The following is a 144,179-nucleotide window of genomic DNA, read 5'->3' as shown; positions in this document are numbered from 1 at the left end:
CATTGGGCACAGGGTGAGGAAAAATAATTTTTTAGAATAAATTAAGGTTCAATAATGCATGTTATAGTATAATGATTTGGGACAGATCTTGACCAATTCAAAGATATTTATAATTTTGGTATTTTTACTACATTGATAACACTGTATACGCAAGGAAAAATAATGTAGTTTGGTAAGGAATGAAGTGGGTGATGAATTGGTTTATAAAGGGAGTAAAAGGAAAATTAATGTGTGCAAATTAATCAAAGCAAGGTTGTAGGAGACTGGCCAAGTGAAGGGTGGACAGTGTCAGGTGTACAACATTGAAAGAGTTTTTATGTTGGCACGGTTGTAACGGTGCTCTGCAGAGGAACGAGGTCTTAATATAGGCATTAAAAGCCAAGGTCTAGAACCATAACCCGAATCACCTAATTGAAAATAAATAAAAATAAAATAAATAATTCAGATTTTACATCTATGTTATAAGATTTTATTTCAATGAATAAGTTCAAAGAAAGGTTTAAGTGATTAGACACAAAAATAGCCATATACTTTATTTGCAACTACTGCCATTCAAGTGTTCTAATAAAAAATTATGTGACTAATTTAATATGTGTACTGAAGTGGTGGGTGGCGAAACAAAAACCAAAACATTCAGACAAACTACAAGCATTGATTAGGCAAGAATGGCCAGCCATCAGTCATTATGCGGGCCACAAGTTGATTGACAACATGGTAGGGCGATTTGCAGGGGTCTTCAAAAAGCAGAGTCAGCATTGCAAATATTGACTCTAATACCCCATTCATACTGCACCAAAATCCTGGGTTTTTGCTGGGACGAGCTCAAACGACCCGGGTCTTGGTGCAGTATGAATGGTACAAGTCAAAAATCCCGCGTCTAAAAACCCGGGATTTATCGAGGGGTAATTCCCGGGTCGGACCCGGGTTGCCTGCACTATGAATGGTGCAACCCGGGTTTTTCAACCCGGGTTGCACAGAAAACAAGCTGATTGGCTGTCTGCCTGTCTCTGGAGGATGATGTCATCGGTGGGAGCCCGTGGAAGATTCGAGAAGGAGTTTAGGAGAAATGGTGGATGGTGGAGTGCAGATCAAGCTGAAGCAGAATCGGAGTTTGTTGGAGAAAATTGCTTTTATTTCACTAGTCACTATTAAACCAGTCACCTTTAAATGACATCACCATTTTTCAGTCAATGAAAACTGCTCTGGTGATGACTCCCACAAATTGCCAGGGCACAGACTTGTGCAGTATGAATGGGGTCAACCCGGGAAATTCCCGGGTCCGAGGTGCAGTATGAATGGTGTTTCTGAGCTGGGACGCTCCGAGCCCCAGCAAAAACCCAGCTTGAAAAACCAGGGATATTGCCAGGGCGGCAGTATGAAAGCGGTATTAGCAAAAAACGTATGTAAATTTAAAAAATAAATAAATAAAAAAATGGACTGTACAATAGCAACACCTGACCAAAAAGTAGAAAAACACTGATGCGGCAAACTGGGTGAATAACAATACTTATGCAATTCTCATAACTTTTGGTCATGACTGTAGTGTTAAATGTTAAAAAAAACAAGTAAATTAACATGTATGACATAGTAAAGTATTACAATATAACTCACCAACTAACCATCCGCCTTCCAGTCTTGATTGTTCAAATTCCTGAAAAATTTAAGAATTGCGCAGAATATTTGAGTCTTGGGTCGACCCAGGGAATGATGCATTGACATTAATAATTCTCCCTTTGGCATCACATGCCACTTGCATGTTCATTGAGTGGAAGTGTTTTCGGTTGCGACACACCTCCTCCATATCTTTTGTAGCTGTGAATGCAATGTGCGTACAGTCTATTGTACCCATTACATTAGGTATTTTTCCGATAACATAGAAAGCTTGTTTTACCTCTTGCCATTGTCTTGCGTTACGTGGGAGATAGATGTAGTCTTGTACATGTTTCAGAATAGCCTTCACTACTCCGAAAAAAAACCTGCAAAAGGTGGATTGTGACACTCAACCACAAGATGCAACCGTTGGTTGAAATGAACCAGAAGCCAAAAAATGAAGAGTACTCAATAGTTTGGTGATGCCTGGAACAGCATTTGTTCATCTGGTCTTTGGTTGAATATCTAACTTGATAAGTTGATATAATGACAATATGGCAACTGAAGGCAACCAATACAATGTCTTCCTTTCTGCAGACCATAAAGACTTTGGTGTGGCCTGAACAAACGTGCTTTTCTAAGATGTCTTCTTTTTTGTTGTGTAGGTGCTGTGATATTAGGTTCATTTTGAAGTACAGATGTAGCCAGGTTTATGTTTAAAATGATTCTCAGATATTGAAGTAAAAGAGGAATTATTCTTGAATATTATTTGGCAATATTCACAATTTTATCTATTAAAATAAAAAAAAATAGTACCACAACATGTGCAAAATGTGTAATATCAATAATTAATTTTTTTAAAAAAAGGGAAAGTCAATCTTGGCAAAAAGATTTAACACATACAAGCTGACTAATATTACATAAAAAAGTAGCGGTATAAAACACAAAGATAAATAACATACAATAAATATTAATTAATTCATAAATGATAATTACTGAATATAGATCACTTTTTATATTTAAATATATTACAATATAGTTGATAGATTCTGACAATAACAACAAACGTGACAACAATATAAATAAAATGTACATCCAGCAATGGAAAAAATATATATATAGTGCTTGATAGCAGAGAACAAGGGTATGACAACCTTTTTGTCGCAGTCCACCGTATAAAATATTGTGAAGCCAAGGTAGGACAGGTGTGTGCGCGTGTACAAAATATATATATATATATATATATATATATATATATATATATATTTATATATATAAATATATTGTGAGCATTAAGCTAAAGAGGAATGATCCCTGCTCATATTATGCAACATAGCAGTAACCTCAATTAATATTCTGCTACATAAGTGACAACAATGACTTCGTATAGGTCACACAGTACTATAATAAATGTAACTAAATGTATTTTGTGACACAGATAAGTGCACACCACAAATACTAGGCCGTAGTAAATACCAACAATTACTTTTTTCAACATTAATGACACATTTCATCTGTTCAGCAGGGGAAGGTTGGGCTGGGCTGGGGGGAGCATCTGCCCCCCGGGCCTGTCCCATAATGGGCTACCTTGGGCTGGGTCACTGGGCCACCTGCATTTTTTCCTTTAAAATAGGCTGCTGAGTCGAGTCTTGCCTCCCTGAAGTTTGCCAGCCCTGCTCTGGGTACAGGGCTTAACTCAATTCACATTACTTAATATACAGCATGCAATATTTTTATTTTTTTTTAGAAAATATGCATCCAAATGCTATATGGGTATAGGTAATGATAATAGTACTTTAAGGTGTTAAAAACGACCATAGAGTTAAATAAAGTAATGCTTGATTAACTTACAAGATCAATATTGTGCAGCTTTTAGTTAATACACAGAGCAATGAAATCCTGTCTCTCGCCAGCAGTGCAAACAGCAGTGAACTGAGAGAAATTTGCATGTCACAAGCGCTGTCCAGCTCTGCTTTTCGGAGCAGAGCTAACAGATGAGAAAGTTTTCAGTTAGGAAAATGTACACCATAGAGTGGATTATCACCAAGGATTATGGACTGAATTTTATGCTGTTTCAGTGACAATTGTTACACATGAATTGTTTTATTTTGATGGTACTGTACTATTGAAATGTTTATTCTTTTACATGTTTTTATTGAATTTTTAATGTAAAACAAGAAAATATTGAGCAGAGTGAACAAATAGCGGATAAGGGGTGATAAGTGATAGGTGAAGAAACACCACAGTGATGAGGTACACAGGGCAGGTAATCTTGAATTATTTAATATGTTTTACATTATACTATATACTGTAAAAGTGCATGTAAAAATAATTTCACACTATCAAAATTCCCAAAAGATTCTGGAGGCCCACGACGATAATTTCAAATTTCCATACCAGCACTTCTAAATTCCCACTGACTATAACCATAACATTGACGGTTTGCCTTTTTTATTTACTAGCCACCAGATTGGATGTTTGCTTTTTTACTTGCCACCAGATTGGAGTTCTGTTTATAGACCAGCTACCAAATTAGAGCTTTACCTTACAGCAGTGTTTATAAACTTCAGTCCACACACCTCCCGAGCAGCTCATGTGTTTTAGGATTTCTTTAATCATGCACAGATGAGTTAATCTATTTGGCTGGGCCAGTAATTATTCCACCTGCTTCTACAGGCAGAAATCCTCAAAACATGAGCTGTTGGGGAGGTGTGAGGACTGGAGTTAAGAAACACTGCATTATAGAGTGCTCGCCAGATTAAGAGTTTGCTTTGTAAACTAATCACCAAACTGGGGGACTGCTTCTTTTTTTTTTTTACTACGCATTAGATTATAAAAAATTTTATATACTTGCTACCATATTGGAGGCTAGCTCTGTACACAAGTCACAAGACCACATGTCTCTTTTTCAGACTAAGCAACAGGTTGGAGATCTGCTTTTTACAGTACATGCCAGATCAGGGAATTGTTCTCTAAAACAGACCTATATTAGAGGTTTGCTTTATATACTAGCCCCCATAACAGAAGTCTTCTGTATATTCTAGCTACCCAAAGGGGAATGTCTGCTTTCTGTATTTGCCAGCAAATTGGAGGTCTATGCTATATACTAACCACTATATTTAGAGTTTGCCTTTGCATCTAGTGTAGAGGTCTGCTGTATGCACAAGCCATCAGATTGTTAGTTCTATTTTTCACAAGCTATCAGATTGGTAGGTCAATTTTAGTCAATATCTTTTTGGAGCAATTTGGTGTTTATTATTTCAGTTCTGTGCCTTTTCACATGGTTGTTTTCTATATGTTTTTTTATACCATATACCTGAAAAACTAGATGATTTTATGTTTATCTTGCTTTTTGTGAGGATTGAACACAATACCATCTACAGATGACAAGAGGCAGTGTGCAATTGACACAGACAACTACAAACTTTTTATCACTTAATGCAATCAGCATTTCTGCTAATGGTCAAGTCAATTGGGACCGTGAGTCACCTATATGCAACCTTGAGAAAGCTCTCACTTCTACCAAGATTTGCATAAGCAAAATTTAAAATCTCTTCAATGAGACTTATGTGTGCCTGTTTATTGACATTTGCTTCATCACTCCCAATTCAACATTTTCCAACTCATCAACTTCAACTTTGTCCCTCATGACCCATCCTCTCAGGACAAGCGTCTTGGTCGGAATTGGTGTGCATCTGATGGCAACCACAGTCAAGTGGGTTTCTCATGGAAGCAACCAGCACCGTGACACCTTTATTTAAAACAGTGGGAAGAGGAATATCAATGATCAGGGTACCAGATGAGAGGGGGGATGTCAAAGGACAGGGAGATGGTTTCCATGAGAAGTAGAGGGTCCCGGAGGAGAGAAGAGAAGATGCAAGTGAACAGGACTCCTGGGCAGGGGGATTTTTTATCCCTTCCATACTGTTTAACAATATGTATTTTAAACACTGACCCCCACTTCTAAGAGGCATAGAGATAGGGCCTCTGTGTATGAATAAGCCTGGTGATCAGTAGCTAACACCAAAGATCAGTGTCTGCTGTCAGCGTGTAAAGCTTACACACCCTTTCCTGGAACGTTAGCAATGTTCCAATTCCCCTGCTAATACACACTTACTGGATTTGCTTATCAGTCACACCTGCTTAGAGTTTCTTCATTATGTTTAATTAAATTGGTATCAGAGGCAAGGGATATCATTATGGCGCTGATAATATGGAGAAGCAAATCTGGTTTCTATGTAAGAGTGGAGCAGCTGTGGTAAGAGGTCGATCTGCTAAAGTGGCAGAGGAGAGTGTGGAAGATCCCTCAATCATATTTTGGGCTTTTCCGGAATCAATCAACATCAATATCATGAAGGCCCTAACCTATGTATTTTCTCCATATAATTGAAAGCTGGAATATCAGAGTTCTGCTTTATACACTAGCCACTGATTGGAGGTCTGCTTCATATACTAGACACCAGTCTGGAGGTCTGCATTATACAGTAGCCAGCAGATTGGAGATCAACTTTGTGTACTAGCCCCCCAGATAGCAGAAATACTTGATGTTTTATGCACTAGGGCAGCGGTTCCCAAAGTGTGCGCTGCGGCTCCCAAGGGTGCCAAGGGAAAGTTAGAAAAAAACAAAACAAAACATATACTCACCAATCCGTGCGGCGCAGGGACCCAGCATCCTCCTCTCTCATGCAGCTTGTTACTATAGTGACAAGCTGCGTGAGAGAGAGGGAGAATGCTGGGTCCCGGCGCCGCACAGATTGGTGAGTTTATGTTTTGTTTTGTTTTTTTCTGACTTTCCATTCAATCTTGGTAATGAAACACCCACTTCCTTTAACATCCCCCTCATTCCTTACTAGCATCAGCTGATGTGCAGCCCCTCCTATTAACAAGCTGGGAAGGTTAACTAGACATAACTGGACTGAATACATTCTATACACTGGGAATCTCCTTACTTCCTGTCAGAACCAGTGACAAGAATGCATCCTATTCGCTGGGTATCTCTTTGCTTTACTGTAATAATCACAATCAATGCCCAGAAATAGTGACAGGGGCCATTTGCCAGAAGGTACACCTTTGAAAATATGTCTGAAGATTATAGTAGTAGTTTGAAAAGCATCAGTGGACAAGTAGATTTGATTCTGTCCATTTCAGTTCTATAGAATACTGCAATTGAAAGGTCAGCTTTTGCATGATGGGTATCCTCCTCTCTCACGCAGCTTGTCACTATAGTGACAAGCTACGTGAGAGAGAGGGAGAATGCTGGGTCCAAGCTCCGCACAGATTGGTGAGTTTATGTTTTGTTTTGTTTTTTTCTGGCTTTCCCGCGGCAGAAGGGACAGAGTGAGAGGGAGCGTGGCAGAGGAGAGGGGACAGCGTGACGGAGGCCAGAGGAGGGGACAGCGTGACAGAGGGCAGAGAGGGGGACAGAGTGACAGAGGGCAGAGAGGGGGACAGAGGGCAGAGGAGGGGGACAGCGTGACAGAGGGCAGAGGATGGGGACAGCGTGGCAGAGGAGGGGGACAGCGTGACAGAGGGCAGAGTGAGAGGGAGCGTGACAGAGGGCAGAGGAGGAGGGCAGCGTGAGAGGGGACAGCGTGAGAGGGCAGAGTGACTAGATGCAGAGGGGGGTCATTTTTGCATACAAATAAATAAGTATTTCTGTCCTGACCTAAATACTTATTAATTTTTTTTTGACCTAACTACTTCTAAAACAGGACTGCTCAGTAATTATTTTGGAGGGGTGCCTTGAAAAAATTATGGAGACTCTAAGGGTGCCGCGAACTGCAAAAGTATGGGAACCACTGCATTAAGTGTTGGGTTTAAGTAATTATTCCCAGCACTTAAGAACTGGTAGTACAATTACCACCAGAAAAAGGTTCTGCTTTGTATACTAGCCATCAGAATGCCTTATATAGTGATTAGGATGTCAAGATTTTTGATGGCAGCCCTCATGTGAAAAAAAAACACGTGAAAATCCAACACTTGCTCATACATCCACTAGGCCAGCGGTTCCCTAAGTGTGCGCCATGGCTCCCAGGGGTGTCGCGGGGCTGTCACAGGGGTGTCGCGGCCAGGAAGAGAAAAAAGAACAAAAAAAAAATCTTTCCAATCCGGTGGCGCCCGGAACCCAGTATCCTCCCTCCTCGCATCTCACTGAATGTCGGGCGTGACGTCATCACGTCCAACATTCAGTCACAAGCGGCAGGAAAGAGGAGGATGCTGGGTCCCGGGCGCCGCTGGATTGGTAAGTTTTTTTTGTTTTTTTTTCTCTTCCTGGCCCCCAGGATGCAGAGGGGGCGGCAGAGTGCGTGGATGCACAGAGGGGGCGGCAGAGTGCGTGGATGCACAGAGGGGGCGGCAGAGTGCGTGGATGCAGGGGGGGCAGAGTGCGTGGATGCAGAGGGGGCAGAGTGCGTGGATGCAGAGGGGGCAGAGTGCGTGGATGCAGAGGGGGCAGAGTGCGTGGATGCAGAGGGGGCAGAGTGTGTGGAGATGAAGGAGGGCACAGAGTGTGTGGAGATGAAGGAGGGCACAGAGTGTGTGGAGATGAAGGAGGGCACAGTGTGAGTTAGATGTAAATTATTCTTTGACAGAAATATAATTGAAAAAAATATATAAAAATATTCTTTTCCCTTGGATTAATGTGTATTATTTTTGCACACAACGAAATAAGTACTTCTGTCCTGACCTAAATACTTATAACGTTTTTTTCACCAAACTACTTATAAAACAGGACTGCTCTGTAATTATTTTGGAGGGGTGCCTTGAAAAAATTATCGAGACTAAGGGTGCCGGGAACTGCAAAAGTTTGGGAACCACTGCACTAGTCTTATAGCAAGCTGGGCTGGGATGAACCTAAGAGCACTCCAAGGCAATAATGCAATAATAGGGTTTGTCATGTGCAAGCTAATTTTTAGTCATATAAATCTGAAAATTTGTGTTTGTGAATTAATTCCTAGAAATAGCGTGACATGGCTCAGAGGAGCTGCTTAAATAAATGTGTTTTGTTTATGTTAAACTACCCAGAGGGGCTGGTAGATAAGAGCCTGGATTCATTGTAGCACATTGTATCAATTATGGCAGGTCCCAAGCTTGAAAGCCTTTGAAAATATATTTTTCAAGACAATGAAATCTAACATGTCCGGGAAGCCTCAGACATGCCGACTGTAGAGACAGGGTTATATGTTAATGACAAATTCAAGCTGTCACAGAAAAATATCATAATTTTCTACAATATCATACTTACCAGAGGCACGTGTGGTATGCAGATGAAGGGGAACTTATGACCTATTGTGTGGAGGTAAAATCATGTTTGTAAGCCATACTGGTGAAAAGTTAGGACAGGGTAACAAAAACCTGACTTAAAAGGTGTTTCTCCAGCAGAGTCATAAAATACTAATTTGCATTCTCACAGACCTTTTTGTTCTGACATCACAGGAAGGAGGCTGTGGGCCCTGCAGCTTGGTTTTAAAACTGTACTGTGACTCTAAGGAATTATTCACTTTTGGGAGTCAATCTGATATTGAAGAATGTCCCATTTTTCCTGCTTCTCCCAGCACCAGAAACTTGATTATATGGGAGTTATTAATTCTGTGTTTATCCTTTTTAATTCATAAGAAACCATTGCATTATATTTGTATGTCATATTTTTAATTGTTTTATCTTAAGCATTGTGGATGTATTTTACATATTAAATTACACTTAATACGTTCAAGTCTCTGTGTTCTTACGAATTCACACAAAAAGTTTGGTCAAATAGCTACATAATTAAAACGAGGAGAACATTGTGGTTTATGTTAACTCTGATTAAGTAAATTGTGCTAGATTAATTCTAGGGAGAACCGAAGGCTTCCTAAATAAGAATGTCAGCTCTTCATAAAAAAACCTTGGTGGTGGCATAGTTGGTATGGCAAAGCTAGTGTATGGCATAGATAGGAAAGGATTTAATCATTTTAGACAGACCAGGTGGTTGTTTTTTGGTTAACCCTCAAACACGCGTCACGCAGGCTCAGGTGAGTGTTGTTTGTGACAGGGTTCTTTTAACAGAAGCCTACACTTGGTTTATAATAACCGGTATTAGCCTATAAAGAACAAATAAATTACAATTCACCATTACAATTATGAGCGATGACATTCAAATTGCTTACTTGAATTTATGGCATCTTTGGCTGCAGCCATGCTAGAAAACCATGAATGTATTATGGCCATTATGTGCAAGTAGCTATTGCATGCCTCTGTCTACAATTCATATGATTAAGTGTGAACCTTTGTTTTTTTTTATTCCGCTGGATAATGATGGTTATTACAAACTAGCTACAGCATGTGGATACTTTATGTTGTAAGACGGCTTTTACTGTACTATCGACACTGGTGGGCTGATAGGAGCCTTCTGGTCCACTACAACTATGATATCTGGAGATCAATGGAAGGATCTGAATACTCTGAAAATTGCACTGTTATGAACAGAGCCTTGTCTGAAGACAATGGACATACACTGATTAATAATCCCTATGACAGTTAAGTCATCTATTTTTTTCTGCTATTGTCCCTGTATTCTCATTTTCTCCTATTTTGTTGCTGTGTTATTCTGACATGGCATTTTAAATAGATACACAAACCATATTATTTATAAGGCACCAATATATTTATCACAGTGATACAATATAAATCAGAAAACATAAAACATACAAACAGAATAATAAAATGTACTGCAAATTGATTTTAAAGGCAAATATGGGTATTTACATAACAGCAAGTTTCTTTTACTTTGACTGCCTAAACATAAAGGAAAATTATAGCGGAAAAAAGTGCAAGAGTAAGGTTAGTATTAACGCATAACTAAAGATTTTATAAAGTGCAGTATATATACTTCTTAGATTTATCAAATAAAAGTGGAAAAAAATTTAAGCATTTGGTAGAAGTATGACATCTTCCTGACACCAGTAACTTGTACATATTTAGGCTGGGTACAAACTACAAAAACTTGCGATCAATTTATTATCGCTAACGATTTTACAAACGACTGAAGCTCCAATCAGTCTGCTGATACATGCGTACACACTATACATGATTTACCTTCAGTTCTGTGCTCTTCATCTGGTCCTGTAGTCGTTTAGAAAATGACAGCACAGTATTCATTCATTCCTGTCACACTGATTAACCACCTTGTTATAGCTAGCCACATGTCATTACAAATTTTGTTACTTTTAGTGACTCTGAAACAAAATATTCAGCCTCAGAACGAACGGATGAATTAGTTCATCAACAGCACTCTCTACATTTATTCACCGGGAAATGTTCATTGCCGGCATCGGCTGAAAAGATCATGACTCTGTAAACTCTGTGGAAATCATGAGTGCATGCACACTGCAGGATCGGAAGGCGGTTGGAACGAGATTGTTAATTTTACCGACCAACCAAATGAGCCAACGATCGGTGCTTTGGAACGACTATCCGTAATCATGTAGGTGTACACACTACTGCAATATCAGGCCTAACAGTCAGATTACAGGTGTTTGGCCTGATAACCGGCTGAAAAACCTGTAGTGTGCACCCAGCCTTAGGGGACTGTTTATTAAGAATCTCCCAATAACTAGATGATAACGATAATACTGGCTGGGACTGGAACTGTAAGCCCAGACTTGAGGTTCCAGGTCCAGATACTACAAAAAATATTTACATTAAAAAGTAACAAATAAAAAGATATACAATAAATATACAAAATATTAATAAAGAAAAAAAAACAGAAAAAATGCTTTATTTTAATAATACAGCATATATTCCTGTGAGCACCTCTGGCTAATGCCATCCTTTGTAAATAGCAATGCTTGAGGCCCCCCCATGTGTGATAGCAATGGGGTTTTGGTAAATAGAGAGAAGCCCTAAAGTCTGCATAAAAATCTCCTTTTCGCAGGATTTAGGTCTTTTGTACCTTTAATAAATAGACTCCTTAGTTGGCAAGAGTGTTTGATTTATTACACAGTTCTAGTTATATTTCCATCCATGACATGACAAGAGAGAACATTTCCAGGTCTGTGCGAACTACTGAGTCTTTATGAGATAAATTTTGCACGTCCTTTGAGTTGGTGAAGATCAGGCCTTGATACGTTCAAAGGCAATGAAAACATTGAAACGTGCAAAAGTTGATATGGAGCAAAGGCAGTCCTAATGCCTCCTTACAAAACAAAAAGAAAATTGTCAGCGCTTATCCTTTAAACTGCATATCTGTGTGTGTCTAGCAAAATGAAAACATGAGGTATTAGTTCATATTTTGATCAAAAGACTTAAGCCTGCATCCCAACTTCAAGGGTACCTCATAATATGCAGGTCCTACTCTGAGCTATATGCTTTAAACACCATTAAAATGCAGCTAAAATCAGATGCACTCACCTCCCAGATATAGGGGTTTACATCTAGCAAAGGCTGGCTTGTGAGCCACATCCAAATGTGCCTTAATAGGCTTGATGGACAGCTGCTATGACAAAAAGGCAATATTTTGAAACAAAACCATAGAAAAATAAGCCCGCGCTTGGAATATCCCACATTATATATGGTACCAGCTGCGTGGCAATATAAATGCCCATATATGTATACAAAACAAAAAGAAAATTGATGCCTCCTTACCCTCTAATGAAAGAAGATAAATGTGGTAGAAGTTGAAATTAATGAATAGGGTGATCCAAAAGTGATGTAAGGTTGTACTTTTCACCAGTGGCAGAACTACCATTGGTGCAGCAGGTGCAGAGCACCGGGGCCCATGGAGATAATGGGGCCCACTACATGGCAGATGCAGAGGGTTGGGAGCCCAAGTTCCCTCCTTCCTGCTTTCCTGTACTGGGGCCCACAGCTCGCTAGTTCTGCCTCTGCTTTTCATCATGCACATTTCCATCGGAACCCACAAAAATAGTTCATACATAGGTTCATAATGTTTTTACGGGGGCAGTTCCTAAAAGTGAAATACAAACACGCGTCTATGTATGCGCAGTACGGACAAATAGGTGCAGGTGTACACAATAAATGACCCCCATTGTCTTTACTTTGCGACATGCAATTCCCATTTCCAGTTCGTATTGCACTTAATTTTGATCACACTGTACACTACTACTTCCTTGGTTTGAAACTGAAATTGTATTATATATCAGTAAAAGTGTCTCAAAGCAGTAGAGGTTATTATTATTATTATTATCATTTATTTGTTAGGCGCCACAAGGTGTCCGCAGCGCCGTACATAGTACAAACAGTAAACCATACAGGGTTAAACAGTACAGAACAGTAAACACAAAGTACCAGTGCTTCAGAAACTCCGGGACAGACAAATGGAGTAAGGACGGAGCAGAAGAACAAGTGTGGAGACACGAGGGAAGAAGTGCCCTGCTCAAACGAGCTTACATCCTAAGGGACGGTGGACGAAACAGACACAAGAGGGAGCGGTGATACCAGGGGAGAGAGGGAAGAGCGAGCAGAGTAGGTGAGGGGTTAGGTGGATGATTGGTAGGCTTTAAGGAACAGGTGAGTTTTAAGTGCTCGTTTGAAGGAGCACAGCTTGGGAGCGAGACGGGAGGTTGCCAGGATACAAAAACAAGCAGCTTACAAGGTAGTTATGGTTATTTCCAGAGACAACAGAAATAGCACACAGTACTACTCTCGTGATCGCTATCTTATTTCTCCCTCAAGAATTTTCCTCCAGGGTCAGGTGATGTAAGCATTATGTTTACTGACACATGGTCTACTGAGAGCAATATTTGTCTCCATCTAGAAAACACATTTTGAACTGTTCTGCGTCTTTCATCTCTCTGTAAAATATTAAATATGTCATAATTACATTACTATTTCACTTGTATTGTCTTCCTTTTAACATTTAGCAAACATTGAGCTAAATCATTAAACAACCACTTGCTAAAAAAAACCTGTCCTAGGTTACCCTAAGGCTTCTACAATGAGGCCTCATTGCCAGGTTTTAGCAAGTGGTTGTTTAATGATTTAGCTCAGATAGGCGCTGTTTGAGGATTGTTTAGAATATTTATTTTCAGTTCAAACACAGCTCATGACAATAGATTTTTGCCTTCTCAGGCATGTATACAATTCATTCAGTTCTTACCTCTGTAATAGGATTAATGTTATAGATCTAATCTATTTAGAAGTATCAGTGAGTTTTTGTTTGGTGCTAACAACTTGGTTTAGATAACAAACTATCAGGCAGCACAAATCATTTGTCCATGCAGACTCTTGCAACTTGAAATCACATCCTTGAACAAGCTTTATTTAGTAACATGCTCAGAATTAGAAAAGCTGAATTGATATAATTAGAATAAGCAAATGAGACAATGATTTCAGCTATACAAATTACTTAGCACATAATAACAGATCTATGTCATCTCAGGAGTGTAAACAATTCATCCAGCTCAGAATTTAGTAACAGAATTAACACTGTATAGATCCATTTTATTTAGCAAGCATTTGTTTGTTATGAGTAATCTGATTCAGATAATTATCTATAGCTCTACTGAACAGCACAAATCACTTGTCCGAGCAGATACTTTTAATAAGTCATACTCAGTAATGTGCTTTGTAATATAAAAATTAAAATTATTAAAATCAAATAAATGGTATAAATACTCTAGCCATATTAATTACTTTTATCTTAGTTTACAAGTTACACACAGATGGGCGTAATTGGCTGCTTGATTATTTATTAGAATTTTGAAACTCAGCCTCAGAATTGTTACTATATAGGCTCCTAAGCCATATTTATGTCTTTTTTTTACATAGTGACTAACAATTATTTTTTAACATACTTCAGTGGAGCCTACACTAGTCTCAAATACTGCCACATAACATTTGCAACAGTTACGTCTGTTATTATTAATATTTATGAGAGCAGTATCTGTTTATAATATCGTGACTGTGAAATTCAGCTTTCTAAATGATCTTTTAGACCAAATATAGTGTATACTTTGTATGATTATTGATTATATTATTCATTATTACATTTGGTTCTATAAATTTTGCACCATACCATTTATCTGAATTGGTGTAAATGAGTAGCTACATATTATATATATATATATATATATATATATATATATATATATATATATATACACATATATATACACACATATATATACATATATATATATATATATCTACTATATAAATGCCTAGTGGCGTGTGTGAAAAAAAAAAAACCAAGCTGCAGTGCCATCTGCTGGGCAGAGTTATACACTGACCTATATATTTCTTGAAGGAGAAGTGACAGTTGGGAGTGGTTGGTGGTTGCCGGGGGTGACAGTGGGGAGTTTTTAACACCTTAAGTAGCTTGATGAAGGATGTGGCGATGAAGATGAAGGATGAGGTGATGGAGAAAAATGATGAGGTGGTGACATGTGGACAAAACCACGTTAAAAAAGGGCGCTTGCATCGGGAAGTAACGCTCTTCCCCTGAGGAGGTCTGGGCTAGGCCCAAATACATGACAAGAACCTTTTTAACACCTTAAGTAGCTTGATTTGACTAGAATGCATGAGTATCATGCACGGGTTAACTTGTATATATATATATATATATATATATATATATATATATATATGTATCTGTAGCTACTCATTTATACCACTAAGTTTTAATATTTCCCTTTTAATATATACAATTTTAACTTATACAAATAAAATTTTGTTTTTATGTGTGTTGCTTTCATTCATCTCATGTCTATGAGCAATATAAACTATTAGATAAGAACTTGGGGATACACTAACCCTCATTAAAATTAATATCTAATTACACATTTGACGTGTGCCTTCCCCAGTTAGTATTTCTTTCTCTCTTCTTTTTCTCAGAAAACTATGAATTCATACTACGGGAAGCAGCACTCTCATTAGCAGATTTTTGTAAGAATATTATTCTACTCTACAAGTTAGACACCACTATCTTGTTTGGGCCACTCTGTGTCAATCATTCATTACATAAAATGGATTACTGACACAGGAATCATGTTTATAAATGGAAGTTTCCACATATAAAATAACTTCTTACATATGTTTTCTTAGGTAAGAAAACTTCCTGATATAAACTAGGGATGTGCACCGGCGACTTTTGAGGTCTCGTGTTTTGTGTTTTGGATCCGGATTTTCGTTATTTTTGGGGTTCGGATTTGTCTCGCAAAACACTTGACGAAAGGTCTCGGTTCGGATTTAAGGTTTTGGATTCGGATTTTTTTTGAAAAAAACATAAAAAGTTTAAAAATCAAGTTTTTGGGCTTATTTTCACTCCTAGGCTATTATTAACCTCAATAACATTCAATAACAAGCATTTCCACTAATTTACAGTGTATTCTGAACACCTCACAATATAGTTATTAGTCCAAAACGTTGCAACAAGGTATCTTTCTGGACTGCGTAGAGGAGTGGGTCACCACAATATCTTAAAAACCCTGAACTTTTATGATTCGCACCAATAATTGTACCTGGACTGCGTAGAGGAGTGGGTCACCACAATATATATTAAAAACCCTGAACTTTTATGAATCGCACCAATAATTGTACCTGGACTGCGTAGAGGAGTGGGTCACCACAATATATTAAAAACCCTGAACTTTTATGATTCGCACCAATAATTGTACCTGGACTGCGTAGAGGAGTGGGTCACCACAATATATTAAAAACCCTGAACTTTTATGATTCGCACCAATAATTGTACCTGGACTGCGTAGAGGAGTGGGTCACCACAATATATATTAAAAACCCTGAACTTTTATGAATCGCACCAATAAATGTACCTGGACTGCGTAGAGGAGTGGGTCACCACAATATATATTAAAAACCCTGAACTTTTATGAATCGCACCAATAAATGTACCTGGACTGCGTAGAGGAGTGGGTCACCACAATATATATTAAAAACCCTGAACTTTTATGAATCGCACCAATAAATGTACCTGGACTGCGTAGAGGAGTGGGTCACCACAATATATATAATAAGAAAACCATCAACTTGTTTGATTCGCACCAATAAATGTACCTGGACTGCGTAGAGGAGTGGGTCACCACAATATATATTAAAAACCCTGAACTTTTATGAATCGCACCAATAAATGTACCTGGACTGCGTAGAGGAGTGGGTCACCACAATATATATTAAAAACCCTGAACTTTTATGAATCGCACCAATAAATGTACCTGGACTGCGTAGAGGAGTGGGTCACCACAATATATATTAAAAACCCTGAACTTTTATGAATCGCACCAATAAATGTACCTGGACTGCGTAGAGGAGTGGGTCACCACAATATATATAATAAGAAAACCATCAACTTGTTTGATTCGCACCAATAAATGTACCTGGACTGCGTAGAGGAGTGGGTCACCACAATATATATTAAAAACCCTGAACTTTTATGAATCGCACCAATACATGTACCTGGACTGCGTAGAGGAGTGGGTCACCACAATATATATTAAAAACCCTGAACTTTTATGAATCGCACCAATAAATGTACCTGGACTGCGTAGAGGAGTGGGTCACCACAATATATATAATAAGAAAACCATCAACTTGTTTGATTCGCACCAATAAATGTACCTGGACTGCGTAGAGGAGTGGGTCACCACAATATATTAAAAACCCTGAACTTTTATGAATCGCACCAATAAATGTACCTGGACTGCGTAGAGGAGTGGGTCACCACAATATATTAAAAACCCTGAACTTTTATGATTCGCACCAATAAATGTATCTGGACTGCGTAGAGGAGTGGGCACTGGGCACCACAATAAAATATATAAAAAACCTTCAACAGGTCTGCATTACACTACACATACGGCTGCTCCTCCATCCTCTCCATCATATACATGTTGGAGTTTTAGCGTGTGACAACCTCTTGTTTTTGATAATGTCAGTGCATTTTGAATATTTTTCAATTTGCCCCACACCACTGAATGTACTTTATCTATGATACGCATCTATCTATCTTGACTGCGTAGTGTGGTGGCCCGGTACACAATTTGGTACCGAGGCCACAATATAATTAAAAAACCCTCCACGTGTCAGAATTCCACCAAACAAGTATCTGGACTGCATAGTGGGGTGGCCCCGGTACCCAATTTGATACCGGGGCCACAATACCTCCTCCAAACATGGTACAGACAATTCGTCATTGAGATCCCATCAAGTATGTTAAAGACAGACAGGGTCCAAGTGTTATTGGTTGACTTTGTAAACCAAAAAACTGTCCCTGTTGCACATAGTCGTGCAATGAAGACTGACTTTTTCATTTAAAGGCACCATCTTTCAAGTGTAGTGTTTGTAAGTCTAAGTCATATTATACTTTTGGTAAAATTGGTTTATTTTGTTCCTCTTTATGGTAATTAGTAATAGAATTAAAGTATTAAATAGAATTAAAGTATGAAATAGAATTAAAGTATTAAATAGAATTAAAGTATGAAATAGAATTAAAGTATTAAATAGAATTAAAGTATGAAATAGAGTGGTATAGAGTTGTAGTGTGGTATAGATAGAGTGGTCCCCACAATATAATAATAAAACCCTCAACTGGTCTGAATTCCACCAAACAAGTATCTGGACTGCGTAGTGTGGTGGCCCCGGTACACAATTTGGTACAGAGGCCACAATATAATTAAAAAATTGGGCATCAACTGTCACCGTTGTTTAATATCTGATACACCTAAATATGGACTGCACAGTGGAGTGGCCCCGGTAGTAAATTTGGTGCCGGGGCCACAATACCTCCTCCAACTTCTAAGTGTAGTGTTTATAAAGACAGACAGCGTCGAAGTGTTATCAGTTGGCTTTCTTAACCCTAAAATTGTCCCTGTTGCAAATATTCGTGCAATGGACAGTTACTTTTTTATTGAAAGACTCAAGCTTTCAAGTGTAGTGTTTATAAAATATAAACAACAATACAGTAGTTTTAGAGCACGTCAAAAACTCTTGTTTTAAATTATGACACGGCATTTTACTTTTGGTTTAATTTCTTGAATTTTTTAAAATTTGGTTTTACTTTTTGAACATGGCAAACGACTGTTGATTGGTCATATAATGTCAAAAAAAAAGTTCCAAGATGGAATTGTCCTTGGGCCCTCACACCCACCCTTATGTTGTTGAAATAGGACATGCACACTTTAACAAACCAATCATTTCAGCGACAGGGCCTACCAAACAACTTTGGCTGAAATGATTGGTTTGTTTGGGCCCCCACACCAAAAAAGCTATTCATCTCTCCCTGTACAGACTAAACAGGCTCTACTGAGGCAAGATGTCGTCCTCATCCTCAACCTCTGATTCCTCTCCCCCTACAGTGTGTACTTACTCCTCATCACACATTATCAATTCGTCCCCGCTGGACTCCACAACCACAGGTCCCTCTGTAGTATCTGGAGGGCAGTGCTGTACTTCATTGAGGAATTGATTATTCATTTTTATAAACATCATTTTTTCAACGTTGTGAGGAAGCAACCTCCTTCGCCGCTCACTGACCAGGTTCCCCGCTGCACTAAAAACTCTTTCCGAGTACACACTGGAGGGGGGACAACTCAGGTAAAATAGAGCCAGTTTGTACAGGGGCTTCCAAACTGCCTTTTTTTCCTGCCAGTAACAATATGGACTGTCTGACATGTCTACTTGGATGGTGTCAGCAAAGTAATCATCCACAATTTTTTCTATTGTGACAGCATCCAATGCAGCGAGAGTAGACATGTCTGAAATGGTTGGCAGGTCCTTCAGTCCGGACCAGATGTTATCAGCATCCCCGCCAGTGCCTCTTTTGGGAAAACTGAGCTTTTTCCTCGCAGCCATAGATGTGGAAGAAAATGAGGGTGGAGCTGTTGGCATGTCACGGTCCTCTTCAGAGGACAATCTCCTGACCAGCAGGTCTTTGCACCGCTGTAGACTTGTGTCCGCCGGAAACAGAGACACAACATACGCTTTAAACCGAGGATCGAGCACGGTGGCCAGAATGTATTCCTCTGACTTTAAAAGAGTGACCACCCTCGGATCCTGGCAAAGCGTACGAAGGGCTACATCCACAAGAGCTACATGCTTGGTGTAATCGCAATGGCTTACCAGCTCCTCCCTCACTTTCTCCAGCTGCTTCTGCAACAGCCTGATCAGGGGAATGACCTGACTCAAGCTGGCAGTGTCGGAACTGACTTCTCGTGTGGCAAGTTCAAATGGCTGCAGAACCTTGCACAACACGGAAATTAGTCTCCACTGCGCTTGACTGAGGCGCATCCCCACTCCTTTGCCTATGTCGTAGGTGGCTGTGTAGGCCTGAATGGCCTTTTGCTGCTCCTCCATCCTCTGCAGCATATAGAGGGTGGAGTTCCAGCGCGTCACAACCTCTTGTTTGAGGTGATGGCAGGGCAGGTTCATGCTTTTTTGATGTGCCTCTAGTCTGCGGTAGGCACTGGCTGAATGCCGAAAGTGTCCAGCAATTTTGCGCGCCACCGCAAGCATCTCCTGCACACCCCTGTCACTCTTGAGGTAATGCTGCACCACCAAATTAATGGTGTGGGCAAAACATGGGACGTGCTGGAAATTGCCCATATTTAATGCCCGCACAATGTTACTGGCATTGTCTGAGACCACAAATCCCCATGAGAGTCTAAGTGGGGTAAGCCACTGGGAGATAATTTCCCTCATTTTCTCTAATATGTTGTCAGCGTTGTGCCTCTTATTAAAGCCTGTAATACACAATGTTGCCTGCCTTTGCATGAGCAGCCATTTTGTAGATGCTGCTACTGATGCAGCTGTTGCTGTTGCTGCGGAAGGGGATGCATCTACCCAGTGGGCTGTCACAGTCATATAGTCCTTCGTTTGCCCAGAACCACTTGTCCACATGTCCGTGGTTAAGTGGACAGTGGGTACAACCGCATTTTTAAGAGCACTGAGGACACTTGATCGTACTTCTCTGTACATTTTTGGTATCGCCTGCCTAGTGAAGTGGAATCTCGAGGGGATTTGGTACCGGGGACACACTACCTCCATCAACCCTCTAAATCCCACTCCACTGATGGCGGACACCGGGCGCACGTCTAACACCAACATTGCAGTTACAGCCGCAGTTATACGCTTTGTAATAGGGTGACTACTATCGTATTTTGTGGTCATGGCAAACGACTGTTGGACGGTCAATTGTTTTGTGAAAGACTTAGCGGTCTTACGACTTCCCCTCTGGGAAGATGACCGACTAACAGCAGCAACAGCAGCAGTGGCAGTAGTAGGCGTACCGCTGCAGGATTCCTCGGATGAATCCCGTATTGAGGAGGACTCAGTCTGGCTGCTGACTTGGGCTGCAGGACTGAATCTGATGGAGATTGTGGAGGAAGTTGACGAGGAGGGTGTTGCTGGTGTGTATCCAACTGGACCACGGGATTTAGGTGTCCCTGTACCGATGAGGGTCCTAGCCCCAGTTCCTGAACTAACCACTGAACTATGAAGGTTATTCAGGTGACGTATAAGGGAGGATGTTCCTAGGTGGGCAAGATCCTTACCCCTGCTTATTTGAGCTTTACATAAGCTACATATGGCCATACATTGGTTGTCTGGATTTGGATAAAAATAACTCCAGACCGAAGAGGTGCATTTTTTGGTCTTCTGACCAGGCATGACGATGGGCTTTTTCATCCCATGGACATCAGCTGTTTCCCCCCCTGGTGCCTCATTTACAATAACCACATCACCATCCTCATCATCAAGTTCCTCCACAGCGCCAGCTACATCATCAATAGCCTCCTCCCGAGCCACCTCTTCCCGTACAGTGATGGGAAGGTCAGGCTTGACAACCACCAACATCCTTGGACTCGCCTTGTGGATTTGTGATAATTTCTCTTTAGAAGGCAGAGTTGTTTGCTGTTTTGTTGCTGACAGCATAACTCTCTTCAATTTTTTGTAGGGGGGGGAGGAGGAGGAGGGCTAAGATCCGTGGGTGAAGCTGAACCACTAGTCATGAACACGGGCCAGGGCCTAAGCCGTTCCTTGCCACTCCGTGTCGTAAATGGCATATTGGCAACTTTACGTTTCTCCTCAGATGATTTTAAGTTTCTCTTTTTGCTACTTTTTCTTAACTTGGGCTTTTTGGATTTTACATGCCCGGTACTACGAGATTGGGCATCGGGCTTGGAAGACGACGTTGATGGCATTTCATCGTCTATGTCATGACTAGTGGCAGCAGCTTCAGCATTAGGAGGAAGTGGGTCTTGATCTTTCCCTACTTTATCCTCCAAATTTTTGGTCTCCATTATATGTAGCACAAGATACTGCAGAATGTGTGAACTTGGTAATATTGCAGTACCAATGGACTTATACTGCTGGATTGGTTTTGCAAATTTGGTTATAATTATTATATATTTTTTTTTTTTTAAATTTTTTATTTTTTTTTACTTTTTTTTTATTTTTAAAAAACTTGGGAATAGTGGGGAAATAACTATGCCCTTAGAAGCACAGAGCACAGGACACAGCACCACTGGACTGAACAGGACACGGCACAGGACCCAGCAGCACTACGGAACTCAGCAGGACAGAGCACAGGACACAGCACCACTGGACTGATACTGCAGAATGTGTAAACTTTGTAATATTGCAGTACCACTGGACTTTTACTGCTGAATGTGTGAACTTGGTAATATTGCAGTACCAATGGGCTTATACTGCAGGATTGGTTGTGCAAATTTTGTGGTAATTAAAAAAAATTAAAGTAGTTTTTGGTATTTTTTAAAAAAACTTTTTTTTATTTTTTTAAACACAGGGGAATATTGGGGAAATAACTATGCCCTTAGAAGCACAGAGCACAGGACACAGCACCACTGGACTGAACAGGACACAGCACAGGACCCAGCAGCACCACTGACCTCAGAAGGACAGAGCACAGCACACAGCACCACTGGACTGATACTGCAGAACACAGCACAGCACAGCACAGCACAGCACAGCACAGCACAGCACAGAACTAAACAGCACAGAGGACCACCTAACACACCCTCCCTCTACCCTGATCAATGCCCGAGTGAAGATGGCGGCGACTAGCGGGGAATTTATAGGATCCGAGTATCGCGAGATCCGACAACGGGATTATGAGTCAGAGCCTCAGTTTCACATTTGAATTTGGCGCCAATACCCAGATCTGTCTCGGATCCGACTCGGATCCGCAACGTTCGGGTGGGCTCGGATTTCATAAATCCGAGTGCGCTCATCCCTAATATAAACGTGAACCTATTTAAGCCTTTTTTATGTATTTTGGGGAAAATTGTAATGATTACACATGTGGAGGTCTATTATATTATCCCTTCAGAAGTAGTTTAATGATCCCCTTATTTCTGTGGCACGAAGATTCCATGGAATCCATAAGGCATACGAACAGGAACTTCAGCTCGGCAGATTTCTGTGAAGTTTTTGGCATCTAAAATAAGTAGAAATGTGGTTTTGTCCTAGAAGAAAAAATGAAAACTATTAATCAATGTGTTTATTCTTTACTATTATTTTTATAATTGATTGACCTTTCACTCACTGAAATGGGTGAACTTGCAGACAGAATAGTATGGTTTAGCTATAAACTAATGGTGTCTGCATGTATTAACTGTTTTTCTCCATTTTATTCTTTACAAAAAGGTCAACTTGACATTTTAATTGCTTTTAACAATTATATTATTATTATTATTACTATTATTATTTCAGTTTAATTCATGTATTTTTACTAGTGGAAAGTACATTCTCACACATCACTCTCCTCTCTCCACAATTAGAGCTGCAATATTTATTACTTTACAATATCTATATTATTATTTTATCACTATCATACAGGTTAAAGTACTACATGTGCAATTTTGGCCTTTTTATACAGTTGTTAATCACAGACCTTTTATTAAGTATTGAGCATTCATACTACTGGAACTACTATCATCATCATCACCATTTATTTATATAGCGCCACTGATTCCGCAGCGCTGTACAGAAAACTCATTCACATCAGTCCCTGCCCCTATGATTACTATGATTAAACAGCAGTGTTTGTGATAAAAAAAAATACATTCTACAGTGTTCTAGTTTAGTTGCATACAATCTTGTAAATTATGACTTTGTGAAATTAGATATTTTCCAGTTGGAACAATAAGATTATCTTGTTCCTACATTTGCTATGTTCAGTCTTTTATTTAGCACAGTGGTACAATGACATTGTGGTTAGCATTGCTGCCACACAGCATTAGCGCCAAGGGTTTCGTATCCAACCAGGCCCCTTCATAAAAACATACTGGTAGGTTAATTGCTGACAAAAAATGGACCCAAGTCAGGGCCATCTTTTCCATTGGGCACGATGGGCAGCTGCCCGGGGGCCCCACGGGCAAAGGGGCCCCATAGGCACAGTTCTTAATGAGAATAAATAATCCTGCAAAAGAAAAAAACCTGTAAAAAAAACCTACAAGGGTCACTGAGCAAGTACATATATCTATCTCTATCTCTATATATCTATATCTATATCTGTATCTGTATACATCTATATCTAGGGGCCCCGGTGCACTGCTTTGCCCGGGAGCCCATAATGTTGTTAAGATGGCCCTGACCCAAGTGTGTGTGTACTTGTGTGGTAAGGAATTTAGACTGTAAGCTCCAATACAGTGTAATATGTGGTGCCGATATATACTTTTCATTTTTACATACTATTGATATACTTGTATATTTTGGACTTGTTCTTTGTCCTTTAAGAACTGAAATGTTGTATACGCTTCTGAATAACATATTGTCTCATATTCAAACAATGTTTTGTGCTATAGTCATGCCTGTTTTTTGTTTTGTTTTTATATGTTCATGACATTTAATTAAGGCAGAGTTATTGTGACAAAAGCCTATGTTCTGTGTGAAATAGAACAATGCTGACCGCATGAACTGCGCAATTTCTTGTTCTCACCATTTGGTTAAATACACTTTTTATATTTGGGTATCCTGTTTCTACTCTCGTAAATGAAAATAATGTAATCCCCCGCCATTAGGAAGATTAATGTGTTACTTTGTTTTTATAAATAAATGATAGTATTTTACTGGGCCGTTTAAAAAAAATCATCAACTTGGATGCCACTTTGTAGTATGGTTTTAACAACACATTAAGCAATAACTTCCTTTCTGCCGCTTATAGTAGCAATAAAAAAAAAAGATTTGGGCGCTCCTGGATGTGGAAAGGGAGGAGGCACCATCATTATTTTGGATTCAGTTTTCTTTGACACTGATTCCAGTGTACATTTTTTTAACATGGCAGTGTAAGTGAAATTAGTTATTTTGCAATTTTGTGTAACTATGGAATCTGGATAATTTATTTTTTTAATCAGTACTCAAACTAAGCATCGCGACCGTTAGTCATAAACTGTATATTTAATTGGACTCAGAAATGCTACAGCAGTGAAACACAATCAAAATATCACTCCAAGGTACCAAAAATCATTTATTTTATTGTCCAAAAACTCTGTGCCCTACAGCATATAAGCTCATGTGAATATTTCACTATTAACATTCATGTTAGCTTGCTGAATTAAGCTAAACTAAATGGTAACCTACCTGATGGGGAGTGACAACAGCTGAGAGGATCACACCATCATCTTCTTCACTGGAATCTGGACTGGGAACAAACACTGGCTCTGAGGGGTAGAAACCATCTTCTTGCCAAATCTTTGAACCAAAATGATATTTATGTAAATAATGCGATAAACGATACAAAGGCACAGTCAACATTAACCTCCTACATTTTGTTTATAGATTAGGAATTGATGCAGAGCAAGGGAAGACATGTATCTGATTTTGTGCTATTATTATTTGTTTAAACTACCATTAACAACACATTTAGATCAATGTACATGTAGTTACATATTAGACTAAATTTAGTAAACAAGTCATGTGACATAGACGCACTCAAATACACACATAGTCATATACCATTAAATACGTACAGGCACAGCTCAGTTAGTGTTAGCATAAGTAGAACCAGGGCTTTTTTTCCCATTGAACGCTGGGAACGGCGTTCCGGCACCTTTTTTTTAACTTTTTTTTTTATTTTCCCTGCGGTGCTGCTGCAGTGCAGCACCGCATCTGTGTGTGTCCTGCTTCCGTCGGCCGGAAGCAGGACAGCGAGAGGAGCCGGGATCAATGTGAGAAGAGTGAAAAGAAGCATGCATAGAATGCAAGCAATACAGACTACAGAAAGCGGTGGAGGGGCAAAGAAAGAGGGCTAGAGAATAAATAAGGGGGAGCAGAAAAAGGGCTACAGAAAAACGAAGGGGGAACAGAAAGAGGGTTACAGAAAAAGAAGGGGGAGCAGAAAGAGGGCTACAGAAAAAACAAAGGGGGAGCAGAAAGAGGGCTACAGAAAAACAAAGGGGGAGCAGAAAGAGGGTTACAAAAAAATGAAGGTAGGGCAGAAGGAGGGCTACAGAAAAACGAAGGGGAGCAAAAAGAGGGCTACAGAAAAACAAAGGGGGAGCAGAAAAAGAGATATAGAAAAATGAGGGGGAGAAAGAGAAAGAGAAAGATATGGGGCCTCCTCTCTACATATCATGCGTTTGCTCTTGTGGGCAGCAGTGAAGACTGGACAGCATTCTGCTTTAGACATTAGTCATCTGGACTGCAGCCTTGCCAGCCAGCCAGGAGGAAGTAAGAGTTATTATTTTTATTTTACAATTGTCAAGTGTGTGAGGGGCAAGGAAGGGAGTAAATTTATGTTAAGAATATATATATATATATATATATATATATATATATATATATATATATATATATATATATATATCAGTGGCGCACGCAGGGGGGATTTCTGGGTCTCCTTACTCCCAGAGAGGCCTGAACAGAATAGTTGAAGGGGCATACAAGCGTACACTGCAAGCAAACGCTAAGAATTAACTAACATAAAAATAGGTAAGAGGGCTTGACTTGCAAGCTTACAATTTATAGGAATATAGACGTTTGACACATAAACTATACAAATTGCATATTGATCCAGCCAGACTGCAATGGGAAAGTTGATTAGTGGGACTATGTGATCCAGTTGCGCAGCAATGCTAGTGGGGTCAGAAGGTTGTTTGAACATAGAAAGAGTTTTGTGTGAACTGTATAGATGAGTGGTAATCAGGTAGAATAGACTAGAGAAGTCAAGAGGATGGTTTGGGAATTTGATAAGTTTGTCTAAAGGGGAGTTTTCAGGGACTGCTTGAATGTTTGGAGGCTTTGGAAAAAAAGTGTTTTGTATGGGCAGGAATTCCACAAAGTGGGTGCAGCCTAAAAGTCTTGTAGTTAGTAGCGGGAGCAAGTAATGAGTTTGGATGACAGACACAGATCTTGTGCACAGTGGATAGGTTAATTTGGGAGATATTTTGCGACAAAGGAAGAGATGTATATTAGCATAATTTTGTTAATGGATTTCTATGATAGAAGTATCTTATTTAGGATTCTGGTAAATTGCAGTTAGTCAATGTAGGGACTGAGAGCAGACTAGAAGTAAAAGAACTATTGGCATGGGAAATTAGTCTAGCTACTGCATTCAAAATAGATTGTACAGGTTAAAGTTTGGTTAGGGAAAGACCAGGAACAGGGGAATTGCAATAGGAAACTAGGAGCTAGATTTACTAAGCTGCGGGTTTGAAAAAGTGGGGATGTTGCCTATAGCAACCAATCAGATTCTAGCTTTCATTTACTTAGTACCTTCTACAAAATGATAGCTAGAATCTGATTGGTTGCTATAGGCAACATCCCCACTTTTTCAAACCCGCAGCTTAGTAAATCTAGCCCTAGGGGTGTGCACCGGGCACTTTTAGTGTTTTGGGTTCTGATTAGCTTGAGGTTTTGGGTTCTGATTTGTTTTGCCAAAACACCTGACGAAAGGTTTTGGTTCTGATTTAGGGTTTTGGGTTCTGATTTATTTCTAAAAAAGCATAAAAAGCGCTAAAATCCAGTTTTTGGTTTTTTTTACACTCCTACGCTATTATTAACCTCAATAACATTCAATAACAATCATTTCCACTAATTTCCAGTCTATTCTGAACACCTCACACCTCACAATATTGTTTTTAGTCCAAAACGTTGCACCAAGGTAGCTTTCTGGACTGCGTAGTGGCGTGGCCCCGGTACCCAATTTGGTATCGGGGCCACAATACCTCCTCTAACTGGTCTCAATTCCATTGCACATATGGCTGCTCCTACATCTTCTGCAGCATATAGAGGGTGTAGTTCGAGCGCGTCACTACCTCTTGTTTTCGTTCATGACAGGGCATATTCCTTATTTTTGGATTTGGCCCCAACACTGAATGTAGTTTAATATCTGATACGCATCTATCTGGACTGCGTAGTGAAGTGGCCCCGGTACCCAATTTGGTACAATACCTCTTCCAACTGGTCTGAATTCCACTGCACAGATGTCTGCTCATACCTCCTCCAACTGGTCTGAATTCCACTGCACAGATGTCTGCTCCTACCTCCTCCAACTGGTCTGAATTCCACTGCACAGATGGCTGCTCCTACATCCTCCAACTGGTCTGAATTCCACTACACCGGATGCACGTCTGACACCAACATAGCTGTTAAGGCCGCAGTTATTTTTGGGTACAGCAGCAACAGTGAACGTAGTTTGACTTTTAAATAGCAGTACCTATTATTTTTTGGTACAGCAGCAACAGAGAACGTAGTTTGACTTTGAAATAGCAGTACCTAGTATTTTTTGGTACAGCAGCAACAGTGAACGTAGTTTGACTTTTAAATAGCAGTACCTAGTATTTTTGGGTACAGCGGCAACAGAGAACGTAGTTTGACTTTTAAATAGCAGTACCTAGTATTTTTGGGTACAGCAGCAACAGAGAACGTAGTTTGACTTTTAAATAGCAGTACCTAGTTTTTTTTGGTACAGCAGCAACAGTGAACGTAGTTTGACGTTTAAATAGCAGTACCTAGTATTTTTGGTTACAGCAGCAACAGAGAACGTAGTTTGACTTTTAAATAGCAGTACCTAGTATTTTTTGGTACAGCAGCAACAGTGAACGTAGTTTGACTTTTAAATAGCAGTACCTAGTTTTTTTTGGTACAGCAGCAACAGAGAACGTAGTTTGACTTTTAAATAGCAGTACCTAGTTTTTTTTGGTACAGCAGCAACAGTGAACGTAGTTTGACTTTGAAATAGCAGTACCTAGTATTTTTTTGGTACAGCAGCAACAGTGAACGTAGTTTGACTGTTAAATAGCAGTACCTATTATTTTTTGGTACAGCAGCAACAGAGAACGTAGTTTGACTTTTAAATAGCAGTACCTAGTATTTTTTGGTACAGCAGCAACAGTGAACGTAGTTTGACTTTGAAATAGCAGTACCTAGTATTTTTTTGGTACAGCAGCAACAGTGAACGTAGTTTGACTGTTAAATAGCAGTACCTATTATTTTTTGGTACAGCAGCAACAGAGAACGTAGTTTGACTTTTAAATAGCAGTACCTAGTATTTTTGGTTACAGCAGCAACAGTGAACGTAGTTTGACTTTTAAATAGCAGTACCTATTATTTTTAAACTAATTTTTTTATGTTTTTTTTCAATTATTTTTGTATAATTTTTTTACATTTTATTTATATATTTTTTTTTAAAAAAAATTGTATAAGTTTTTTATAATTATTTTTTTAATTTTTTATAACTTTTGAATAAATTTGAAATAACTATGCCCTTAGCAGAACAGAGCACAGGACACAGGCAGCACCACTGGATTCAGCAGGACAGAGCACTGGACAAAGCACAAAGAACAACTAAACTGATCAGGAGCTCCCTAACTACAACCTCCCTCACGAGTGATCACAGCCAGAATGAAGATGGCGCCCGCAAGTTGAGTATTTATGACATCCGAGTCTCGCGAGATCCGACGCGAGACTTGGATGTCATAGCCTCGGTTTGGCTCTGTTTGCCGCCCGGAAGTTCCCAAACAGTGCTCGGATCGGCCTCGGATCCGCACTGTTCGGGTGGGCTCGGATTGCGAGAATCCGAGTCCGCTCATCCCTATAGGAAACACATAAGAATTATGAATGTAGGCATTGTGTTTGTTTCCATTTACAGTAAAAAAAAATTGTTACATGAAAATTCAAACAATTGGGCTAACTTAGTTAAACTATCTATAAACCTGATCACATCAGAAAGTCTCAAGACATTTAAAGTGGATATACACTAAAATTGTCTTACTCTTAGACCCTTGGTTACAACATCAATTTTCACAAGACAGCTCCCTATGAGATGTTGTAGTCCACATCCATAAAAATAGCGATATTTCTTGGTGTTGTACATGGAATAGTTGATTGCTGGAAATTCCAGACCTCCAATCTTCTCAAATGTCTCATCGTATAGGTTTTCATGAGTACACCACACCTAGAGAAAGCATTGTCACAATTTTTCTTATCCTTTGTAGATTATCATCATCATCATCACCATTTATTTATATAGCGCCACTGATTCTAAATTCTAAATTCCCTAACATACATACACAGACGACAGAGAGAGAGAGAGACTAGGGTCAATTCTGATAGTAGCCAATTTACCTACTAGTATGTTTTTGGAGTGTGGGAGGAAACCCACACAAACACGAGGAGAACATACAAACTGCACACAGATAAGAGCATGGTCGGGAATTGAACTCATGACCCCAGCGCTGTGAGGCAGAAGTGCTAACCACTTAGCCACTATTACAATTAACCAAAATCTAACCCAAAGCAATGTTTTAAAGGTTAAGTCATTTCAGAATTGTTAAACCAATGTACTTAACTATCTATCCAAATGCAGATACAGTATTTCTAATTAGGAATTGATATCTTGTTTCAAATGTCCTTAGCACTAAGGGAGGAATTCAATGGCCGTGTTAATGTAAAAAGTAAAGCGACCTGCGCACTATTACCGATATTATGGTAATAGTGCGCATAATTACTGTGAATACATTAATTTCAAAGCCGGCTTTTTGCTCGTGGCTCCCTGAGCCACGATCAGAAATCTGTACTAAAATTACCATATTAACGGTAATACACTTAACCTGGCACTATTCTGGGGGGAATTGAATTTCCCCCTAAGAGTGCGTAGACTAAGGTTGGATCATCATTTACAAAGTAGGATGTGAAACATTTTAAAGAGGAAATTCCATATTTTAATACAAATATTGTAAGATTATGAAATTAATTTGCCTTGTTAAAGTGTACCCATCACCTATGAACAGTGGAATCAGCCATATGCACTTTGAGTCCTATTGGAAGAAAAGCACTATATAAAATAATTATTATTAGTTATTTTTGATTATTATTGTGTGAGGCAAAAATTATACCTAATAATGCAGTCTTATTCAGTTCAATGAGTGACTGATATTCCTTAATGATAGGAGTTACGAGTGGACAATGTCACCATTACCTTACTAGCTGTTCATTTTGTGTCTGGTCACAAAGCTAAATAGAACAGTTTCCTCTGTATAAGTATAAAATACATATACCTCCCAATATTACATTGAAAGAAAGGACATAAATTAGCCACATTCCCATTCTTCCAGCCATAGCCCAAATAGATAAGCCAGCTCCCTTAGGGCATCCAAACAAATACCAGTTTAGGGGTATGTACACATTCCAGGGAAACATACCTGAACTGGTTTCCAAATCATATCAGTAGCATTTTATACATTGTGTACAACAAAGTATAAAATAGGCTTCATTGATATTGTTATTGTAGGTGACATTGTTATTGTCACCTCATCCCACTCCAGAATCCCGTGCTGCCCCCCTTCACTGGAACGACCTCCCTAGCTCCATCCGTCTGTCCCCTAACCTGTGCTCTTTCAAACGGGCACTTAAAACTCACCTGTTCCTTACAGCCTACCAGCCATCCACCTAACCCTTTCTTATCTCCTCCGCTCGTTATCATCTCTCTCCTCCCGGCCTCTCTCTTCACTCCTCCCATGCTACTTCCTTCTGTGCCTGATGTCTGTTAACCCTCCCTTAGGATGTAAGCTCTTATGAGCAGGGCCCTCTTCCCTCCTCTCTCTACCTGTTCTCTTGCTCCATCTTTCCTGCAATAGCCATGCTTGGAGTTTATGAAGTCTTGGTATTATTTGTTTATTGTTCTGTACTGTTTCACCCTTTATAGTCTACTGTTTGTACTGTGTACGGTGCTGCGAAAATCTTGTGGCTCCTTATAAATAAAGGATAATAATAATAATAATATTAATAATTGTATCAAATCCATTAGGCCACAGTGTCTACCTTCACTTTGATGTCTTCCACTCATGTCTCAAATGCATCTGTTATGAATCAGCATGTACATACCCTAAAATCTCATCCCCACGTGTACATGTAAAGCATGAGTGCCTGCATTTATGATACACATTGTTAATAAAAGAGGCCAGATGGATCACTGATCCCTACAATGGCCATCTGAAAAACACAGTCCATGCTCAAGTTCACAAAGATACTAACAAGCATAGAAGGTTCAACGGTGAAGAAGCACAAGACTGGAGACAGAATTGTCAGTGTTATATTATAAAATAGGAATTTCCCCTTTTAATATCAATGCAATATGTGCCTTGTGGTGTTAGACTGAGAAGAACATTTCTGAATCTGCCGTAAAACCTCACATGCGGGCTTACCTTCCCATCGGCTCTTTTCACAACAGTGGCTGTTGTATATTCCAGAGGATTGATGTTTATGTCTTGTGGAGTTTCGCTGTTAATATTCAGAGGAAACACAAATCTGCGCGGGAAAGACTTTGCAAACGAATTATAGATCTGTTAAAAATAAATACAGACTATTTTACATTAAAGAAAACACTTGAAACATGAAGATACATTGTTCTTTGGTACCTGAAATGTCATTGCAGCCAGGGCTATCCTAATGCATGGGCATGCTGGGCAGTTGCCCAGGGGGCCCCACGAGCATAGGGGCCCCATAGACTTGCCAACTTTTCAGTATATTATTCTGGAAGGGAGATTTATTCAGAGTCTTCAAACCCTCTTTAGTAAAATGTTTAAGTAGACTAATCACCTCAGTATCAGCTGTTACCTGTACATGCAATCTTGCTTTGTGAATACATATCTTGACGTTAAAGAAAAGAACGTACACGTACTAATTGTACTGTACAATTAGCATGTGTATCCGCTTCTCACCCTCACATTTCACTAGCACATTACCAGATGCAAAATGATCACAGAGTATTTCAGGTTCTTTACACAAAGTCACATCATTGCCAGGTTCAGCATTATCCAATACTACCTGTAGTGAGTCACACAGTGCAACAGAATTAGAGATAGCAGGAACAACATTTGCGGGAACATACTGAGAAATTAATCGTCCAAGATCAATACCTACTAACACATTTGTGGGATTATTTTCAGACCCTTCCATTTCTCCCACAGCAATAGTCTTCACAACAATTATGTCCTCTTTACATTCAGCCTCCTTTAGTAGCAATTTCTTTGCAGCCTCTGGTAGTACGCTGCTAGCATCATCCCCTTTCCCCAGCAGAGTAAACGGGGCCTCTGGAATGCCATATCTCTGTAGCATATCCCACATTGGCTGTAGCCGGTGGGGGCACCTTTTCCTCGTGGGCCAACCCTATAGGCTGGACGGTTGCTTCTCCAGCTTGTGAAAGAAGCTGCTGCAGGCGGTGCCTTTCGTCAGCCACCTGAAGACACTGATCTAGCCAGAATGGGGTATGGATCTGTCCCCAAGCATATACCTCTGCTTGAGCAATTTCCGGAATAAGAGTCCACATGCGATACTGACTGAAAGCATCATGCAGGTCTTCCTATGCCCAGGTGAGGTCCTTAATCATCTCCTTTTGAGTCTTGTTGTGTTAGTTAGCTCTGCCATGCTCATCATAGTTAGTGGATCCTCTGGATCTGGGACAATATCCACACTTATATCCTCTAGTGTTGTCTTAGTCCCCAGCTCAGGTTCCAAATCATATTGCTTCTTTGCATCATCCTCCAATAATTTGCGAACAGCTCCTTTTTAGTTTTATCTGTCCAGTCAAGACCTCGCTGCTCACACAGGACAATTAAAACTTCTTTGGCTATTTTCTTGTAAGCAGCTGCCATCCTTGCAGTTACTTTGCAAAATAAAAGATAGAAAAAAAAAAAACAAGAGAGAAGGGGAGGGGACTGATTTGCATGTATGTCTTAAAAAGTAATAAGCATTGAGTTTTGTCCTTATGACCACGGCTGTATTCCTCACAAGGATACTACCAGTTCTTAAGTGCAGGGAATAATTACTTAAACCCAGCACTTAATGCTCTAAAAATTAGAAAAATCCCACAAGCTGCCAACAATTGTCAGGGATAAGCCCCTTTAGCTACTCCCTGATTAGATATCTTATCATATATTCCAACAGTCATACAATATATCACCTCTGTTTTGTCAGGAAACCGCTCCTGAACCCCTTTATTTGTCACAAACCGCCCTCTGCGCACTTGTGACTTGGAAGCTTACTGTAAGGGAACACAGAATTGCAGCCCCAAATCTCACACTCAGCCTCTTTCTAAGGCTACAGATTTCGCTGGTCCCTTTTCCCAACACAGACACACGCTTCACACCTTTCAGCAACTGCCACCAGCTACGTATAAGGCCCTATGACTTAATCACCCAATTGTGCACACTCTGTGCCCTGGTAGCTAAACAGTTAACTCTTCACACACTGGTTTCTAAAGAGTCAATCCAGCCAAGCAATCTGTCTCTTCTAAACAGGCAATTAATTCATTTAGAGCAATAAGGACATAACTATTACATTTTAGATTTAATACACAAAAAGTACAATGCTTACAGAGAATAAAAAAAAGATAAAGATTTGACATACAAGTAAAAAATTGCAAACAGTTATAAAAACAAATGGGATGAAAGTACAGAGCATCACTTACATATAATAATCTGTATGCCTGGGGCAGGCAGAAAAGATGGACAGTCCTTCACTTAGATTGATCCCCAAGAAGCTGACAGTTTGTCCCTTCAAAACACAGGTTTTTAAGCAAAATGATGGTCTTCACAGGGGCAGTGTTTAATGGTAATAGGGGGTTGTGGCCCATGCCACTTTTTCAATCACCATTTGCATGTTGCCTGATTTACTAATCAATTCTACTATGTGATATATCTTTTTTGTAGAGTGTCACATCGATCCAGTTTTATCATGAATAAATCCCCTATGGCTCTTTATATCAAAAACGCCTAAATACATTGTATTCGCAGAGCTTACACTCATCTCCTTCATTTCTCTGTGGGGCAGAATTCTTAATTCAATATATGAGCTGCCCTTCATCATGCTATTGAGGAATATGTGGTTGATCACTACTTTTATTGATTTTAAGTGGCATATTTTAAAACTAAATTCTTTTGTCTATATTACATATAGCCTATGTCAGCACATGGCCTCCTTGAGCCAGAAAACATGCTGAGCGGTAGCTAAATGTCTATTCAGGTGTCACAACCAGGCTATATCTCACCCCGGGAGCTCTTTGAAGCTGCCCCAGGTGACACTCCTATCTTCTCACACTGGAATGTGCAAAGCTATCAAATACATTTACATCAGACCCTCTGACTTCACATTTTACACTTTAACTAAACTTATCAATGGATTAATTTGATATAACCTATTTTACACTGCAGTTATGATTCATCCCTTATAAATAACCGCAAGCTCTCTATGTTCACGACAACCGCTTACAAATTTTATGAAGCTAATAAATTATAAAGTTATAACACATTGTAAATACTGGATAATATTCATAATAATAATATATAATAAATAAGTGTCTCCTCATTCCATTATGGTCAGTTGAAGCCACAACCACATTGTTAATAAAGTGCCCTAATTTGATCTGATGTGGTGCATTTCTGCGGAGAAAGCAAGCATGCCTGACACTCATACTCTGCTGGTTCAGAGTAATTTTAGACAGAGAAGGACATTTCTTCTAACATGTTAATCTGCTGCAACATTGCCATTGGGTCGTATCATCATGGGGGTTTGTCCCGAATGGCATGAAGGTGCCTAGTGTTTCTGAAGTGCTAGGTCATACTTAACACCTTCTCTTCTCTAAAAAGTACCCTGTATTGCCAAGCAGTGAGCGGAAAATACTTACCAACCGTCCAGAAATTGAGACTGTCCCACCTAAATTGGGACAGTTGGGAATCCGTTGTTTTGCTTAATATTCCAAGCCACATGTATCTAAAGATAAGGAATACTATACAAATTGCATATGTTTCCCTAAGAGATACTTAAAGCATATCCTATGTTACAGATGATTGATATGCTTTAAGCTTATCATTCTACATTGCCACTAAAGGCCAATAAATAATAATAAAATATTGCCTTCCCCCCAAAGAAAGCATAATTGGTCCTAGTGCTACCAGCCTAGGCGGGTACTAGCAAAACAGAGGGCACAAAAAGTGTGGGGTCCCCCTTGTCACGCACGGATAACAGTTACCATAAAAGGATTTCCTGGAGCCCTAACCTGTTGCCAGTGCTACGTTGATTACGCAGATGGTCTCAGCATTCTGGTCCCAGCATTCCGGTTCCAGTCCACTCCAGCATTTCAGCTCCAGTTCGGTCTTCTTTGCAAATGTGATCACCATCTTGCTACTCTTGACTTCTTGCCAGTCTCCTGTGCCACTCATACTTAGTGATCTTATGAACTCTTAGCAACCACCACCTGTACTTGTTCTTTACCTGTCATGTGAAAGGACATAATCAGGCCAGCCAGCTTTGTGCATGTAGCCACCAGTTCAGCTCCAGAGACACAGCCAAGGCTTCTGCTGATGTTAGCCATCAGGCAGATTTTCAGAACTTATTAAATAGTGCAAAATAGCAGTCCCCATAGAAGTCTTTTGCATTCAAAGTGACAGGGACAGCAGCAGATATCTCCAATATCTCTTGCAATGCCCTAGTCATAAATTAAGAGAATACTTAAATATGCGGCAATTTTTGGGGTATTTCAATGAAAAATGTGTTTGATAAATACGCCCCTTAATTCCAATGCATGTGTTGTTCCTTCTTATTATAGTTACAATCCCTTTACATGCAATGTAGTGATTCACTTGTATAAAAACATCAGGTACCCTGATCGTGTTTCTGAGGCTGCATCCATCTGACATACGTGTTTTTATCAAGGAACATTAGATATTAATAAATAAATCCTAATAAAGTAAAATTAGGATTTTAATTTATTAGGAAATAAAATATAATTTTTAAGAATAACCAAAATGTAAACCGTTAGTACTGGTAATAAATATATACAATGTGCCTCCGTTATTAGAACTTTCTATTTCTTTCTCAGTTTTCATTATTGTTCTAGAAGAGCACCACAGCAAAAAAAGCTAGTATTTGAGATATATTACTAGTAGAAATTAATTGATATTAAGTTCTGGTGCGGATAATTTCCCTACTTATACAGCGGTGGAAGAAGACTCAAAAGATACGGCTCCTAAAGGAATTTCTGCGGCTACTTTCCCCTCTATACAGTAAATAACTGCATTAGCATGCCCTTGCTTCACTATGCTTATGCCTGCCCACTCACTACCTCCCCTGTTCCGCATCTCTAAACATAAAAAAGGTCTCAGTATGAGAGCAGACTCAGGTTAAAAACACGCTTTTTGCATTCTACATGAGGCCCAGTGTGTCTAAATATGTCATCTTGTATCTTGCACTTGTCTAGGCATCTGGGCTTCCCTGAAAGCATTCCTTAGAGCAGGCATTTTCTCTGACATCCACCTTTTTTGTTAATAATTACAAATTGAATGTTGACGCTAGTAAGGTGAATTGAGGTGATAGTACATTCCTTATTATAGCAAAAATTAAATAAAAATCTGTGACATTTTTAAATCTTTTTAGGAAACCTTCTTCAAATGTGCCAACTCAATTACAGCCATTGATGACTTCCATTTTTTGAAGTTGGTATTCCAGAATAACATTTTTATTTTTAAGTTACCTCTCTGCCAAGATGTTCTGCATTTTTGCTATGATACCCAGCAGGTGGCAGCAGCCTTTTAAGCGTGAAGTAGTGCAATATATTGTCTGTACACAAGGTGGCAGCCTGCTGGATCAGAACGGGTGACTTTCCCAAAGGAGACTTTGGGCTAGATTTACTAAGCTGCGGGTTTGAAAAAGTGGGGCTGTTGCCTATAGCAACCAATCAGATTCTAGCTTTCATTTATTTAGTACCTTCTAAAAAATGACAGCTAGAATCTGATTGGTTGCTATAGGCAACATCCCCACTTTTTCAAACCCGCAGCTTAGTAAATCTAGGCCTTTGTCTAGATTGAAAAGTATTTGCACCTAGATCACTTTCTGCTGCTATTGATAGTCTCAGCATTATGAAAACACACAGTTTTCAGTTTGAATCTTCAATGAATCGACCTTGAGGCTAGAAATAAAAGATTTCTAGAGTAACATATGTAATGTGATCTTAGTCAAAGAAAGTACTGCTCTATGGAAAAACATATTGTGTTAGTTGCTACTGATGGCAAGAAGGTAATCCATCATATAAATATTGCTTTACCAAGCATTAGGCCATAGGCTGCCATGCAGTAGCCTTTGTGAGTTGGGTTCCCAGGAGGGGCGAAAAAGCAGGTAATGTTATTCAGTTATTGTTTAAGTCAGCGGTTCCCAAAGTGTGCGCCGCGTCGCTGTCACAGGGGTGTCGCGATCGCCCTGGGAATAAAAAAAAAAAAAGAAAAAGAAAAAAAAAAAGAAGAACTTACCAATCATCCAGCGCCGGATCATCGTCCTCACTGTTCTCACTGACTGCCGGGCATGATGTCATCACGTCCGACAGCGTCAGTGAGCAGCAGAGAGGAAAGAAGACAGCAGAACATGAGGAATAAGGTAAGTAAAGGAACGAAAAGTGAAGGGGGGCAGAGAGAGAGACGCTGAAGGAGGGGACGGGGGACACAGAGAGAGAAACGCTGAAGGAGGGGAGGGGGACACAGAGAGAGACACGCTGAAGGAGGGGAGGGGGGCACAGAGAGAGAGATGCTGAAGGAGGGGATGGGGAAACACAGAGAGAGACTCTGAAGGAGGGGATGGGGAAACACAGAGAGAGACTCTGAAGGAGGGGAGGGGGGCACAGAGAAAGAGACGCTGAAGGAGGGGAGGGGGGACACAGAGAGAGAGACGCTGAAGGAGGGGAGGGGACACACAGAGAGAGACGCTGAAGGAGGGCAGGGGGACACAGAGAGAGAGACGCTGAAGGAGGGGAGGGGGACACAGAGAGGGAGACGCTGAAGGAGGGGAGAGGGACACAGAGAAAGAGACGCTGAAGGAGGGGAGGGGGACACAGAGTGAGCTGGCAAAGAGGGGGACACAGAGTGAGCTGGCAAATAGAGGGACACAGAGTGAGCTGGCAAAGAGGGGGACACAGTGTGTGAGCTGGCAAAGAGGGGGACACAGTGTGTGAGGTGGCAAAGAGGGGGACACAATGTGTGAGCTGGCAAAGAGGGGGACACAGTGTGTGAGCTGGCAAAGAGGGGGACACAGTGTGTGAGCTGGCAAAGAGGGGGACACAGTGTGTGAGCTGGCAAAGAGGGGGACACAGTGTGTGAGCTGGCAAAGAGGGGGACACAGTGTGTGAGCTGGCAAAGAGGGGGACACAGTGTGTGAGCTGGCAAAGAGGGGGACACAGTGTGTGAGATGGCGCAGAGGGGGACACAGTGTGTGAGATGGCGCAGAGGGGGACACAGTTTGTGAAATTGCGCAGAGGGGGACACAGTGTGTGAGATGGCGCAGAGGGGGACACAGGGTAAGAGATGGCGAAGGGGATACAGAGTGATATGGTGAAGGGGCGCAGTGATATGATGAAGCGGCACAATGTGATGGTGAAGGGGTCTAAATGCATCTTACGTCATTTTGACCCAACTACTTAAAAAATAGGACTACCCGGTAATTATTTTTGCTTAGGGGTGCCTTGGAAAAATTATGCTGACCCTAAGGGTGCCTCGAACTGAGAAAGTTTGGGAACCACTGGTTTAAGTGGTTTCTTATATGTTACTGTGCACTTTTACTATGCAATGGGATTGTTGTATTAGTCACTGTGAAACACCTAGATGTGCTTTGTTTTTCACAAAGCTGAATGTGAACTAATATTTTCACCAGACATTGGTACCCAGTTCCTCTGTTGCCCAGGCCCTAATAAGGGGTTCGCTTAGGCAAGGCTACCAGTCAGGCACAACTAAAGGGGAAACCAGACAAACTTGGGCATTGGTATAGTCCATTCTCCATGATATCATCACAGTTGCCACCACTGTTCTTAAAAATACACAACAGAAAGGCATAATTACATCCCCTGACAGTCATATTAAAATAATATCAAATATCTCCACCTTTTAGAGGGATTAAATACTTTAGTTATAGAATAACAACTGCCTGCCAGATTAATGTTGAGTAATTCCAGCTCTCATTCTAATACCTTACAGGAAATACTAACTCTTTCATACCCAGAATTTGTTTTTCCCTGTAAGGATTGTAGGTGCTCCAGACATACTGTATATCAAACAACAAGAAAAAAGTGAATAGCACAGAGAAATGTCCATAAAAATCACCAACAAAAATATGTTTATATATAAACTCATCTAAAACAATGAAAAGATATAGATTTAAAAAAAGAAGATCTCTTTAAAGCTAGTAAGGGCTGAATACACTATGACGAGAACCAATGTAATCAAAAAGTGCACAGTTTATAAAAGCTTAGAATATAATAAACAGATAATAAAAAACAAATAATAAAATCACCGATCCAGCATGCTTCAAAACAGTCTAAGGGGGGTATTCAATTGTGAGCGAGTTGTTTTTTTTGACCGTGTCAAGTCATTTTAACGCTGTTTTTTTATAATTTTCGAGCAGGTTAAATTTACCCACAATTCAATTGCATTTTTAACGCTATGTTTTTTTCCTCAAATGGTCCTCTCGCGCTACCGTAGAAGGCCTATTGAAAGTATAGGGTGTGCGAGAGGCATCCGTGTTAAAAGCTATTCAATTGTTTTTAACGCGTCGGGTTAAACAGGAAAATATGCTGTTTCGCACCTCTTTGGGGTGTGTTAAAAATAAAATACCTCTAAAAAAAATAAAAAATGAAATAAAATAAAACATAAAAAAAATAAAACATAAAATCACTAATTAATTATATTTATGTATGTTTTTGGTACCAATATGAATATAGTAATGTGTTTTGACGTGGTATAGATGATTGTATGGTAAAAAATAGTTCAATTTAAAAATATGTTAAAGAAAGTACTGTAATGTAGATATTATCAATATGTAATGCAATCTAATGTATGGAAATGTATGCAAAACCTTTTTTTTGTGTATTATACATGACCGCGTTAAAACTCCCCTTCACTCCCCTAAAATCTCGCAAACACAATTTTTACCACGCGGGGGCAGCGTTCCCTCTTTTTCAATTGAATTGCACGAGTTTTCCCGCTGCGCTAACTCAAAACGGTCGCTATTGCTGTCAAAAACCTGCGGGAGATTATTTTTTTTACGCTGCAGGGAAAAAAAATCTCTCTAACAATTGAATACCCCCCTAATGGTCTAATAAGACCATAGAATGACAGCTAATACAGAATACATATATCATTAATGTTCTCACATACACAGTGGTCTTAATTGTCCTGGCTGCACTTTTTCAAATGATTATATTCACTTGCACACATTTCATTAATTTTAAAAAGCGCACCTAAATATTTTTCACTAATTTCTAATTTGGTTTTTCAGAGTTGGATCACTCCCTTCAGGTGGTGCATGCTTTGAAAATGGAGGCTCAGGTTTTAAATGTGACACCCTGAAAATATTTGTTCCACATGCTAGGGACTCACCTAGCATGTGAGATGCCTTGACGTTGGAGGGACCATCTTCATCTCCAGATTGGATCTGTTATCAAGTATCGATTGGAGTTTGAGAAGCAAACTTCAGCTAAACTTAATTTTACTTATTAAGTATATGCATAAATAAATATAAATATATATATATATATATATATATATATATATATATATATATATATATACACATATATAGAGAGAGAGAGAGAGAGAGAGAGAGAGAGAGAGAGAGAGAGAGAAACAGGGGTTCCTGGACAGGCCTGAAGCTGAGCTCACAGGGTGTCTTGACTCTGGAGTCAGAGCTAGGCCATTAAATGTAGACCACTGACAACACTACACACTAGTCAACAGCAAATCAATTATACATGTCCCATGTCCATTGATCTGTATATTCCAGAGTCAGTGATTTCAGAGCTGCAATCACTTTGATTGAATAGCATATTGCACTTGGTTAAGAGTTTCATTTTTTCATTTTCATTTGGAGTTTGAATCAGAATACATTTTTTATTAATCTACAGGTTTACACAGTTTTTAATGCTTACCTCTATTCATGATACCAAAAACAACATATGATATGAAATAGAGACTTTCATTGTGCAAATGTCCTTTGGTTTAGTAATAAAAGTAAACAGGGTTCTGTTTCCAGTCACACAATATACTGCATATGCTCAGTAATACAATACCTCATCCAAAGCTTTCCCAGATTTGCGCAGATTTTGCAGCTGAGTTAGACGTATAACTTCCCCATCATCCTGACAGCAGAGGTCAAGCACAATGCAGCCCCGATCTTCATAGGCATTGATTTGGTGAAACATTGCAAAAGCAGGAGTGTGGAATGTTACAGGGTGCAGCTGCATTAAAGAAGGGCGACACGATTTCAGGACAGAAATTGAAGTGTTACTGTTATTCTTTTAAGGTGATGTAATATATTAAAGGGGAGTAGAGAAGTAATGATCTTTTCATTTTTTGACAAAAAAAACAACCAGATTCAATATAACAGTAATTTCTAATCAGAAGATAATTAAAAGAATATAAAAGTATAAATGTTTTAATTGCTAAAGTGGGATCTGCTCCTTTCTATAACTAATGTGCATTTATCATCCATCATCTTTCATTTCCATAACGGTTGCAGGACTGGATTTACATGCTTTTGCTATACAGCTCCCAACATTACAATTCAAAGTAAAGTTGGGGGCAGTGTCATCATACAGTCACTGCTTAATGCTATGAAATACTACTTTTAGAACAGTCAATCAGAATTCAATTCAGGATTATGAAGTTATTTAACTGTTTTAAAGTTCATTGTCAATGACAGGTTAAGATAATATAGTACCTAAATCCTGCTGCAAAATTTGAGCCGGGGTCTAGCCTAACTCACCTGCACCCCTCCACAGCCCAGTGTAAGTTGGAGCAAACAGAAGTAGTCAGAGTCAGCACAATAGTGGGTGAAGTACACACTGTCACGAACTAAGGTGTGAGATGGTAATTGCTTGCCAGTAGTTAGCTCAACTGTACAAAGAGCCGCAGATTCTAACACTACACCAGTGTTCACCAGGGACCCCTGCTTCGCTGAGTGGGATGTGCAGGTTTGGGTTTTCAGAGTAACTGGTGAAGTATGTAGGTGAATAGAAAGGTCAGGTAGTCTGAGGTCAAAGCCAAAACGGGAATGAGAGAGCCAAATCAAGATCCGAAGAGAAGTCAGGTGAAGCCGGATGAGTCCAGCAGACATAAATAGAAACCAGATATAACAGTCAAATAAGTCGAAGTCAAAAGTCAAAGTCAGGAGTAACAGGAAAGTGGGACAACGCTGGAGCAAGGTAGGGCCTAATACTCTGGCACCACAGGGGTATCAGAGTCTCCTTAAATAGGGAGAGCTGATTAAAGATTCTGCAGTCAGTGACATCACTTAACGTCCCTGCTTCACCTTCACTATCCAGTCCTTGACTGGCATTCCGTCCAGTTTATGTTGTTTACCTCCACAGTATTGTGCTCTCCTTCCTAACCTGATGTCTTCAATAAAGACGTCAGAGCCATTAACTCCACATATAATATATGGGATTGTTTGATTGAACTTCAGCTCAGGAAGATTCATGGCATCTATCTCTATCGAGACCCAAGCCATGTCCACTTATATACAAGAACATTTGGAGGTTTGATTTGAAAACCTTCCTCTCAGGCAGGGACAGAATTTAGCACTGCTGTACTGAAAGAAGACATTTGCAGGAGGGCAATCTCTTCCCTGCAAATATATACACGGACCACAAGAACCTTCTTTACTTACAATCCGCTCAACATTTCAACCCCAGGCAAGCAAGACGTTCATTATTTTTCTTGCAATTTGATTTCCCAGTCACCTAGGACTTGGCTCTAAGAATGGGAATACCGATGCAATATGAAAGTCCATTAATCCCCCCAACTGTGAGAACTCCTTCAAACTTGGACCAGTACTAGAACCAAAGGGCATTCTCTGCACCTTCTGGTTTTCCCCACGGGAAAACCTACATCTTTTCCAATATTCAGCCCAATTTGATATTCTGGACACACGTCTCTTGATTTGCTAGACATGCAGCATGGAGTTACTTTTATTTATATTATTATTAATATAATCACTTTGCCAGGAGGTCAAGGACTTCACTTCATTTTGTCCTGTACCATCTGTGCCCAACACAACGTCCTATTTAGCCTCTTCTGCCACTACCTATATCAGAAAACAGTGGATCCACCTTTCAATGAATTTCATAATGGACCTTCCCCCGTCAAAGGGTACAATACTATTTGGGTACTTGTGGTTTGTTTCTTCAAAGCTGTTCATTGCATTCCCTCAAAGCTCTCCCTTCTGCACCTACATTGGCCACTTTATTCTTTAATGAGGTTTACGTCTACATGGCTGCGTTTCTGATTGAGGGGCTCAATATGTAGCCAAATTTTGGCATGGATTTTCCTGATATCTCACTTGACATCTGAGTGAGCCTCACACACCCTTTACAATCCGGCCACCTAGAACCAGCCCTTCACACCAAAAGACATATTCCACATATTAATTCTGCATATATAATCTTGCTTGATACTAAAATCCCATCACTTCCTGACCCATATGCATGGCACAGCACTAATCAGCATTGGGTCTGGTCTTCTAGAGGGAGCCCTGAAAAAATGTTTGGGGTATAAAGAGTAGCCCACGGCTAGTTAGCCTTGAGCTGGTAATCTGTGTGTGTGAGAACCTGATAATTTTTTCTGCCTCCCTCCACTTCCCTAGAGGACCAGGACTGATGTTGGGTAGGCTGGGCTCTTACACATTGGAAGGGTAAATCCACAAGTTTTATATCCGGTTTTACCAAGCAGTTAGGCCTAGACCACATGTGGTTTAGAGGTTTTCAAACCACCACACCTCCTACCCATGATTATAAATGCATCTGCAACTACATCATGTGCTGCTTTTAAAACAACACATTGGTACCTGCACCTGTCATTAACAGTAAACTGAAATGAATTCTGAGCAACTTTTTCAAATTTATAATTGTATAACATTAGAAGAACAGTATGCATCTGGGGTCAGCAGGTAGGGAATTTGTAACCACAAAAAAAGACATTGTGGGTTGGTGACAGACACAAGTTTTGTAACCATGGGTGGAGCCAACATTTGATAGTCCAATTTACACTGTGGGCCCCAGTTCAAGAGCAAAGTGTATACAGTGGGCAGTTCCGCCCCTGCATTAGCAGCAAAATCCTGCTGTGTAATCATGACTACAAGACTGGAGGAGGCACTGTGTATTTCTAGCTGTCAGTTTTCATATGCAAAAACAAGCAACCTACTTTAATGTAATTTGGCAGAGACAATTTTAGTACGTCGTGAAACTTGATGCACCACAATTACAAATATTAACGGTTTTAGGAGCAGATTCAATTTGGTGCCAGGTGCCACGATGTGTCTCTGGAACAGTCCGTGGAGACACACTGCCTCAATGTTTTTACTCAAATGTTCTGCTCATTTTCCTTTGTATTCCATAGAGATGTGAGGAGAAAATAAGCAGAGATTCCATATCGTATTGGCCAGAAATGTGCACAGTCGGATGTCTGGCGGCACCTAGCGGCTAATTGAATCTGCCCCTTAATGTTGCTTTTTGCGTGTTAGATTATACAGTTTAATAAATATTAACTTACCAAGACTGCTTGTAGCTACAAATGTCCAAATATTAATCTCCCACCATCCTTACTTGAAGTATGGGGTCCTGTGATGTCTTGCCTTTAAGGGCATCCTAAACAAGTAGAGCCTCTCAAAAGTGGACCTGATTTGCAGAGTTGACCACAGTGGAGTATTATGTGAGAACCCCCTTCTGCTGTCATTATACTACTTCATCCCACAGTCATAATTATGTTAAATAGTCAAATAAGTAACAGCATAGTAGCTACTGGGGATGGTAATTTGAAAAGTCAACTAGTTAAAACTCTGTAAGGACTCATCGTCTTCTCACATATGTAAAACATTACAAATTTGTGGAGGTAAGGGAAATTACAAGGAAGAGCCAAGGTGTATCATAACCCCAAGTTCAGGGTTGTTTTCCCAAGATCTACTGGAATACCACCTAAACTCAGCTTCTGAATCCAGAGAGTTCAACTCTCATTGCCATTGCCATCTCTGTTCCTTCTCTGGTGATCTCTGCGGCCTCCTTGTTGGCAGCAGCTGCAGTCACAACTTCTGCAAATATGGGGAACATGTGTTATGGCTCTGTGTCCAGGAAAAAGAATGATGCCAAAAAAAATACAGAGCATATAGCTACTCTAGGCTGGCAAATAACAACAAGAGTGTCTGTGCAGCCCAAAGGCAAAGTCTCCTCCAGAACCAGAGGAGTAACAACAAGTTAATATAAATAAATGGCAAAGGGCAGTCATGTTAACCAACAGCTGTCCAAAGATTTCTATGCTAACTTGTTTTGTCTTTCATCTCCACCTTCTATTGTTTCTAGCATTCCAGCCATATCACATTACTGGAGGCTGCACAAAAATGCCAGGCACCTATGGCTGATTTAATATAGGAGGCTGATAATGCTTTTGCCCTAAAGTAGCCACACACACTTTCCCCTATATTTTTAATCTGCTATCTTTGTATCAATTGTTCCTAACACCACTTCGATAGGAAGCTAATTTGGGCAGGGTTATATTTACTGTCTGTACCCTTTTCTACCCTAAATATATAGCACTGTGCAATATGTTACCATTTTATAAATAAGAGATAAGAAGATAACACTTTGCTGTGGTCTACTCTACATATCACATTGTGGCAATTATGTATTGCACCTAATCACTGTTTGTTACTTTCCCCTGAATATTCATGTATGACAATGTGTATATTGTATGTAACCTTGTAATGTAATGTCAAAATGTGCTTTGCTGACTGACACCAGTGACATATGCAAGTGTCAAGAGTCTTTTGAAAGTAACCAGGCTAGACAAATAACGTCTCTGAGACGCTCCAGAGTTGTGTAAATAGTCCGGCCAGTCAAGTAGAGCAGAGGTGAGAAATCCTGCCCTCTGAGATGCCAGACATATATTTTAGGGATAGATTACTTACTTTGAAAGCCCTGTGTCATTCTGGAAAGCAATCTGCCCTGAAATTGAGAGAGCCAATTTCCAAATGTGGGGGTAACAGCAATGTGAAAAAGGTTTAAATCTGCTGCCTTACCTTGTCAAATAATGAATTCTTGGAGAGACCTGTACAGGTTAGGATGTGCCATCTTTCTCAAAGTGTACTCCTCTCACACCAAGTCTTAAACTAGTAAGCTAGTGACTCTGATTTTATTTCCTATTTTATCTCTGAAACTTATTTGTGCAACTTATTTTGTATGTCTTGTTATTAACTGTTTTGTACTTAAGCCTTTGAAACATTTTTCATATTAAATACATTTAATCTAGCATATTCTCTGTGATTCTTTGTGAATTTACGAAGTCAAGTGAGGCTCATGCTACATGTGTATGTGATTTAAGTGTGTAATATTAATAAGTGGTTTTGGTGAATGTAAGGACTCCATAATAAATCTTTTGTGGTGGTAGAAAAGGTGTATCCATTGGGCCAGCTGTTTTAGATTGCTGTATCTGAGACAGGCTGGACATTTGTGAAACACATTCTGCTTTGTGAAGAGTCAAATTCATCAAGAACAACAAAACACAGATAAAGAGGATCGCAAGTGAGGGCCCCTACAATTCAGCTAAGGGGAGTGAGAGATACATTTTTACAGTCATTTTCTACAAATATGAAATTAGCATTTAAGATGGACAGTTGATGTACACTGTGCATTTGACCTAAATTAAGGAACCATTTGAGGGTCAGTAATTTCCAGGTACATTATAACCTGGAATGCTTCCTAGAGATGATCTACAAAAGCCAGCTCTGTCCTATAAGAGCAGCCTTACCTCTCCTGTATGTTTATTAGCCACATGGAATACTGTGTCATATCTTGGATCCCAACTCAAGCAGTCAGATACAGGCACTCCCCTTATGTTGCTAGTAATCACTTTCAATATATTCATTTTTATTGGCTGTTCTATAAACACAATGAAGTTTTCTGTCATCCCTAAGAAAAATAGAAAATGAAAATAATTTGAAATCATAAGCAAAAAGTGTTGTTACTATACATTTTATGTAGATCAAAAAGTAAGACAGAGGACAGTATGAGGACGACATAGGCGTTCACTTGAAGCTATCATATTGAAAGTAATGATTCATGCTCTAGTAAGTATAAAAGTGAGAAAATCCTATCCACAGTATGCAACATAAATAACATAGAGAGTCACTAACCCTAACACTTTTGTGATGGAGCACAACTACAATTGCACCTAATTGTCTGGGTTCATGCACTCATCAGACATGTCTCTTTCCATAGTTGCCTGCAAACTCTCATTTTTATAGATCTTGCGTACTTATGTCTAGCATATGACAGCAAGGAATGCCTATTCCATGTGGTGGTAACCGTTAACACAATGGCAAGAATTCCGACAGATAGGACACCCACAAAGAAAAAACGAATTTAGTAAAAACCGATGTAAATATAACCAGACTTACCTGAAAACCGACTGTGCACATCACCGATGGGAGCAGCATGCTGACCGCAACTTATTCCGATTCAACAGCTTTTCGGCAGTAAACTCTGATTCATGTATGAATGTTCATTTAAAGCGTCAATGTCGGGTTAAGTGTTTAAGTGTTTAAACACTTAACCCATGTTTAAACTTTAAGTCACCTAAGGTAACAGTGGTGTTAATGAACTCTACTGTGGCAGTACTCTACTGAGTAGAGACTCTACTCAGCCTCATCCTCACACTCATCAGTGTATACATCATCCTCACACATTATTAATTCATCACTGCTGGATTCCACCGTTACAGAAGTCTCAGTATTTTGATGTAATTGCCGGAAAGACCTTCCTCGTGGAACTTGAAGTTCATTTTTATGAACATCATCTTTTCCACATTTTGAGGAAGTAGCCTTGAACGCCGATCACTGACAAGGTTCCCGGTTGTGCTATAAACTCTTTCCGAGTACACACTGGAGGGTGGGCAGCTTAGGCAGTGCAAAGCGAGTTGGTACATGGGTCTCCAAATTCCCTTTTTTTCCTCCCAGTATGTAAAGGGACTGTCTGATGTGTCTATTTCTATGCTGCCATTAAAATAATCCTCCACCATCCTTTGGATGTTGATAGTAGAATCAGGTGGAGATACAGCAGAAGTATCACGTTTTTTGGTCAATTTTTTTAGACCAGACCAGATGTCAAAATTTGGTGCAGAGTCATCTGCATCATCCCTGGGTCTCTTGGGAAAGCGAAGTTTTTTCCTAGCAGCATTTGAGTGAGAAACTGAAGGAGGAGATGCTGTATTGTCACGTAACACTTGAGCTGTCATATTGATCATGAGGAGCTCCTTGCATCTCTTCAGATCTGGGTCAGTTGGAAACAAAGAGAAGACATAGGTTTTAAACCGAGGATCAAGCACAGTCGCCAAAATGTAGTGATCCGATTTCAAGATTTTGATAACTCTTGGATCCTGGAGAAGCAAATAAAATACTTGACTACAAGTCTGACATACTTAGCCGAATTGCTTTGTTTAATCTCCTCCTTCAGTTTCTCAAGCTGCTTTTCCAAAAGTCTAATTAAGGGAATAACTTGACTCAAAGCTTGCAGTGTCTGAACTCACTTCACAGGTGACTACTTCAAATGGTTTCAGCACCTTGCACAACACGGAAAGTATTCTCCACTGCGCTTGACTAAAATACATCCCCCCTCCTTTCCCAATGTCATAGCTTGTGGAGTAAGCTTGGATGGATTTTCCCTGTTCCTCCATCCGCAGAAGCATATACAGGGTGGAATTCCAACTTGTTACCACCTCTTGCTTCAATTGGTGGCAAGGCAAATTAAATTGCTCTTGCAGCTGCTGCAATCTCCTACATGCCGGAAATGTCCAGATATTTTATGGGCCACAGACAGCATCTCCTGCACGTGCCTGTCATTTTTTAAAAAGCTCTGCATCCTCAAGTTTATTGTGTGAGCAAAACAGGAAATGTGATGGAATTCACCCAGCTGTATTGCTCTCACAATATTGGTGGCGTTATCAGAAATGACATATCCTGAGGAGAGTCCAAGCGGGATAAGCCATGTTGCAATGACATCCCTTAGTTTTTGTAACAGATTGTCAGCTGTATGCCTCTTAGTGAAGCCGGTGATACACAGAGTAGCCTGCCTCTGACAAATATTACATACTTGGGTACATGCTGCTGCTGTTCCTGCTGGTGAAGGCCAATCACCAACCCAGTGGGCTGTCACCAGGGCCGGATTTACCGCTAGGCAACCTAGGCACCTGCCTAGGGCCTAGCGGCTCTCAGGGGCCCAGATGGGGCGGGACAGGAAGAAGGAAAAATAAATGGGGGGGGGGGGGGTCGGGTGCTGCGAGTCTGGGGATGGGCTGCTTCAGCTTAGCTACCTTCCCAGGTCACTCTGACATCACAGGGTCATGTGGCAGCGGTCACATGGTACACAGTGTTAGGCGGGCTGCGCTGGTTCTCTATGGTAGTCAAGTGTGCAGGAGCTGCAGCTGTCCCTGGAGTCACAGATAAAGGTAAGATGAAGGGGTACTGTGATGGAGAGCTAGTGTATGTGAGATTGAAGCTGCAGTGTAGGAGGGGGGTATGCATGAAAGTGCTGGGCACAGAGAGGGGGCATGTATGAAAGTGCTGGGCACAGAGAGCGGGCATGTATGAAAGTGCTGGGCACAGAGAGGGGGCATGTGTGAAGGTGCTGGGCACAGAGAGGGGGCACGTGGGGAAGGTGCTGGGCACAGAGAGGGGGCATGTGTGAAGGTGCTGAGCAGAGAGGGTGCGAAGGTGCTGGGCAGAGAGGGGGCATATGTGAAGGTGATGGGCACAGAAAGGGCATGTGTGAAGGTGCTGGCCAGAGAGGGGGCATGTGTGAAAGTGCTGGGCACAGAGAGGGGGCATGTGTGAAGGTGCTGGGCATGGAGAGGGGACTTGTGTGAAGGTGCTGGGCACGGAGAGGGGGCATGTGCGAAGGTGCTGGCCAGAGAGGGGGCATGTGTGAAGGTGCTGAGCAGAGAGGGTGCGAAGGTGCTGGGCAAATAGGGGCCATGTGTGAAGGTGCTGGGCAGAGAGGGGGCATGTGTGAAGGTGCTGAGCAGAGAGGGGGCGAAGGTGCTGGGCACAGAAAGAGCATGTGTGAAGGTGCTGGCAGAGTAGGGGCATGTGTAAAGGTGCTTGGCACAGAAAAGGCTTGTGTGAAGGTGCTGGGCAGAGAGGGCACAGTGTGATGAGTGGGACAGTAATGAGGGGCCGCATGGTGATGCAGGAGGAGCAGTGTGATGTGCGGCGGCACATAGCTTACCCTTCTACTTAACTATAGGAGTATATGCCACGCTAAAATATAGTGCTATGGATTGTTTCAGGGGGGTCTCCAAACCAATATCTTGCCTAGGGCCCCATGAGGTCTAAATCCATCTCTGGCTGTCACAGTCATATAATATTTAGTTTGCCCTGTTCCGCTTGTCCAAATATCTGTGGTTAGGTGTACAGTGGGTAGAATGGTATTTTGCAGCCCAATAATAACATTTTTACGAACCTTCTGGTAGAGGTGAGGAATAGCTTTTCTATTGAAATGGTGTTGTAATGGAATTTAGTAATGGGGACAGAAGACCTCAAGTAACTGTCTAAAACCAGCTGCATTAATAGTGAATATTGGACGCAAATATAATACAAGCATAGTCGCCATGGTGTCTGTGATCCGCTTTGCGACTGGGTGACAGCTTTCATACTTCCTTCCTCTTGTAAAGGATTGTTTAACAGTCAATTGTTGTAAACTATTAGTAGTTTTCTTCTTGGTCTGCTTCTGGGAAGAAGATTCACCCCCAGCAGCAGTAAAAGCAGCAGCAGTGGGACTAACGCTAAAGAATTCTTTTGAGGAATCCAGGATAGTGGAGGAGTCATCTAGCCTTAGCAACTTGGATGCAGGGTTAACTCCGATCGCTACTGAGAATATTGATGACGGTATTGTGGGTGTAGATTGCAGGCGTCAAGATGTAGGTGAGAGAAGGGTCCTAGCTGATGATGGACTGCTTGTTATTTTTTTACCATAACTTTCTGATTTTTCCAACACCTTGCTATGAATTTGCGTCAAATGGCGTAACATGGATGAGGTTCCTAGATGCTTAAGGTCCCTCCTTCGTCTGACTGTGGTTTTACAAACACTACAAATGGCTAGACAACTGTGGCAGGATTTGTGTAGAAATAATTCCACACATAAGAAGTGTTTTTTTTGGTTTTATGTCCAGGCATGACAATGGCCTTCTTCTTATCACATGCCAGAACTGCTTCCACTGGTGCAGGACTTACACAAACAACATCATCCTCATCCACATCCTCAGTAGCGCCCTCGTAAGCTACACAAATATCCCCCTCATCTTGTTGCAATTCCAAAGTGGCATCCTCAATTGGTGTATTACCGGCTACACTCGGGCTGTTCAGGCACACATCACCAGAAATGCTGAAAGGGGCCTTCTTTATGGTTACACAATCAGAATGGTCACGATTACACATAGCACTCGTGGATGGACTCTCCTCAGGGATTGGTGTCATTTCTGAATCTGAGCGTACATTTTCCTCTAATGCCTTACTGTTTTCTTCCACCTCGGCTTTTACACGTAAAAGTATTTGTGCACCACTTTTGGAGTCCGAATTACTTGGTCATGAGTGACCTTACAAGAAGCTGCCTCAGTATCAATTTTAGATTTCGCACTCATAGAGAAAGGCGAAGGCCTCATTCTTTCTTTGCCACTGCGTCTGTAGAATGGCATGTTGGTAATTATTTTTTTCCGGCAGATAACTTTTCATGGATTGCAGCAATTTTTTTCTTCACCACGATAAAAGGTGTGTTTTTTTATGTTATTTTCCCTGACTTAAAAAGACTATGTACTTTTACATAGGCTTTACCAGATGACGTACAGGGATTACTATCATCAGGACTGGTGGCAGCAGCTTCTTGCTGCTCCTGCTTTTCTGTGTACTGCTGTGAATCCACTTGGATAACACCGTACACTTTTTGGTGCAAATTCAGAAGAATAGCTTGCAAGGACTATTATATTTGTATTTCAGCAATGACAATTTGCAATGGAGCTCTTGTCTTTGGGTGTATATAACACCCTACACTTTTTGGTTTAAATTCAGAAGAAAAGCCTGCAAGGACTAGTATATTTGTATTTCAGCAATGACAATTTGCAATGGAGCTCTTGTCTTTGGGTGTATATAACACCCTACACTTTTTGGTTTAAATTCAGAAGAAAAGCCTGCAAGGACTAGTATATTTGTATTTCAGCAATGACAATTAGCAATGGAGCTCTTGTCTTTGGGTGTATATAACACCCTACACTTTCTGGTGCAAATTCAGAAGAAAAGCCTGCAAGGACTAATATATTTGTATTTCAGCAATGAAAATTAGCAATAGAGCTTTTCTTTAACACTGCTACCACCCTCCTCTTTCAATTCTCTAAGTTTGCCTGCCCAACTGCTCTACACTCTATCCTACCCCTTCTGTATCCCTCTCTTAAATGGCGCTAGATCGCCGTGGAGGGCGGTATTTATAGATTCCAAACTCACTAGATCCGAGATCCGACGACGTCACAATGACATTTTGCCTAGTTTTGGGATCCAAAAAGCTCTAAAGTAAGGATCCCGTAAGTTCGGGTGTGATCGGGTTTCCGAGGGACCAAGCCTGAGCATCTCTAGCTAGAACCATTGAGCTAATGAGGGTGAAGCCTGAATTTAAGAGTTTGTACATCCTTTCTTTTTTCATGCTATTTTTCAGATAACTCTGTTAAGCTTTAAATATTGCATATATGTGAGTATACACCATAGTATGTCCAAACTGTGTTTGCACTAGCAATAAATACTTTACCTCAATGTTGGACCTTTATCTGTATTCACAGATATCTCTTTTTGATAATTAATTAGTGATAGTTATGATATGTCCTTGTATCTGTCTGTTCCCGTAGAGTATTACTGCATGATGACCTCCGGTGTTAGATGATAGTTAGGTTCTATTTTTACCAGGTTTTATAATTTTACAGTTTTACATTTACTTACAATTTATCTTAATTAAGATAATAAATTCATCACAGAGATTACACATGGTAGATGTATATATTCTCCCCTCTTAAAACATGCATGTTATCTTTGCTGTTTGTATTATTATTATTAACTTTAATTTATAGGGTGACCAATGAGGTCTGCAGTGCTGTATAGAGGGAAAACAACAAGACAGTACATGGTATAACAGTATAATACAGTAAACAAATTACACTACAACTCTCAACACATCTACTGGAGTGCCCATTAGCGTGGGCACAACTAGCAGGTTTAAAGCAACTGAAAGAGGTGCAAAGACAATAGGGGAATGGACTCAAATGGGCTGGGAAGCAAAGGAGAAGGTGCACAGTGTAGCTGGTGATCAAAAGTTATAGTTAATGAAGAACATGAGGAAAGCTGGCCCTACTAACTAGAGCTTACAATCTAAAGGGAAAGAGGCACACAAATGGTTTTCCCTTGTGGGTGATCCAATGTAAGGTGATATGAGGGCAACAAGCAAGAGTGGGATAAATGGAGGATGAAAGAGATGAGGTATACTACATGTTGAAATGGAGATGAGAAATGATCAGTGAGTGGATAAGAGTTTTGGTGGTATCCTGGGAGAGGAAGGATCTGATACAGGCGATGTTGCAAAGCTGGAAGCGACAGGACTGGCAAGAGATTGAATGTGAGGGGCGAAAGAGAGGGAGGAGGTAAAAATAACACCCAGGCAGTGGAGTTGGGGAATAGAGTAGATAGTGGTGCTGTCAACAGTAATAGAGAGGTCAGGAGGGGAGTAGACTCTTGATGGAGGGAAGACAATGAGTTCAGTTCTTCCCATGTTAAGTTTGAAAAAGTGTAAGGACATCCAGAAGGAGATGACAGAGAGGTAACTGGACACACGAGAAAGGAGGGAAGGGGAGAAATCAGGAGATGAGAGGTAGAGTTGTGTGTTGTCGGCATAGAAGTTTTACTGGAGGCCTCAGGAACTGATAGGTTCACCCAGGTAGGAGGTGCAAAGAGAAAAGAGCAGAGGGCTAAGGACAGAACCCAGTGGGGCTCTTACAGGAAGGATGGATGGGGGGGGAAGACCAGAGGTAGAATCAGAGACTTAGTGGTTGCCAAGGTAGGAGGCGAACCATGAAAGTATGGTGTTAGAAAGCCAATGATTTTAAGGGTGTGGAGTAGAAGAGGGTGATCCATGGTGTCAAATGCTACAAGGTGGTCCAGGAGGATAAGGAGGGAGAAGGGGCCTATTGATATGGTCGAGAGAAGATTGTTGGTGATTTTGTCAAGGCAGTTTCTATATAGTGAAGGGGCGGAATCCAGGTTGGAGAGGATCAAGGAGTGAGTTGTCAGGGAGGTAGCTGCTGACACTGTTGTAGACAAGCTGCTCAAGTATTTTGGAGACTAAGGGGAGACGAGAAATGGTGCGGTAGTTGGATAGTAAGATAGCGGACAAAATGTTTTGGTTTTTTTAAGAATGGATGAGACAATAGCATGTTTGAAGGACGAGGGGAAAATGTCAGTCCAGAGTGACAGATTGAAGAAGTGAGCTAGGTGGGAGCAGGTAGTGGGGGAGAGGAAGCAAAGTAGGTGAGAGGGGATTGGATAAAGTTTGAAGGTGGAGAAGATAATATAAGAGAATGGATTTAGTCACCCATAGTGAGGCGGAAGGAGTACAAGAAGTGGTGGCTGGACGGAGAGGAAAGTGGAGTGGTAAGGGTGACAGAAGAGTGATGGGAGGAGGAGATTTCATGTCTGATGGCCTCAATTTTGGAAGTGAAAAAGTCAGTGGCAGTAAAGTAGGATGGGAGGGTAGGAGGGGTGGGGAGTGTGTCGAAAGTGGCGAGAAGTTGGCAGGGATTGGAGGACTGTGAAAAGATGAGAGGCTTGATTAAGGATTGTTTATGGAGAGCACATAACTGTAGGATGAGAGGATGAACTTGATAAACTTGAAAAGAAAGAAATCTGCCAAGGAACAAGATTTCCTCCAGTGATGTTCGACGGTATGTGTGCATATTTGAAGGAAGCAGGTAAATTTGGAGTGCCAATGTTGGGGTTCAGAGCTGTGAAGGTGAACAGAAGATGTGGGGGCAGCAGTCAAGAGTGGTAATGAGGCTGTGGTTTTTGCTGCTTGTTGGGGCAGGACAGGTTGGATAGAGGAAATAGTAGGATCAAATGCATCAAGATTGTGTAGAAAGTAGAAGAGATGGATAGAGGAGGATGAAAGAGAGGGCTCATGGGAGATAACATGAAAGGATAGAAGGATGCCCAATTCACCGCTTGGACGTTTATCAGGTCTGACAGATTGAGTTAAAGAGAGGCCTATATAGGAGAGAGAGCAGTGGGGGAAGCAGTATTGGTGGGGGAAAAAACAGACTTCTGTGATGACAAGAAGGTCAAAAGAATCAGAGGTGAAGGATAGAGGGCAATTTGCTGTGGATGGACCTGGAATTTCAGAGAGCACAGGAGAAAGGGAAAGAGAGAGAAGTGAAGAGTTATGGAAAAGTTGTAAAATGTAATTTAAAATAAGTTAGTAAACTGAAAGTAATGCAGAGGTACAGGTATATTTTACGGTTATAACACAAATTATGTATAATGTGTATATAGCCACTGCAATCAGTAAGCCTTATTGTACAATATGATCACATTAGTAAGACACTTACCAAAACTATGATAATAAGATGGGTTCCATTTGTCCTTTGCTGGTATGGAGCAGATTACTTGTGCACCCTGAAGTGTGTCTTCATCCTCTGATTCCTGCACAGGGACCTTAATAATGTTGTAAAATATTCCTGTACAGACATACATGAGCAGAATGGAATTAACATTTTGTCATATGTACACTCGTACAAAACTTACCGAATTTCCATTTTAATAATCAAACAATAAAGTTGACCTATTACCCACACAAAGTGGAAACAATTTTCTGGGCTGCACATATAGTCAGCCATCCAGCCTATCAGTTCAATATATCGATAGATAGATAGATAGATAGATAGATAGATAGATAGATAGATAGATAGATAGATAGATAGACAGACATAGATAGATAGACATAGCTTTATAGATATATGGATAAATAGATGGATGGATAGATAGAGAGAGAGTATTATATACAAAAGAGAGAATATTGTTTTGACAGTGTTATTAATAAAAGTGAAAGTCATATTTTACATGTAAAATCTTATGAAATAAAAGCTCTGGGAATCTTCTTTCCTGCAGTAGTCCAAATGGAAATGACAAATATGTCATGTGAATAGATGGCCGCTACTTCTTGAAATATAGGCACAATGCTAATGAATGAATTACAATCAGCATTTTGATGCACACACCAAAAAAATTTAAGTATGCCCAACAATGCAAAGACTCCTTGTGTGCAAGTGATGGGTCGGCATTATTAAGTATCTCCTATATTGAGATGCCAAATACCATAAGTACAATGATTGAAAGGAATCACAATATGCATTAACTATGGTACAAATGTATAATTTTATACCATAACAAATTCTTACATCAAGGCTCATAGAAGGGACAGGAATGTGTGTCACTGGTACATACCCCACTGTAAAAAGGCTCTTAAAATATTTGGCTATTTAGAAAAAAGAATTGCTGTTAAACAGAAAGAATATTTTGTTATTTATTTTGATTGCATGAACCCCAAATATGTGTGATTGATGCAAGATATTACAGTCACATGCTCTAGGAACAACAGTGTATTTTACTTTGATGCTCATGATTTGTACTATATGTGTAGGAAAGTAAAATATATTCATATTGTTAGTAAGATGCACATACAAAGTACATGAGATGAGAATGGAAAATGTGGCCAGTAATTTTGAAACAAAAGGATATTGTTTGCATCATACAGATAAGATAAGTATGGTGCCCACAGGATTAGAATATAGTATCTAAAGCAGATAGGATAACAATAAAAGTGATTAATTATATGTATTACAATGTGTTCATTGGTTGATATTTTAAATCTTTGTAACTGTTGTTTTCGCCTCAATCTTACGGGCAGTTTATGTAAAAAAGACAACCTCTTACCTTGTTTCCCATAGGAATTTCCCATGTTATATGCAGTCCCAATAGAATCATAATGAGGATGAGCTGTCGCCCCATTCACAGCAATATAATTGCTCCAGTCAACCTGCAATTATAATTATAACAACAGCCATCAAACAAGGCAGAGGTTATTTTGACTATTTTAGAAACTGATTGACAATTTTAAGCCAATGAATTTTCCACTTTAAGATGTTTTTAATTTACTGTTTTGCACTTGCAACTTTTACTAGGTACAGCGCTGTATTTTCCCGCCTTCTTTCTTTGATTTTCCTCAAATCCATTAAATCATCTAGGAAGAGGTGTTTATTTTTCATGCTTTTAGATGTGACATAGCTCAGCTTTGCACTGTTACAAGAATTATATACCCAGAAAAGAGTAGGTTTTTTTTAGTATAAGGGAACAAAAAATAAAGAGCTAGATGATATAAATGGTGAATGCTAAAAAGTTGCTGGAGGGCAGGGGCGGGCTGGCCCGGGGGGCAGCGGGGCAACGGCCCCCTGGGCCGCTGGGTCAGACAGCTATTAGGGCCGGGGGGTAGGCCGGCCGGCCGCCCCCCTGATGCAAAATACATAATTTCCCCCCGCTGATATCAGATGTGGCCGCCTGTCTGCCCCCCGGCCATCCCTCTCCCAGCCCGCGCCTGCTGGAGGGCATGTAAAAATCAATATATTAACGTCATCTGAAGGTCAGTAGATTGCAAGCTCGCTAATTAGCAGTGTCCTCCCTACCCTTTGCTTTCATGTTACATTGTGTCTGCATTGTATGCCCCTCTTTCATGCATGCTCTGATTACCCCATTGTCCGGCGCTTCACTGTGCTACCCTGCCAACCATTATTAATAATGATAATAATAATCATCATTATCACTATCAAAGGTGAACACACTCTTTTAACATTTACCCAGTGGCGGAACTACCATTGGTGCAGCAAGTGCAGTGCACCAAAGCCTATGGAGATAATGGGGCCCAATGCACTGGGGAACTAACAATCTGTGAACCCCAGTTCCCTCCTCCCTGCACCGGGGCCCACAGCTCGCTAGTTCCTCCTCTGCATTCACTATATGTGGTATATGCAAATATCATACGTAATATATTATTGCACTGTATTGTACTGTACATGTATGGAAATCAGATGAGTAAAATGTATGTATGTTGTAAGTAAGAAGCACATACAAAGCACATGAGATGAGCATGTTAGAAGATAGCAGCACATGGAAAGTGTGCACAATAATTCTGAAATTAAAGGATATTGCTTGCATTATACACACATGAATGGTCTTTAGAGGATTAGAACACTGTATCTAAAGCTGACTACAGACAGGATAAAACTTAATAGCATAAGTGGTTAGTCATATTTGATTAAAATACATTTGGCAATTATTAAAGTTGGGTGATTTGGTAACATGTCTTCATTAGCTCAGTGTATTATAATAATAAATGCCACTAGAGATTCCTAGTATCAATTCATATTTATTTGGGCTTTAAGAATGTGGCAAATATTATAAAATATTAATATGAATCTCGAACTTCAGTGAATCAATTTATTTGTCTGCTGACATAATCTTCCATTTTTAAACATACTACTGGTTTTTCAATGAAAATTTTATATGAAAAAAAAAAATCACCTTTTCTTCAGTTTCTAACATCTCTGGATCCACTTTATGCATCAGGTTTGTCTCTGTGCTAACATAATAATCCTTTTTGTATTTCATGATGTTAATATTTCCATTGTCAGTTGGTCCTAAAATAACAATGAAATATTCAGTAAATATTTAAACTTTAATGGAAACTATACCAAACAAAATAAGCTAAATTATATCAATTAAAAAAAAATTCATTTTTGCTGTGGATTTTTTATGTTTTGCTATTGTGTTATGTTACAATCTTTTCATAAGTTTCAATGACACATTATGTATGAAGCTGCAATTTTATTATTTGCAAATATGCCGCTGCTCTTCAGATGACTTGATTTTTGGTAAATGCTATGACATTGGCTTGTGCCAAGTCTGAATTTCCACCTATAACTATAACACCCTTCTTATGGCTGGTCACAACATACAGCATTTTCTGCTCAGCATGTCATGCACCATAGAAATAGCCTCATGGAAATAATGAGATGATCTAATTTAATATGGTCATATAGCAATAATGGTGACAAATCTTATAATACATCTTTGCAAACCCTCCTGACCGAGTGAACACAGAAATAATTTATCTAGCAGCTGTAGGACTCACCCATTGAGGAAGAATGCAGATCAGATTAGGGTTACGGGCACGGGCATAACATTCAATCGCCGGAGCCCCTGACAAATATGGAGGAGGGACAACCATGGGTATAACAGATGGCACACCCCTATTCACCCCTCCATTTTGTCTGAATATGTTGTCTGTACTTTCCTACCCCTGGTCTTTGTAAGTGATATAATATATTGTTGTTATAATATCTTGTAACTCAGTAAGCACACATGGATGAAGAGTACTAACAGAGGAATTCACTGTAGTAAGATCCACATTTGGTGACATTGGAGGATATTTATAGAAACTGGTGCACAGGAAAAATATACTAATGCTCATAGCAACCAATCAGATTCTAACTGTTACTGAATTATTATTAACATAAATATATAACTGCAAACATACTGAACAGCATTATACAGTTTTTTCTACTGTGGTTTACAAAATTAAAGGAAAAGGTTGGTTGGTGTTTTTACAGTCAGTACTTAATTTTGTAACTAGATAGAAAAAGGATTTCAGCACTGTTGCACAGTGGTTAGCATTGCTGCCTCACAGCTCTGGGGTCATGTGTTTGATTTCTACCATGGCCCTGTCTGTGTGAAATTTGTATTTTTCTCCATGTGTTTGCGTGGGTTTCCTCTTGGTCCATGCAATAGCAGCTGAGTGCACCCAAGATTTCTGCCTGACACAATGTAAAGTGTTTAGAGTCCTATTGGAAGAAAATCACTATATAGATGAAGCATTATTATTATTATTATTATTATTATTATTATTATTATTATTATTATTATAAAAAAAGGAATTCAAAAACTTATGACATATGCTGGCTTCTAGCCATGGTAAACCCTGACCACAACACTTTTTTTAGTGCGCCAGTTGTCATAAATCATATCTTTTCATAAGCATAATTTCATATCTCTCACCTGTCCTAATTTAGGTCGAACAGTTCCACAAGTTAGGAAAGTTGAGAGATGGGTGACATGCACACCTACCACTGGTGCATGTGACATTAGAGATATAATTTTTGGGGAGAAAGGAGTGTTAGGCGGCAGTGTAGTACTTTAAAAGTGGTAGGCACTCCTCTGTGGAACATACCATGCCCACATCCCATGTGACATGACCACGCCCACCCCTAACCTGTCTGTGTCCCAGATTCACGAACCTAAATGTTGCGGGGGAGGGGGGAGGGGTGCAAGTGCTTTCCAATGCCCCTAACTGTGAATCCTACTAAACTGAATTCCTCTTGTAATTCCTATTGACAACCCACTGTCACTGGACCTGATTTATAAGGAAACGCAAAACGAACCTTTTGTGTGCTTTTTTAAAAATGCACTGTATTAGATTTTCTAATCTTCTCTTTAAATAATAATTGAGATGAGCAGGCTTTCAAAATATAATATTTCTATTCTTTATTTAAAGATATTATGCATAGATACAGCCATACTGGACGAAGCAGACATACGCCCTGTGTCTCAAAGGCCAATTGACAATCTATATTTGATTAAGTCATTCTTTTATAGAAAATGTTACTCGTCATTGCTTAAAACACACCTTTCCAGCTTACATCACTGCTGACACACTAAGTCTCTATCATTAATCTTCATTAAAGTGGCATGTTCTTGGAGGGGTCTTTTGGATGGGTCTTCTTGACCTTATTTGGAGCAAAGATGTCCTTGGCTTTGTCCGGTCATAGTGAAATAAGGGAGATAATGGAAATTTACAAAAAGTGTGTTTCTCGTTATAACTTGTTGTTCTCCTCTAACTATATTGAGCAACATGTAAGCGAAAGGTCAGTACTTTTCCTCTTAAAAGCACAGGCACATAAACATATATTAGTTCATTCTATTGAACTAATTGGTAACTTAATTATTACTTCGATAGCACATAATTCGGGGATACGCTCATCCATATTCAACTACAAGCGGAGCTGAAGAAACATCTCTTGTTGAAACGGGTGTAGGTACATTCTGCATGAACGACACTTGCCGTATTGAGACACAACACACTGCTGGATACATAAAATATATATGTGGACAATAAAGTCCTAGCAGAATGCACACGAAAAAAAGTATACTATTATTGTCACCTGTTTATAATTTAGTCATTAAAGACAAAACATTAAAAATATATATTTTTCATGAAATAGATTTATCATGATGCTATTAATGTCTACTGTTCAGAAATTTAACTTTTACAGTTGCTCTTGATTGCAAACACATATTGTACCATACATACATGACTGTACTCATTATCACTTGCCACTTACAATATACGGCAGGTATCTGCATTTACATTCCTTAATGAATGAGTCCCACTCTGTCTACATCTTATCTTATTATAATTGATAATAGTTTTGCACTAAATCATTTCCCAAGCCACCACTTACATCACAAAGATATAAAGTGCTGTGTGTGTGTCTGTGTATTTTATTGTATTGTGTATATTTAGGTGCACCTGTTTTATCCATGAAGTCGAGAAAAAAGGTGTAACTGGGTAAAAAGGTTTCATTGTTATTTGCATTTAAACACAGTGTAGGCAACAAGCTTTGAAACTTCCATAGGAAATTTTAAACCACTAGTCTTGGGACTGGTTCCTGGTTTATTTTAGCTAAAGCCTACTGAGCTGACCCTCACAGTTTCAGCATTGTTCTTCCAAAACTCTTGTGTGTCTCACAAGAAGATTGATGTTAGAACCAAGAAACAAGAAGGGTTTGAGTTTGTGGGGCTAGGCAAAGCTATATTACATTATTTTACAACCAATTCAGTTTTTATATTCTTTATTTCAGGCATTCTGAGAGATAGCAGTAACCAGTGTCCCCTCCCTAAATACCTGAGAGGGACAAAAGATCTCATTTACATCTACTAACAAAGACATTTATAGTATGATAAAAAAAAAAATGGATATATACCCTTACAAGGTCTGGCATGCTATAGTTCCAATAGTATACAATTTTATTTTGACTTTCATTTGAGTTGTTAGAGTCTATTAACAAAGGCAATTACAGTATAATATATACTATAAATATATTTATTTAGTCAAAGAGGTTATTTTAATTAATTTTAAAAAACAATTAAAACTACTTACTTGGTACCTGAAATGTAGATACAAAGCGTTGAAACACACTTTTACAAGGGTCTGGCATGGATATAGTTCCAAACTCCGAGGCTACAATCCTATTTTGACTTTCATTTGACTTGTAAGAGTCGCTCCGAAGAAATCTGCTCATGTAAGTCACATTTCCATTTTCAATTGTGAATTTGTGCAGGAGGGCCATGCCATCAAACCAATGGTTAAAGCTGCCAAGAAGACACGGACACTGAAATTAGTCTTTGAGTCTCAGTTATTTCTGTTTCTTACAGACTATAGAATACACAAATTGGTCATATTTAGAATGGGGCGTACATCAATTATTGTGGTACAAATATACCAATTTGCTTACTGTGCATGCACACAAAGATGCCTCTGTATCAAGATTTAAGTCTAGATATGCATCCTGGAGAAGCAGGACTAGAGCAGTCAATCGTAAGCTGAGTCCAGTATGAGTATGTGCATGTTTATGTAAGTGTGGCATATCCAATTGTGGTGTAACCTAATGAGACCTAAATGAATCCTCACATATGCTTATTAGGAGGCATATATGTTATTGGTACTGAGGCATCTTGCAAAGCAAATCTATCCACTTCTTATTGTTTGCGTATTTACCCTTCCAGCTAATAGTACTTCATTCCTTAGCAGTGCAGCTATATTATATCAAGTTGAAGCCAAATTACTAATTTGTCCTTTCCATTTGAATTACTGCAAGAAAGAAGATTCCAATTTAATTTTTAATGCAGTATGTTAGAAACACTGATAAAATCATTGATGGACTGTATGCAAGTCTCAGTTTTTTGACGTATGTGTTTTGAACTACAGGGAAAACTGTTGTTATTGGAACAGACAGCCTTCCAAAAGTAAGAGGGAGATTAATTATTTCCTGGAGTTAATGGGGAGCAACGGAGGGCCTTCATTGATTAGGCCCATTTTGGGTCCAGACAGACAACAGGCTAATTAATTGTTGCATCTACAAGATGTAGTTTAAAAGGGTGTCAGTCTCTCTCATTACCTGGGGAATGTGACGAGAGAGCGAGAGAGAGTATTTATTTATATTAAACACTAGACACTATTATCTCTTGTTTAGCAGAAGATGAAATGTGTTTATGGGGCACTCTTTGTCTAAACATTAATACTCAGAAATTTTATTGATATGCATTAAAATGTAATATTTCCAAAGTATATTCCATATAAAGATAACAAATGAATAGCGAAATATTAAAAAGTGAAAGTGGTGATGACGTGTAAATGGAAAACACTGTTAAAACTGGTAGCTTCACACTACCATAGCATGCTGCTGAAATTATATATAACAATATAATAAGCTTCCTTCCACAAATACATTTTTACATGAGAACATCTGTCAGTTATAATCAGGTTCAGAACATATGATAATAATAAGTATTGATCCTATTTGGATCAAAATAGATTCTGTCCATGGGGTGAATTCTTAATGCTGATAGTCTTCATTCTATCTATGGGGGCAAATCTTATATACTGCTCCCTTCCTAGTATAGTGTGCTACAGTATATAGTCTCTGCCCTAATATTATATGGAATCGCTTCCTAAATGTCCTCAATCTCGGTACCTCAATTAAATATTTATATAGCAGACTTACTAATGTGCCAATAAGCTCAATAATTAATAAGAAGGCTATGTTATTATAAATAATAATATGTATAATCAAATAGTAGAGGAGCGGCGGGCTATACCGCCGACGCACATTTCGCTATTAATCTTTTTCAAGGCTTTGGCTGTCTCAGATCTCCACAGCCCATTAACACTTACATATACTGTGTGGTATACATGAAGGAATGGTGCTACCGCTAGGCAAACATAGGCAGTTGCCTAGGGCGTATCTAAAATAATGAATGAGTTACACAAAATCACTCATTCAATGTGTTGACTGTCCCCGTGAAGCCCCCACATTGAACACCTGTCGCTGACTTGTAGGGTCCGCAGCTTGCAGCTTTGTACCTGTTAAAGCTTCTGGCTGCTGCTCCTCCATGTTTGTAATGGGCTGGGGGTATGACACTGAGCTATGATGTCAGAGACCATCACCACTCTCCCGGGAAGAGAAGTGGATATCCCACTGCTGCTCCTAAGGTGAGCTTAGGAAGGACAGAAGCCTCCCGTGGAGCTGAATGATAGAGCAACACCTCGGGGAGGGAAGTTGGGGCGTCTAGGGCACCCAGAATTCACACACTGACCCTAACATGACAGCTAGTGTGATATCTTGATCACACTGAATTGGTCAATGTTTAAAATAGGGGAGACCAGAGACAGGGTCCCTCGTTAGAAATAAAAACTAAAAAAAATGCATAGCAAAGGCGTGAATTGTTGTCTAGACATGAAAGTATGAATGGGGTTAATATGATTGTGACCTGCTGCCAAGCCCTTCCATTCATCCATTTCCTATTTATTGTTCTCAATGTTTTAAACACAACTAAACGTTACAATTGATATGTGTATGGCCATGTGTGTGTTTTTGTACATATAGAAAGTCATGTGAAGCTGAACGCAAATTGCGTTTCTGGCATACAATAATATTTTTTTACTTCTGCACTAGTGCACAAAGCACTAGTTTCAAAACCAGTGGTTTGTGTGCATGCTCAGATATAAAAAAACATATTACACACCAGAAATGCAACTTACGTTCAACTTAACACGAGCCCCCAAAATTAATAACACAGAATTTAATTTGGTCTCACTTGTCATTTCCAAACTCAAATTTACCAGGACCATTGCGGAGCAGGCTTCCCTTTATCCATACAGGGAGTGTCCCAGTGACCCTAGTTGGGATGGGCTGTGGAGTCTCTTCGACAGTCTGAAATAGAGGAGCGATGCACTCTTTACCTCCTATGGCAGATATGGACTGTTGTCTTTTCTCTTGACGAAAAAAATAATTCAGACCTGAGGACAATAAAAGGATACAAAAATATTTAAAAAAAAACTTGAAATTTAGTATATTAAGGGTCTGATATCCATTAGTGATTTATTTCACTTCAGTCTTTCACCTCTCCTTAATATATTAGGATTACTTCTCCCAGTTTACCTAATTTAACTTTTTGTTTATGCTTGCATTTGTTTTGATACATTTTTCTTTGTGGCATTTGTAGTTTGAAATAAATAGGCTACTGCTGGAAAAACATGTAAGTAGTCCTATATCAGTATTTTCCCAAGTTTGAAAGTGTCTGTAGTCCACATCAATAGGGTACAAGATACAGATAGCCCCACTTAGCTGCACCCTACATGCACCAGTCTACCTGCTGCAAGTAACTTCATCCTAGCCATCTAGTAGAAGAGGACTCAGCCTTAAATTACTACCCTTATCTGTCACTATGCACCTAGACCCGCATCCATCAACAGACGTATTAATACATCCGATCCTTGTGGAATATGGACGTGTGTATACCTGATGTATGTGCGTTTTCTAAAGACCATACATTACGTTCGTTTTGAATTTCTTAATGAATCAGGCCCTGTATGTTCTGATCTAGTTAACTAAACGTATTGTGGAACTTATTACATGTATGGTAACTCCGTAATAAACAATTCATAAACAACAAATAACTTTGGACACTAATTGGATAATGGTTATAAAAAAAGAATACTGCAAGGCTTTGGGGATATATTTGTTCCATGTGAGATGTAATTTGTTATTAGGGAATGAAATGTTCAACAGTTGTAAAAGACAAACTGCTAAAACATGTCACTGCAAGTAAAATGTTGAGCACCTACCATCTTCTGTTAATGTAAGCGCATCCTTTAGACGTTGTCCTTGAGGTTATTTCATAATTTATTATTATTAAAAAATATATATTATCAAAATAAGTGAATAATGGGGTGGAAATAGATTTGTCTGCTATTATATACAGTTGATTTGATACAAACATGCCTAATCTAACATTCCTTTATTATCAGAGTTGTGTGCAAGTAATTCATCTAATGTTATCTGCAGACAAACAAAAGGGACAAATTAATACATATATTACTCCAACATTAAGATCTAATCCCTAAGATTTTATTTTTGGTGATAAAATTTCTACTACTCATACTAGTTACAGTGGCTATAAAAAGTTTTAACCTTTTGGTATTTACCACATTTTATTTTCTTACATCATGGGATTAAATCTGATTTATTCAGTAATTCTTACCAGTGATCAACACAAAATTATCTGTAATGTCTAATAAAAAGCAACAAATGTAATGTATGCCCTGTATCTGGTGTTATGTCCGTGTCTATCGTCACCAATAAAGATAGATCGATGAGATCAGTGTGATTCCAATGCACAAATGAGATATAATAGCATTAAGCAACAAAATACAATAAGAATGTTACAAATTATAACCAAAACATACGCAGCGCACTCTGGATCCTGGAACAGTCATCAAAACTGAAGTCTGTGTTGGTAAAGAGACTGTTCTGGTACCAGAGGCCAGTTTATATAGTTTGGTTTGGAAAAAAACGGTGATGATGTCACAATTATACAGATGACACTATGAAAGTTCTTCATTGGTCCAGGGTTTATGATGTTCCAGTACCATGCTGGTCATAGGTCAGTTCAATCGATTATTTTTCCAAAGGTGGGGCAACTCACTCCAACTGTTGCATATGTGTCTTCCCGCCGAAAAACTAAATTAACCTGACCGATTAGTAGAGTGATTTTGAGTATTAATCTCATACTGTTTATAACTAGCGATCGCTATGTGCGATCGCTATGTGCGATCGCTCCTCCATTGATACTGGATTCCTGCTGGAAAAATGTGAATTAATATGAGACCAAACTCCATACATTTCTGAGGACCTAAACCATAAATAACTTTACTGTAGTTTTATCTCTGTATAAATAATCTCTAAACTCTTATTAATAAATGAATCTTGGTTGGAACTTTATTAAGTGTGACCTATTTACAAATGTAGGTGTGAATGTAAGTGTATGTGCTGTTTACCTGTGCAGTTGTGTAATTAACCACGGTACGGCATAGTGTACTAATTGCAATCACACGGTAAACCAATATTAATTAATTTAGGACGATTTCATCCCATTATTCGACTTCAAAACTAGTCCCTTGCTAACTGCAGCAGGTGTTCTTTCAAAATTTGTCTGTGTCTTGCTCCATTCATTTTGTCCTCTATTTTGACAAGTTTTACAGTCCTTGAAGAAAAGAGACACACCCATGCTTTATGTTAGGAATAGTGTTCTTGAAATGATGGACAGCATAAGGCTTTTGCCAATCATAGCTCCTGACATTGAGGACAAAAAGTTCCATCTTCATCTTGCTTCTTGAATTGTAGATTTCACACATTGTAGGAGTAGGTCTCCCCCATAAATTACAGATTTGTGAAGTGTCCAGGCTCTTGTTGTCCAATGTACAGTTTCTTCAGTCACTGTAACTGTCAGAGTTGCCATATGCCTCTTAGTGGCCTCTCTAATAAGTGGCTTTCTTGTATGTATATGAGGGCTACCAGTTCTAGACAAATTCCCAGTTGTGCCATACACTGGATAGTCAATGGGGGTATATCCATTTATAATGATGTTACTGGACTCTTTGGGAATATTGTCTTTAAGATTTTTTCCTTATTCTAACAACCACAAATTTGAAGGTGTTTGATTTCAGACCTCTGTGCTACTGGCTATTCTTGTCCCAGTATGCCAGTGGTAGTGGTATCCAATATTAACTATTTAATGATATTTTCATTTTTTGTAAGGAAACATTTACTATTGTTAAAGCATTTTACTGGGATTTTAGAATACATGAATTTATGAGCACCTGTAGAATTAAAAATGATGGTGTTAACATCAGAGATATTAGGTAGTTCTATTAATTATGTGGTGTTAATTAATTAGTATTAATAAGCTATATTCATTTCAGAGCAATTTGCTTTAATGAGGATACCAAGCTTGTAATGTTGATGATTAACAATAATTAATTAACCTATATAATAAATTATGTGTAACCTATGTAACCTCAAATCAAAACAATAAAAAAATTGAGGAAATAGGCATACGGAAGACCATGGTGAAGACTGGTTTCATAGTTTACACACCATTTTCTAAAGTAATTATAGCTAATTCAAATTAATTGATGCATATATTTTATTTTATCAGGTTTGTATTATGTTCATTAGTGGTCATAAACATATGCATTTTTTTCTAACCAATTCACTAAGTGTTTACGCATATATAATCTTTGTTATTTTTCTTATGATGAAGCATAGTATGTCAGTCTTAGTAGCCTCATCCACTGTAAACACAAGGATATGGTATTTTGCTTGTTATGTAATAAGAGATTTGTTTTCACAGTAGTTATATAGTTTATATATAAAAAGCTTTGGATGAAAATCAAGTCTGTTCTTAATTTCTTGTCTGACCAGTCTTTCTCTAAGATCCCTAGACTTTTCTCCTTTCTCGTTATATGCCAAATGAAAATGTGCATTTCATGAAACTGCTTTCCCACATCCTTGTCGCCGCAAAATCTTTAATAGCTAAACTTTTATGAACTTGCTTGTTATGAACTTGCCCTTACAATTGCGCTTATCCAAGATGGCCGGGACTGTCTCATTAAGATTCTATCTTGGATCTCATTTTCTGTTTGGGCCTAGAAAAGGCACTTCCTGTTTTGAAGCCGTTTCTTGAGTATTGTGTTTGTATCTGAACTAGATGCTTCCACAGAACCTTGCTCCCTCTTATACTTTGGATTGCAATTGATTGATATTTCTACCAGACCTTTATCTGCCTTGAGACTTTGGATTTCACTTGTTCGATACTTGAGATTTACAAATATATATCAAAATAAATCCTGTTTACTACCGAACTACTTGGCCATTGGGCTCCGTTTGTGATACCAGAAGTGTGACATAAACACTAGAAATGCCCTGATCCTTTGACTATGCGAGCCCTCAACAATTACGCCTAGCACATCACAAGCATGGAAAGTTTTACATATTATCTCCACAATAAACAGCATAAATTTGACCTTATTTGGACCCCCTTCTTAGGGAGCGTTGTAAATCCCGGTCCACTGTTTGGCCCTCCTCAGTATAATGATAGAGTGCCATTTCCATGGGGCATACACCAAGCCGTCTCCAAGAACTCACTTCCTCCTCAATAATAAGGTATAAATCACCTTTATGCATATTGTACATGATATTTATTTTGTACTTCCCGAGTTGTTCTCCCATGTTATCCATCACTAGTCATGTTTCAGATTTCAATAAAAAAATGGGGACAAAGAAAAGGCGCTGTTCTCTGTCTATTTTAAAACACCAACCAATTTGTAATTAAAATATTAATTTAATGTAAGTAAACATCGATAACACATAACAATTGCATTTCGTCCGGACCGCCGAAATACTCGCGCTCTAAAACTATTACCGTTAATACGGTAATATTGCGCGTAAAAAACGTTCATACGGTAATTTACTTGCTGAATTTCACCTCGCAGCTCAGGGAGATGACCTTGTGGTGCACTCCCCACAAGGTCAATATTACACACTCCCCACAGAGAAGAAGAAAAACAAAAGTCAGTTGAAAACCAGCATATGTATTAAATGCAGTCTGATAATAGCTCAGACAATGTGAAATCAGGTTGAAAAAGCAATGATAAGATCTTTTAGTTCCTTAGCCACTTATACTTCAATAAATTCTAGGCTCTTGAAGCCCACAATCCACTGATGTAGTTCAAAGTGCAAATGAGTTTAAAACAGACCTTTCTTGGATACAAAACAATATTCCAGCTAATTGCCAACCGCTGGTAACCAACCTTCCAATTCCTCCTTTAGTGTGAAATGAAAATCACTCCTCCTGCTGGCTCCTTTTTAATCAGTGCCCTAGAAGTGAGCAGGATATTCTTACCTGCATGATTCTTTTCTAGCAATACTCTGGCCAGAGATTTTCTCTAACATTCAATGCTTGCAGATTTTTGCAGCGATATCCGCTCACCTTTGTAAATAAGGACCGTACAGTGTTACCAATAAAACTCTTTTAAATACAGCTGTGGGGATAGTGAGGTGGCAATAAGTTCATCCAGAAGTAAAACTTTAAAACTGCAAATGAAGCATAAAGCCTCTTACGCCTTTCTCCATTGCAAAAATGTGATTACTCTCTGATGAAACCACATTGTTTTTGATAAATTATAGAAATATGAGTTTTACATTAAAGAGGTGTTTCTTTTTGGGTATATTATTTCCCAGATTGGATCTTCAATGGGTCCTATCAAGGAACAAGCAGTCATTGATTGGGCCCTGCCTACTAATCTCAAAGCCATTCAAGGATTACTAGGTTTTGTTAATTACTATAGACATTTCCTTAAATCCTTTTCTAAATTGCGACTCCTACTTGCCAATTGCAGAATGGTCCTCTGAGGCTTTGTCAGCCATCAGATACCTGAAAACATATTTTAGTACAGCCCCAGTTCTTCAACATCCTGACATCAAGTTACCTTTCATTCTTGAGGTAGATGCATTAGATGTCGAATCTGGAGTAGTTCTTTCCCAAAATTGTAATAGGCATTATAAATTGTATCCTCTTTTCAAGGGAATTTCCTTTATCAGAAATTAATTATGACATAAGGAATTGTGAACTGTTGACTATAAAATGGGCTTTTCAGGACTGAAGACACAAATTGCCAGAACTGAAGGCTACTTGCTGGTATTGATGCTGCTAAGCAAGGAGGCACGTAATCTAACATGCCTCTGGTCTTCACAAGTGACCCCCGCAAGGCAGTTTGGGTTTTGCTGCTAGAGATGTGCAGGTCGCAGCCCCACCAAGTTAGCCACCAGCGGAGCAGATGGTGAACAAGCATAGTCATGCGAAGAGGGTCAAACCAGATGGATAAACAAGGTACCGAAGAAGCAATCAAAAGCAGTGTCAGAAAGACAGAGGTCAAACCAGAATTAGCAGTTGAGCCAAGGGGTAATCCAAAAACAGAGTCAGAAGAAGCTGGGTCAGAGTCCAAGTAATCAGGCAGGATGCTAAATACAAAGAAGGAACGCTGGAGCATAGGAGACCTAGATACTCTGGCACCTACCTGGTGTCAGAGGCAGCATTAAATAGAGGAGCCAGAAACCTGATTGATGGCAGTGGGATCAGCGGTCAGAGCAGCTGACCGCCTACAAAGAGTGCTGAGTAGGGTCCCGTTGCCTAGCAACGGAGACACGAATGAACTGTGCATGCGCGCAGCAGGCGAGATCCAAAGCTGAAGGAGGAAGTGTCTCAAGCCTAGCAATGGGACGAGCTGCCAGCAGAGAAAGGCGTCCCTCTCTGGCACCGATGATGAGCGTTGGGACTGTGCCTGACAAAGACACTGATTAGAGAGGACCCTTCATCCCATTAGCTTATTGGACACATTTTATTGAGATATAATTTCATACATATAGACCAAGGTCCAAGAACAACAAAGTTGATGCCCATAGTTTTTTTACAGGAAGTGTGGAAAATTTACCTATTCTTACAAATTTACAAATTGCACAGCAGAATCTTACTTGTCAGACTCTACGAGATCAAGGACAGGCTCCTAAGAATATATTCTCTCTAAAGAGCTTCGTCATGCAGACTTGTCTGAGGGTAAACTCTGGGGCTATCTTGGCATTTTCAAGACTTAAATTATTGTCTTTTAACAAGGATGTCAGGGAATTTGTTCTTGAAAGGGAGAGCTGTGCCAAAAACCAAAAACATCATCTACTCCAACAAGCCTTCTTGTGGGCAAGCCTCGTCTCTATAAGATACAGCAAATGACTATAAGTTCTTAAAGTCTACTGTTACTGGCTGCCCCATTGTAATGTTTAACCATAATACTACTGTTGTTTTTTCTTCATCACTGATATAAAGTTCTCTCATACAGCTCATCTCTTTGTACAGCTCCATAAGTTGGTTACCACTGTTACGCTAACGGTTTGTTCACAAAATCACTGAACTAGTTGGCGGAGGTCTTCACCTTTAGCAGCCGCTTTTCCCATAGAGCTTTATACGCTCACCGGTACTCAGATGCCCCCAGGACTTAACTCCAGATGTAGTGTAAGTTTGTAATACAAAACCGTAGCGGCAGGCCAGGAGGCAGCGTAGATGGCAGCGGATGGTCAGACAAAAGCAGCGGTCAGAGGTCACTAGCAAGCAGAATAATCAGGTAACACGCCAAAGGTCAGGGTCACAGACAATACAGCGGGGTCCAAGGTACAGGCAAATGAATCAGGGTCACAGGCAAGCAGGCAAGGTCCAAGGTACAGGCAGGGGTCATACACAGAAGATCAATCCAGAAAGTATACACCAAACAGCACAGGAGCAGGTTAGCAGACAGGGAACTGGAAGCTATAACCGGCAGCGAGGCTAAGCCCTCCCTGCCTTAAATACTTTTATGGGCCAATCAAAAAAGTGGAGGACAGGGCTGACAATCAGCCTCAGGAGGCTGCTAATTAATTTACTAGCTAGAACTGGCATAGATAATACATAAACCAGGAATATGTATAAATATATAAATGAACCAATTTAAATAAAGGAGAGTTCCCCCTGGTGTTGGAGGATGTCCCTACACCCTCCTACTCTATGCCACAAAGATAAGCTCAAGGAAAAATAACAGTGCATTGTAACCAATGCACACGCCCGGCTGCTAGATCACGCCAGGATGCGGCGTACCGCCGCAGCTCGTGACAACCACCCTCTATTCCAGTGTCAGTGGTACAACAAACAGGTTCCTAGGAATAAAAACCCTAGGACTCTTTCCTTAGGTTGATTGCTGTCTTTGCCAGTACCTAATAGGCCATATATATTGTAGAACCACCCCTGTGGTGGATTCAATTTTTAAATGTTGTGCCTTGATAACCTCCTTTTACAATCCTGGCTTCAATTTTTATCCAACACAAAGTCAGGCTGCATGGTATTTCAGACAATATTGGTTTAGTTAGAGGTTCTCATTGTATTACTAGTTTTTGGATAATATTCTGTCTGAATTTATCATTGCCTTCTACACACCATGCACAGACAAATGGTCGAAAATTTGAGGTGTTATGTTTCTAATTTACAGTATGATTGCTAAGATTTTTTGCTCTGGTCAGAGCTTGCATGCAATAATTCCTCTCATGTATCTACCGGTATTTTATATTTCTACTAATCTGTCAATGGACTTTACTCTAAATCATTCTTTTTTTCTGTTGCCCTGTCATCTGATGTACCTGACGTTAGACAAATGTGGATACAGGTTAAATTATCATCGACACATTGTGTTTCTCAGTATAAGGGATTATCGCCACTGTCGGGATTTTAAGTTTAATATTGGTGATAAAGTCTGGTTTTCTACAAGGAATACCAGTTTGCGTTAACTCTCGGTTAAATTAGGACCTAGATAATCTAGCTTTTAGCTAAAATTATTGTTATCTATGGGCATTCCCAGGACTTTTCATATTTAATTGTTGAAACCTATTTTCGCTCTAAGCAGTTAAACTTATTGTTGGACTATATTTCTGGTTGTATATATTGCATAACCTAAACTTGTTCTTACATATTTATTTGGCTTTAGGTTTACTGGTGGTCTGTCATGCCATTGTGTTGGTTTGTGCAATCTTCTGGATTACCTAATATATGGATTAGTTCAGTGGTGCGCACATAATGGATTTGTTTTCTTTTATTCTACAGACATTACTATTTTTTCATGTGAAGCTTTAAGGTTAAAAGGGTGAAACTGGGATGCAGTTAAAAGTGAGGCTAGAAGATTCCACTCTAATTACGAGGGTATTTTTACATAAATAATCATGTATTGTATATTTTTTTTAAAAAAATTGTATGTATGTCTTGTTGACCTATTGTTCTTTATACAAGGACATTATGGTGTGTTTGGTGCTAAGTGTGAGCTCTCACTGATGAAACATCACCACAGGACCGGAAAACCAGGGGTCTTTTAAACAAGAGGATCTCTGAACTCTTTTATAAAAAAATGTTTTTGCTGCATCAGTGCCAGATATTTTCTTTGCAATAATGTTAATTGAACTGCATTAGATGGTTTATCTTTTAATTTTGCCTTTGTAAACCTATTCTAGCTGTGATGTATTATGAGTGGTGAGATGTGATAGCAATATTTAGTGCTTTTAAATCCCTTCATTGCTAAGGATGAGTGAAGATTGCCCTGCAGACAGGGTTGTTTTATGAATTTAATGGTCCTGTGTGCAAGAATAGAGCTTGCCCTTCCACTCTCCACTCATCACATATGTTCCCTCACCATTCTCCCTTTGGCACTTTTGCCCCAACAAGTTCCTGCAGTATCCTATGGAGAGGAGCTCTTGCTCCCACCTCTCCTTTTTCATGTGGAAGGAAACTCTGTACAGAGCACAGATGATGTTACCAACACTGTCCACAGAACGCCCACATCATGAGGCAGCAGTGCAGTGTAATGCAGCGCAACACTGAGACCCCTCCACCACCAATGTAGCAGGGTTAGAACTGCTGGCAGAGGTGCAATGGGAGAGTAGCATGTAGCAGGACAGACTTTCAGAAGAAATCCTAACTGTGGTGGGCAGTTCCCAAAAATCATGACTTTCCCACCAACATCAGGACAGTTACCACACTGTGCTCTTCTCTTCTATCCACTCTTGCAGCTTTGACTACCTGCTGCTCGTGTGTTATGCTCTTTTGCTGCTTGGACAAATCATGTAATGTTACGGCCCTGTTTGGAAAACTATAGGTAGAATTCACCTCCTGGAAAGCTGCAAGTGAACATTCTTGACCCCCCCAAACAAGCCCTAACATTGAATCAATAGCACCAACATTTGATAAATTGGCCTCCTTCTCCTTAACTAGCTTCAAATGATTAGTGTATGCAATCAACCAAAACATCCTTAAGTAGATGATGGCTGGATGTGTCATAGGCTAGTTTAAATCAGATCAAGCCACCAATCAAATTAAAGTGGGTGGCTCATTTAATGTAGTAATTACATTTGCTTTCACCAGACATTACAGTTCACATTATTACACAATAATATCTCCAACAAGAGAAAGAGTGGCCGCAACAGAATTGCGCATACCAGATAATTAAAAGTTCTTGCTTATAAAAATATACAGCAGGCTTTAGTGACACCATTCCAAAATCTATTGAGGATGAAACTTAAAGTAACCCTGCTCTTGGGATGTGTAGTGCGCCAATCCAATCCCAATGTATTTCGACTTCATCTGAGGAGAGAGTATTTGGGCTAATAAGAGGGAAAACTACAAGACTTAAGGGGAGATTTACAGCATGGTTTTTGTTGCTTTGATGTATGGTTTGTAAATTGTGCGTTTTAGTTGAGGCCAAACCACACATAAAAGCACATTATCTAGAACCGCAATCATGATTTGTATACATTGAAGGTATACAAACTGTCCCATGTGTTCAGTGATGGTTTTCCAAAGCGCATGGCAAACCGACGCTTATTAGTAAAAAAAAAAAAAGACGTGGTTCTCACAGGCGAGATAGCTCAAAGTGCATGCTTGCCAAAACAGGGAGATAATAAAGAAATAATTATCCTCTCTTCCATTCTGTAAGACCCGAGCATCAGACCTGGCTTTCTAGGGAGGGTGGGCAAAAAATGATAGGGCCCCACAACTAGAGTACTGGTCCAATGCTGAGTACCACTGGGTGCCTTCTGGTGCCCCTGGCCATTGGGTACCAGGGTAATATTCTCAAAATATAGTGCAAGCACTTGTGACACAACAAGTGCCAGCTTGCTCTAACAGCCCATGAGTGTTCTTGCATGTTGGCGCTTGTAGAACCACAAGAAACGGCATGCACATGGGCATACAATCACAAGTATGGACTACAAGTGTTGCCCCTGTAGGAAATCAAATAAAAAGTAGTGCCTGTGTGCTAAATTAAATAAATAGTATTGTCGCCATTATAAAAAGTAATAGTTGTGTCCACAGTATAAAAAATAAATAGCAATGCCCCTGTTATAAAAATAAATAAATAGTAATGTCCCTGGTGTAAAAATAAATAAATATTAGTGGTGTCAATATGAAAATAAATAAATATTAGTGCGCCCATTATAAAATAATAACATAATATTGCCAACTTAAAAATTTAATTATTATTGCCCCCATAATTTATAATCAAATGTTAGCTTCCTAATAAATACTTCCTTTCTTGGTCCATTGCAATCCCATTGAAAATGGTACCCTTGGGAAATAAACAAAAAAACTATGTTCCCGAGGACCACCCAACGCGATATGAATTAAGCTCCGGTGAGCCTGGATAATTAATAGCTAGGCAGCCAAATATTAAACTTAATCCACCTTTCCTTATACCCAGTGTAATTATGTTCGCTAACACACAGTAAAAAATAAGAATACACATCTACATTATTGTTCTCATTACTTTTGCAATAAAAAACAGAACATACTGTTCTAGTACTGTAAAAGACTGTCAAAAATAAGTGTGCTATGACTGAACATAATTATTGTGAAATCACTGATCTGTTATAACTTGATATTTTCTTTTGTTTATATTGTGCAAAATATAAATAGTGGAAATCTCAGGCTAATTTGTTTCTTAGTGAATACGTATAATTATCAGTGCATTATTTTTACATTGAAAATCACTGCAATGGCAGCATTATGACATCAGTGTTAACATAGCATGAATGGAGTGTAGGTAGTATTCAGTGGATTACAACAACTAGTGGAATGACTTACTGTATTTAAGTTTCACTAAGAGAACTTATGCTTTTTTTAATTTAAATTAAAATAAGTTGAATTTATGAAAATTGACATTTCAATCTACCAACACCAGATTGACAGGACAATCACATCACTACTCTGTGCTGTTGTTATAGGCCAGGGGGTAAATGTGTTAATCTGCGTTTTGTCAAATTGCAGATTTTTCGTCAGTTTTGGCGGCCAAGTTTAAAAAGGCAATTTTATTAAAGCCAAAACTCGCCGGGTTTTTCCAATCATAGGAATAAAAGCTGTAAGTATTACCACTGGATTTTAAATTATATTTTTAAAATGTTTTTGTTTTTTTCCTAAACTTTTACATTCGTCCGGGACCACTGGGGTGGCAAAGGTGCCACTCTAAGGATCTCTGTTTTTTTCCAATACTCTGGTGCCCACAGCCCTAATGTAAGGGGGAAGATGCCAAGCTCTTTTCAGAATGGCTCTAGTAGTTTTTGTGAGGAGCAGTCTTATTCATTTTTTTGCAGGTTTGCCTCCACCCATGGAGACATGATGTAGACTAACCAGGCCGGTTTACATGGCATAAACATCAGAGAGATGCTTCCCTAGCACACTTAAATATAAGTGCAGTACACAGGTTGAATGACACAAGGAGAGTTATTTCAGGACAAATATTGGATGATAAATATAATTAGGTGCTAGATGCATGAAGGCTTACTGCTGAACATATCTAATATATATAAGCCTAGCGGCGTGTGTTAGTCTGTGTGTGAAAAAAAAAAAACAAGCTGCAGCGCCACCTGCTGGGTGAAGTTATACACTGACCTACTAAATTCTTAGCATTATCTAATATATATAAGCCTAGCGGCGTGTGTTAGTGTGTGTGGAAAAAACTATTTTCTCAGAAAGGGCTCATCCAATTGACCTGAAATTTGGTATGCTGACATTATTTGACAAAAAAATTATAATAGTGAAGTCAGTTAACTTCCATCATCCCCCCTTCCCCCCGTGGGAGGGGTAGTAAAGGCTAAATTTACCAGTTGAGAGCTCAAACTCTTGACCGTGTGGGTATTTATTTACCAGAGCCTGTGTTTGGTCATGGACAATTGTATGTCGCATTTTCACGAGTAGGGAGAAGCAGTGATGTGAAAGTGCAGGTTATGAATACTGCCCTTCAAGGAAGACTGATTGAGCACAGCGATAAGGTGTTTAGCAGAAACTTTGTGTATCGAGAGGTTTTAGAACAGTAAGACGATGGAGATTAAGGATGTGCTGATGAAGATGAAGGATGAGGTGATGGAGAAGAATGATGAGGTGGTGACATGTGGACAAAACCACGTTAAAAAAGGGCGTTTACGTCGGGAAGTAACGCTCTTCCCCTGAGGAGGCCTGGCCTAGCCCCAAATGCATGACAAGAACCTTTTTAACACCTTAAGTAGCTTGATTTGACTAGAATGCATGAGTATCATGCACGGGTTAACTTGTGTAGGATAAATAGGATAATAATGAAAAAACAGAATGTGCCAGATTTTTAAAGGTGAGAAACGGTTTATACATAAAAGGATGCAACACAATACAAAACATTGGGTATTCACAATAAGGAAATATAGCAATACACCAATCAGTAAAATTATGATATCTCCTTATTTATCTATATCCACCTAGTTCCACATGTCTCCAGAGTTATTGCACTGATGAGGATATTGAATATATCAATGAAAGACAGGACTGTTTTTTGAGGGGTGTTCCCAGTGCGAAACAGGAGAAGGAAACAGAAAGGGGATGAAGAGGTTTCTGTTCTTGTAACCAGTATTCAGATTAGTATAATGTTTTAAGTATAATTGCCCCGACCTATTGAACGTATTGAACAGATGGGGTAAACATTTCAGTAATCTAGGGCAGCTGATGTCTGCTAATTGTCAGGTCAGGTAGCCAAGCTCTAGGCAGTTTGCAATGCTTGTTCCTATGCTATTAATAAGTTCTAGTGGCTCAACATATACAGTAGAGATGTGCACACTGTGTTTTAATTTTGGTTCTAAAACCATCTTCATGTTTTGCTTTTGAATCTGGATTTAAATAAACATTGTCAGGTAAAATCAAGTGATTTTGATCTGTTTTTGTTTACATCTAGCCCTTGCTAGATGTAAACCCCTATACCTGGGAGGTGAATGCATCTGTTATTAACTGAATTTTAATGGTGTTTAAAGCATATAGATCAGTGTAGGACCTGCATATAATGAGGTGCCCTTGACGCTGGGATGCAGACTTAAATGTTTTGATCGAAATATGAACTAATACCTCATGTTTTCATTTTGCTAGATACACACAGATATGCAGTGTTAAGGAAAAGCGCTGACAACTACTGTCTTTTTGTTTTGTATACATATATGGGCATTTGTATTGCCACAAAGCTGGTACCATATGCATTATGGGATATATTGAGCGCAGACTTATTGCCATGCAGCTGGTACCATATATAATATGGAATATACTGAGCTCTGGCTTATTTTCATCTCTGTTTTTGTCTCAAAATATTGCCTTATGTTGTCATAGCAGCTGTCCATCAAGAGCACAGCCGACCTACACCCAAATTCATTCATTCATGGCATATTAAAGGCAAGCCACCCTGAAACGGTGGAGACATCACAATATAAGCAATATATGCTATACACCTTCTTTTCATGGAAGTAAATGTTGTGTTCTTGTCTAAATGTAAATTTTATAGTAAATAAAAAAGCAACAGAGACTTGTGTGTTGAAACCCCAAAAAATATGAATTATTCAAACAACAAACAAAACCACACGTGAACCAAAAAGAACAGCCCTTGATCGTGAGGTAGCATTTTGTCTGATCTGGCTTCTGGTTACCCGTGATGTGGAAGGTAACCGACTGGAAGATGCAGAGGTCATTGGCAAAGCAAAGAGTGGTGGTGTGAGAGAAGATGTAGGTGCAGAAGTGGCTGGGGGGGGTCGTCAGAATTGGTTGGGGGGTGGGCACAGGTGAAAAGTGCTGCAGAGTTGGGTTGGGTTTGAAAGGTGGCTTGTGTGGCAGAAGTAGTTTGGAAATAAGAGGATGCTTGGGGGTGGACAGAGAGGGGCTTTGGGGGAAAGAGGTGGCTTAGGGGTGGGCAGAGGGGGCTTGGGGGAAAGACGTGGCTTGGAGGGTAGTCATGGGTTGAAATTAAGAGGTTGGTAGTAAAAAATTGTGTTGATGCAAAAAGTGGTTTGGCCCAAAAGACTGCATTTGAGCTGGAGAGGGTAGTGGGGCAGCATTGAAAAATTGTGGATTATAAGCATGGTAAAATGGTGCTTGATGATGTGGCAGAGGGTCTTGCATGGGTAATTTTGGATGATGGACAGGAGTGAGGAATTGGGCTAATAAGGAAGGAGGCTGAAATGGTTGGCTAGAGGCCTAAATTGGCCCTACCTGTTCATGGTCAGAAATGATTCTAAAAAGGAATAAAAAGACAGTCAAAAGTTACAATACTTAAATGCCCTGTAATGTATCTCACATAGGGCATGGAACTCACCAAGAATATCCAAGCGTAAGTTATCCAAATAATCAAAAAATCTCTGGAGAAATACTCTGAAGTGAATACAAATCATATAATGCCAGGGCAGCAATAAATGTCTCTCCAGCTCTAATACAGGGTGTGCAGGTGCATTCTCCTGCGATTGTCTGTGTATGACTGGGTAGGTGTTGTCATGCCTGCTAATTGCCTGGATACAAATGATTATTGCAATTAATTGACAGGTGAGTCAGCCATCTTACATATGGTATTGAAGGAATCTGTCATTGAGCAATCAGTGCATAGGATGTTAAAACGTGTCATTCACTTGCAAACATGTGGTCTGCCACATTCTCTCATGCTGAGCTGCGAATCTTTATTGCAACAATGGATTGCGGCTTTTGACCCACAGCTCGGTATGTCACGAATGTGGACAAATTGCATGCGTGCAAGGCAGTCCGCAGGAACCTGCAGCTAAGATTTGGCTGTAAGTGCAGCATTGTGCAGCTCCAGCGGCATTGGAGTGCCTGAGTAAACACATCCTGAGCTCCTCGCAGATCTGAGGGCTGAGATTGATGGATGTAAGTACTCTATTAATAGAACAATGTGATGTATCTGTTTCTGTCAATATCATAGTGATGTACTTTGTGTATTTATTTGTCCAATGATGGTCCATGTGTGGTTTCAGATTGTCAAGCGCTGTCCCGAATTCTCCTTACTGTGTAAGGGCAGCCGCTTTCTCCTTTCAACCGAACAACAGGACGAGACTTCCACCAGGCCACGTTCGGGCCTCTGCTTTTGATGTCTATTTGGCGGTCAGGCTCCCAATTATGGTCATCAGGCCCCTATAAATAGAAGTCTCTGGCACTGCTTGGGTGCCAGAGTATTAGGTCTTACCTGTCCCCAGGGCACTTACCTGCTTCTGTTCGCTCACTCCAGATTCCTGCTTGAACGCTCCCTGTTATGACCTCCGCTAGTCTCACCTGACCTTTGGCTTCCAAAACATTCCTCTGTATTCTAATTTTGTACTCCGCTCCTGCCCGGCTTGACCCCGGATTATCTGACTATACTTTTACAATGTTTCTAGTGACTGACTTAGAGAACTACAACCTGCACATCCCACGTAGCGAAGTCCAAACATCCTTGCATGAGTCCCTGGCAAACACCAGGATGCGTGTTAGACTCTGTTCAATAGTGCCAACCACTGGTAAACAGTCTCCATCCATCATTTTCCTTGGCAAGTGTGACAGTATGGTCAAGGTGATGCCAGTGATCTCTTATTCTATTTGGCTCAACGAGTTGAGCAACAATAGACCAACCAAGCACAGTTACACAGTGTATCCAAGGTGTAGTCTCTTGATTGGATTCCCGTGAAGGACCCTGGCTACCCCTCAGGCTGTGTTAGTCACCACAGCCCCGCCATCTGTTCCTGCCATCGCAATCACAGCCGCTAGCTCCAGGGGGCTGCAAATCCCTACCCCAGAGAAGAATTATGGCCATCCCAAGAAATGGTGAGTTTGTTTGAACCAGTGTGCCATCCAGTTCGAACTGGCACCAAAGAAATTTCCTTGGCAAGTGTGACATGGATATTTCACACAACCTAACATTAACTGGATGTCTATGTATGTTTGAGACAGAGATAACATTTCTACTTAAACTAATGGGTCATATTTATTCCAAAAGAACACCTCCGCAGCTACAGCTGCAAGGAGGAACGCCAGGAGGAGGAGATCCATTAAATTGAGGGGAAGGAGGAGGAGGCCCCAGTTTTTTACAATTCCCCCTTCCTCTTTACTCCACCACCAAATCAACAGGCAGAGGAGAAGCCACTCAGTGCTTGTGGAAAAAGGTAAGTATCTGGATATTTGAATGTAGCATAATTGTTAAATTTTGATGGGCCAGCATAAAAAGTTGTCCACTTCCCTTCCAAAATGTGGTTTCCCCTGGACCTGGTCCAACTTTTCCATTCAAGAGGTGTCCGACAACATGGGTATAACAACTTTTGGAGGAAACCAAATACCCCCCTGCACACACACACACACACACACACACACACACACACACACACAATATATATATCTGCATGTGCCTCCAAAAAATCTAATTAATCTGACTACTACTGTGTTTAGCATAACATGAACCTTTGGCCAGATTTTCACTTAATGTACAACTTGTGAACTCTACTGAGCTTGCAAAATGTGTGAGCAAAGTACACCTATAGAGCTATGTTTGGTCAATGTAGTAAGAGTGCTATCATTTTAGATTTTAGAGCTGCTCCAGCCTTCAAGTACCCAAGCCCAAGTTAAATGATGTCAGGCTCCATTATCCCACCCCCACAATCAACTTCCGCCATCCCGCTATCTTACAGCAAATAAAATATATATATGTATATATATATATATAGCCAAAATATTTAAGCTTATAAGGCTCTAATAGTGATCAATTAGTGAAAAATATAAAAAACAAATACTTAAATCAGTATAGGCAGCTCCCAAATCTATTGACACCTGTCTGCGAGTGTCACAACTAGGGATCAAAATACAAAAAGACATAGTGTAATATGTTTAAAACAAGTGATGAATATTGTGAATCCAAGTAGTGCTCATACCAAATGGATAAATAAACACAGCTTATCTGATGGATGCAGCAGTGTGACCTCATGAAAAACCTCTAGATCATCTAAGGCTTCAGGGTCAAGTCTCTCAGATAACTAGAACTCGAAAGATAGCTACAATAGTATAACACCATTTAAAAACGTCTTGAGTGAGACCAGTATTCATATAACGATTTAATTTATACAGATAAAATTGATAAGCAATAAAGTGTAAGATATGCCCGTACATATAAATAAAATAAACACAGCTTATCTGTCCTCCTCCAGACCAACGTAATCTGAAAATCATGAGCGTGAGCACAATCCCGGCCGGCAATGGCAGCAACACTTCAGATGACGCCAGTCAGAGGAACACCAGAAAAAACCTGACGCATTTCGTCTTAATAAAGACTTTTTAAAGGGGTCATAGTCATTAGTACACATCCTCACTAGTATATATACTCAAGAGATATAAACCAAACCCAATCCTGTGTGGGTATATATATATATATATATATCTAATATATAAATGCTTAGTGGCGTCTGTCTGTGTGTGCAAAAAAAAAACAAGTTGCAGCGCCACCTGCTGGGCAGAGTTATACACTGACCTACTAAATTCTTAGTGTGTGTGGGGAAAAAAATTCAAAAAGGGCTGAAATTTGGTAGGGCTCAAACTCATTTTCGTGAGGTAATTTTACCTCATGAACACACATGTGTAGAGGCGTGGGTTAGTGTGTGTGTGGAAAAAACTATTTTCTCAGAAAGGGCTCATCCAATTGACCTGAAATTTGGTATACTGACATTTGACAAAAAAATTAGAATAGTCAAGTCAGTTAACTTCCATCATCCCCCCTTCCCCCCGTGGGAGGGGTAGTAAAGGCTAAATTTACGAGTTGAGGGGTCAAACTCATTTTCGTGAGGTAATTTTACCTCATGAACACACATTAAAAAGGCTGCTTGCGTCGGGAAGTAACGCTCTTCCCCTGAGGAGGCCTGGGCTAGGCCCAAATGCATGACAAGAACCTTTTTAAGACCTTAAGTAGCTTGATTTGACTAGAATGCATGAGTATCATGCACGGGTTAACTTGTATATATATATATACACATATATGTGTGTGTGTCTCCTGGACCAGGTGGCAGTGGGGAGGGAAGTGTGGTCACGGATCCCCATGTGTGGCTGCCTCCTTCTGTCGGAGCTATAGACAGCAATCACAGAGGACAGCACCTGTCCCATGTGACTCCTGTCTATAGCACTGATAGGAGGAAGCAGCCACACATGCAGAGCGGCAAGAGAGGCTGTCTGCATCGCTCATGCAGCAGATTTTACAAGGTAAGTGTGAGGGGGAGGGTATGTTAATATAGTGTGTGAGGGTGATTGGAGGGGGTTTCTTAATATAGTGTGCGAGGGAAGAAAGGGTATGTTAATATAGTGTGTGAATATGAATGAGTGTGCGTGTGCTTTTAATATATATAGCATGTGAGGGGGTTCTTAATATAATGTGTGAGGGATGGAAGGGGAGGGTCTTAATATAATGTGGGTGGGAGGTAGGCTATTAAATTAATGATGGTGTTTAGGTGAGGGCTGATTATTTAATGGGCGATATTTTATTTGTGGAGTGATGGTGGGGCAATTTAATTTATTGGTGTGGCCTATAAATTTAAGATAGGGTGGTTTGGGAGCTATTAATTGAATATAGAGCTGAGTTTGTGGAGGAGGGCTTGTGACAGGGTGGGCCGCCTATGGTACCTTGTCTGCTGCTGCTGGGAATCGGCTGGGCTTACTTTGCCACCGTTCCCTTTCGCTATGCCAAATGCACCCTCTTGCCGCAGTAGGAGGGGCTTACAAAGGCTACCACCACTGGACTCCTATGCCGGCATCCAGAATCAGGTTTCTTCTGGGTAACTGACGCTGCTAGACTACCTTGTTGCTGGTGTACCTGGGCTGGTACTCCTGACCTCTTACTATGGATCAGGGATGGTGTGGATGGATCCCCCTGGCCTATCACACTGACCAGGGCTGCAGGGTAGCAGGCAGAGCGATGGTACTGGAAAAGCTAGGTCCAACCTCAGAAACAGACGGAGAACAGATTAGATCTAGGGTCTAATCTGCAGGTCACAGGAATATAGCAATATTGAAGATGTTTTCCAGCAGGTCTTTGAAGCAAGATGTTTATTTGCTCTCACACTGGTTGAAGGAACCAGTTCTTTCTCAAGTCAGATGAACTCAGAAGAACAACTTTTCAATACAAGCCAGTGCTTTTTATACAGGTTGGACACAGGCTATTTTTAGAATCAGGATGTAATGTGTTTACACAAACATGGATCTACATACATTGCAAAGCTAACAATATTTACACTTATCTGTGATATCTTAAAGACCTTGCTGTGATATCCTGCATCTTATTTCAGAGGCAGGAGCCCTACTAGCTTGTCAAAAGGTCTAACCGACATGAATACTTTCTTCAGACAGTCGCAGTATATATATTCCCAAACAAAGGTAAAAACCCCAAACAAGTCATTTCCCCACATTACAATACACAAAAGACTTTGTAAACAAAGGCTCATTGTATCAGATATATACATCAGAAATAAGGCATTTTCTTTTATAAGGTTAAAAGAGAAAAAACTAATTTATACTCTGGTCTCAGAAATAACGATTTCCTATATGAAAATATACAAAATATCAAAAATAAGTGCATTGGCAATTATATAATTAAGCACCTTGCGCTATTTCCTTTAAATAAATTTATACCATAAGTTATTTATCAGTGATCCAGTCACAAGGCTATTTATTAAATCTATATGCTATTAATGTAATGTCAGGGCTGGTTGGAGGGAAATAGATCTATTTATTAAATGGGAATATCATTATTTTAATGTTGAGGCTGGAGGGAGGTCTAATTATTAAACGTGTGTACTATTGATTTAACACTGGGGCTGGTTGAAGTTTTCTAAATTTCATGTACCCATTTTTTTTTTCCAATTAAGACTCCCAACATTCCAGGATCCAGACAAGTGGCAACTGAGTTAAAGAAACCAACAGCCACAGGTAGAGAAAGCGACAAGAACAGTACACACATATACAGGTACACACACTGGGCACACATATTCCGGTACAGACACTGGGCATACATACACTTGGAACACATACTCTGGTGCAGACACTGGGCACACATACTCACTGGGCGCACACATATGCAGGGGCAAACACACTGGGCGCCCACATATACATGGGCAGACACATTGGGTACACACACATACAGGGGCAGACACACTAGGCGCACATACAGGGGCAGACACACTAGGTGCACATACAGGGGCAGACACACTAGGCGCACATACAGGGGCAGACACACTAGGCGCACATACAGGGGCAGACACACTGGGCGCACATACAGGGGCAGACACACTGGGCGCACATACAGGGGCAGACACACTGGGTGCGCAAACACATACAGGGGCAGACACACTGGGCACACATACATGGGCAGACACACTGGGCACACACACACATACAGGGGCAAACACACTGGGTGCATATACAGGGGCAGACACACCACCAGCTGAATTCTAAAGATTACAGAATTGGACACTTATTTCCCTTACTAAAATCAATATATATATAAAAATATAATCATATTGTATTGCTTAATTGATACAATATTAAACATAAACAGTCAATATTGTGTCCATCAGGTTGACTTCCACATCACTATGAACACAGCTTAATTTCCATAAATATTTGTACCATGTGCCACTTAAGCACATAAGTACAGACATCTGTTGCAAGTGAACAATAAAAACAGAATATATTGCATTTTCCAAAGAATATTTTGAATGTTGTTTTTTTTTGTTTAACACAAATCTCTTTATATTGGATATTACAAAGACCAGAATAGACAAGAATGTGTATAAACTCACCAGAGACTTAGAGATAGCAGAGATACTGACAATGTACCCCTATTTTATTGTTTGTTTATATTATTAGTCTGTCCTTGCATGTTATGTTATAAAATTAAATACAGATTTTAAGTGTTTCTCAATATGCTTAAAATAATTCACTAATATCTTGAATATGCATTTATATGACAATCAATCAGTTTGTCCTTTAGTTAATAGGTAAGAATGTTTATTTAGTCTGTCACAAAATGTAAAAAATTCAGTATATTTTCATGGAACATTGGAAATATAGATTAACTCATATAGACAGACAGAGCTTCGAATTAGTCGTATGAGTAATACACTGGTATTTCTGGCACTTGTTATGAACAATACACCTCACGACAATAAATATGCATGAACATTTGAAAGAAACAAATGTTTTTTTCAACATATGAACAGAGTCAAAAATGTCCCAAATTATGACAGAAAGAAATCAAAGTCTAAAAAATGTTTAGAAAATGCTAAACAATACTCAGCAATTAAATAATAATAATAATAATAATAATAATAATAATAATAATAATATTAATAATAATAATAATAAATTATTATTATTATTATTATTATTAATATTTATTTATAAGGCGCCACAAGGCATCCGCAGCGCCGTACAGAGACAAACAAAATTACAATACAATGGGAGAAAATAATAATAATAAATAATAATAATAATAATAAATCATACTAGTTTATTTGGGTTGTCAACAAATCTTTGCCATTGGTATTGAAGTGCAACGAGAGTAATTTTAAGACGAAAGTTTAACTACACGTTAAACTTACATCTTTTCTCTGTAGGATTATCACAGGTCATATTTCTTTGACTTGCTTTGAATTGTACTGTATAGAACCCTAAAACTATCCAAACATATCTGAGCATTGTAAATAACGACTATTTGTGGAGCTGCTCTTTTATAATATGAATGACATAATAGCGATATAGCTTATTTGTAAAATGCACAAGAACAAAACATGAACTATAATCTTTTTTACTCTGTTATCAACAAGAAAATATGTAAATCACGTACAAACTAATCAAGGTGTGGATTTGGGGTCAAACAAGTTTAACAAACTAAAATGAACAATTGCAAAACAACGGCGCTGAGGTTTCAAACATATACCATAAAATAAACAGTGGAAAATCTCACTATATAAATAGAGATGGCCATACATACATAATGATCTTAATAATGATCCACAAGTATCCTGATGAATGCTGATATTTAAATACGGTAAATATATGAACACACAGTATGAAAGTATAAAGTTCACTGTAGGATAGATAACAGCAGGACAGTAAAACTAAACCACACGAGTGGGAAAATAAACAATTGCACCACAATAGCTGCGTTGAAATTTCAAACATATACCATCAAACAAAACAAACAGTAGAAAATCTCGCTGTATATATAAAGATAATCATACATATATATATATCAGTGCAGGGAAATATAATAGTCTTAATAGTAGTCCATAAGTGTTCTAATAAATGCCGGAATATATATGCGGCAAATAAACACACAATGAAAATGTAGGGTTCACTGTGTAGTAATTAACAGCAGAATGGTTCTTTTATCCAAGTAAATATAAACCACACAAATGAATACTTGTAATCTCTTCACACAACAGCTCCTGAGGGAAATGCACTTATGAGATCGCCATAATAAAACAGCATGACATCTCCACGGCAGAAGTACTCAGTTTCCAGGAACACTTGCAAAACCCGAACTGCTAGTTTGTAACAGCGTCTCCTCTCCTATATCAGAGCCTCAGATGATCTGTATCTTCAATTGCACAAAAAGACAAATGTCTACTGGGACCACATCAGGCTGTGTATGTGATCACTATCTGACTATCAATATAGGTCTTATCAGGAGCTCTAGTCAAACATGCCGATCTTTCAGGTTTGTCTACAAATGTTTATGCACAGGTATGATCAAATCTGGCAGATTCTGAGACGTTAGTCAGGCCAAGCATCTGGAATGGCCAACTTAAAGCATCGATAGGGAAAACATTATGGGCCTGATTCATTAGCGGACGCAAACTGTTCACAACTTGTGCAGCGTATTTTAAGCAAAAATACCAAAGGTAATGAGCGAATCAACAGGCAACAGATCTCCAGATATGTACCAAGATGAATCTGGTCGTAAGTCACTTATGTAACGCAAAAAAATACCCAACGTGGAGATGCAAACAACTACGGATATTAGGCAGTAAGTTCATCATAGAATACGAACTGTATAGGACTTAAAGAAAAGTCTGTTTTCCGAAATAAATGTTGAGATGTGAAGAGTTTGTTAATAAAAAAAAAATCTGGCGAGTATTGTGCAGAACCGTTGTTACCTAATTATTAGGATTAACAATATATTTATTATTATTATTATTATTATTATTAAATCATCAGAGAACACAATAAATGTAACTTATACCGCTTTCATACTGCCGCCCCGGCAATATCCCGGGTTTTTCAAGCCGGGTTTTTGCCGGGGCTCGGAGCGTCCCAGCTCAGAAACACCATTCATACTGCACCTCGGACCCGGGAATTTCCCGGGTTGACCCCATTCATACTGCACAAGTCTGTGGCCTGGCAATTTGTGGGAGTCATCACCAGAGCAGTTTTCATTGGCTGAAAAATGGTGATATCATTGAAAGGTGACTCCTTCTCGAATCTTCCACGCGCTCCCACCGATGACATCATCCTCCAAAGACAGGCAGACAGCCAATCAGCTTGTTTTCTGTGCAACCCGGGTTGAAAAACCCAGGTTGCACCATTACTAAATGTAATACTAGCTTTCCCTCTTCACCCAAAGCTACCTGGTGCCCAACACCTATTTCACAAGTCACTCCCCATCTACGATTCCTCTCTGGTACATCTTGTGTGTAGCAAATTCCAAAGTCATGAGGTTCTATGTTTTCTTAACACCACCTCATCTGAGTTAACATTTCTACCTGGACAACTGTTTTACCACTGTTTGTCTATGTAATTCTCTATTTACTTTACCTCCTCCCTAAAGCAGTTTTTTTAAATGATATATATATATATATATATATATATATATATATATATATATATATATATATATTTATATTACACATACACCACATTTACTTGACAATTAAATATTACTATTTTTAACACACCCTAAACCTTATATAATGTGTTATTAAATAAGGATGGGAAAAAAAATCACAAAAGGTGCCCTGCACCTTCACAGACTACCACCTAGAACCACATCACCTCTGAACACTGCCACCTTACATGATGCCACTGTACCTGTGCAGAACCACCTCACCTTGTGTCACATCTGTGTCCACAGTACCCTCAGCTGGACTGCACCAAGACCTGTTTGAGCTCGCCCCGGCAAAAACCCGGGATTTTGGTACAGTATGAATGGGGTATTAAATGTAGTGCTGACAATTTTTGTTTTGAAATTTTTCTGTTTATTAAAGTTCTTTTTTTACAACTATCATAAAATGTCCTTAAAGAGAGTTTACTTTGCAGGTCAGATGATTTGCCATCATCTACCTGGGTTTTGGTTCTATTTGGATCACACTATCATGTTAGGTGACCAATAATGTGTATTTGTCTATTTGCCCTTTAAAAATATGTTTCAACTTGGGTCTGTGTTCTATTTAAATGTGTCTTGGGAACATTACAGGTCCCAGCATGGCTTGGCAGCCATGGAGTATGCTTCTGTTTTTTAGTAATACTCATACTTCATTAGTTATTGGTAGCCTGGCCATCCTGAGACCTGTAGTGCACCTGGGACAAATTACTTTCATATATGTCATGTACTTTCATCCCACTTTACAAATATGTATTATATCCAAAGAAAACATAAAACATAAGTCCAAACACACTTTTTTAAAAATAAAAAAAAGGTGGTGAATATATCCCCTCCCAAAAAAAGTTACAACAGACACAAGCAGCTTACCAAAATGAAGGTCATTAAAACAATTTAGAAATATATAAAACAGATAAGAGATACACAAGCAAGACACTGCAAAAATGACATGCTATAAAGCATGTAAAAAAGTATTTCACAGGCATATAACAACATTTTCAAATAGAGAAACATGGCTCCTAAAATATTCAAAATAGTTTAGACACCAAAAAAACAATTTGCTATTATATTAAGTAATAATTCTTACTTAAACCGCTGCTTTTTGTACTTATCTCCCGGTTCTGGGCATGTGCAGTGTGTTTTTGCATATGATCCACACAAAATCAGCAGATAAGTCCGCTAATGAATCAGGCCCACTGTCATTAATATTAAATGAAAAGGGTCTGTTTGTACTATTTATTTAACATAAGGCTTCTGTTATTTCTGTATATTCGGTAAAATAACATTTATTTCAACAAGTCATATGCCTGGAGTGTTGCTTTTTTTCAGAAAAGTTAATAAGCTCAAAACGATTCATGTTGTATGTATGTCACCAATATATTCCATATTCTAGGTATTTTGTTTTATATAACTGTATTCAATAGGCACTGATAATACAATATTATCAACGTTGTGTAATACATAAGCAGGAATCTGTATTATTGGTGTTGTAGGTTTTTTAAAACTGCAAAATTAATATATAATTGTCACTTTGGAAATAAGTATTCTTTTGTGATTACCTGATCCAATATAATACTGCCTATTCTCAAAGTAATAAGCAGGTGCGTTGTGCTTTATATAGGATAAAAATCATGCCATGAGCAGCAAGTTTGGAACCCCTCTTTATTAAAAAAAAAACTATTATTGAAATCCTTGCGAAATACTGTAGTAAAATGATACTGTATCTAAACAAAACAAACTGTACACATTTTTCTCAGTATATATGTTGCAATGCAACTGCAGCATCACTTAAAGCTTTAATAATTTATGTTACCTGGAATGTTGGAAAATGCAGACCAAATAAAATCCATTAATGATTTTGAGAATGTGTTGATTGTAGAGCGAGGATTTGAAGATTGTTGTTGAAACATATGGGATGCAGTGTACCGAAAGCCGATTGAATTATTGGACGGCAGCATCAGCAGAATCCTCTCTGTTGATAGCCTGAGGCTGACAAGCTCTGTGTTCTGAATAAGCTGCAGTGCACACAGGATAAAAGCCTGGTGTGGCAGTAACATGTGACCTCATTATCTTGTATTTGTAATGACAGGTCCTTTTGTATACAAATTTAACTGCTGAAAATCCAAACAACATACTGATGGGCTAATTGGTTGCTGATTAAAATGGACCATTGTGTGTGTTTGTTTGTTTGTTTGTAGATAATATAGACTGTAAGCTTAAAATGGGACAGAGATGGTAAGAATGATATTCTCTGTACCTTGCTGCATAATATGGTGATGCTATATAAACGATAATAAATAAATATTGCTATTGTAAATGGCAGCCTAAATAATATTTTATCTATATATAACTTTTCTCCCAATGGGACTTAAAGCACTTTACATTTGCAGAATAAAAACATGTGATAGAAATAAACATATTAAGGATTAACAGAATACAGAAAAGAGAGGTAAGCGTTGGGTACTATGAAAGTAAAGGTTGTCGAAGTCGTATAATTGGATTAACGAAAGTATATTGGTTAATATTGTTTTACCGTGCGATTGCGATCAGTATGCCACGTTACACGTGGCAAGGCGCAATCACGCGGTAAAATACACACACACACACTCTCACTCTCACATTTAGTTATTTATATATTTCATATTATAATGGTTCCATTCCCCAGTGATTTATGAGCAGATGGTATTTAAGTTATAGTTATATCTATTTTAAGGTTATATGTACACTTTAGTGATATTTAAGGTTTAGGTTGCTGGAACTATGTCGTTTAGTAACATTTTAATCTCCTTTTCATCAGCAGTTGTCCGGTTCATTCGCTGAAGGAATCGCACATTGCATACTCTAGTTAGCGATGTTAGGGAATAAATGTTTAAAGTGATACAGACTGTAAAATGCAATTAGACTAGTTGAAACTGGATTCTTGGCGGGAAAGTCGGAGCACATCCCCTGGAGAGATGACCCTCACCTTTGGATATTTTGGTTTAAATTGGCCAATGACCTGCAGTACACTGGACTTTCCTAAAGCCTGGACCAATAGAAGCAAGCCACATCATCTGCATTGTTTTCTCTGTAACACTGAGTGTATATAATACAGCTTTGCTGGCACTGGCTTCAGTCATTCTCTGACCACAGTATTCTGGAGTGAAGTACTGTAGGCTGGTACCAGCGGAGTGCAGCTAGCCCAGACGAGCGCAGCGGTATGTATGTATCTTTGTTATCGGCTGTACTGTATTATAATTATGTATTGAATTGCTAAAACTTTTGCATCTGCTAATAAATTGTTTGTGCTTTGGAAACACAAGAAATCGCTTAGACAATGCTTATTGAAAAACAATAGAATTACTTTAATAAGGTACATTAATGAAATGCTTGGATAAACAAATAAATCAAGCCAGATTTCAAGTAAGGCATCACAGACTGTGTATGATTCTGTTAGGAACCCCTCCAGTCGGTACAACACAACCCGGAGTCTACTCTGCCAGTCAGGTGTTCACTGGAGCCCCTAGTGGTGGGGACAGACTGGGCTGCAGACTGACAGAGGGTCGTGAAGTGTGTACCGGCTGGGGAGAACCCAGGTGAAGTCCAAGCAGAGGTCAAGGGCCGGCAGCAGATAGCAATTCCAATAAACTAGCTGAGGTCAAGGGTCACGAGCAGACAGGAATGTCGGTAAACAAGCCAGAGGTCAGGGTCACAAGAAACACAGGCAGGGTCCCAATCCAGGCAAAGGATCATACACGGGTAATCAGAATATTCAACGGACAGGAACAAGACACAGAGCAGGTCAGCAGACTGGCAACAGAAGCAATAACCGGCAATGAGGCAGCAGACCTCATTGCCTTAAATACAGACATAGACCAATCAGGACTTGTATACACACCTGCAGAGTAATTGCAGGTACAGAGCAGGACCAATCAGGGCTTGTCCTTGAAACACACAGTTGCAGGCTAATGTCCTGTAATTCACCCACCTTCATTCAATCAGCCCACAGGCTGCCTATTGCGTGCACGCGCCCGGCTTCTAGCACTGCCGGGACGCAGCGCTACTGAAGAGGCGTCCGGCTGTTGCCTTGGCGGCGGCCGGGCAGGAAGAGGAAGTGACGTCCCGGTCGTCAAGGTGACGGCCGGGACCCCAGGAGGAACCAGAAGCAAGACGCGGCTTGTGACAGATTCTAGGTATTGTTAGTAGTCCTTCATCCGTGGATCTTAGGGAGAATGAGTGGGGGTATATGGACGAAGAAGCTGCTTCAAATATATAAGACCCTGATAACATCAGGCATTGAATGTCAATAAGCCCTCCTGAAACAGATGCATCATCTTACTGGCAGCCAGTGAAAGGAAAGGATAGCAGGTGTTATGTGGCAGGAACAGGGCAGGTTTATAAACAGTCTAACTGCTGCATTTTGTACCAGCAGCTAGCACTTTAATTATTTTTCTGGGATACCCAGGTAGCATGCACTGTAGTATAAGGACACAAATGCAGTCTGATTATAGGAAGATCTTCTGGGAGAATTACTCTATGTTCCTCAGATGTGAAATGAAGATTTGATCATGGCAGACACCTGGGGGTAAATATATCAAGCTGCGAGTTTGCGACGGGTTTGAAGAGTAGAGTTGTTGCCTATAGCAACCAATGAGATCCCAGCTATCATTTAGTAGAATGTTCTAAATAAATGATAACTAGAAACTGATTGGTTGCTGAAGGAAACATCTCCACTTTTCAAGCCCACTGCAAGCTTGCAGCTTGCTACATTTACCCCCTGGTGTTTAAGTGTAAAACCACAATCAAGGACAACACCAAGATTCTGCACATGATCAGAGTTTGGCAACTCAAAAATCCCAAGCTTAAACTCAGTTGGTTGACCCAGCTGTAGTCTAGTCATTTGATGGCGAGCTCCGATCATAAGAATCTCTGTATTATCAGGATTCAACCTCAGCCAACTGACATGCATCCACTCCTGGAACTCAGCTAGACAGCCATTGAGGATTGATATTGGGTTGTTTGCACCTGTAGCAAAGAACAGGTACAACTAAGTCTCATCTGCATAAGAGGGGTAATCCAGGCCATGACGTCTGATTATATCACTTACAGTAGCTGGTTGTTATGACTGCCTTTGTTTTGTATCTGGCAGCAGTACCTATAATCCATCAGAGGTGCTGCTGTCCTGCTCCTGATTTCTGCAATTTGCCTGAAGGAGTTAATCTCCTTGTCTGATGCTAATTAGAACTGCACCTGTTGCACTGCTTTAAGTACCTGCCTCTAGCTGTGCTCTGGGCAGTTCATCCGTTTGTTACTGGCTGCTGCTAACCTACTTTTGTGCTATTTGGTATATACCTGCTGGACTGAACTTCTGTGTATGACCCTTGCCTGTACTTTGGACCTTGCCTGCTTGCCTGAGACCTCGAATCATTTGCCTGTACCTTGGACCACGCTATTTTGCCTGTTGCCCTGACCTTTTGGACAGACTTCTGGACCTCGCTAATTTGCTTGATCTCTGCCTGGCTATTTGGATTTATTTGTCTGATCACTGCTTTATCCCTGGACTCTGCTTTCCTGGACAGCCTTGTGCCTTCTGGACTGGGGTAAAACTTATGATACTTGTTCCTGCCATTTTACTATATAGTCTCCTTTGGAACCTGTTATCCGTGGATTTGAGTTATCTTTGTTAATATATTTACCTGAATAAAGACACTTTGCCTTACACTTCCGTTGCTCTTTGTGAATGCACTGGGATTCATAACATGATGAACTGCCATACAATCTGGGCCTGCTGATTGCACGCCCTCTATCTTAGTCCTGGAATTCCTAGTGTTTTTGCATTGAACTCTGTATTTGGCTATTAGACATGTCTGTAAGTTCACAATTACAAATGCTGCAAATGGACATTATTCAGCTCCGTTACCAAATCATACAAGTATCCACTTTACTCCAAGAACTGCTTAAAACTCTTCCTGCTGCTGTGATAAGTAGTTTCAACACTAATTCTGATTTTAAAGCAACAAACTACTCTACTTTTTCTGACATTGGTGCTGCATCTATGGTAATGCCAGCGGTCCCTACCATTAGGGATTCTAAACGACCAAGCTACCTGTGTCCCCCTCTCACTGAGGAGGAACGATGGCGCAGGATAGATAAACTATGCCTCTACTGCGCCAGTGGCAAACATTTCTTACAAAGGTGTCCGCTCCGCAGACCACAACATCCTATGGAGCAGCCTTCAGTGTGCTCCTCTCCAGACCCTGGATTTTTCTGCACGTCACCTCCTGTTGCTTTACTTCAGCCTAATCTGCCAGTTCCAGTTGCCGCCTGTCCTGCGGTGCCAGTTCCAGCTACTGCCTGTCCTGTGATGCCAGTTCCAGCTACCCTCAGCACTGAGTCTCCAGCTGCTGTGTCCGGTCCTGAGTCCGCTGTGTCCAGTCCTGAGTCCGCTGCCTCTACTCCCGAGTCTTCAGCCGCTGCCTCTACTCCCGCGTCTTCAGCCGCTGCCTCTACTCCCGAGACTTCAGCCCCAGAGGGGGCGCTGCCTGTACTGTCTGCTCCATAGGGGGCGCTGCCCGTACAGTCTGCTCCAGAGGGGGCGCTGCCCTTACAGTCTGCTCCAGAGGGGGCGCTGCCCTTACAGTCTGCTCCAGAGGGGGCGCTGCCCTTACAGTCTGCTCCAGAGGGGGCGCTGCCCTTACAGTCTGCTCCAGTGGGGGCGCTGCCCTTACAGTCTGCTCCAGAGGGGGCTCTGCCCTTACAGTCTGCTCCAGAGAGGGCCATGTCCCTCCAGTCCGTTCCATAGTTGCCTGTTCATGCGGTTCAGCCCGAGTTGCCTGTCCATGCGGTTCAGCCCGAGTTACCACTTGGTGCTGTCTGCTCTGAGGCATCTCACAGTGCTGTCTGCTCTGAGGCATCTCACAGTGCTATCCAGTCAGAGCGCTGTGCCCAGTCCGGGCTTCCCGTCAAGTGTGCCCAACTTGCCGTCCCAGTCTGCTGTTCCAGTTGAGGACTCTCCACAGACTGCTGCACAAGCTAGGTACTGTTGCGTAATAAAAGAAGACTAGCATTCAGTATTGCTACTAATGTACAAAGTCTCTGCGCTGCAACAGTGCTCCAATTTTCTTTTCTTAACCTTTTCTTATTAAAAGCATGTTAAAAATAACATACATGGTCGTCAAAGAAAACCCAAAACACGTTGCAGCATATTTGAGAACAAACAAAGCAAACAGTTCAACATTTGGCACATAGCTAAACAAAGAAGTGATAATTTAAAAGAGCCACTCGGAGCCCATTGTATTTTGCCAACAGTAGTCAAATTCACATAACAAGACAAGGGAGAGAAAGAGAAAATTATTGTTGGACATAGCTATAACTTAAGCAGCACTGGGAGCCAGCTCAGGAGCTGAGATAAGCAATTCCAGTAGTTGTTATGGATTGATTGGGTCATCGTTGGCACATAAATGGGTTTTGCAACATATAGTATGTTAAAAGCAACCATCTGTACGTTCCTTCAATAGATTAGAAAGGGTGTCAATGAAGCATTCCCAGGTATTAAAGAATGCCCGGGTATCAATTTCCTTCTACAAGGAGGCCTCCACCCAATCCACACGGAATATTATTATTCTTCTTTATTTGTAACCCACCAAAAGATTTCTGCAGCTCCGTACAGGTTACAAACAGTAGACCAAAAAGGATAAAACAGTACAGAACAGTAAATGATTAATACCAAGACTCCAAAAGCTCCAGGCATAGCTATTACAGTGAAGTTGGAGCAGAATAGATATAGAGACAGGAGGGAAAAGAGAAATGCTTGTAAGAGCTTACATCCTAAAGGGAGGGCAAACAGACAGCAGGCACAAAGAGGAGTCAGTAGAGGGGATCTAGTGCAAGAGGAGTAAGTAAAAGGGCCGGGAAGAGAGAGGTTGATGAGAACAAGCATGGAGAGAGGGTTAGGTGGGTGGCTGGTAGGCTTTGAGGGACAGGTGAGTTTTAAGTGCTCATTTGAGGAGCACAAATTAGTGGACAAGGAAAATATGCAAGAGTTATTCCAGAAAAAAAGAAGGGGCTAAGGTAATATTCTGGACCTGTCACGAGCCGCGGCGGCGGCCGCGGGCACCGCCGCAACTCGGTTCCTGCTCCCTCTGGCGTCCCGGCCGTCGCTATGATGACCGGGACATCACTTCCTGTTTCAGGGCTCCGACCGTTGCCAGGGCACCCCGGCCACTCAGTACTGCCGGGCGCGCACACTATATCCTGCGGGCTAATTAGGTTCTTTATTATAATTAACCTAACCTGTGTCTTGATGCAGGGCAATGCCCTGATTGGTTGGCTACAGTGTAAAAGGCAGGGAGGGATTAGCCTCCCTGCCGGTTATAGCGTTGTTTCCAGTACTGCTGCCTGCCTCCTAGCTATTGCTTGGTGTTTAACCTTGGATTGATTACCTGTGTATGACCTTGCCTGTCCCCAGATTCTGAACCATTGCCTTTGACCTTGACCTATTGCCTGTATCCGGACTCTGAACCATAGCCTGTGACCTTGATTTATTGCTTGTACCCGGACTCTGCACCTTTGCCTGTGATCCTGATCCATTGCCTGTCCCCGGATTCTAAACCGCTGCCTGTGACCCTGACCCTGCTGGTACCTGACATCTCCGGTTCTCCATCAAGTTGCAGATCACTGGCCTTCCATTCCATGTGTTACCTCCTGTAACCTGTGCGCAGCCGTGTGAGTATAAACTTATACTACTTTGAGTTTAAGACGTGGGGGCATCTGAGTACCTGTGAGCATAACCAGTCTCTACGGGAAAAGGGGCTGCTAAAGGTGAAGACCTCAGCTACTTGTTCTATAAGTTTATGCCGCACTGGTTGTCATAACAGGACCCACAGTTGGAGTATACTTCTTCAAACAGCCGCCAAGACTGCCAGCAAGAGCTACCTACTGCCTTTTGATACTTTCATACCTCTGGGTAATATTTAGTGGTTAAAGAAATGCAATTAATTAAGTAGTCAATTCTAAATCTCCAGAATAAGCAATGGGTGATATCCTCCATTGGAGAGTCACATTTCAAACATGAGTGATCAGCCATCAATCCAATTTTAAAACGATGGAATGAAGACAGGTAGGCATTATAATATACATTTAGGAATATCTCCACATAAGTTGTCGCTGGGAGTTGGTAAAGAACGAATTCAAGTGTTTCACATAAAAATTTATAATGAATAGAAATAGCCCCATGATTAGGTGAGGGCCAAAGAAGCAATAAATCTAGGAGGTTGTGCCAATTATTTTTGGAAAATATTCTAGCCTCTACGCTTGCATAATGTTGAGCCTGTAAAAAGGCTAGGTTGAATGGATTAACTACTGCATGTCGGTCTCCTGCTTGCTGGAAAGTCAAGAGTTTTTTAGTAGTGACATTCAGGAACTGCCTCACAGCTTTAAACCCCCACATCATTCCAGAGCTAAAGGGGTAGGCAGCCACACCATCTTGGGAATTAGAGTTCCATAGTAGTGGAAGATGGATAGATAAGTAAGAATGTCATTTTCGTTTATGTTATAAGATGTGCCACAATTTTCTAGTAAAGCAAAAGGGGAATGTCAAGGACCCTTGCTGGTACTTCATATTTTTAAAGCAGAGTGTTGCCATGTGTAAGAATTGATTCTTCCATACAAAGCAGTTCAGCTTCAAAAGCAGAGCAGGTAGTATTTCCATCACTTCTAAGATGGCAGACGAATTTGGAACTTGGAGGAGGGGAGAGAGCAATACAAACTGAATAATAATGTTTAAACTTATTACCACATGTGCATGTAATAACACTACCATGACTCAGATACTGGGCACTCCTCCAAGCGGATGGCCTTGCAGAGCACCAGAGTGGAACACTGGAGAAAATGTACTCTGGCTAATTTCTTCATATTCATCATCCTGTTATTTTCAACACTGTTGATCACCCTCTTTTCCAGCAAACCTTTCACTCCATGGTGCTTAACGGCACAGTTCTAATTCCCCGCTTAATTATCAAACTGTTAGTGAGAGTGGTAGAGACACTAAACAATCTGTGGGGATGCCACAAGGCACTGTTTTCAGCCCTATGCTTTTTTAGAATATCAAGCAAGTGAACATTATAATACTGTCATTTTTGTATTCATTTTGTATAGTAATCATATATTTTTGTGTACTTCATCCTTAGAGCATTAAAACAATTTATATAGTATTTTTGTGATTTTTTTTATTTATATCACAAGTGTTTTAAGCTATTTATTATGATCAATGTCAATAAAAATCAATAAAACATGCTTTTTTTATATCAATTACCTTATGCGCAGACATATTCATCATTATGCTAACGTTAAAGCTTACCTTCTTGCTTGTATATTGATCAATATCCTTTGTGAGCTAATCAGACCAGGGTTACCGTCTTCTGGGGTAGGCAGCTGCACAGACAGACCAGCCAAGGATATCACATCAATCAATTGTTTTGGTTTCACTGGCCACAGCTTGTTTTATTTTCCATTCATAAAAATAAACAAAAACAAAATTCTTGCTTTTCTTGCACTAACTAAACATTCAGGGACACCCTCTCTCAAGTGAGGGACCTTGTGTCCCAGACACATACAAAAATACAAGACTTACTGGTCACATTTTACAGTGTCTCTCAGGAGGCATCCAACCTCCTCCCCAGACTGTGAGAGACAGAGAAAACGGCCTAGCAGCTTTTTGTAAGCACCTTGTAGGTGCAACTCCAGATTAGTCTGCTGTAAGACTAGGAGATCAGAGGATCAAGACTGGGCCTTATGTATAGAGCCCACCTTTCTTTCTCCATATATAACTCCCAAGGACCCTTACCAGTTTTTCCTGGAGCTGAGAAACACACTTTGGGAAGCTTTTCCCACACATACATAAACAATCTATCTGGGGATTTAATGTACACAAGGCAGAAAGCCTGGGACATATACCTCTGCCATTCAGCACTTTCCCTTCGCTTCAGTCACACCTTGTTCTTAATTGTAAATGTACCAACATGTGTATGTGTGTGTATATTGTGAAAGAAGTACTGGGAAAGAAGTGAATCGCAGGTATTTAAGTCTTAGATTCCTGTCATTTGTATTTTAAAACACCAGAGAGTTTGTTAAGGTGTATGGGAAAAGCTTCACATTGCAGGTTTCAGAGCACACTAATCAGGAGTTGCACCTGTGTGCTGCCTATAAAATGCTGCATCTCTGATCACTGTCTGGGGAGGAGTTGAGATGGCTCCTGAGATAAACTGCAACTTTGCAGTTTCATTGTTTGATTTAAGTGAGGGACACTAGGCTCCTCACTCTAGAGAGGGAATACCTCTATATTAGTTAGTAGCCAGACGGCTAAGATTTTGTTTATATTTTGTTCTGTTTGCAAACTGGTGAATAAAACTAGCTGAGTCTATTGAACTTGAAACACTGGATTTGTGTGATTTATCTGGACAATGTGCAACCGTCCACCCCAGAGGACAGCGTCCCCAATAAGATCTTGTCATGTGTTATTTAACTTAATGTTATACACACATATACAGAGGCAATAGTTGAAAGTATAAAAATAAAAGAAAAAATGTTGTCCGGCACTCAGAAACAAACAATATATAAAAATCAGTATGTGTCAGCATATATATATAAAGGAGAATTTTGTGCACCATATAGCTATATTGGGGTTAAGCTCACCTGCCAGCATCAAGGCATCTCCTGTAGGCAAGTCTCTAAGCTAGTGATACAAATTTATATTCAGGGTGTCCCATTTAAAACCTTCCCCTGAACCTCCATCTTAACAAGCATGCAGCACCTGGAAGAAGTGGTCAACTACCAAAAAAACAAACTAGAATATAGTGAAAGAGAAAAAGGCGTGCTCCTTTAAGTTGATGAAAGTATAAAAATAGTTTATTCAATGAATGAAATCTACAATGCATGTATATCTTTAGAGTGATAGGAGAAAGGTCCTGAAAAAGAAGAGTAGTCCCAGAGTAGGAGATAGTTCGCTGGTCTTGAGCGGCAAGGAGGATCTTCTCGTTTGCGGAGTAGTATTGTAAACATATTATGACATCTCGAGGAGGCTGAGATGGTTGAGGTTTGGGATCGAGGGATCGATGTGCACAGTCTAGGCAGGAATCCAAGGATAGTAAATCGGGAAACCAAAGTGGAGAACAGACCTTGTAAGTAGGATAAGACTTCTGCCAAAAATGCCTCCGGAACATTTTTGAGTCTGATGTTATTGCGGCAGGAACAATTTTCTTGGTCCTCAAATTGGTCCTTGAGAGCATCAAGATCAGTGCAAAGGGCGTTTAGCTCCTGGTCAGTTTGGGTTTGAAAGGTACATAGTTCATTCCAAACAACTTGCCTTTACAAGCCATCGCCCCTTTAAATTTTCACTGCAAAGTTGACGATTTCCGACGATTTTGCAGAATACGGAGAATGATACATTTTCCCTCAGATCTTGGTTTACACGCACTGTCTGGCCATTAGTTTGCAGATGGTAGCCAGAGGAGAACTTTAGAGCAACTCTCAAGTTTTTACAGAAAGCCTTCCAGAACCTGTCACGGGCCGCGGCGGTACTCGCAGCCGCTGCGGCTCGCTTTTGGTGCCCTCTGACGTCCCGGCCGTCACCTTGACGACCGGGACGTCATTTCCGCCAGGGTCCCGACTGTTGCCAAGGCAACGGCCGGACGCTTCTCAGTGTAGCGTCGCGCCCCGGCAACAGGGAACAGCCGGGCGCATGCGCAGAGGGTCTTAATAGCCTGGAGGCTATTAAGCTTTGATTTATTACTTTTCCGAGCCCTGGGTGTAATTGCAGAGCTAGGCTCTGATTGGTCTAACCTTGTATTTAAGGCAGTGAGGTCTGTAGCCTCACTGCCGGTTATAGTTTCTGTATCCAGTCTGCTAAACCTGCTCTCTGCCTTGTTCCTGCCTTTTTGACTTGTTGCTGTTTACCCGTGTATGACCCTTGGCCTGGATTTGGACTTTGCTTGTGTATCTCGTGACCCTGACCTCTGGCTTGAATACCGACCTCCCTGTCTGCTCGTGACCCCTGACCTCGGCTTGTTTATTGGTACTGTTATCTGCTGCCGGCCCCTGACCTCTGCTTGGACTCCACTCCGCTTGCCTGGGTTCTCCCCAGCCGGTACACACTTCACGACCCTCTGTCAGTCTGCAGCCCAGTCTGTCCCCACCATCAGGGGCTCCAGTGAACACCTGACTGGCAGAGTAGACTCCGGGTTGTGTTGTGCCGGCTGGAGGTGTTCCTAACATTATAACCGGCCAAAAACAGACGTTCTGTAGACGAAGTTGGAAATGGATGGAAGCGGAACTACACCGTCTCCGGCGCAAGCCCTAGCGGGTCATGTTGAGTCCATGTACCAAATGATCCAGGGATTGTCCGAGCGTTTGTCTGTTCAGGAAGAAGCTGCAAAAACCTCACAACCCACTCCGAGTTCAACCTGTGAACCTAAAATGAATTTGCCGGATCGGTTCTCCGGAAATAGATCCCTTTTCCGGAATTTCAGGGAGAGCTGCAAGCTCTATTTTCGGTTGAGACCCCGCTCCTCCGGTTCAGAGCAGCAAAGAGTCGGGATTATCATTTCTCTCCTACAGGGTGACCCCCAGTCCTGGGCCTTTTCCTTTCCGCAGACCAGTCCTGCCATGCAGTCAGTAGACGCTTTCTTCGAGGCATTAGGTCTACTATATAATGACCCGGATCGAATGGCTTCAGATTAAAGACTCCTTGGTGCAATATCCGTCTCCCACCTCACTGGAGGATCTGATGCACCTCTCCATTAAAATCGACAGGAGAATTAAAGAGCGGAAATCTGAGAAGGAGGCTTCTTCTCCTCCTCCATCTGCCTTGATTCCTGTTTCCACAGATGATGAGGAGACTATGCAATTAGCTTATCGTCTCTCTCCTGAGGAAAGAGACAGGAGACGATCACAAGGTCTATGTCTCTATTGTGGCACTAAGGGCCACTTCTCCCGTTCTTGTCCTAATAAACCGGGAAAAGAGCATGCCTAGGGAATGAGGGGAAAGTTCACCTAGGTCTGCAAATTGTTTCCCCAAAAAATGCTGTATTGATCCCTGCACAACTCACGTTCGGTGCTCGTTCTGTGGACCTGTCGGCCTTCATTGACAGTGGAGCTGCAGGCAACTTCCTTGACATCAGGTTTGCCCGCTCTGCTGGGATTCTGATGGTTGAGCTCAAATCTACTATTACTGTATGTGGTTTAGATGGAAGCCCATTGCCTGGTGGCAAGATTACCTGGGAGACCCTGCTACTACAGTTGAACATTGGAGCCCTCCATTCAGAGTCCATAACCTTCTACCTTATCGACTGTCCGTCGGTTCCCTTGATCTTGGGCTACCCTTGGCTTTCCCGTCATAACCCTGTCATGGATTGGGTAAAAGGAGAAATTGACCAGTGGAGCTCTTATTGTACACAGTCTTGCTTGTCAGTCCCTCTGCGTATGATTCAGTCTATTCCGGAAACAGCTTCCCTCACAATATCACGAGTTCTGGGATGTGTTCTCCAAGAAGGCTGCGGATACTTTACCACCGCACCGTGACTTCGACTGTGCCATTGAGCTTATTCCTGGTTCCAAGTTACCTAAGGGACGCTTGTACTCCCTCTCTGGTCCAGAGACCAAATACATGCAGGAATACATTGATGAAAATCTGGAGAAGGGCTTCATCAGGCCATCTAAATCTCCTATAGGAGCGGGATGCTTCTTTGTATCCAAAAAGGATGGAGGATTAACACCTTGTATTGACTACCAGGGATTGAATCTCAGCACAATCAAGAACACCTATTCCCTTCCTCTCATCTCAGTATTAATCAATTAAGAGGTGCTACGGTCTTCACCAAAATCGACCTTCGTGGAGCGTATAATCTCATCCGTATCAAAGAAGATGAGTGGAAGACGGCATTCAATACGCACTCTGGCCAATACGAGTATCTGGTCATGCCGTTTGGTCTTAGCAATGCACCTGCAGTATTCCAGGACTTGATCAATGTAGTTCTTCGGGAGTTTCTTGATTGTTTTATGGTCGTCTATTTAGACGATATCCTCATCTATTCTAAGTCTTTATCCGCACATCGGGATCACGTCAAACAGGTTCTACGGAGATTGCGAGAAAACCATCTATACGCCAAACTGGAAAAGTGTGAGTTCGAGGTGCAGAAGGTATCCTTTTTAGGCTATGTAATCTCTTCTAAGGGATTCTCCATGGATCCAACTAAGGTTCAGGCTATCTTGGATTGGGTGCAACCGAACAATCTTAAGGCGGTGCAGAGGTTCCTGGGGTTCGCCAACTATTATAGAAGGTTCATTCGTGGCTTTGCTGACATTGTGGCTCCCATTGTCGCCCTGACTCGCAAAGAAATGGATCCATCTAATTGGTCGCCCCAAGCAGTAGCTTCATTCGAAAGCCTAAAAGAAGCCTTTGTGTCCGCTCAGGTCCTTAGACACCCGGATTCAGCTAAGGCATTTGTTCTGGAGGTCGACGCTTCTGACGTCGGTGCCAGTGCTATCTTATCACAGAAGGATCTTCATATTAACCGTCTACACCCATGTGCCTATTTCTCCCGTAAGTTCTCTTCAGCGGAAGCCAACTATGTGTCACGGTCGTCTAAATTTATTGATCCGATTTGGGACCCTTGGGCCTAGCTGGAGCAGGACTGAAACAGAAACTAGCAGCCTGGATGATCTTCCTGCTCATGTTCTTGCTGAATGTAAAATATAGCAGGGGAATGAGCAGTCTGGAAATGCTGACAGGAGCACTGCACTTTAGTTATGCAGACAGGAACACTGCACTTTAGTTATGCAGACAGGAACACTGCACTTTAGGAATGCAGACAGGAACACTGCACTTTAGCTATGCAGACAGGAACACTGGAACCAGGAGCCAAGAACTATCCTCTGGAGAGAAGTGTGTTGTTCTGGCAATGAACAGATCACAGCAGCAGGTTTAAATAGGATGTCCCAAACAACTATTGGCTGATCAGTTCATGTGATCACAGCTTCTGAATCTGGTTGGTTTGGAATGATCACCTGACTGCATCCAAGATGGCCGCGCCCATGCAGCAGAACAAACAGTATGTGTTTGTTTACAAACGGAGGTGTGGAGAACGGGAATGCTGCAGACGACCAGAAGGGACCCAGGTAGCCGTGATATGACAGCGGCGGATGAGGTAAGTCCGGCTAAGATCCCGATTTGTGACACTATGATGTCGGTAATAGGGAATTATTGGCAATCAAATGGGCCTTCGAGGAGTGGCGGCATTGGCTGGAGGGTGCTTCACATCAGATCTCTGTTATTACAGACCACAATAACTTACAATATATTCATAGGTGAAAAGAAGGAAGAACAGAAGTTTCTTTATTTAGGTGCACCAAATCCTCTACGTTTTGTTATTTTACTGAACATGTATTGGAACCATCCTTTATTAAAATATAATCTTTATTAATATTTATTTTAAAAAGCGAAATATGGAATAAAAATGTGCTCATAAAAATTGATCTTAATAAAATGAGCTGGATGCACTGTAATCCTGTACCTATATACTCCTATATTCAGTCAGCCAAACACCTAAATCCCAGACAGGCCCGTTGGTCGTTATGCTTTACCCGATTTAATTTCCTGGTTCCAAAAATGTTCGGGCAGATGCTCTGTCCAGAAGTTTTTTTGGCACACCACGTTCCAGTTACAAACCCAGAGCCTATTATTCCTCCTTCCATAACCCATGCTGGGTTAACTCAAGATCTGAGTATCACACTTCATAGATTCCAGAGATTAGCCCCTGATAATACTCCGGAGCGATGTCTCTTTGTTCCAGTCCATTTAAGGAAGGCGGTTCTTGCAGAGGCGCATAATAGTAGGACTGCTGGACACCCTGGAATTCATAAGACGCTATAAATCCTTTCCCGTACGGTCTGGTGGCCATCGTTGTCTGCTGACGTCAAGAGTCATGTCCTCTCATGCGAGGTTTGTGCCAGAAACAAAGTCCCCAGGATCCGTCCAGTGGGTCAGCTGGTTCCTTTGGCCATTCCTGCAAAACCATGGACCCACTTGTCCATGGACTTTATAGTTGATCTGCCACCCCCTACCATTTGGGTCGTGGTAGACCGGTTCAGCAAAATGTCACATTTCATTCCGTTACCAGACTTCCTACTGCTCAAGATTTGGCCGTCCTATTCATTCAACATATTTTCCGTCTCCATGGACTCCCTACTGACATTGTCTCCGATCGGGGTTCTCAGTTCATAGCGCAATTCTGGAAATCCTTCTGTACCCTTCTCGGAATCAAGGTCAGTTTGTCATCCGCATACCACCCTCAGTCAAATGGGCAAACTGAAAGGGTTAACCAGTCCTCAGAGAAGTTTTTACGATGCTACACATCGGAGTTCCATGACAACTGGTCCTCCTTGTTACCCTGGGGACGGAATTTGCCTGTAATAATTCCTGTCACTCGTCTACCAAAACCTCTCAGTTTTTTTGCAATTATGGTTTTCACCCCAGATCTAACTCTTTGTACTCACTCAAGTCCGTTGGTATCCAGGAGATTCGCTCCACTGCCAGGGATCTCAGAGTTATCTGGAGGAAAGTGCAGTCATCATTGAGACAAGCCTCATTTGTTGCAAAAAAAAAATCGGACCGCCACCGTACCGCCTGCTCCCTCAAGGTGGGCCAGAAAGTGTGTCTGTCTACAAAAAATATTAGGCTCAGGCAGCCTTGCAAGAAGTTGGGCCCTAAGTTCATCTGTCCGTTCCTTATCATCAAGCAGGTGAATTATGTCGCATTTAGGTTAAGAATTTCGGGCTCGTTGAGGATCCCCAACACATTTCATTGTTCTCTATTGAAGCCGGTACTATGTTCTAGTCAAACCCAGTCTTCAAGTTTGCCTGGGAGAAATTCAAACAGACCACCATCAGAAGATCCTGGATTCCAAAAAAGTGCAAGGTCAGGTGCACTTCCTAGTGCAGTGGAGGAATCGCGGGTTAGAAGAGCGGTCTTGGATTCCGCGGAGACAACTCCATGCCCCTAGACAGCTGAAGGAGTTCTTCAGGAAATTTCCAAGGAAACCTGGGTGTCGGGGTTCCTTGACCCCTCCTCAAAGGGGGGGGTACTGTCACGAGCCGCGGCGGTACTCGCAGCCGCCACGGCTTGCTTCTGGTGCCCTCTGACGTCCCGGCCGTCACCTTGGGTCTTAATAGCCTCCAGGCTATTAAGCTTTGATTTATTACTTAGCCGAGCCCTGGGTGTAATTGCAGAGCTAAGCTCTGATTGGTCTAACCTTGTATTTAAGGCAGTGAGGTCTGTAGCCTCACTGCCGGTTATAGTTTCTGTATCCAGTCTGCTAAACCTGCTCTCTGCCTTGTTCTTGCCTGTTGGACTTGTTGCTGTTTACCGGTGTATGACCCTTGGCCTGGATTTAGACTTTGCTGGTGTATCTCGTGACCCTGACCTCTGGCTTGAATACCGACCTCCCTGTCTGCTCGTGACCCCTGACCTCGGCTTGTTTATTGGTACAGTTATCTGCTGCCGGCCCCTGACCTCTGCTTGGACTCCACTCAGCTTGCCTGGGTTCTCCCCAGCCGGTACACACTTCACGACCCTCTGTCAGTCTGCAGCCCAGCCTGTCCCCACCATCAGGGGCTCCAGTGAACACCTGACTGGCAGAGTAGACTCAGGGTTGTGTTGTGCCGGCTGGAGGGGTTCCTAACAGAACCATGATATGAATTGTACCCCTGGATCGGATACGATCTCTTGTGGGCTAAAAAAACTTGTGCAAGTTTGGAAGCAGAGGGGGGACCCTTCGAAAATCTGTCCACAATTACCCAAATCGTGTTGAAACCACCTCTTGGGGGTAAGTCAGTAATAAAGTCTATGGAAAGACTAACCCAAGGGTGTTCAGGAACTGGCAGTGGTAAGAGTTGACCTGCCAGAGGATGCCTGGGAATCTTGTTCTAAGCGCATACTTCACAGGAAGCAACTAATTCTTTGAGATCTGCCCAGGAAGTAGGCCACCAATAACATCGGGACAACAGATGGAGGGTCTTCTTAAAATCAGCGTGACCGGCGAATTTGGTAACGTGAGCCCAGCGGAGCGCTTTTAGGGGGAGATGAGGTTCAAGATAGGAAAATCCAACCAGCAGCATTCTGGAAGAAGCCCTAGTCAGGGCAATTATACTGGAAGGTTCAAGTATGTTGATGAGGTTCAGTGGAAGGAACTAATTCAAACTCAACGAAGGATCGAGATAAGGAATTTTGAGCACCTGAATAATAAGTGAGTTTTAGGTCAAAACGGGCAAAGAAAGACCAACTAGCCTGATGGGAATTCAGGCAGGGAGAATTTCAGAGATAGATGAGATTCTTGTGGTCAGTGAAGACTGTGACCGGATGAAGAGCACCTTCAAGGAGGTGGAGCAATTCTTCTGAGGCTGATTAAATGGAGAGTAGTTCCTCGTCATCTATCCTGTAGTTGCAGGTGAAGAATTTCTTAGCAAAGAATCCACAAGGACGGAGGATACAATAGCAGCATTCTTGTGAGAGTACAGCCCCTACTCCAAAGAGGCGTCGGCTTCCAGAAAAAGTTTCTCTTGGTCAGGTTGCACCAGGACAGGTGCAGATGAGAAAGCCTCTTTCAATGAGGCAAATACTGAAATTGCCTCAGAGGTCCAGTTCTTTGGATTGGTTCACTTACAAGTGAGGGCTGTGATTGAGGCAATAAGTGGAGAATTGTCTGATAAATTGCTTATAGTAATTGGCCAATAAAACGCTGCACAGCTTTCAGACCAAGAGGTCGAGGCCAACTAATGATTTTAGAAACTATTGCTGGATCCATTTGCAATTATGAACCGCAGACCAGGTACCCTAGGAATGGAATATGAGGAACATCAAATATACACTTTTCGAGCTTACAAAAGAACTTGTTCTGACAGAGGTGAGAAAGAACTTCCTTCACATGAGAATGGTGAGAGGTTAGATAAGAGAAAATTAAAATATTATATAGTTATACCACCACAGACCTGTAGAGATCCCGAAAAATTTCATTAATAAAAGATTGAAATTCTGCAGGAGCATCGCAAAGCCCAAAGGGCATGACGAGGTACTCGTACTGTCCATCGCAAGTACTGAAGGCCGTCTTCCATTCGTCTTCCTCGCGAATACAGATTAAATTATAAGCTTATCTAATTTAGAGAACATTTTGGAGCCACTAATTCGATCGAATAATTCAGTGATGAAAGGGAGAGGATACCGGTTTTTGACGGTAATGGCATTTAGCTGCCGCTAGTCGATGCAGGGATGTAAAGTACTATCTTTTTTTTAAAGTGTGCAAAACCGTCACTTTCCCTTTTTAGAAGGCTTGATAAGTCTCCTCAGAATAACATCTTTGATACTCCGCTGATAAAGTAAAAATATAAAAAAAGAGGGTGAAGTCTTTAATAAAAATAACTACAGAAACAATATTGGTTTTGATGTTTTCACAATACTGTACACTTGATTTCACTTTTGATATTTGGGAATATAAATTTGATTTGGAATGTTTATTACACAACTGTTTTGAGCAGTTTCTATTTATATTTTGCAGTACAAATGTATGTTCTAAACCTGTAATATTTAAGCAATATACACTTAAAATAGTTAAAGTGTGAAAACAATGATAAACTGTATAGACAATACATATTCAAGTTTTTATTAATGTAATTTGCAGTATTTTTAAAAAATTTATATAGATATTTAACAAACATTAAACATTAATACTAGCGGCTCCATATAGGAATGCTATGAAATGAGAGCGTCTGTGGGAATGTAAACATCACTAAAATAGCTATAATACCTTGTGCATAGATAGTACACATTTAGGAGCAATCTAATTAGGGAGCACAATATTCTGGATAGTACACATTTAGAAGCAACTCAATTATAGAGTGAGCCCAATATTCTGGCTCTGTGATTGATCCATCAGAAATACGCAGCAAAGTCATCAGAGAATTTATCTAGGTGAAGTGGGTGCAAGAATAACATGCGATATGCATAACTGCTAATTATGTAACAAAATAAAAGGTGGAGTGAATTACAAGAGCTACTATGTAATCATAATAAAACGTTTAATTTAAACTATTCATTTTAGAATGAGACTGGACTTTATATTAGCTGCATTTAAGGAGACCTGTTAGACTATATAGTTTTGTGAGATAATGTACCTAAATAAAAGGGATTAAACACGCCACAGACTAATGCGAGTAAGCTTGTTATCTGAATCTTGCCGCCAGAAATAACTTAGGAAGAATATTGTGTAATTGAAACAGAACCATGCGACTAATATAGATTATAAAACTGTATAGACTTTATATAACACTGGAGTTTCTAGAAGCCTGACATTAGAATCTGCTGATAAAACACAGTAAATATAAACAAATAAAAAAAAGGGAATGTGAGGTTTTCATCTGCTTTCAAACGGCTTGTTATTCAGACCTGCTATGCAGTTGAGGTGTGTCTCCCTCTGTGCGCTGATTGGAAGGCTGCACTTTATAAGCTCTCACCAGTCCTGCACTCATTGCCTGTGATAGCGTTGCACGCTAGCTTCCTGTAGCTGTGGGCCTCTGACCTTGCACCAAACAGTTCCTGGCTGGCATTCAGCAGCCTCCTGGTTCCCGATACCTTTACAACTTTTAATGTTTGTCGATGACTAGTATCTATACGTGATTCATATAGCTCTACACAGTATTGGACTGTGGTACTTATCGTTTCTCAATCTGCAGGACATTCGCCGTAAAGACCGTTGCATTGCACCAAAGATTTATATATGCTTGCATTGCTCAGTGTTAAATTACTGCACTGCCACAAAGTGTCAGGATCTGCCTCACATCTTCTGCAGCATTACCTGTTTCATTTCGGCAGCTCCTGCCTCTGGGACTATTTTGGACTCTGTTTACTCTCAGTACCTGAATCACCAGAAGTGCTGCTATTCTGCCTTTTCCCACTGTCACGGTGCTAGTTAATCATTCGCACCTGATTGTCTCATATATGCCTGCCTCTCCCTATTCCCTTTGCTGGTCATTATTGTTTCTGAGCCTAGCTATATTTGTTAACCCTTGGACTACTGCCTAGCTATTTTTCCTGTGTAAATCCTTGCTGTAGCCAAGTTTCTGCTTCTTTGCAACCATTTACCACTCATCTGCATCTTGTCTTCTTGAGGTAAACCTGATATATGTGTCTGTCTGGACATACTGCAAATTCATAATTTCTGAGTATTCCTGGCTCTTGCCATTTATTGTGTTTCAGCTATGTTACCTGCTGAGTTGTCTCCATTTACCTGTTATTCTAAAATACCTGGAAGTCTGTTTATTCACTGACCTGGACTGTGTTTTCACTGCAATAAACAGTTTAATGTTTTCAATATATATCTGGCTCCATTGCTGTAATTACAAGAACCTAGTTTGTAGAACAAATTGACTAGCCCAAAAAACAGTTTTGGAGCGGTGTGAAAGATTCTGCTTCAGATTTTTTCCTGGGACTCTCACAGCAATTGTTTCCATTTGTTTTCTCCTGCAAACATGTCTGCCTTACAAATTACTGAATTGTCTCTGCTTCAGGCTCTACAAACGGACATAATTTTGAGCTGCCTCAATTTCTGCTTTTCTTACGGACACACTCAGGAGACTCTCAAATTTTGTTTCTCCCAATTCAAAAACTGTTGATTTGCCTCAACCATCTCTCTCTGATGCTGAATTAGTGCAAACAGCACCTCTTAATAGTGCAATTACAAATTTGCATTTATCTAAGAACTGTGTAACAAACTCCAGTTTAGCAGTTAGTCCACGCCTCCATCTGGCCGACGAAGAGTGGAGGCGGCGCAGGACTGAAAAATGATGTCGTTACTGTGCCAGTGATGTACACTTTTTACAAGATTGTCCACTCCACAGACTACAACAGTCTACAGAATTGTCTTCTATTTACTCTACTCCTCATTCCGAATTTGTTTGCGCTTCACTTCCTGATTCTACATTTCAACCTGTTCTGCTCCGACATAGGGCCCACGCTGCCAGCCTCCGCCTCCAGTCCAGAGACTTTGCCAGCATCAGAAAGAGTGCTGTCCTTCTAACCTCCTACAGGGGACTGCCCCTACAGTCCGCTCCAGAGTGCCCTGTCCCCCCAGTCCACTCCAGAGAGGGCCCTGTCCCCCCAGTCCCCTCCAGAGAGGGCCCTGTCCCCCCCAGTCCACACCAGAAACTTTACTGACAGTTAAGCCCAAGTTGCCACACAGTTTGGTACAGCCCGAGTTGCCTTCTGGCCTTATCCAGTCCGAGGCTTCTCACTGTGCTGTCCGGTTTGAGACTTTACAGTGCTGTCCAGTCTGAGTGGTGCCGTTTACCTTGCTTCAGCTATGTTACCTGCCAAGTTGTTTCCATTTACTTGCTATTCTGCAATAACTGGAAGTTTGTTTATTCACTGACCTGGACTGTGTTTGCACTGTAATAAACAGTTTAATGTTTTCAACATATATCTGGCTCCATGGCTGTAAATACAAGGACCTAGTTTGTGGAACAGCATTGTTACACAAAGACTTTTATTCTCCTGGATTGCCACAAAGACATATATTTCTATAAACAAAAACAGACATAGATCCTCTGCACTCACCATGTACAGACTGGGGTACAAGAGGGGATTGCCCACATTGTATAGACAGAAAAACAGAGATACTCTGCACTCTCCAAACACATAATTAATACTGTACTAAATACTGTTCTGTATTAAAAACAGGGAATGTTAGTTCCACATATTGCAATATATGTTAAGCTGACCAACTCAACTTATATATTTCTGCATTACCTCAGAGCTTGTGTTTGCGCCTGTCTTTTAATTCTTGCAATATCCAGTGCAATGTGCTCAGACGATTATTATATGCAGTGATTTGCAATAAACTCCATATTGTTTTTACTACAACCTCACCTTGTAATTCCTAACAGGAATTTTTTTCCAGGAAATCGACTGATTCATTTATTTGAAGGAAATTAACTCTCCATGAACAAATTTTCTTCATGAATCATAGAAAAATTGTTAAATAATAAAGCATAAACTAGACGCCGACTACTATTCTTTTTAAATTATTTTATTTTCACTGTGGCAGATATTTCACATTAACACTGTCTTTTAATATATTTCACTGCTCTTTGAGGTCACATTGAGACCTATACATTGTATTTTTAATTGTAATAAAGATTGTAATTTGTAATTAAATATCAAACCCTAGAGTGCTCCAAATTAGAATACTTATATTCTTGTTTGTTCACAAAGTATTTAAAAATGTAAGCTACTTTACAAAGATAAATTATTTGCAATCATAGTAAGACGGTTCTTAAGGCTTTCCCTCTTCTGTTTTAACTGAATTTCCACTGATCTGGCTTCTTTAATAAGTTCATCAAATTCGTGCACATATTGTGCATCCACAACAGATCGTTCCCTTAAAAAATAAAGATAACATTATTTTAGTGCAAGCACTTTCAAACATGTCCACAAAAAGACAATATGTGTAAGAAGGAAATATTTAAAATGTATTCATCCATAGTATTTCAGTACTATATAGTTTGGTCATTTGATCACCAACACAATGCAATTAAGTACCAGGGATGGATGTAAAATTGCCCATGATTGTAAGCCTTTTTTTTTTTTTTTTTTTTTTTTTAAATTGCAACGTATCTACCATCAGGAGGATACAAGTGATTAGCAAACTGTGCCATTTTACACTCAAATTTGAATTTAAAAGGAATCAAGTGATCGTGAAGATCAAACTATTTAATGATTTCCTGTGTAAACACAACTGGCAAAAAAATGTAATTTTTACTTTACTATAAGGGTAATGCAGCTGTCACTTTCTTCATGTGTTTTTTTAATCTCTACGATGAAGCTTCTCTTTTGATGTTATTAAGTAAAACGTTTCTGCCTGAAACTCTATTCAAGTATTTTGCCTGTTCATACTGCTGTTAAATAAATAGTTTTGGTTTTTTTTATTTTAAGAAGCGCCCCCTCTTCCACTACCGTGTAGAAAGGGTGGTGCTTTATTACTTTTCACCTAAACTGCATATTCTGGGGTTAACTGGACAGTGAGGAAACCCTCTCCAATTTTCATGCGACAGATTTCAAGCCAGCATAGGAAGGCAGTGTCCACATGAGCGAAGCACAGAGCCACTACAGTGGATCTCTATTGCCTACAAATACATTTGATCTTAGGGAAGATGCTAGCAAAGTTCTTAGTGATCCATGGTCACCACTAAGGTCAATGATATCTGCAAATAATGGAGATCACATATGCGCACACAGTCTCTGCTTGTACTGAAGATTCAGTAGGCAACTCTAACAGGGACACATGGGGTAGAAAGGCATCTCAACCATAGAGATTGAAAATCCGCACAGGAAAAACCTGAGAAATCTAATTTCGGAGTCCATGTTTACAAAATTTTCAAACCCACTCCAAGATATAATATATATGCTTTTCCAATGTCTAGCATTTTAGATTATGGGTGGTACACAGCGGAACTTCACACTAAAAAAGAAAAAAAAAGTTTTCCGTCTGCGAGCACTCTGGGATTATTGTTGTATAATAAAACATTTTATTAAATTATAAAACAAAATTCTATATTAGATGTCTCCTGTCCATCTACTACTAAATCATATCAATATTAAACAGTGAAGAGCAACGTGTATCACAGACAGAAATTAAAATCCCAGTTATTCAGTCTTGCATTAATATCTAATACAATTATAATACTTATTTCTTTGTCTAATACTAAAAACAGTTATTTTTTCCAATTATAGTGGAACATCCAATTCCCTCCGATTTACGTGCATTTAAAGAAAAAAAATAATACTTTTTTGTGCCTTAATGAATCAGGCCATATTAAACTAAAAATGTTGGCATTTGATGCGGGGCTCCCTAAGTGTTGCACTTCCTTAAAAGTATCATTTTTGGTGTTTTATACCTGTTTGTGAATGTCATCATGTACTCACTGACACTCATCATGGTTGGCAAGTAACTATTTGCTTTTGCTTCTTATATATAAATGTTTCAGCTAAATAATGATACAGAATAGACATGCAAGGATGGCAATTGTCACTTGTATATTCTGAATTGTGGCATTCCAGCTGCTGTGGAATTACTAGTATCATTATGTCTTCTCAGAACAACTGGATTGGAACACGAAAATTATTTTCTCTTAACAAACAAAAATAATTTGAAAGTGTGTTGTGTGTTTGAAGCCAGATTCAACTGCCTTACACACATTATGCACAATGTTGCCAAATAGGCAATCACAATCTCTCAGAGAAATCCTGTCCTTGATTGACATGTACTTATAATCACTCCATGTCACAGTAGTTGGGATAAGTGAACTCTCAAATCAACAAATCAACGCTATAACTTTGCACAAAATGAAAGCTCAACACCAATTTGTACAGAGTTAAATAAACATCCATTATTATACAGTAACATCCATAATTCTCTACCAACCATGAGCGGGCTAATACATTCTTTATGCTAAACTCTGAATGGCTGTCACAAAAAAGATAAATCAGTGCTAAAAATAATATCTTCTATTATAACCTAGTGCTCCTTTTATGTATGTGTTTAATATATATATATATATATTATATATATACACACACAGATATACACACATACACTACCAATAAACATTGTCCAGTGCGGTTATTGTGGTTCCAACGCACAGAGTGATTTAATAGCAGAAGAGAGCAAGATGTACGGCAAGCCATTAAGATGTATAAAAGATATAACAATAAACAGGAAAGTATAAACCGAATACATTACATTAAGCCAGCGCTTCCCTTGTGCCCAGGTTCAGATACAGTTATGTTGTCTGTTGTCAGAAAGAAAGGGTAGAGACATTGACCCAGGGAGCTTATATGCAGTTTCAGTTAACAAAAACAGTGATGATGTCACAAATACACACAGATAACACCAAGAGAGGTCTTCAGTGGTCCAGGGTCTACGATGTTCCAGTTGTCTGTTGGTCATTGGTCAGTTCATTTGATCTTTTCCAAGGGTGGGGGGCAACTAACTCCAACTGTTGCCTACGTGTCTTCCCGCCGAATAACCAGTTTGATCTGACCCATAAACAAAGTACTTTTGAGTATTAATTTTATTGCTCATTACTTGCGACCTCTAGATGCGATCACTACTCTGTCAAATCCGGGTTAATGCTGGTGAAACAAGCTTTAATATGAGACCAAACTCTTTACCTCTTAGAGGACCTGAACCATAAATACCTTTATTATAGTTTTATCTATGTATAAATAATCTCTAATACATTTTACTAATAAATAAATAAATGTGGATTAGAACCTTAATAAATGTGTACTATTTACAAGTGTACGTGACGTACTAATCGCAAGGTAAAACAATATGATGAATATTAATTTAGTTTACTTCATCCAATTATTTGACTTTCACAGCAGGTAAAGAGAATTGCAAGGATGGAGAAAGGGAAATCAAAGTTACATTTATAGAGAGGGCTGCAAGTTGGTGACTGGAGTATGAAATGGAGAGATGGATCGCTTTTAACTTGAATGATTAAAAAGCAATATTTTAAGAAAAATCCAATTAAAAGATAGCTTTGAACTTGAAAAGAAGGAACTTTAAAGGGAAAGTAAATTCATATAAGAGAAGAGAGAAGTTTGTTTTCAGGTAAGAGGTGGAATTTAACTCCACAGATTAGTGGGGGAGACTTAAATTATAATTCTTAGGTGGGTATTGGGATTTGTAGATTCTAAGGTGAGATTCATGTCTGCAAAATTGCATGGGAGGCCAAGTCTTCAAAGAGAGGAAGGAGAATGGGAAGGGAAATTTGGAGGGAAGTTGAACTTGCATGGGAAATTTGACTTTGTATTACTTGGAACTTGGGGTTGAGACTTGATTGTAATACAGATATATGAAATATTATGTGTCAGTATCCATTATTGTATAGTAAGGGCCATCTGCCAAATGCTTTCTATGTAGCAACTACAACAGTGACAGCTGCAGGCTAAAGCAGGGAAGTGCAAAATTATACTACATAATGCATTGATATTTAGTATAATAAATTAGGAACTTCACCTATAAATGATAAAAGTTGACAATTCTAAAGTATACTATAAAAGCATATGCCAGTGGAACTGATATTTACACATTTCATAGACAGGTCACCATGTCTCATTTTATAAACGTTATAGGAGTGATACATTTTTGATTGGGAAGATTATATCATTATATCACTCCACATATTAGCTTGCAAAGCACAGTCAAGATCTATATGTGTACAAATAATATCAGCGTTGTGGTTGCCAATACAATGAATATAGTCATCAGTAGATCGGAACAACAACATAAATCAATTGACACCAGAATAACATGCTGCTAGAATTGCCACTGAATTTGAAGACAGTGTTATAGTACACATCACCTGCAATATCACTTTGAAGTCATTACCATGAGTAACTAGATGTTGCCAAAAAAATCTGAGGTCTGAACATGAAGCAATGATACATACTACACACAGACACAACACAGTTACGGTTGTTAAATCCTATTGTTGTAGCCTTCAGCTAACATTCCTCTTATTCTCCATCAACAGTGATAAGCTACAAACATCGCAGTGACCTCGCTGAGCACTACATTAGAATTTATTTAAACAAGAAAATATTTCCTTTGTTATAGATGTATCCTACGAATGATTAGTTATCACTACATAACTGTCTATTTGGAGCAGCAGAGTATTACGGAGGTTACAACTGCCGAAATCAGGCAAAAGCTCTATTTCAAGTATCAGGTATTATTCCAGAAAGTTGAAGTTTCCATATTAATAATTTTAGTTAGATTAAACAGTTTTTCTATACAATTTTCAGTGGAGGTAATTTTTACAAGGGAATAAATACATCATGACAAATAAGTACATGCTTCTATCTGAACAAACAGAAGGGTCCTTTTTAATGTGGAGCTTGCAGTATGTGTTCTTTACCCTCAGAGCAAAACCTTAAATATGTGTTGCTTTTTGCATGAATTCAGGGACTTTATTTTTATTGTCATTGATTTGTAAGGAGCCACAGTGCTCCGATTTACTGGACAGTGGGTAGAATAGAGCTGGGAAACTGGGACATACATGGAAAACAAAATAAACGCAGACATGAAAACAAAGGATAGGGAGGGCCTTGGTCACTGAAACAAGAGGGGCGAGTGTGACTCAGCGGGGAGATTGGGACAGTTGTGATGGTGTACTAGTGTGAGTAGTATAGGCAAGAGTTGGGTTTCCAGAAAGTGTTTAAAGAACTCTCTGAAAGTCTACAGTATAGATTGTGCCCCCATCATGAAATAGTAAGTGTTGTCCCTGTCATAATTAATGCCCCCATTAGAAGTCACATAATATTGTTCCTGTAATGTAATTATAAATTAATTTTGCCCCATAATTCATAAGTAAATGGTGCCTCATCTTAAGTTATGAATGGCAAGATAGCAGTCTCGCAAACCAAACCACCTGATCTTTCTGGCGTTGTTTCTGGAAAGTTGCAAAACCGCTGCTTGATGCATGTAACACTTTGTATTCTTATCATGACTAAACGCCAGGACAGCAATTTGCAATGCGGCTCTTTTGAAAACAGGTTTTCTATCAGTTTGCAGTTTCATACATCTGTGGTTTTAAAAACCGCCAAAAAGTCTAAAAAAACTGGCGATTTTTATAAACTGCAGCTCGATACATTTCTTTCAAAATATCATTCCGTGCACAGATGCAAAACTCCCTGAAGGCCCACCTCTGTTTAATGCCAATGTATGCAATTTGTTTTTAACATCCTCTGAATGTACAGAGCTACATAATATGCCGGTAGGTTAAAAATAATAATAGTCTGGGGGCCGCACATTTCGGATCTGCTCTATGTCTGTATTAATGTAAGTCAGCATTTCAAGTATTTTGGTTTTATTGTAATCGGCTTCTTTTTGTCTATATAGTCCGTGTCGCTATTATAAGCGTCGCATTTACGTACCCCACCCCTTACTACAGTAGCACTAATTAGCAATCCGCCAGCAATTATATAGTCATTGTACAATTGTTGCCATAGCTAATGTTACTCTGCTGTTCGACAGTTCTGGATTGTGATTTCACTTGCAGTGTTCTTTAATATGGTAAATATGAGGTGACTTATCTCACACACATCCCTGGTGATGTAACAACCATATAGTAACCATGGCTAGTGGCAAGCTCAGCAATGTCTTTGGATATTTACTGCTTGTACATGTCTATTTGCTCCTAAACCTGTTACCATAACAGGGTGTCTAAAATATTATTTTCAATGTAGAAATCTTGCAAGTGTGTTCATATCCAGAGGTTATGTTAATTGGCAATTGCATTTTTTTTTCCTGGGCCATTCCTCTTTTTAAAAGCATGCATCAAACCCCCAAAAAATTAGTAATACAATAACATGTCCATGTGATATGTTACTAGATCAATAGCAATGATGCTTACCTCAATGTCTTTGCATAGTTACAAAAAAGAAGGTTTATTTCCTTGCTTAGATCTGTTAAAAGAAAACAAAAATTGTGGCAAATGTATAAATTCATGCACTGTGCAAAGACATTCTTTAATACCAACCTTTCATTACAGCTTCTATGTCCCCAACCTGAGAGATGTCAGAAACAGCTGAAGGTTGGCTTGTAGGTGAAGAACATTGAAGAATTTCAGAATCTAGGATCTGTCAAGAGTTTGAAAGCCAAAATACAATCACTTATTTAAACTATACAATACAGAAGTTTTTCTGTATATGCATACTGTTGTGCAATAACAAGTCTCTATTGGCTGTTTTATTTATTGTAGGCCATGTTTCTATTGCAGGAGATACACTCATCTAATAGTTTTTATGAGCAGATGAGAAATGAAGATACAAAAGATACCTTTAACTAAAGCAATTCAAATAATTAAAACAATACAAGCCAAGCCATCTACCTCAATATATTTCAATGTAACAATATGCTTCAAACCTAGATATTGTAGAAAGCCCAGGCTTAAAAAGGCCATACACATCCCTCACAGGTTGGCCAGTTCTCAGTCCAATTTAGTCGTATATGTGATGTATGTGGCCAAATCTGAAAGATTTGGCTGTGGTGCTGGAGGTGAACTTTCCTATGCCGTCAACATCTGACTGTATTTAGCATCCATCCAGAGCGACATCTGATAAAATGCTAAATGGAATCTGCTGTATTTCTGGACCTATACATCCTGCAATTTGCTGCCGTTTAGGTCGAAAATGGCCTAATTGGATACCAGAATCATAGTGTGCACATGCACCCTGACAATGGGCACTTTGGACACCAACTCTGAAACCCAGTTAAAACACATTCCCAAACACTATATAGGACCATTTCTCAAATCTCAATGTCAGCACTATAACACCCAGAACAAAACATCAAACCTCACTCCCTTAGCACATGCTCACTGGACATTCACTACACTGAATTTAGGCACTGGCACCCTAGTCATTTCCACTCATTTCACTCTTAAATAAAACACCCTTCCTGGCGGGTCTCACCCTCAACGCATTCTCCCTCAGCCAGTGTCAGATTTTTTTAATGAAAATGGAAATATTTCCTATTTTTGCAGACCTCCAAGAATTTTATGACCTCCCAACTTCTACTTTCTATCAATATCTAAAAACTTCTTCAGAGCCTCTGACTACAGTTATGCTAGACTGCACACTCCCTTAGAACAATGGTGTTTTAGTTTCTCATCGAAAGGCCATGATGCATCACTCATTGCTGACAAAAAATCCCCTGCTCTCAAAAAATCCCCTGTGAAAAGACCTGGGTAAGAGACTGGTACGCCAGAGTCAAAGAAAATGCAAATAAGCTTTTGTGGCACCTGGTGCCGACCAGGCTTTATAAATTCTACCTCAATACCCCTCATCTTTCTGTCAAGAAAAAGGCTCCTTTTTTGCATATTTGGTGATCCTGTCCAATCATACAGAGATTATGGTCAGAGATTCGAATTCATCAATCTCTTTATTTAAAAGATGGACTACATGGGTGCAATTCAACAACGCCCCTCTTCCTCACTTCAAGCTCTCCCCCCATCTTCATTAAAATATATTCTACATTATTAATCTTCCACTAATATCTCGTAATTTTTGAGGCCCCCCCATCCTTCTTTCCCTTCCCCTCTTTATTTTACTTTTAACTAAAACAAGAATGAAAACCATTGTATTCTTCTTTTGTGTTTAACATACGTTTGTAGCTTTTTATTACTGCCATTTACAGTACATTGTACTTGTGTTGCTTATATTCTGTGTAGGATACAGTTGTTATTTGCAATGCAACATAAATCAAGAAACCACAAGATAGTGAAAATAATATGGGAATGGCTCTATGTTGATTTTTTTTTTATTATTATTTTTATTTTCATAATTTCTGAAATAAAAACTAGAATGCCCTATAAATTTCTTAATTTATACAACCCAAGTAGGTACTATGTATGTATAATAGTTGTGTCCCCAGTTCATATTATGCCTCATACTTGCCTCTGGATTCAGCACATACATCTTTCGTTCTACAATAGAACCCAGGAGCTGCTCCACTAAAGCAGCCGAAGATGGCCGAAATGGAGCTACTGCGCATGCATTGCAGCTTCATTTCAGCCATCTTCGCTCTGGCGTGCCAGACAAAACTGGCCCACGTGCCACATCATTGCTGACCCCTGGTGTAGGCTATCAGGAATCTCATCTTGTCACGATAATGCCAAAATCAACTCCCTACATGACTTAAATAAAATTGGACTGACATAGAAGATGATTACTATGTTAAAAAAGTCTCCAAAAATTTTGCTTTTAAAAGTCATCAAAATCATGTATTTATATCAAGCCAAACTAACTACTATTTGCAATACTGAATGACAGGAACCATGCATATGAAGAAACAAAGCCAAGACAGCAAGTTACTATGAAACTATTATTAGCAGTTCATTTTGGGGGGGTCTATCAAACAAAAGGGACTTTTTTGTGATAACCGCTTCCAAAGACAATGATTAACTTGTTATTCTAACCAGTCCTTAGAAACTTAATTACCATTATTTCAGAGAAAGATACTCACCTCCATATCAATCTTGCGTTTTAAACCTTTTGACTTGGATTCACATTTTAGTGAACTGTTTGCCATTGTCACCTAAAAGAATTAAAACAGAGAATCCAGGGTAATGTGTAGGGAAAAGCATAAGGGGTGTTGACAGAGGAAATAAAGAAGGGGTTGGATTGAGAGGAAGATTGTTAACTAGATTCACAAAAAGCAATATTGCTTTACAGTAATACATTTTTTGAGTGGCCAAATAATTATTCCTACAGTAATTGGTAGTAAAATGTAATAAAAACAATCTAACATTCACTGTCTTTGTCAAACCTTTATTTAGCAACATAGAGCGCATCTTTTAGGCTGTTTATCCACCGCTGATGTGGATGATAGGATTTATGTACTCACCATAAAATCCCTTTCTTGTAATCCATTGGGGAACACTGCGAAACATAGGGGTATAGCTGGTGGTCAGGCACTTTAAACAGTTAAATCTGTGCGTGTAGCTCCACCCCTGCTATTCCCTTCCCACAGGAAGAGAACTCAGTTTATGTCTAACAAAGCCCAAAGGAGGGTCAAAGCAAGATAACCAACACAACACTAGTCAACCCGTAAAATTTTCAGAGCAAGGGTGGGCGCGCAGTGTCCCGCAATGGACTACGAGAAAGGGATTTTACAGGGAGTACAAAAATCCTATTTTCTCTAACGTCCTAATGGGGGACACTGCGAAACATAGGGGACAAACCAAAGCCGCCCCTAAGGGAGATGCAAAGCCCTGTAGTCTGTAAAACGTTAAAAAAGTGTGGACAGAAGACCACGTAGCTGCCCTGCACAGCTGTTCAGCTGAAGCTATAACGCGACGCCCAAGAGGCACCTACCACCCTGGTTGAGTGAGCAGACAAACTGTCTGGCACTGGCCTAGCTGCCTTCGTATAAGCCAACTTAATGGTGGAAGTGATTCAACGGGCTAAAGACACCTTGTAGGCAGACCAACCACGTCTGAGTGCAACATTCTACACAAAAAGTTCTGTGGTTTTGCGCAAACCCGCAGTGCGGGCTACATAACACTTAACAGCCCTCACACGTCGAACAGTAGCAAGGACTGATCTAAAGACCTAGACTTTGGAGTGAAAGCAGGAACTACTATTTCTTGATTCAAGTGAAAATGAGAAACAACTTTAGGAACAAAGGAGGGCTTGATACAAAGTACTGCCTGATCCTCATGGAAAACAAGGAATACAAAACCCCCAACTCATATACTGTCCGTGCCAAAGACACTGCCAGCAGAAATGCCACCTTCCAAGTGAGATACCAAAGGTCCGTCAAATCTAAAGGTTTAAATAGTTGTTGGACCAATGGCTGAAGAACCAGATTCAGATCCCAATGCTCCACCGGGTGTACAAACGGAGGAATAATGAAGCGTTCCCTGTAGGAAAGTGTGAAGCTCTGGCAAAAGAGCCAACTTGCACAGGAAGTAAATAGACAGGGCGGAAACTTGCAACTTCAAGGAGGCTAAACGCTATCATTTGTCTAAACCTGCCTGAAAGAAGGCAAGTAACCTGGAAAGGTTAAACCGTGACGTGTGAAATTGGTGCGTTTTATACCAAAGATCATAAATTACTACAGAATCTGGAAGACTTTTCGCAGAAGATGTCTTTCTGGCTTTAATCATAGTTTTCACAACCGCTGATGAAAACCCTTTAGCTTTTAAAATCATGGTATCAATAGCCACGACGTGAAAGCCAACCGATCTAATGAGTGGCATCGAAAAGGACACTGAGTGGGTAGGTCTGGAAGTAGAGTAGAGGCAATCGAAATGGGGGTTGTATTGCCATTCCCAGAAGGTTCGAGTACCAAGCTCGACGCGGCCAGTCTGGGGCCACCAGTGTGGCCAGTACTCATTCCCTCTTCAGCTTCTTGAGAACCCTCGGGAGCATTGGAAGAGAAGGGAATAAATAGACTAGGTGAAACCTCCATGGAATTACCATGGCGTCCACAAATCCTGCAGCGGGATCCTTGTATTTTGCGCAGAAAAGAGGAACTTTGGCATTCAAACATGACACCATGAGATCTCTGGATAACCCCACCGTTGAACAAGGAGATCGAACACATCCTGATGTAGAGAACATTCTCCTGGGTGAACCTTGTAGTGGCTGAGAAAATTTGCTTCTTAGTTCTCCATGCCGGGAATGTCGTTTGCTGAAATGACAGGAATGTGTCGCTCCGCCCACAGTATTATCCTGTTGGATTCCTTCATGGCTCTGGCACTGTGATTGCCGCCTTGAAGGTTTATGAAGGCAACTGCTGTCGCATTATCTGATTGCACTCTGACTGGTTTTCCCTGCAGAAAAACCTGTGCCCGGACTAGCACATTGTAGATGGCCCTTAGTTCCAGAACACTGATGCAGAGAGACGTTTTCAGAGATTCCCGTCGAACCCTGAAATCTACGAGTTAAGGTGAACCCCGCCGATCCAGGCAGCCTTGCATCTGTGGTGGCAACTGTTCACTACCATATTTGGAAGGATCAACCTCTGGAGAGCGGAGACCTCAGCGGCCACCAGGCAAGGGGCTGTCATACAGGAGAGGAAAGAATGATCATCTGTTTGTCCAGGGTAAATGGGACCATTTTCGCAGTAGATCCAACTGAAAAACTCTTGAATGGAACTGAGCATAGGTTACTGCTTCGAATACTGAAACCATTATGCCCAGCAGCTTAATACAGCTCCGGAGAGAGACTTCTCTTTTCTTTAAGATTGCGCTGATTTCTTTATGTATTAAGTGAATCTTGTCCTCCGGGAGCAATATCTTCTGACACTTGGTATCGACGTTCAGGCCTATAAAGCGCATTGTTTGCGCTGATATTAGGGAGCACTTTGGTCGATTTATTATCCAACCATGAGCTTCCAAAAAGGAAATGGTTGTTTGAAGATGGTGGGATAGAATTTCGGAAGACGGAGCTGAGAAGATTGTCTAATTAAGGTATTACTGTGATACCCTGAGAACGGAGACTGGACGTCATGACTGTCATCACCTTGGTGATAACCCTTGGTGCGGTGGCTAGACCAAAGGGAAAAGCCCTGAATTGGTAATGGTCGTCTTGTATGGCAAATCGTAGTAAACGCTGATGTCCATGCCATATGGGAACATGAAGATACACATCCTTTATGTCCGGGGAAGCTAAGAATTTTCCCTGTTCCATGGTCGCAATGATCGACCTGAGGGACTCCATTTTGAACTTTAGTACTCTGACCTGAAGATTGAGAGATTTTAAATTTAGGAATGGTCTGAAAGAGCCATCCGGCTTCCGGACAAGAGGTTGCAATAAAACCCCAAACCTCTTATACTGGTGGAACTTGAATAAGTACCCCTGACTCCAACAAGTTGTGGATCACTACTTGCAGAGCCCTGCATCGGAGTCCACAGGTTGGGGGGCCAGAGGTAATATATATCGATTGTGAGAAAAATGTGTCAGGTCTATGATATATCCCATCGTGACAATGTCCCTGATCCAGGGGTCGGTTGATAAATATAGCTATTTGTCCTGGAATACAAGACGACGTGCTCGCAACACATTGCTGTGGTTTGGAGTTGCGTCATACAGAGGCCGACTCAGTTGGCTTGGAATTTCCGCATCTAGAGAAACCATGGCCCCTGTGAAAACTACCTCTTGAAGGAGCATTTGACTGCCCTCTGGCTGGGGATGTACTTGTCTTGTTAAAGGAATGAATAGACCGAAACCTAGAATTTTTAGGTTTGGCCTGGGTGACTGACAAAAAGGGGCTCTTGCCTCCCGTTGCTTCAGATATGAGCTGGTCTTATCTAGCTCCAAATAGGGATACTCCATCAAATGGGACTGCTTCCAATGTGCGTTTAGAATCCGCGTCCGCGGACCAAGATCACAGCCACAAGGAATGTCTAACCAATCAAGTAAGAAGCCTCTCTGATATGGTTTGTCAAAATTAATAAATCATCTGCTGGAAAACCATCTCAGATTCCTTTAGCTAACTGCTCTGCCCAAGATTGAATGGCCTTATTTACCCAGGTTATAGACATACCAGGGAGTAAATGTATTAAGCTCCGGGTTCTTCAACACCCGCGAGTTCGGCGTCTAAATTTAAAGTGGCGCTGCCTTGTAAAGGGAACTTCCCTTTACAAGGCAGCGCCGCTTTAAATTTAAACGCCGAAGACGCCGAACTCGTGGGTGTTGAAGAACCCGGAGCTTAAAACATTTACCCCCTGGTCTGAAAATAGTACCAGCAGCTTCAAATGCCGAATGGAGCAAAAAAAAAAAAAAAACACATTTCTTGTCCATGGCATCTTTAAGTGACACTCCCTCTTCCATTGGCAAGGTACTGGTTCTAGTGAACCTGGCTATGTGGAGGGGGGGGGGGGGGGGTCTACTTTTGGGAGAGTCTCCCACTTTTTAGAGTCTTCTACCGGGAGAGGATAAAGGGTTTAGAGTGGACTTGAATGTGAAAACAGCGGTCAGGTTTGTTCTATGCCTCCGCAATCATGTCCATTAATTGAGAAGGAGGAAAGGCAATAAGCTGTTTCATCTGTCTTTTAAAAAGCGAGAAAACAGCAGTACGTGAAACCTCTGGGCAAAACCCAAGGTTTGTCTAACTCCCAGTACCAAATCCTCAATTCCATGAGCCGTGGATGTTTCATCCAAAATAACTGAAACCTCATCACCAGAATCTCTCTTAAGTTCTCCTTCCTCATCCGATGAGATATCTGAAGTAGAGTCTGATACACTAATCTCATGTGATATTTGATGCTTAGGAGATGGTTTTCTAGCACCACTCAAAAGGTGTTCCAGTGAGGAAGTGGCGTTAAGCAAACCCTAAGCCGAGACCGCTAGAGTTTGGGCCAAAGAGGATTCCACCTGGAACATCTCTGTAGAGGTCTGTCCAGATTGTGCACCTGACTGTTGTGATGCAGAATTAGAAGTGGAAGACTGACCTACCTCACGGTGTGATATTACCCTTTTGAGGTTTGCTAAGGTCGATGTCAACGGATGCAGCCAAGCAGGTTCCTCCGCGGGCGCAGACACAGACTGAATCTGGTTGTGTTCCTGGATCTCCACCAGCCATACACAGGGCCTCCAGGCCAGACTGTCCACAAGATCATTTTGAGTTACATTTGGTACAATTATAATGCGTCACAGACCTTGCAGCAGTTGCCTACTTAGAGGTCCCTTTGTCAGTCATGCTGAAATATAAATATATATATATATATAAATATATTAAGGGTTCAAACATGTGACTTAATAAAGTATATGTGATGGCCCTCAACTGTAAACAACCTATATTATATATCAGCACTGCATATAATTTGACCAACTGACAGTCTCACAAGCACACACACTCTAAAAGACAATCAATTATTGCAGAGTGTTTAAAACAGGAAAAAAAATGTCCTGTCAAGAGGAGCACAGTAGGGTCCAATGAGGAGCTGAAGTAAAATGGCGCTGAAAAGTCCATTGCCTCCAGGAATCAGGGTAGAGGAGTCTAGAACCTCTACCTTTCTTTGAATTGCAAAATGACTGCCCCGCTGAGGAACACAGAAATCTCTGTATGTGTGCCCTGTAGCCACAGCTGTACTGTCCGATTCACTGGCGAACTTGTTGTGGCTGCTTAGGTCCCCTCTTATTGCTCGTTGGCTAAGGGGGAGAGGAGCCACGACCGCAGCAGCTACTGTGTGCTGCGGCCGCAACGGTCAACGATGTGAGCGCTGACAGCCCTTTTGCTGGTAATATGTGTAATAGTCGGTTAAGCTGGAGGTGAGATGGCCGTTAAAGTCACTCATCCTGGCCAGAGGACCCAGGATGGAGGAAGATCTCAGTCTATCCATCCCTTGGGAAGCGCTCCTTAGCCAGCAATTTTTTTCCCCCCTAAGGAAAATTTGTAAATAAAATAAAATTAATAATAAAAATTATATATCTAAATCCAGGGCAGGAGCCCTGGAAAGTATGCCCAACTCCTAAGGGCACTAAAACTAAACGGAGTTCTCATCCCGTGGGAGGGGCATAGCAGGGGTGGAGCTACATTCACAGATTTAACTGTTTAAGTGCCTGACTCCCGGGACCTGCAACTATACCCATATGTTTCGCTGTGTCCCCCAATAGGACGTAAGAGAAATACTGTTTAAAAAAGAAAGTAATAGCATGGATTCTGACACCAGTGATCCCTCAGCAGCAGTGTTTTTAACCAAATGTCTCTTGCTGTTGGAAATCCTGCACACGGACTTAGTTGTATCAGTTATATGTCAAAATAAAGCTGACTGACATATTAACATTGTCTTACACAAACATCTTACAGCTTAACAGGTCATGTCACATTTTAGCGGGGTTAAAGTCAGTACTTTAACAAGGCTATTGTAAATTGTGTGTGTTTAGGATGCTGTAGCCCATAATTTACTGTAGAATTTTTGACATTGCCTTAATAGCTTTGATTCATCTGGGTATGGACAGTGAAATGCAACCCCCATTCATGATATTCTTAGCATTATGTTTCATGACTGGAATCCAGTTCATGTTCTCCAAACAACAAAGAAATCCATCACGGCATGACCAACTTAAACCTGCATTGTAAATAGTATCATGATTACAACCAAAATGTGTGCATGTGTTTTTTAATAGGGAAAGGGTCCACAAAGTCACTTGATTGACTAGAACATCTTACTAAATTACAAACAAAACAGAGCAGATTCTACTAAATGTTCTCAAGTTGATGACTGCAAAAACGCCGGCCTTATGGAAAGCTACTACTTAAAAATAAATGTCTAAACCACAAGCTTAATGATTATAACTAACTCTCTTGGGCTGTTCTCCCACCACTGATATTAGTTGTCTGATGTGTTCCCATGTTGTAATTTTCCATGAAGCAATGAATTCAATATAGACATGGAAAACTACAAATATTGTGTTGTGAATTTAACAAGATTCTATTTACCTACTCTTATGCTTTACACAAACATTCTGTATATACAGGGAAACAAACTGGTGTGAGTCACCATCTAGCTATATCTAACTAGTGATGGGAAATCTAGCTCATTTTGGGGATTAGTTCATTCTGATCTAGTTCGTTCAAAAGATTAGTTTATTTAGTTCAGTTAGTTCCCTCGCTCTGGAGCACTGCTCTTAGAAGTTATTGGAAACATAGATCTAGTATATTACACATACAGTAGACATGTTTACTACTACCTCATTAGATGAGTTATAGTCCTGCTAAAATGATCAGATATGTTTAATGTCTGATAATTTTTAATATTTTAAAATGGACAGTCACTTATACAACAAACCAGTATTGACATGTTGAGCTCTGCAAAGTTAATAACATTTTCATTATTATTTTTTACTTACATAAGATGCAAATGAGAAATACCCAAATTCAGAGTATTATAAAGTGTCACTTTTTTTGCTTTTAAAATACAGTCATTAGAAAAAAAACCTTAACTTTTCCACCTTATCTTTCTTGAAGGTTAAATACATCTCCCCTGTACATGGTAAACAACACTACAGTATATAGCATGCAGCACTCAGCACTGTGACTTAAGCCGACAGGGAAGGTATCCTGTGACTTGTGAGCTAAATGATTCAAATGAGTCAAATGAACTAGATGAACTATTGAACTACTGAGCCAGGAGAATGACTCATGACAATATAGTTCAATGATCAGCTCCACAGTGTCCCACACAATGGGGTTAATTTAATTGGCAGTGTTACTGTAAAAAGTAACGCGGCCTGCGCACTATTACCATTATTACGGTAATTTCAACGCTAGCTTTTTGCTCAAAAGGTTGATTTTACCGTAATAAGGCTAATAGAGTTTTTGCGGTGCTAATCTGGGGCAAAATGGAATTCCCCCCAATGGCCGAGCATAGCAGTGCCACCTGTGGTAGTTTAGAGGTACTGACTCATGAGTATTACATGAGAGCTGAATAGCAGTGTTGCTGTAGTAGCACCTACAAACCCAGTAGCACAGCTGAGGAGTATAGGGGGAGGGGGGTTTAGGGCCCAGTACCAAAGCCAGAATCGATAATAGAACAGTGATTTTATCACAAAAACATACAGACACTCTCACTCACACATAGGCTATAGCTAGTCAGTGCAATTTCAGATGTTTTTTAATTCGATTTGTATTTCATTAACTGTATTGTGCGTTCTACTTTCCTTTTAGGCACTAAAAAGCTAGTGTGAGTGAGACAGTGAGTAGGCCTGCTGGAGCTGCTGTGCTTTATCTGTCTAACTCCTTCCACTTGTTTTAGATCCTGATGAACTAATCTTTGCCAGAGCTGTGAACTAAATGAGTTAGTTCATTTTGAACTGATCATTCATGAACTACCCATATTTATATCTAACTAGTATTAGTATTTTACACCACTCAGCCCTACACAGATAGGAGACCGCTCCCGATTTACTGTAGTAAGTAGCTGGGCGGAAATGAATTCATATTGCATTGTGTGCCCCTCTGGAGCAGTTCGTTATTTCAGTAGGGTTTTTTCCCCCCCTACCATATGGGTTACCTAATTCACACTGGATTAAGGAGGACCAAAACAGGATGAAGATGTCAGGTTAAGTAGTTATTATGGGTACATTTTTTTTTTTAAAGGTGCTAAATGGAATTTTTCTTTATGGGGGCATTATAATTTATATTATTATGGGGGTATATATGTATATTTCTGTTATTAGAAATGGGGACAATTATATTTCTAATATTAGGAATGGGGGCCATCATTTTTCTATTATTAGAAATGGGGGCCATTATATTTCTAGTAGTAGGAATTGGGGCCATCACATTTCTAGTATTGTAAACAATATGGAAAATAGGTACGGCGCTAACAACCTGGATAATACATAGAAATATCTATAACCACTAGGGTAAATGTTTGTACAATAATTGCATTGCCTTGATAATGATATATGAAATTGAAACGCGTCGGCAAGGGGCGGTTACAAGGAGAGACATACACACACGGGAGTGTTTGGACCTGTTCCAGATATCAGCAGTTTGTGGATGTAATCAACCGGCTACACGATCATGGGAGAGGGATTGAAGATTACTTCTACGTGCCTGTATCCATCTTGAATGGGGTAACCCCACAGATGATGTTTGTTTTTCTACATGAGGAAAGAGAAAATTAAATTTTTTGTACCTATTTTATCATCGGTTGTTATTAAAATATTTTTTATATTGGGATAACGTTGATATCCGTTCTTTTCGGCACATGCTGGAAGGTTGTGTATATCGAGAGGACGGATGTTATCTAACAGAAGTGCTTCATTGTGTCCCTAAACAAACACGGCGGCCTTTGAGATTACCCTCTTGTAAGTTTGTACCCTGAGGGACATACTCTACTCACGTGTTGTTTCAGAATTATAAGGCCACACACATTGGTGTTCATCGGCATATATAGTTATTTATTTAATAAATGGGTCACACTATGATGTGGTTTTTTTTGTGGTTTACTTTTCATGTATGAAACTCTGCACAAGAGAATGGCTGGAATATCCCTCTGGAATCAAACTTTTTGACTATTGGGAGGACGCTCCTTCCAACTTACTCAAGGTTCCAATATTTGTTATCCCACAGGAGGACAGTGCATTGTTCCGGGACTTATGGACATCACATTGTGATATAGTTCTATACTACCATTATTGTACAAACATTTACCCTAGTGGTTATAGACATTTCATTGTATTATCCAGGTTGTTAGCGCCGTCCCTATTTTCCATAATGTTTGCATACTTGGGTGGAATGTATGTAGGTGAATAGGTGACTGTTCCAATCAGTCTGCGCAAATACACCTATATATTGTTTCAAATTTCTATTATTAGCAATGGGGCCATCACATTTCCATTATTAGGAGTAGGGGCACATATTTCCATTATTGGAAATGGAAGCCATCATCTTTCTATTATTAGGAATGGGGGCCATCATATTTTATTGTTAGGAATGGGGGAAATCATATTTCTATTATTAGAAAAGTGGCATGCTCATTTCTATTATTAGCAATGGAAACCATTATATTTCTATTATTAGGAATGGAGAACATTATATTTCTATTATTATGATCGGAGACCATCATATTATAGGAATGATACTCAAAATGGAGCAATCTTGCCAATAAGAACCACGTCTAAAAATCTACGGTCATCTTGTGCGGTCTTGGAAACCGCACACGTTTTTGCATATATTGCACCATTTTTATGGATCCTATGTCACAAACCCGACAATGCCATCTGTGATCTTTTGGTTGGAAAAAATGTAGCTTGATAAGTGGTTTTTACTTTGATAAAATGCACGGTTTGAAATTCACACAAAAAGATGAATTTTAATGTGTAGTTTGATAAAAACACACTTTTACACATGTAGTTTCCATTATTGAAGTGTCTTTATTTTCTTATTTATGTTCTCTAGTAGTGTAATGAATAGGGTTACCTGTTATTAAAATGTATCTCCCGTTTACAGTGAAACCTAATTTGGATAAACAACTGTCCATCATTTAGTCTGTCTGACATTATTAGTTTCCAAAACCCTGGATATATGAGGCAGAGCTGGTGGGTGGCAGTATGCAAAGTGCATGCAAAATTCCTAATGTAAGGTTTATCTAAGAAGATAAAACATGTAGGGATTACAGTAGTTATAAAAATGACCATTAAAGAAAGACTAGTGAGAAAAATGAGATTTTTTTTTCTCTTACTTAAATAAAACAATTATACAGCAATGTGACTGTGGTGTGTTATGAGATACTTTAATGGCCTAGAACCTTTAGTTCCGCAGAAAATAGACAGCCACAAGTTACTGACCTCTGCTTACCGTTAATGAATCAGTGCTGTATATTGCTCCACATCCTTACCGGATCCGCAATGTGAACGTGGTCTATGGCCGCCTGTAGATAACTGATGAATGGGGTGGTGCGCCAATATCACCGGTACAACAGCGGAGCTGGCGGATACCACACGTGGCCGCTGTGTGGTCGTTCAAACTGGGTCCCGCAGGACGGCACCGATGAGTCACGTGACCGCCCTGTTAACGGCGGGTAAAGAGGGTGGGTTGCAGTCGAAGCGCCACCTGAGCGGTAATAACTGCGTGTACAAACTGAGTGCACAGTCATAGAGCACTTCAATTAAAGTATATGAATTGTTAATGTACGCATTATCAATGTTCTTCCAATTTAAAAAAAAGTTATACAATGATTTGTTTTTGTTCTGCCTGTTGTTTACATGAAGAAACACTGCCCTGAAAATGGTTTACTTTAAAGTGGTTTTCTACATTAAATAACTTCAGTTTGGGGACATATGGTCACCCTACTCAGCAAAGATGAGAAAGGATGTGTTATGTGACAAAGAAAAAAATGGAAGGGAAAATTGTGTGACTATTTGAGGAAATCAATAATAATATAAAGGAGTAAAATCATCATCATCAACATTTATATAGCGCCAGCAAATTCCGTAGCGCTTTACAATTGGGAACAAACATTGATAAGACAATACTGGGTAATACATACAGACAGAGAGGTAAGAGAACCCTAAAATGAAGATATTGTTAAGTTGTGTGAGGGTAGAATCTAGTGCAGTCATGTGCAGCCCAATGTACTTAAAGGGCTGCATTTACAACCCTCCAACCACTAAAATGTCTGAAAATAATACCTAATGTCAAGAAGTTTTAAAAAAGGCCTCAAAACAACTTCAGCAGTCCCCACGTGCACCTACATGCTTCAGAACTCCCCCACATGGCACTCAGATCTACCATTTGTTTCAAAATAGCCCCACATGCCCCAGACTCCCACTTGCGCAAAAGCTCCATTATCAAGTGTATTTTTCTTCAACAAATTTGGAACTATATAAGTAAAATCTTGTACAGCACTACACTAATGTGTAGTTTTTAAAATGTGCCTGTGACAGGTTGGATTGCCTATGCCACCCTGTCTGTTGTTGCTGGGAACCGGCTAGGCTTACTTTGCCACCGTCCCCTTTCGTTATTCCGAATACGCCCCCTCCTGCCGCAGTAGGAGGAGCCTGCTGCCACCACTGGGCTCCTTTATGGCGCCCAGAACCAAATTCCTTCTGGGTAACTGTCACTGCTAGTGTACTCCTGTGCTGGTCCACTTAGGCTGGTACCCCTGACTGCTTACTATGGATCAGGGTGCTGTGGATGGATCCCCCCTGGCCTATCACACTGGCTAAAGCTGCTGGGTAGCGGCAGAGCAGTGGTACTGGAGAGCTCGGTCCAACCTCAGAAACAGCCGGAGAACGGATTAGATTTAGGGTCTAATCTGCAGGTCACAGGATTACAGCAATATTGAAGATGTTTTCAAGCAGGTTTTTGAAGCAAGTGATGCTTATTTGCTCTCACACTGGTTGAAGGTACCAGGTGATCTGATCAGATGGAACATCAGAATGATACATTTCAGTGTACACGATAGTGCTTTTTATACTGATTTGGACACAGGCTATTTTTAGAATCAGGATGAAATGTGTTTACACAAACATGGATTTACATGCATTGCAAAGCTAACAATATTTACGCTTATCTGTGATATCTTAAAAATTCTGCGATGTCCTGCATCTTGTTTTTAGACACAGGAAATCTAGTAACAAGGTCTTAATTAAACCTTCCTGTCTTCAAGTGGACCCTCACACATCAAAAGGCCTGATTAGCATTAGACCTTTCTTCCAAGAGTTGCAGAATACACATTCCCAAAGAAAGGTATAAACCCCAAACAAGTCATTTTCCCAAATCACAATACACAAAGACTTTCTAAACAAAGACTCATTGTATCCGATATATACATCAGAAATAAGGCATTTCCTTAAGCAAGGTTAAAACAGAAAAAGCAAATTTTCTACCCTGGTCTCAGAAATATGATTTCCTATATCGAAATATACACAATATCAAAAATAATTGCATTGGCAATTATATAAATAAGCGGCCTGCGCTATTTCCTTAACATAAGTTTATACCATAATTTATTTATAGGTGATCAAGTCACACTCCCCCCCCCCCCTCCCCCTTGTCCATGCGGCAACCAGTGTGCCATGTCCCAACAATTTGGCTCCTGGTCCGCAGTCTACTAGGGCTACCGGAGGTGACCCAGAGGATCCGGCTCTTCCTGCCGGGACAGTCCATCCGCATTGCTGTGAGCCTTCCTTGCTTGTGAATTATGTCAAAGTCATAAATTTGAAGTGCAAAGCTCCAGTGCAACAAACTGCCATTTTCCCCTGAGTTGTGTTGTAGCCACTTTAAAGGGTTATGATCAGTCACCACAGTAAAATGTCATCCATAAAAATAAGATTGAAGTTTTTTTACTGTCCACACAATGGCCAAACATTCCTTCTCAATTGTGGCATTACCCACCTCCCTATTTAGCAGTTTTCTGCTCAAATAGGCTACAGGGTGCTCCTGCCCATCTGGCCCCACCTGGCTAAGTACTGCTCCCAGTCCATACTGTGACGCGTCAGTTTGCACAATAAAGTCCTTGTCATAGTTAGCCATCAACAGTACTGGAGCATAAACCAGGACTTCCTTTAACAACTGAAATGCCAGCTCTCAAGCAGGAGTCCAGTCAACTACTTTAGGGAGTTTCTTCTTAGTGAGATCTGTCAGGGGCTTCGCTACAATACTAAAGTCTGGGACAGAAGGTCTGTAGTCCCCTGCAGTTGTTAAAAATGGTGGTACTGTACCTCTGACATCCCCATCTGGCACTTCTCTGTCCTAACAATCAGACATGCCCACCCCATCTTCACTAACACCAGCCCTATATGCTCCAGATTATCTTCCCAAATCTTACTGAAATGGGAAATGTCTTCTAGGTAACCCTGAACTCTGTCCAACTCATCTACAAAAGCGTTAATACAGGGCAAGGGGTAGGTGTCAGAGATGGTCGCATTATTCAACCGGCACTAGTATACACGAAAACCCCGTGGTAACACCAGTTGAACTTGTTCCCAACTGGTCTATCCCCAACTACCTTCAAAGCTACACGGTACAACAACCCTTTGCGCCAGGTCACACGCCCCACCTCCGTCGCTAGAAGACTGCCACCAGCCTGGCACCTCATGCCTTCCGGTGAGGGATCAGTGAGCTGCGCTGCCCTGAACTCTTCTCTGCGGCCCTCACTATCGTCTTAAGTCAGGATACACTGCAGGGGGGGTAATGTTTGGGTGACTAGGGTGAGTCAAAGTGGGGTCAGTCAAAGGGGGGGTCACTGTGGTCAGCTATTCTCACTGCCGGAGCTGGCATACTGCTAGGGACAGGAGCATCACCAGGCACCCCCACAATATCAGGTCGGCAACGGACAACATCCTCTGCGTTGCTAGGGGATGTAGTCTTTCCAGAGGCAAAAGGCTTGCTGTTTCCTGAAGAAATAGCACCTGTGGTCTTTTCGTCTGGGCTGGGTTGTGCAGGTGTAGATCCTGAAGACTGTAGTTTAGCCGCGGTTACAATTCTACCCCCAGCATTGTTGTCCAAAATCACATCAGTTGGGAGGCCATCCATAACGGCAACATCTCGCAACTCCTGGCCATCTCCCCAGTCCAGATACACCCTTGCTACAGGCACTTCTTTCTCCAGTCCATCTGCCACAGTAACTCTTTTGGACACACAGGTGTCTCTACGCTGAGTCACCTTCAGACATCCCACACTACATTGGGCTGGCAAGGGTGGAAACAGTCTCTAATGGCTCACCTTCGCCAGTTAAGCAAGTCAGCCAGCCTCAGGACTCGGATAAGGGGCACGAGTCTGGGGTGCTGGGGCTGTGGGATAGTCCATCCTTAAATTACCGGTTTTCCCACATCCTGGGCTCTGATGGTCTCCGATAATTTTCAGGGGCAGGGTGGGGCGGTGGCTGGCGAGTGGTACCCGAAGGGTTAGGTACTTGCTTTTGGGGTTGAGTAGAAAAGAGGTGTCCTCCTGTTTGTACAGTCCTTTGGGGTTGGCTATTAGGCTGGCGCTTCTCCCAGTGTGGGCTCACTGTCACATACTGATCCGGTCACAGTGCCCATTATAGCATCCACTCAGACAATCCCTCCTATGCACAGATCATTATTTCTCACATGAAGCACAAAGCCCCCACCCGCCAATCAAGCTCTCTTGGCTGGGCTAAGCGGCTCTTAATGACAGCAGGGCTCGGTGTGTAGCTGCGGGGTGAAGGTGAAGGCCTGATGGGATGTTGGAGTCACCCACCTTTGCTCTTATGGGGAGAAAATTAGGTGGAGGAAACATAGCTTTGGTACTTAAGATCTGGCCAACCAAATCCAAATCCTAATTTCCCAGCAATTTTTGTGCAAAACCTATTAACGAGTTACCTCTTCCAAGAGCTAAACTTCAAGATCAGATTTTATTTTTTTGAATTTAGACCCATTCTTAGTTTTAACACGCCAATTAGGGTTAAGTTTTTATCAGAATACTAAGATTTAAATTTGATGCATCCCTAGCTGGTGCCCCTGTGGGTTTGTAGACGTCACATTCCAACTCCAGCTTACCATTTAAGCGATTAGGTAGGGTCATGGACATCACCATAAGTTTAAACAATATTGTGCATCTGGAGCTTTTTTGGTTCCCATATAGAGGCAGATCAAGCATCCAGCTCTTGTTCACACACTTATGTAGCTAAATTTGGTACATCTGACCATTCAGCATAAAGGTCAAACATCTGGATTCTATGCGGTACATTATTCTCAATCAAATGTCCTTTGGGATCAGTGGCCATTTTGTTTTTTTATATACTATTCACAGCCAATTTGTTCTAACGGTATAAAATAGAATACAAAATGAATTATAATGAATGCAAAAATAAAAAAGTGTTAAAGGAAACTGAGACATGGGGGTAAATTTACTAAAAATTGTATTTGGTAGCGGTTTTAAACTGCCACACATCACCTGTGGTTTAGTGCTCAGCATTTACTATAGGGCGATTTGAGGCTGAGATGTTTAATGACTGGCGATGTGTGGTGGATTGATAATAGCCAAACCACCGGAGGTTACTCAAAACCATCATTGGTTTGGTCAAAACCACCAGATAAAAGACAGGGTTTTTTTTTATAACTGCTTCTGATTGGCTAGATAGCTCAAACGTGCTGTTTGAGCTATCTTGCCATTCAGAACATGAGATAGGCATCATTGACTTATGAATTATTGGGGCAATCATTTATTAATTAAGAGGCAAAATTAATTTTTAATTAACTTATGGGGCAATTTTTATTTTTCATTTTATTATAATTGTATTATATTATGTGGGCAATATGAATATATAATTATATTAACTGGGTAATAGTACTTGCTTGTAAATAGGGGCAAACGTTACTTATGATGCACTTATGTGCCACTAAATATTGAACCATAATATGATAAAATATTATTGCCCCCCTAATATAATGAAAAATAATATTTGCCCCTTAAGTTAATTATAAATAAATGTTGCCCCTTAATCAATAAATCATTATTATCCCCATAATTCATAAGTCAGTGGTGCCTCCTCTTATGTTCTGAATGGTACCTTCTGTGCAAGCTCAGGAAGCATAGGACCCAGGAGTCTCCCTGCTCCTGCTGCTCATTAGTTCATGTAACTGTCAGTCCAGGAGGGACAGACTGAGAGTGAGATTACAGCCAAAATCCTGCCAGATTTGGGGTGTGTCGTGCAAGGAAGTTCTGTGGATTGAAAGAAGAAGTGTGATGTGAGGTGCTATGTAAAGTAAACTGAAACAGAAAACAGACAAGCAAAAGGCTGGTTGGAGTTTAACAACAGCTATATTGACAAGTGTTCCTGACATACAACGGAGATATCAGCAGCCCAGTGTGCTGGGGTGAGTCTATAAATTATACCCTATAAGAGTGGGATGTTGTACTGTTTGAGGCATAACAGTAGTGAGAAACGAGTACAGCTCTAAGTATAAATCCTCAGAATGTATATGGAACACTTGTATTATTAACGAGACAGAGAGAGAGTGTCACAAAATGATAGAATCTGTAACAGCATGGCACTACAAGTCACAACCAGCTTCAGAATATAAAAGCACCTAGTAATTAAAGTTTTTGCAGTACATCACAGGGGAAACTACCTCACTATCAGTAAGATATCCTTGCTCCAGAACTTTATTTGCATTAGTAAGATTACAAGACTCAGGCTGCATTGGAGTACCATTTAAACACAAAAACAGTAAGTTTGTTATGGAATCCTTGTGACTATTGGATACAGTTCAGTTCTGTGGAACTACAGATCACAGCCAGCCCTGGAATTAAAGACTGTTTTGCTTCACCTTAATTTCAAGTAAAATAATTACATATAGTGAGAAACCTTATATTTATTTGGTTTGATTGCTAGGCTATCTGTTTATTGCAGTGATGGTTTACTTATTTTTAAGTGTCTATGCCAAATGCATTGTCTATCCCATGTATATTAAATGTATTATTTCTAAATGGCCTTTTCCACCTTAACCTCTTTGTTCCAAAAATAAAAGGTTAAAGGTTCTTGTTGTCGGTTTTTGAGTTGAGTGCGAGTAAGCCCTACCAGTACCATTGCCCTTCTGTCACCCATATTCATTCTCATACCAACCGAATCTAAACTGTGAGGAAGGAGGAAGAACAGCATAGAAGAAAAAGAAGTAAGTCCTTACATTGTGGTCACTCCATTTCGCCAGGGTGTTACATATGGTGAAGTTTTGCAAAAGTCACAATAAAGCCCTGCCTTATACATGTATGTTTAGGAAAAAATAAGTATAAATGCAATGGAAATCATGAATCACAAACCATCTCTTGTGTGTGTGTGTGTGTGTGCCACTGTGTGCAGTAGTATTGTAATGTTTTACGTTGTGGTGTCAGTGTGATCAGTCTGTAAGTCTTTTAAGTGGTGACTATTGTAACTATTCTTTAATAAAATATATGGCTATCCAACCTAAAGCTGGGTACACACCTATGCAATTGTCTTGCAGATCACACAATTCACGACCATTTGGTTCAATATGGCAACAGTGTGTTCGCTCCCACGATCATGTTCTATCGTACCAAAGCACATCACATTGTATGATTTGGTTTTCTAAACTTCCTAAAAATCACAATCAATGCTGGAACAATGTCGGGCTAATTTGGAAGTGTGTACGCACTCAGGACAGTCTGTCCAACACTTCTGCCAATTGTTCCTCCAACAGCGCTGCCTTTGTGGGCATGCATATTTAAATCTATAATGTTGTCGCCTACTGCTGTGGTTTCTAAATGTACAACGTAAGCACATGGAAATAAAGTAGTAGTAAACGTTCTTTACATGACCTATATGTCCTCTATTTGTTCATATATCCAAGTGTATAAAACATGAATTGTAAACACGTGTACAAATATATATTCTCAATAAAGTCATTTATTTTCTGGTGTGCTAAATTTCTTAAATGTTGTTTTATCTACTTGTATGTATTGTTATTTTTCCAGTACTACAGGATTTTTATCTGTTTATACTGTGACAAAGAGACTTATTTGCCACACCTCTCCTACAGAGAGATTGTGTATAAATCCAAGGAGTCTGCAGGAACAGGCTACAAACAGGGTTTAATTCCCTCTGGGTTTCTTTTGCAGCACACAAACTCACAGGTACACCACATGGGTGTAATTGATTTGTTGTTTTTTTGTGATTGGTTTGTAGTGCTTCTGTGAAGGATAAAACACTCTTCTTGTGGGCCGGGCGTCAGATAGTTGCCTGTTGGCTAGGCAGCTACACTGTATCTAACTATAGCGAGGGTCTCCTGGTGTCATCCTGACAAAAGTCTTATGTGCTGTTTGTGACGTGAACAATAAAAAGCACTGTTTTACAATCAAGAAGTTGTTTGCCTAGGTGAAATACACACTGCTGATGACGATCGCTTTCACTAGCTAAGCGCTTCTGATTGACTGACTGTGAGTTCACCTCAGAAACTGGTGAGTGGTTTCTTTATTGAACGTGCATATACTATATAGGATATTGTGTATGTTAACAAAAAAATGTTACTTTCATTAGTACAGTACAGGTTCTATCTGCTGCAGCCTAGTAGTAAATTGAATCTGTAATGACAATAATGTGGATGTGTATTACACTTCTACCGCTGGGTTGAGCAACTTGGCTGTTAATGAAATGTAACTTGTTACTAGTGCGGAAGTTCTATTTCCCTTTCTCCCTGTTCCCTTTTCTCACTGTACTTGCCACAATTTGACAGAAACTAATTTTTATTAATAAGAAATCTGGATGACAGTCCAGGTTAATCTCTGTCTAGATTAATATCTGTAATCAAGATGATATCCCAACGATTAATGCATCTCATAGTTAAGATCACAACCAAGCTTCTGGTACACTGGAGGATAACATCAACAGTCACAGTCCAGGTTCACAGGAAGAAAGTTAGACATGTTTTGACACAGCAAGAGTTAATTCCAAAGTCTTCATACAGGTGAACACAAGGATTGTGCAAAAATTGTGGTGAAATTATAGCTGAAGGTATGGTACACAGGAAATATATGTCATTAGTGACATTATGTCATTCATTCAGTGTTTTAGATGCCCCCTTCACCCTGGCACCCTAAAAGAGCACTTGTACATTCTTGGTGGAAATAGGTCACCATATACTTCATGATATTACAATTGGACATCATCTGCCACATTCACTTTTAAAATATGTTGAATAATAGCAACTTATTTGATATGCTTAAACTGTTGCAAAACCCCCAAGCACAAGTATTGCTTTTATTAATCTCACTTGTACCTTTATACCATATGCATAGTAGGATCAGCTATGAATGTGGCAAGTTTGATTGTGTTGTGTTGCTGGCTGCTAGGTTTTTTGAGAGAACTAGGAACAATTCTAGCTATGCATTTGATAAAAAAAAAAAAAGCTTGTAAACTGTAAGTCCTCGAAAACATTACTGATATGCAAATTGGGGAAAGGTGTTGCATCACATAAATCATTTAATTCATT

The 144,179-nt window shown here is 40.2% G+C and overlaps 2 protein-coding genes across 5 annotated transcripts; both read right to left on the bottom strand.

Annotated features, from left to right (window-relative positions):
• Window positions 1-22,794: 22,794 nt before the first annotated feature.
• On the bottom strand, window positions 22,795-93,165 carry BCO2 (beta-carotene oxygenase 2). Of its 2 annotated transcripts, none has more exons than XM_075191112.1 (12): window positions 92,973-93,165; window positions 66,133-66,334; window positions 63,416-63,627; window positions 59,722-59,837; window positions 58,081-58,183; window positions 56,697-56,825; window positions 47,823-47,983; window positions 42,098-42,265; window positions 32,202-32,339; window positions 29,771-29,953; window positions 25,138-25,248; window positions 22,795-23,021 (listed from the first exon to the last, which is right to left on the bottom strand). In XM_075191112.1, the coding sequence occupies exons 1-12, from the start codon at window positions 93,115-93,117 to the stop codon at window positions 22,905-22,907; spliced, it is 1,785 nt and encodes a 594-aa protein (XP_075047213.1). In that variant the 5' UTR covers window positions 93,118-93,165; the 3' UTR covers window positions 22,795-22,904. The 2 variants fall into 2 exon arrangements, with proteins under 2 accessions (XP_075047213.1, XP_075047214.1); XM_075191113.1 differs by having other exon boundaries at window positions 66,158-66,334.
• A 22,082-nt stretch (window positions 93,166-115,247) lies between these two features.
• Window positions 115,248-135,313, bottom strand: TEX12 (testis expressed 12). 3 transcript variants are annotated; one of them, XM_075190326.1, is made up of 5 exons: window positions 135,054-135,307; window positions 124,270-124,341; window positions 121,784-121,883; window positions 121,658-121,709; window positions 115,248-115,614 (listed from the first exon to the last, which is right to left on the bottom strand). In XM_075190326.1, the coding sequence occupies exons 2-5, from the start codon at window positions 124,333-124,335 to the stop codon at window positions 115,470-115,472; spliced, it is 363 nt and encodes a 120-aa protein (XP_075046427.1). In that variant the 5' UTR covers window positions 124,336-124,341; window positions 135,054-135,307; the 3' UTR covers window positions 115,248-115,469. The 3 variants fall into 3 exon arrangements, with proteins under 3 accessions (XP_075046427.1, XP_075046426.1, XP_075046428.1); XM_075190325.1 differs by having other exon boundaries at window positions 135,064-135,305; XM_075190327.1 differs by lacking the exon at window positions 115,248-115,614 and adding an exon at window positions 117,869-118,271 and having other exon boundaries at window positions 135,064-135,313.
• Between the last annotated feature and the right edge of the window lie 8,866 nt (window positions 135,314-144,179).

The sequence above is a fragment of the Mixophyes fleayi genome, chromosome 11 (genome assembly GCF_038048845.1).
Source record: "Mixophyes fleayi isolate aMixFle1 chromosome 11, aMixFle1.hap1, whole genome shotgun sequence".
NCBI classification, from domain to species: domain Eukaryota; kingdom Metazoa; phylum Chordata; class Amphibia; order Anura; family Limnodynastidae; genus Mixophyes; species Mixophyes fleayi.
The sequence above is the reverse complement of the archived record's forward strand: the minus strand, read 5'-3'. Positions and strand labels throughout refer to the sequence as shown.

What these genes read in the sequence shown, in the direction of transcription:
- TEX12 (XM_075190326.1), bottom strand. Translation starts at nt 124,335, where the DNA reads ATGGCAAACAGTTCACTAAAATGTGAATCCAAGTCAAAAGGTTTAAAA. An exon ending in AACGCAAGATTGATATGGAG is followed by an intron (nt 121,884 to 124,269) that starts GTGAGTATCTTT and finishes AACTCTTGACAG; the next exon opens with ATCCTAGATTCTGAAATTCT. An exon ending in CATAGAAGCTGTAATGAAAG is followed by an intron (nt 121,710 to 121,783) that starts GTTGGTATTAAA and finishes TTCTTTTAACAG; the next exon opens with ATCTAAGCAAGGAAATAAAC.
- BCO2 (XM_075191112.1), bottom strand. Translation starts at nt 93,117, where the DNA reads ATGCTGCCGTCCAATAATTCAATCGGCTTTCGGTACACTGCATCCCAT. An exon ending in CTGGGAAAGCTTTGGATGAG is followed by an intron (nt 32,340 to 42,097) that starts GTATTGTATTAC and finishes TATTTTTAACAG; the next exon opens with ATCTATAATTCGTTTGCAAA. An exon ending in TGAAAAGAGCCGATGGGAAG is followed by an intron (nt 29,954 to 32,201) that starts GTAAGCCCGCAT and finishes TGCTTTCTCTAG; the next exon opens with GTGTGGTGTACTCATGAAAA.